This window comes from Dama dama, chromosome 9 (genome assembly GCF_033118175.1).
Source record: "Dama dama isolate Ldn47 chromosome 9, ASM3311817v1, whole genome shotgun sequence".
NCBI classification, from domain to species: domain Eukaryota; kingdom Metazoa; phylum Chordata; class Mammalia; order Artiodactyla; family Cervidae; genus Dama; species Dama dama.
This window is the reverse complement of record NC_083689.1, coordinates 8,947,768-9,071,054: the sequence shown is the minus strand read 5'-3', so window position 1 is coordinate 9,071,054 and position 123,287 is coordinate 8,947,768. Positions and strand designations below refer to the sequence as shown.

At 56.6% G+C, this 123,287-nt stretch overlaps 2 protein-coding genes and 1 non-coding gene across 8 annotated transcripts; 2 read left to right on the top strand and 1 right to left on the bottom strand.

The window, feature by feature from the left end:
* Positions 1-10,634: 10,634 nt before the first annotated feature.
* Positions 10,635-97,828, top strand: CRTC1 (CREB regulated transcription coactivator 1). Of its 6 annotated transcripts, XM_061149784.1 has the most exons (17): positions 10,635-10,825; positions 62,936-63,052; positions 64,181-64,228; positions 65,737-65,874; positions 66,956-67,017; positions 69,158-69,252; positions 71,229-71,314; positions 74,584-74,624; positions 75,077-75,297; positions 80,147-80,280; positions 82,433-82,585; positions 82,694-82,744; positions 84,746-84,850; positions 90,309-90,419; positions 90,525-90,611; positions 91,127-91,307; positions 92,454-97,828. In XM_061149784.1, exons 1-17 carry the CDS (start codon positions 10,700-10,702, stop codon positions 92,663-92,665), a joined length of 1,968 nt encoding a protein of 655 aa, XP_061005767.1. In that variant the 5' UTR covers positions 10,635-10,699; the 3' UTR covers positions 92,666-97,828. The 6 variants fall into 6 exon arrangements, with proteins under 6 accessions (XP_061005767.1, XP_061005771.1, XP_061005772.1 ...); XM_061149788.1 differs by lacking the exons at positions 64,181-64,228; positions 90,309-90,419; XM_061149789.1 differs by lacking the exons at positions 84,746-84,850; positions 90,309-90,419.
* LOC133063001 (U6 spliceosomal RNA) lies at positions 71,675-71,777 on the top strand. The gene has a single exon (XR_009694317.1). It is a non-coding gene; the product is annotated as a U6 spliceosomal RNA (small nuclear RNA).
* A 457-nt stretch (positions 97,829-98,285) lies between the features above and the next one.
* COMP (cartilage oligomeric matrix protein) lies at positions 98,286-105,922 on the bottom strand. The gene is made up of 19 exons (XM_061149168.1): positions 105,823-105,922; positions 105,493-105,578; positions 105,033-105,084; positions 104,415-104,584; positions 103,591-103,728; positions 103,241-103,315; positions 102,992-103,150; positions 102,797-102,901; positions 102,604-102,711; positions 102,243-102,402; positions 101,597-101,715; positions 101,336-101,388; positions 101,058-101,239; positions 100,686-100,864; positions 100,517-100,565; positions 100,103-100,299; positions 99,242-99,414; positions 98,493-98,632; positions 98,286-98,408 (listed from the first exon to the last, which is right to left on the bottom strand). Exons 1-19 carry the CDS (start codon positions 105,899-105,901, stop codon positions 98,362-98,364), a joined length of 2,271 nt encoding a protein of 756 aa, XP_061005151.1. The 5' UTR covers positions 105,902-105,922; the 3' UTR covers positions 98,286-98,361.
* Between the last annotated feature and the right edge of the window lie 17,365 nt (positions 105,923-123,287).

The window sequence follows — 123,287 nt, the reverse complement described above, 5'->3', positions numbered from 1 at the left end:
TGTGGAGATCCCCTTGGCTTCCAGATGTCCTGCTTCCCTGCCGTGGCCCTGGACGCGGCCGGCAGGAGCCTCCCTCCGCACCTGGGCTTGGGCTGTGGGAAAACACCCTCTCCCGGGACGGTGGGATGGAGGCCCGAGAGAGGGAGGCCAAGTGTGACTTCTGGGGCCTCACAGTGAGCGAGGGCCAAGGGGGCCTCGGGGGAGCCGCGTGAGGTGGGAATCTGCCCCAGACCTGGCTAGCTTGGAAACCCGCCCCTGGCTTCATCTCTGAGAACGCAACCCCAGCTCCTCTGTTCTCACGGGCCCCGGAGAGTTTGCTTCTCATGGAGGAGCCTCGGCGCACGGGTTTTATTAGGGGCACCTGGCCATGTATCCCGAGAGGCACAGCCTGAACGTTTGTTGCACAAATGAGAGCTTTGGGGGTGGGGAGGTAGGAGCAGAGCCTAACCGGCTCCAGCATCCATGGGCACGATTGGCCTACAGACCCTAAGGGCAAGAGGGCCAGGAAAGCAAGCTGCTGCCCGCAACAGAGGCCCAGCTTAGTTCCTGGGACTGACCCTGCTTGTTGCCACCCTGGTGGCCATGTCACCCCCTCACCAATAGAGCCATGATTTGGTGCCCAGCCTCAGGGGTTAATTTAGGATTTGGCTGAGCCATTCTTGGCAACGTCTTTTGTGGGGGTTGTTGTCGATCTGGGCACACTTCCCAGTTCTGGCCACAAGTTTTAAGGGGAAGTCTGGGGTGGGGGTTTCTGGACATAGGAGAAGTGCTGTTGCCCCCCTCCCTCCCTTATTATTTCCTACAAGGACACAATGCCAGGAGCTTCTGCAGCCATCTTGTGGCCATGAGGAGCAAGTTAAGACACACACAGAAATGCTGCCTCCCAGAGCCCTGAAATCATGGGGGCACCAGTCCCACCCTGGAACCTCTAACGTCCAGACTTCTTTTTATGAGAAATCACAATGTCTGTGTTGCTTAAGATACTAGTGGTCAGATATTCTGATAATTATAATTCAAACAGTTCCAAAATTATAAGTGTAACAGATGCTGGGGTTTCCCCATCTTATGTAAGTCAAGGTTTTAATTTGCAAGTAACAAAACACTGGCCAATTTAAATATCAAGGACGTGCATTGGAATGCTGTTCAGTTCCTCACAAAAGTGGCAGGAAGGCTGGAAAACCAGGCTCAGAAAATGGCAGAAATCAAGAAGGCGAGGGCGATCAGCTGAAATCGTGCCATGAGACTGGTTGGTGAGGTCATTCCTCCCACCACCACAGAATCCAGATGCCTCAACTGGCACTGCCACTGGCACTCTGCCATAGCTGCCCCGGACACCAGATGCCCCTGCCCCAGTGCTGTTTCTTTCCATCGCTTGGAGACATGCTGTTGGTCCAGCCCATGTCCTGTTCCAATGCATTAGCTGCCCGGGGGTAGGGAAAGTTAATACATCAGTGTATTAGTCAGCTACTGCTGCTGAGTAACGAGCAAGCCCAACTCTCAATGGCATGCAAAAATAAATATTTTTCCTATGTCTGTGACCTAGCTTGAGGGCAGGGTGTCTGTCTGTTCTGGGCTTCCCTTGGCTGGGCAGCTCTGCTTCCAAGTGCAAGACTGTGGAGTAACTGGGATGCTAAACTTCACCTGCCTTGCATCCTCCTGAGACCAACACCTCGTTAACCTGTGTTCTCCTCCTACAGTGGCGCCAGAGGACAAGTGGGATCAGGTGAGGCCTCCTAAGACCCAAATTCAGAACTCTTGTGCTGTCACTTCTATCCGTATTCCTTTGGCCAAAGCAAATAATGTGGCCAAGGTCAAAATCAGGGCTGGAGAAATATCCCCCATCTTGTGCAGGAGGAATGCACAGTGGTGTGGCAAAGGGCAGCAGAACATAGAAACAAATGGGAAACAGAGGCCTGTCATTTGATTGATCACACCATTGGCTTTAAACATTCTTTGCAATTCTATGGTGCTTTCAAACTGTGGTTCTGGAGAAGACTCTTGAGAGTCCCTTGGATAGCAAGAAGTCCATCCTAAAGGAAATCAACCCTGAATATTCATTGGAAGGACTGGTGCTGAAGCTGAAGCTCCAATATTTTGGCCATGAAGAGCCAACTCATTGGAAAAACCCTGATGCTGGAAAAGATTGAGGGCAGGAGGAGAAGGGGGTGACAGAGGAAAAAATGGTTACATGGCATCACCGACTCAATGGATGTTGAGTTTGATCAAGCTCAGGGAGATAGTGAAGGCCAGGGAAGACTGGCGTGCTGCAGTCCTCTGGGTCACAGAGTTGGGCACGACTAAGCGATTGAACAACAGCCATTGGCTTTGGAGCCTCTGTTGTCGGGGGGTGGGGACCAAACCCCCTTGATGGAGACTCCCCAGCCTCCAGATGCTGGGCTACCGGAAAGAAAAGTCAGCTGTTATCTCTTCTGCAGACACTATCCCTGAGAAGTTGGGGAACCCTCCTCTTTTACTGTTGAGTAGATTGGGGCCGTAAGTGTCCTGAGCTTCTGGACAGTGGAGGGGGTGCTCTGTGTGAGTTCAGCTGGAGCTCACCCAAGCCTCAGGGCATTGTGGGGTCATTGCCCCAGATATCCCTTCAGCATGGTGGTTACTAGCACCCTACTAGCTAGCAGGGACTGGACTGCTAGCTCTCCTCCTGCCCCACCATGCCCTAGAGCCATCCCCCTGGGTCCCTGCCGCTCCCCAACTCCAGCCTTCTCAGCAGCCCGCCCTGCCCTGCCTTCCACCCCTCACTCAGCCTGGGGTGGGAGGCCAAAAGGCCTGGGTTCTCATCTAACCTCTTATTCAATCGCGTAAGGAGCGAGCTACATGTCTGACGTTTCTGACTTCCATCGCATTCTTCCCTTTTGCTTCATAATCAAACCTGGCTCCTGCTTTGCTTTTCAAAACTGTCTGAGGAGGGCCGGGTTTGGAAGTCAAAGACGGACCCTGGATGGTTTTCCTCTTTGCCTTCCCGCTCCAAATGGCCTGAGTTCACCTTCAGCAATGTGGGTACCCCAGATTGACTAAGATTCCATATAAGGCAGTGCAGAAAAGCAAGCCATGAAAACTAACATCTCGAGGTAGGGTTTTGCTTCCCTAACAGTGACTGAATGCTTGCAAGGAAGCAGGCACTGGGCTAAGTGCTTTACATGCGTTATCTATTTAATCTTCCCAAGAACCTACTCTTGATGCCGAAAGCTCAGCTTCTCTATCACCAGTGCTGAGTTGAATCTCCAAGAGAGTTTTAGGTAAAGTAGAAAAGGAGAGCTTTATTACTTTGCCAGGCAAAGGGGGACACAGTGGGCTCCTGCCTTGAAAATCTACATGTCCCCACTTAGAGAGGACAGTGAGAAGTTTTACAGTAATGGTTCAAAGAGGGCATGATCAGCTTGTGGATATTCTTCTGAGGGGCTGGTCATGAGGTGAGTGGAAGTCAGCACCATCAACCTTCAGGTTCCAACTGGTCTGGGGTCTGCATGCTTGAGGGCAGCACTGTTAGCTTCTCCCACCTGGAGGGGGTTTCAGTATCTGCAAAACAGTTCACAAGAGGGACTTCTGTGGTGATCCTGTGGTTAGGAATCTGCCTGCCAATGCAGGGGACATAGGTTCAATCCCGGGTTGGGGAGAATCCCACATGCTGTGGAGCAGCTGAGCCTGTGAGCCTAGAGCTCACGCTCTGCAGCAAGAGAAACCACCGCAATGAAGAGTAGCCCCTGCTTGCTGTTTCTCCCTTGCCTTGCATCCCCTCCCTCTCCTAATTAACATGTGCTTGAGTCTGCCTGTTGGAACTCAGGGAAGTTCATGCAGACTGAATGAAGTCTATTTCCTGTAATCAAACAAATGGGGGTCACAGAAAGACTTGTGTGCACAGGAGCCCCACAGGACCCTGCTTGGTTTCTGAGGAGCACAGTTATCCACATTTCACATGGGAGGACAGTGAGGCTGACAGGTGAAGTCACTTGCCCGTTGTCACACAGTTGGAGAACTGGCAAGGGCTTGGGCCACACAGACATGCTCAGGAACTTAGGTTTTAATTCAGCTTGTATTTAGAAGCTGTATTTTGAGGGGTGCTGTGGTGTGGATGCAGGGGAAAGGGCATTCTGGGCAGGAAGACAGCCTGTGCAAAGGCCCTGAGGCAAGATCAGCAAAGCTGGATGGAGAACATGAGAGAGGGAAGGGTGGGAGAGGAAGCTGGCGGAGAAAAAAGGCAACCAGGCAGAGGTATGGAGCATAGGAGAGAAAACTATTTCTTGGAGGCAGCAAGAAGTAGTTTATATGAGTTGCCTCTGAGCTTACATTCAGATATGTTCTGTAACTCAAGTGGAGCTATTTAAGAATGGGACACTCCCGATCCCTTTGGGTCAAGCCTGGCTGGAGAAGGATCCATGGCTGTGTGAGTCTAGAGGAAGGAACAGGTCTGCTTTGGGGTCAGGAATGGCTTTCTGGAGGAGGGGACATTTGAGGTGGGTTTTGAGGGACAGATAGGAGTTTCCTAGTCAGAAAATGAATCATTCAACAAACACTTCCTAATTCCCTCTCTCTGCCTAGTTTTGTGTTGGCCCTGAGGATCCAGGGAAACAGAATGAACACAGATGAATATAAAATGCAGCCTAAAGTGCTCAGAGCCATCCACAAAGAACAAGCTTTAGGAGTAGTGAATTGGGTGTGTCTGTGTTCTTTCTGCGTCCCACAGGAAATTCAAGCCCTGGAGCATATTAGCCGGGCGAACATGCTTTTAGCTTCCAATTTCTGCTCAGCCTATAGGGGAGCAGATAGCACCCCAAGACATAGCTGCCTTCAGAGAATGGGACGTTCCTGGGTCGTGAGGCACACATCCAAGGGTACGCTGTAGACTGGGCCCTCGCGGAGGGTCCGTCAGAGGAGAGCCCTGAAAGATGAGAAGGTGCCAGCCGTGAAAGGATCTGGGGAGAGAGCAGTGTGGGCAGAGGCAACAGCACGTGCAAAGATCTGGGGGTGGAACAGCACGGAAGCTGGGGTGGCTGCAGTGATGGCCCAGGGTGTGCAGGGACCCTGCCGGCCACTGGGAAGAGGGTGGACTTTTTTTTTCCCTTGAATGTGATATGGAGCATGAGATCCACCCCACTTTACAAAGACGGTGAGCTGCTCCAGAAGCCCTGCCCGGGCCACACTGTGTGGCGGAAACTGCCTTTGATGAAGGGAGAAAGTGAAAACGTCAGGGCTGGGTTCTGCCTGGGTCACCAGACACCCTGGCCTCACCCTCCTCGGGGCTGGGGGTCAGTGGAGTAGGAGGAGGGCTCGGGTCACTGTCCGGCCATTGCGCAATAAGCAGCCTTGTGGCTCCGTCTGACTCATCACTAGGGTTTCGGATGGATCAAGTTACTGCCGGGGTGTGGGGTAAATGGGGGTGAGGAGGGCACGCACAGGCCCCTCACCTCTGCCCTGCAGGCATGGCCCCTTGCTGTGGCTGCTGTTACCCCCCAAATCTTTTCTCTTGCATCTTTCTGTGCCGAAACAGGCTTAATACAGCCATATGTAAGCGCTCAGGGTAACCAGCATTTTGTGAACACTTATTATGAGCCAGGCACTTGACACATGTTAACCTCATTTAAACCTTACAAAACCCGGTGTAGAGAAGGAAGCTGATCTCTGCTGTCAGGTCTGAGTTCCAGTCCTGGGCTGGCACTTAACTTGCTATGGGCAGCTGCTGTCCCTGCTCTGTCACTATTTCCTCTCCAATCTCACAAGACGGTGGCAGGAACTAGAAGTCACATAAATAGAATGCCCAGCCCCTTATCGGACTCCCAGAAGCTCCAATCTCAGTGCTATGGAGAGGAGATGGATTTTAAATCGACTTCAGTATGAAAGAGAATGGGGACTTCCCTGAAGGCTCAGTGGTTAAGAATCCACCTTCCAATTCAGGGGACTGGGTTCCATCCCTGGCCAGGGAACTAAGATCCCACATGCTATGGAGCAAATGAACCCTTATGTCACAACTACTGAGCCTGCAGGCTTTGGAGACTGTGCACCGCAATAAAGAATCTGGGCTCAGGGAGGTGGGAGGGGGGATCGGGATGGGGAACACATGTAAATCCATGGCCGAGTCATGTCAATGTATGGCAAAAACCACTACAATGTTGTAAAGTAATTAGCCTCCAACTAATAAAAATAAATGGAAAAAAAAAAGATAATAATAATAAAAAAGAATCCGGGCTCAACATGAAGACCCAGTGCAGCCTTAAAAAAAAAAAAAAAAGAGGGAGAAAGAATGATTGGTTCATATAACTGAAAAGGCAGGAGCGTCCAGCTTCAGGAATGGCCAGATGCAGGAATTCAGACAGTATCTCTACCTCTGGTCCTGTTTGCTCTTGTGTGGGTTCACTCTCCGGTCACCTCCCTCTTTCTGTTTTATTTATTTATTTACCTTTGGCTGTGATGGGCCTTCATTGCTCTGCAGGCCTTTTCTCTAGTTTCGGTGGGTGGGGGATACTCTGTGGCAGTGTGCAGGCTTCTCTGCAACGGCTTCTCTTGTTGCGGAGCTCAGGCAATAGAGCGCAGGCTCAATAGTTGCGGTGCATGAGCTTAGTTGCTCTGTGGCATGTGGCATCTTCCAGGGCCAGGGATCGAACCTGTGTCTCCTGCACTGGCAGGCAGATTCTTTACCACTGAGCCACCAGGGAAGCCCCTCCCTCCCTCCCTCTCTCTTTTTTTCTTTTGTCTGTACTTGTGGTGTGCTGCTTGCAGGATAGTTCCCTAACCAGGGCTTGAACCCAGGCTGTGACAGTGAGAGCATGCACCCTAACCACTAGACCACCAGGGAAATCCCCAGGCCTCCTCTCTTCAAGTGCAGTGAGAGTGAAAGTCACTCAGCCATCTCTGACTGCTTGCAACCCTATGGACTATACAGTCCGTGGACTTCTCCAGGCCAGGATACTGGAGTGGGTAGCCTTTCCCTCCTCCAGGGGATCTTCCCAACCCAGGGATCGAACCCAGGTCTCCTGCATTGCAGGTGGATTCTCTACCGTCTGAGCCACCATGAAAGCCCAGAGGTCTGTGTTATCCTTCAGATCAGCTACCCAAGCAAAGACAGTGCTTCTCTTTCCCATGCTTCAAACAAAAATTCCAGACTTGTATCTCATTGGGCAAACTGGGTCACGTGCCTACCCTCATCCAATCACGATGGTCAGAGCAGTGGCTCTTAGGATGGGCCAAGGCTTTCAAGTTTAGGGGGAGACTTTGTAGGGTGAGTGAGCCATGAGACCAACTCAACCACAAACCAGGGGCTGAAAGTTAGGAAATGAAGGGCAGTCGGTTGTCAACATCCCAGATGGGGGGCAGATACTTGGTAGGCAAAAAGGCCAGAAGTCCAAGAAAGTGCTCAAGACAACATGAACAAGAAGGATAAAAAGAGCAGTGGGGACTTGCCTGATGGCCCACTGGATAAGACATTGAGCTTCCAATGCAGGCGGCCTGGGTTTGATCCTTGGTCAGAGAACTAGATCCTACATGCTGCAAAGAAGCCCTGGTGCAGTCAAATAAATAAAAATAAATATTAAAAACAGAGCAGTGGCAGTCCCCAGTTCAGTTCAGTTGCTCAGTTGTGTCCGGCTCTTTGCGACCCCATGGACTGCAGCATGCCAGGCTTCCCTGTCCATCACCAACTCTGGGAACTTGCTCAAACTCATGTCCATCGAGTTGGTGATGCCATCCAACCCTCTCATTCTCTGTCATCCCCTTCTCCTCCTGCCTTCAAGCTTTCCCAGCATCAGGGTCTTTTCCAAGGAGTCAGTTCTTTGCATCAGGGGGCCAAAGTATTGGAGTTTCAGCTACAGCATCAGTCCTTCCAATGACTATTCAGGATTGATTTCCTTTAGGATGGACTGGTTGGATCTCCTTGCAGTCCAAAGGACTCTCAAGAGTCTTCTCCAACACCACAGTTCAAAAGCATCAATTCTTAGAAGGATGTGCTCATTTCCTCCTGCTAGAACTCCAAAATCACAACTCGCTGTTGAACAACCACTGAGAGGAGAATGTTGGATCCCACCAAAAAAAGATACCCTATGTCCAAGGGCAAAGGAGAAGCCCCAGCAAGATGGTAGGAGGGGTGCAGTTGTGTTTAGACTCAAACCCCATACCCACCAGAGAAGCTCAGAGGGCTCAAACAAAACCTTGTGAGCACCAGGTCCCAGAGACCCCACAGAGACCGAGCCAGACCTGTGTTTGAGTCTTCTGTGGAATTACAGGTCAGCAGTGGCCTGCCACAGGGGCAGGGGCTCTGGGTGCAGCAGACCTGGTCACACAGTGTGTGGCATAATTCCTCTTGGAGGAGGTCGCCATTAACCCCACCATACAGCCACCGAGCAGATGACCCACAAAGTGCAGAACAATTATACCAAAGAAATTCTTGCACTGTTAAGAAAGTTCTAGGACCCACAACATATTTCCCAACCTGGGGATCTGGCAAAAGGACTGAGAACTCCTAGAGAATTTGACTTTGGAGGTCAGTGGGATTTGACCACAGAACTTACATAGGCCTAGGGAAACAGACTCTTGGAGGGCACAAATAAAACCTTGTGTGCACCAGGACCCAGGAGAAAGGAGCAGTGACCCCATAAGAGACTGACTCAGACTTGCCTGTGAGTGTCCAGGAGTCTCTAGCGGAGGTGTGAGTTGGCAGTGGCCTGCTGCAGGGTCAGGGGCACTGAGTGTGGCAGTATGTGCCTGGGACCTTCTGAAGGAGGTTGCCATTATCTTCATTACCTCCACCATGGTTTGGTCTCAGGTCAAACAACAGGAAAGGAGCATAGCCCGTTTTCAACAGAAAATTGGATTAAAGATTGACTGAGCATGGCCCCGCCCATCAGGAAAAGACCTAGTTTCGACCCCCACAGTCAGTCTCTCCCATCAGGAAGCTTCCATAAGCTACTTATCCTTGTCAGAGGGCAGACAGAATGAAAATCACAGTCACAGAAAACTAATCAAACTGATCACATGGACCACAGCCTTGTCTAACTCAATGAAACTATGAGCCATGCTGTGTAGGGCCACCCAAGACGGATGGGTCATGGTGGCGAGTTTTTGACAAAATGAGGTCCACTGGAGAAGGGAACGGCAAACCACTTCAGTATTTTTGCCTTGAAAACCCCATTAACAGTATGAAATGGCAGTTCCCAGAACATTCCAAATTAAAATGTGTATGTGTATGTATTTAATGTGGACATTTCATTAAACTGTCACCAGATGTAAATAAAAGCATGTTTGGAAAACGCTGGTGTCCCCCTATGATTTCCATCAGTGTCCCCTCCAGCCATCCCTCGCCCTGGTAAAAAGTGTGCTTGTTATGAAATTACAGGTACCCCAGATTCCCCTGGCTGCCCCTCCTGATTTCTGCCCTGCCCATACCCTGAAATCCCTAGAGCCTCCTGAACATAAACTTTCGATATTGGTGGTTTTGGTCCCTCTGCTTGGGTAGGAACAACTAGATGTCAGAGTCCCCCCCCTCCCTAGGTCTCTCTCCACCCCCAGGTCATTGGGGAGACTCTGCTCTCCCTTTCACTGCTGGGTCTGGGTGGGGTTTCTGGACCTGTCCTTTAGCACCTGATGAAAAAGCTGGACTTTCTTGAGTAAAACTGGACTGGAGAAATTCACAGAGAGAAGGCTGAAGCTCTGTAGTTCCAGTTTTCCGAGCTTAAGGATACAGAGAATAGGAACTGGAGAGGGAATAGGAATGGGGAAAGAAAGGTGTTAAGAATGACATTGGGATTTTGAGCTGGGTACTGATCACACCCCCCCAAACCATGGTGGCCACAGGAGCCTCCTTTCCTAATATCGTTCTCCTCTAACTGAAAGTGGCTCAGCCGTGTCCAACTCTTTGTACTCCATGGATTGTATAGTCCAGGGAATTCTCAATACTGGAGTGGGTAGCCTTTCCTTTCTCCAAGGGATCTTCCCAATCCAGGGATCGAACCCAGGTCTCCCGCTTTGCAGGCGGATTCTTTACCAGCTGAGCCACAAGGGAAGCCCACTCTCCTCTTTACCCATTACTGGTTTTATTTTCCACATCACATTTCTCTCCATCTGAAAAGTTTTGGGGTCATTTATTGGTGGGTTTTATTCCCCTCTCCTCGACTGTGCACCCTATGAGGGCAGGGACCACGTCTTCTTGCTCATGCCGTTTCCCCAATATGCTTGGCATACATAGGCGTTCAATAACTGAATGAATGCATGCATGGATGAGCAAAGCCCTGAACTGGTGTCTGAGCTGAACTGGTCCGAGCCGAGGCTCAGCCTCGAGAGCTACCTGTCCTTGCAGTAGGTGCTTGTTCCAACCTGGTGACCTGGAAAGATCGGCCTCGAGGAGTCACTCTCTTGGGGGCTCCAGTTCCCCAGTCCGCTCCCTGACCATGGCCAACAGCCAGACAGCCGCTGTCCAGCGGGCCAGGAGACGGCTCACTGCGCCTGCGCCGAAGTCCTCCCCCTCCCTCTCCCCACCTCCCCTTCTGGCCTCTGAGCTTGCCGCCGAAGCGCGCGCATGCGCCATCGCCCCCGCGTCGCGCGCCTCACCTGTGCGCACGCGCCGCTCTCACGCCCGCCGACGCGCCTGCGCACTGCCCGCCGCCCGCGGGTCTGGTCGGCGCTTGCGTGGTGGCACAGGGGAGTGGGGGGGCGAGGAGGTGGAGGAGGAGGAGGAGGAGGAGGAGGCGGCGGCGAGAAGATGGCGACTTCGAACAATCCGCGGAAATTCAGCGAGAAGATCGCGCTGCACAACCAGAAGCAAGCGGAGGAGACAGCGGCTTTCGAGGAGGTCATGAAGGACCTGAGCCTGACGCGGGCCGCGCGGGTAAGGGGGCTTCCCTCGCCGGCCCCTCTGGGCCGGAGAGGGCGGGAGGGGGCGCGTGTCCCGCGCGTGCACGGGGCGGGGGGCGCGCGGCGGGGGCGGGGCGCGCGGCGGGGGCGGGGCTTGGCGCGGCCCAAGGAGACAGGTGTCCCCACGCCCCGGGCGTCGTGGGCGGGGACAGGTGCCCCCACATCACCGATACCTGAAGGGGAACAGCTGTCTCTCCATCCCTGCTACCTGAAGTGGGGCACAGGTGTCACTGCATCACGGTTACCTGTGTGAGCAGGAGCCTCTGCATCATCACTAGCTGGAGGGAACAGGTGCGACTACATCATTGTTACCTGCGGGAGGGAAGGTGTCCCCACATTGCTACCTGATAGGTGCTTTTATATCACTGCTCCCTAGGGGAGTGATACTGAGGTGCTTGAACTGGGTGCTGCTTGTGAGCATCACTGTTGCCTGGGAAGGTGGGATAGGTGCTCCTATATCATTGGTGCCTGAAGGGGACAGCTGCCGCCTCACCCTTGCTACCTGAAAGGACAGGTGTCTCTACATCACTGTCATCTGTGCACTTACTCCCTGAGTGCTGGGGGAAGGACAGGTGCCCCTACTTGCAGACCTGAGGTGGGATAGGTGTTTCTCGCTTTTGGATATCTGAGGGGAAGGTCTGGCGCCTCCCTTGTGGGGACCTGAGTGGGGTCAGGAAGGCAGATTGGGCTCAGTCTTGGAGCTTGGAGTGGCGACAGCTATCCCTTCCCCATGTAGCCCATATGGTGGGGACCAGATGTTGTTCCTCCCACAAGGACATGGGACAGCTGGCCTCAGATGGCCCCTGGCCCCTCAAGACGAGAGTGGAGGGACAATTCTTCCTCAGATGGCTGGGTGCATTTGGTGTGCAGGGGCAGGCCAGATGACCTGCCAACCTCACCTGGCTGTAGGCCTGGAGCAGGGGCTTGGTCATGGCTGGGTTTGGGGACCTGGCTCTCCTTCTGGGCCCCAACTCTCTGGCGACCGCCATGAAGTGCCAGACTCCTTGGGTCTCGGTGTCCTCCTTTGTGGAATGTGTCTTGCAAGCCCTTCCTCGTGGTTGAGGGAGGGGAGCGTGCTTTGCGCAGGTGGCAGTAAATCTCCGCTTTGATCCTGCGGAGGGATGGGACCTCCGTGCTGCACCCTGAGGCCTTGGGGAGGGGTTGAGTGGGAGCTGCAGACACCTGCTTCGCTGGGTTCTGGATTTGGCATCTGAGTTGACTGTCCTTGGGCTTCCCCGGTGGCTCAGGTGGTAAAGAATCCACCTGCAATACAGGAGACCTGGGTTTGATTCCTGGATTGGGAAGATCCCCTGAAGGGAATGGCTGTCCACTCCAGTATTCTTGCCTGGAGAGTCTCATGGACTGAGGAGCCTGGCAGGCTACAGTCCATGGGGTTAGAAAGAGTTGCACCTGGCTGAGCAACCAACATTTGACTCTCCTAGGTAGACCCACTGTACCTTTGTGATGTGAGCCTCAGTCTCTGATTCCTCGGGTGGGATTTTGGGGTGATGTTATTTTTTTAATAACTTGCTTGTTTCTCTCTGAGATCATGACCTTAAGACTTGAATGTGTATCTTCATTTCCATGCATTTGTTCAGCACATATCAACTGGGTGCTCATTGTCAGGCAGGTCCTGCCTGTCCCTGCTTCAGGATGTGACTGGTGAATGAATGAATGACAGTGTGCAACCTGAGTGTCCTTCATATGTCAAGATTTCTAAGGACATGAGTGTCCACTTCATCTTGTCTCCAGCATGAAGCATGTCCTAGCATGCAATAGGTGTCTAGTGTATGTGGTATGACAGGAAGAAGGGGTCACACTGATTTGTGGCAGTCTTCATGATTGGAGGTCTGGTTTCAGCTTTAAGGTTGGAAATGAATTATTGTTGTTGGAAACATTTCTTTAAAATGACAGTTTTTTTAAAGATATGGTTTGTATACCATATAATTCACTTATTCAAAGTGTATAGTTCAGTGGTTTTTAGTATATTTACAGAGTTGTGCCATCATCACCACTGTCTAATTCCAGAACATTGTCATCACTCCCATAAGAAGCTCCTCACCCATTAGCAATCACTTTTCACTTGCTGCTCCCCCAGCCCCCTGGCAGCCACCAGCTTTTCTGTTTTTGCGGATTTACCTGTTCTGGACGTTTCATATAAATGGAATCATACAAGATGTGGCCTTTTGTGTCTGCTTTCTTTCACTCAGGGTAGTGTTTTCGAGGTTCATCCGGATTTTAGCATGTATCAGGAAACTTCTTTCCTTTTTATGTGCTAAGTCGTTTCAGTTGTGTCTGACTCTTTGCCACCCCGTGGACCATAGCCCGCCAGGCTCCTGTGTCCATGGGATTCTCTAGGCAAGAATACTGGAGTGGGTTGCCATATCCTCCTGTTTCTTTTTTATGGCTGAGTAATATTCCTGGGTGTGGATGGACCACATTTCTTTATCCATTTATTGGCTGATGGACTTAGAGATTCTAAAATGTAAGTTTACTTATTGTGGCTGTGCCGGGGGTTCGTCGGGGCCCGAGGGCTCTCCAGTTGTGGTGTGTGGACTTAGTTGCCCCATGGCACGTGGGACCTTAGTTCTCTGACCAGGAATTGAGCTCGCAGCCCCTGTATTGGAAGATGAATTCTTAACCCCTGGACCATCCGGGAAGTCCCTAGAAAAGCTTTTTTAAGGTTTGCAAACAGCAGTTCCCTTGATGCCCGGTAACCATTTCCCATCTCTGTTGCCTTCCTTTACACTGGAAGTCGGGGAGGTGGGGTGGGCTTGGGCCCTGGGCAGAGGTGAGCTTATGCTAGATCGTTACAGAGCGGTGCTGTCTGTTGGGGGTAGTTCTGTCCTAGGGGATGCTGGGCAGCGACATTGCCGGTTGTCTCCCCTGGGCGACGAGCTGCTACTGGCATCTAGTATGTAGAGAGCAGGGTTGCCGCTCAGCACCCCACAACGCACAGACGGTGATCTGGCCCCAACTGTCAGCAGTGCCAAGGCCGAGAAGCCTTTGGTTTGGAGGAAACGCTGTGTGGGCAGGGGGCTGCGAGCTTTGTACCTGGGCAGATAGTTCAAAACGCAGTGCCCACTGTGGGTGGGCCTTTGCCCGCACCTGCGACCGGGCTGGGCGAGCGCGTTCTGCACCCATTCCCGTGACGGCCTGTGGCGTGGGGTACAGCTGCAGCGCGTGGCGCAGGTGAGCAAGCCTGCTCGGTGCAGTCTCCTCCCGCCCACCCTCCGTGGCCGCAGCCTGCCTTACTGCCTGCACCTGCAAGCGGGTGGGGCGTGGCACAGTTGGTACCTCCTCTTCTTGTGGAGTTCCTCCGGTCAGCTCGTCCGCTCCTGGAGTGAGCGGCGCCCCTTGTGTTCACATTGGTCTGCTCAGTCTTCCGTGGTGATGGGTGTGCCCACCGAGCCTCCTCCGGTGAGCGGTGTTGAGCCTGAGGCGTTCATCTGTGCTGTCACGTTACCTAGGGGCAGGGACCCCGAGGGCTAGGTCGGGTCGGGGGATGGGGTGTGATGTCTGCTTGCGAGTAGCAGGGTAGAGGGGTGAGTGCATGAACCTTCCTTTCTCATCCTTGGACTTGGGCAGCCTGATGTGCCAGGAGGGCTGTGACACTCTGCTGTGTGATTTGGAGTGGGTTTCCTAACCTCTCTGGGCCCCAGAATCCTGATCTGTGCTTACTCCACAAAATGACATTTTTATTTGCCCAGCATATCCCAGAGACAGTGTTAGGTACTAGGGTGGTTGCTGTTCAGTAGCTCAGTCATGTCCACCTCTCTGCGACACCAAGGACTGCAGCACACCAGACTTCCTTGTCCTTCACTATCTCCACTATCTTCACTCGTGCCCATTGAGTCGGTGATGCCATCCAACCATCTCATCCTCTGTTGCCCCCTTCTCTTCCTGCTTTCAGTCTTTCCCAGCATCAGGGTCTTTTCCAGTGAGTCAACTCCTTGTATCACGTGGCCAAAATATTGGAGTTTCAGCTTCAACATCAGTCCTTCCAGTGAATATTCAGGGTTGATTTCTTTTAGGATTGACTGGTATGATCTCCTTGCTGTCCACGGGACTCTCAAGAGTCTTCCCCAGCACCACAGTGGAGCCAGCAGCATATTGAGGCATGTGAGGACCATGTTCTTGGAGAGGCAGCATGGTTTTAGCATGGGACAGGAGAGAATTGCCCCAAATAAACAAGGCAGATGCTCTCAGAGAGAAGCAAATCCATGTGCTAGGAATGGCTAGGGAGGGAGGCTGACGCTTGGACAGTGAGACAGAGCCCCTCATGCCGGGGAGGGTTGTCCCTTGTGAGGGAGGCAGGTGCAGAGACCCCGAGGTGAGAAGGGCTTGGCAAGGTTGAAGCTGGCATGTTGAGAGAGAGGAGAGATGAAGCTGGCTCCTGAGGGAGGAGCCCTGGGAAGATTTGTGATGGTCAGTGGGCTGGTCCTTTGCTTGTTTTTGTAGCAGCTTTATTGAGATATCATCCCCAATACATTCTGGCCAGTCATTGAAGCTGTACCATCCAGGGGTTCTTAGCGTATACACAGAGTTGTATAACCATCACCTGTCGACTTTAGAACATTTTCATCAGCCCAGAGAGAAACCCCGTCCCTGGGACTTCGCTGGCTTTCCATTGGTTGGGACTCCACACTTCCAATGCGGGGGGGCATGGGTTCAGTTCCCGGTCAGGAAACTAGGATCCCACATGCTGCTTGGCACAGCTGAAAAATGAAAATAACAATGAGAATAATAAAATATTTAAAAAGAAATACTTAAAAAAAAAAAAAAAAGAAACCTCCGCCCCCATTAGCAGTCACTCCCCAAGCCCCCGGCACCCACCAATCTGTTCTCCATCCCTGTGGGTCTGCATGTTCTGGACATGTCATAGAAATGGAATCATGCAAGATGTGGCCTTTTATGTCTGACGTCTTAGACATAAACTCAGTATGTTTCTGATGTTCATCCATGTTGTAGAGTGTATCAGTCCTTTCCCTTTTAAAAAATAGTGGTAAAACAGACAAAACATACATTTACCATCTTAACCATCATGAGCAGTTCGGTGGTGGTACGTACTTTCTCCACCATCTGTTGCTTTATTACTCTTTTTAAAAAAATGATCTATTTCTGGCTGCACTGGGTCCTCATTGCGGTGTGTGGCTTCTTGCTGTGGTGGTTTCTCTTGTTTTGGAGCCTGGGCTCTAGGCTCGGGGCTTCAGTAGTTGTGCTACATGGGCCTAGCTGCTCTGCAGCACGTGGGACCTTCCGCGACCAGGGATCCAGACCCGTGTGCCCTGCATTGGCAGGCGAATTCTTTCCCACTGGACCACCGGGGAAGCCCCGCTTCATTCCTTTTTCAGGCGAGTGATACTCCATCGTGTGGAGACACCATGATTCGCGCCTCCGTTCGTTCATCGCTGGACACGGGTGGTTTCCACCTTCTGCCTTTTTGAGTAGCGCCGCCATGGGGTTCCTATCTGATCGCCTGTCTAGACGTAGGTCTTCCTTTCCCTTGGGTGTCCGTGCCATGGAGTAGAGCTGCTTGGTCAAGCGGTAACTCTCCATTTGATCATTTAAGGCTGCTCTGTGTCTTACAAAGATGGCCAAGAACTGAATGGGCAGGAGGGGTGAGAAGGGAAGCAGGCAGATGGTGAGAGGCCGCTGTCAGCCTCGGGTTGGAGAGTGGAGAAGGTGGCCGTGGCAGTGACCCAGAACAGTGGGTACTGGTGATATTTTGGCAGCAGAGGTGACTGAATGTGTGGGTGGATCGGATGTGGGAGGTGCGGGCAAGGGATGCGGGCGAGTCGCCCAGTTGCCAGCGGCCCAGGACACAGGAGGCTCTGCCTGTGACCGATCACTGAACGTCCCAGGGAGCAGCACCTGGGCCAGAGAAAGCCTGCCTGCAAAGCGGTCCACAGGGACCCGGCTGGGCTGCTGGCTCTAGCTGTGCCGAAGGCGGGCGTTCTCCGGGTCCTACCCTGTGACGGGGGTGGCTCTGCAGAGGCTGTTGGGAAACCAGGCCCCTGGGCCGCAGCCACCGCGCGGTGGTGTCTTGGGTTAGCTGAGCGTAGAGGCCGCCCCCAGTCCTGGCCTCCGTCCTGGCTCTGGCACTGTTTGCCTCTGTGCCGGCTGCTTCGAGTGTCTGGTGCCATCTGCAGCCTTGACACTCACACGCATGCACGCAGGCCTCGCCGAGCTGCTCTGTGGAGAGGAGGGGATGCACTGGCGCCCGCCTCCACAAGGCCCGGGCAGTCTCCTTGCTCTCCAGCTTGTGAGCTGCCTGCCCAGTAGGGGGTGGAATGGGGGCCCTGAAGAAGATAGGCCCATCCTGCCCTCCAGAGCGCGTAAAGTGAAGTGTGCCACTCAGTCACTCACATCAGTCGCTGATAATCTGAGTATCAGGATGCGTGCTTAGTCGCTCAGTCGTGTCCGACTCTTTGTGACCCCGTGGACTGTAGCCCGCCAGGCTCCTGCGTCCATGGGATTCTCCAGGCAAGAATACTGGAGTCGGTTGCCATGCCCTCCTCCATGGGATCGTCCTGACCCGGGGATGGAACCCATGTCTCCTGCATTGCAGGAGGATTCTTTACTGTCTGAGCCACCAGCAGAGCCCAATAACCTGTGAGTGTGACCGATTTCTGAAAAAAGTCTCTGCAGATACGTGTAGGTTAAGATCTTTAGATGAACTTGTCCTGAATTTAGGGTGATCGGATGACTGGCACCCTCACGAAAAGAGGAGAGAACACACTCACTTGGGAGAGGCCGTGCATGCTGGAGGCAGAGATTGGAGTGTTGCAGCCGTGAGCCAAGGATGCGTGGAGCCCCCAGAAGCTGAAAGAGGCAAGACAGGATCCTCCAGAGGGATTGTGGCCCTCCTGACACCTCGATTCTGGGTGTCTGGCCTCCAGAACTGTGTAAAAATAAATTCCTCTTGTTTTATGTCCCTGCTTTCCCCCATTGGCAGTCATTTATGATGGCAGCCCCGGGACACTGGCCCCTGGGCTGCAGAGTCCCAGTCCCTTGCGGAAGCCACCTTGAGGCAGTGGGCCTTAGGGGTCACCTGCAGACGTGCACACTTGTCTTTCTCTGGTAGCTCACCCCGGTCATGTTTTCCGCAAGGCCTCAAGTGGACCTGTCATTTCACGCATTGTCAGGAACTGGGGCCTCTCACTCTGAACTGGGCCTGGTGGTGACGGTCGACAGGCTGGAGAGACAATAGCAGGAGCATGCGCCCTAGGGCAGGAGGGGGTGTCGAATGGCATGTGGGATCTTAGTTCCCTGACCAGGCATTGAACCCATGCCCTCTGCATTGGAAGAGTGGAGTCTTAACCGCTGGACAGTCAGGGAGGTCCCAGGAGAGGGCATCTCGTTGTCAAGGAGCCACCCAAGAGTGCAGTCAGAGTGTGGTAGGGGATGGGAATTCCCTGGCAGTTCAGTGGTTAAGACTCTATGAGCTTTCACTGCCAAGGGCCTGGGTTCAATCCCTGGTTGGGGAACGCTGGTTGCCCAGAGTAGCAAAAAAAAAAAAAAAAAAAAATTTAGAGTGTGGCACGGGTGGAGGATGAAGATTTTGGGTGGGTGGGGTGGAGGATGAAGATTTTGGGTGGGTGGGGTGGAGGATGAAGATTTTGGGTGGGTGGGTCAAGTTTGCTCTTTGCAGTCTTGTTTCCTGCTCCTTGCCGGGCACCCAGTGGTTTTTGCTCAACCCCCCTGCCCCCCTGCCAGCCCGCAGAGAAGAGGTGTCTTCTTTGCTGTGGGCCAGTGGGGCGACTGAGGCCCAGAGCTGCATCCCAGTGGGGAAGAGACAGGACTGGTGTTCAGCCCTGGGATGAGCATGTACGACATGTCTGAAACAAGGAATTAACACAAACTAGAACCTTCTGTCACTCACAAGAGTCTACTTGGCCCCACTTGGGCCATGGTTTTTCTGAAAGATGACTCAGTTTCTCCAGTCACACCCACATTTCTCTTTTGACTTGGACCCTGGAATCCATATTTCCTGCCATTAATTGTCCTTGTCTTGGAGGCAGCAGCCTTGGGACACCATCACATACACCTTTGTGCAAGGCCCACGGCTCTTCTCCCCGTGAAAGCCACAGCCCAGATCAGGCTGGTTGCCAAAGTCTCTGTGGCTGACACGGGACATGCTTCTAGATAAATTTGTCCAGTGGTCATTTGGAAGGAGGCTGTCTTTGGGGAGCCCTGGTTCTGCTCTGAGCTTTCCGCTCACGCATCCTCAGGGGACTGATGAGTGGCCCTGCCCGTCTGGGGTCCTGTGTAGAGAACCCTCCCGAAGCTCATGGCCAGCCCAGGGCCTCAGAACTGTGCAGAGTATTGACTTCTTTTTTGTTTAATAAAAACTGTAAAACAAAACAAAACTAGGCACTAGGCCCTGGGCTCCCATGCCTGACCCTCACCCAGCCACAGACATGCCTGGTTCCACACCTACTGCAGGTCCAGGAAGCATTCCTGGAGTACCCCCAGCACATGGGTCCTCCTAGCACTACGCACCCTGACCGTTGGCTACCACCTAATGAATCAATACGCCCTTGCCTTCTTTTTTAACATACATATTTTTATTTAGTTAGTTGGCTCTGCCGGGTCTTAGCTGTGGCGCTTGGGATCCGCAGTCTTTGTTGCATCACGTGGCGTGTGAACTCTTAGCTGTGGCATGTGGGATCTAGTTCCCTGACCAGGAATCGAAGTCAGGCCCCCTGCACTGGGAGTTTGGAGTCTTAGCTAGGGGACCACCAGGGAAGTCCCTGAGTGACCTTTAAAAAAAAAAATCCTGAAAAAAATCGAGGTGAAATTCACATAAAATGGACCACTTCAGTGTGCATTGCGGTGGCATTTAGGACATTGACAGGGTTGCGCAGCCATCACCTCTTTGTAGTTCCAGAACATTCCCGTCACCCCAGAAGGAAATCCCGTCTCCATGAGCAGTCACTTCCCCTCCTCCCCTCCCCCAGCCCCTAGGAACCACTAATCTGCCTTCTGTCTCTGTGGATTGGCCTTCTGGACATTTCATGTAATTGAGTCCTTAGAGCATGTGGCTTTTTCTGTCTGGCTTCTTTCGCTCAGCCTGATGATTTTGAGGTTTATCCACATTGTAGCTTGTGTCAGAGGGTCATTCATTTCTGTGGTCAGATGATATTCAGCCATGTGGACGGACCACCTTTAGTTTATCATCTGTCACCTGTTAATGGGTGTGTGGACTGTTTCACTTTCTCACTGTCACGGATGGCGCTGCTGTGAACGTGTGTGTGTGTAGGTGTTTGTACAAGCCCCGGTTTCTACCTTGTGGGCGTACGCCTGGAAGTGGGATTGCCTGGTTTATTGATTCACTAGGTGGTAGCCGATGGTCAGGGTGTGTAGTGCTAGGAGGACCCATGTGCTGGGGGTACTCCAGGAATGCTTCCTGGACCTGCAGTAGGTGTGGAACCAGGCATGTCTGTGGCTGGGTGAGGGTCGGGCATGGGAGCCCAGGGCCTAGTTCCAAGGCCACCTTCTTCTCATTTCCTTGACTGGGACCCACTGTTAGAAATGTGTGTTTTGTACCAGCAGCCACTAACAAACATACAATTGACACAGTTTTCTCCAAGGAGCCCAGCCCTCCCTGTGTGTATGGAAAATTAATATAATTGGTTCCTTTCTGTTTATTATAAAATGCCAGCAGGGACCCACTAAATTGATTTAATAACCTGTTAATCCAGGGTTCGACAAGCTATGCCTGTTTTTTGTAAAGAAAGTTTTATTAGAACATGGCCACGCCCATTCATTTGTACCTTGTTTGCGGCAGTAGAATCATTGTGGCGGAGACCTGTTGACCTGAGGAGGTGCAGATAGCTCCCGTGTGTCCCTTCACAGGAGTTTGTCAGCCCTGGGCCAGTGAGTCTCACCCACAGTGTGAGCCCCGCTGACCTAGAGCAACAAGGAAGGTTGAGAAGGCGGCGGGCACTGGTTCTGCCACTCATGGGGGTTGCTGAACCACCTTAGAGCTAAAGGATGCAGATTGCTGGGCTCTCCCAAGATTCTCTTTCTGCAGGTTCTGGTGGGACCCTGAGTTCTGAGTGGGGATCTGAGGACGCTGCCATGCAGGCCTTGCTGGGAGGCCCAGGCAGTGGGGTCCCCAGGGTTTTGCCAGGCCGGGGGAGACGGTTGGCCCCATTGGATGGGTGAGCGGGCCGTCTGGCCCTTGGTGAGTGGTGTGGTGGTCACTGTTGGTCCATGAGGCCAGGGCGGGTTGTGCTGTCACTTCCTTAAGGCTGGCCTGGGCGCACGGTGTCAGGTGCCTCTTCTTGACACGGGGGGCCTTCTGGTCCTGGTTGGGGTCACTGGGGTTGGTCAGGTTGCTCTGGGTCCGAGCAGGCCCACTGTGGATGTCACGGAAGGCTGTGTGCTGGCTGTCCTCTGCCGTTCTTGGCACTGGGAGCATCCCGGTTTCAGCTCGGTGGGATGGTCTCCCTTTCGTGCTGTCCCATGCAAGGGTCAGGATGCAGAGTCCTTGGTGTTGGGTATTTCTTTTTAAACAGGGACCTTTCGGAAAATGTCATGTGCATGTCAGGGGTGGGGTCTGGCCTGGGGAGAGACTGGCCTGACCGCAGTGGTGTGTGTGTTAGTCGCTCAGTCGTGTCCAACTCTTGGTGACCCCGTGGACTGCAGCCCGCCAGGCTCCTCTTTCCATGGGATTCTCCAGGCAAGAATACTGGAGTGGGGAGCCATTTCCTTCTCCAGGGGATCTTCCCGACCCAGGGATGGAACCTGGGTCTCCTGCATGGCAGGCAGATCCTTTACCGTCTGAGCCTCCAGGAGAGCCCAGTGGGAGCTCCGTGGTGGGAGGCATCCGAAGCGGGTCCTGCAGGGTGCGCGCCCTGGCTGGTTCTGCCCTGGGGGCTTTTGGTCACATCTGGGGACGTTTCGGGTCGTCAGGGCTTGGGGCAGGGTGTGCAGCTGGCACGGGGTGGATGGAGGCCGGCTTGCTGCTCCGCACAGGGCAGCACCCACGAGGCCCCTGCCGTCGGCGGTGCTCAGGCGGGGAAGCCTGCTCCTGTGTCCCTGCATGCCAGGGCTGTGCAGGTGCGAAGGGGCTGGTGGCACTCCCCGGTTCCCCGAGCTGCACACCTCAAACCTGGCACCCTGACGATACCCTCGGCGTCCGATGGCCTCCTGGGTTTACAGAGCGGCTCAGCACGCGAAGGTCACAGAGCATTGGAGGCGGGAGAGCCGGGATTTGACCCCAGTCGGACAGACCCAGGCCCCAGATGTTTTCTTTTTTTTTTTTGGCCACACCATGCAGCATGTGGGATCCTAGTTCCCCGACCAGGAATCGAACTTATCCTCCCCACCCCCCTGCAACATTGGAAGCACAGTTCCAACCCCTGGACTGCCAGGAAAGTCCCCCCCACCCCCTTACATGTTTTCTCCTGTCTCATGTGGCTCCGGGTGTTGACCCCACTGGTCAGGGCAGGGCAGAACCTTCCAGGCTGCTGGAACCCTGTGTGTGGGGGGGATGGCTGAGGACTCTGCACAGGCCGAGGGCCTGGGCGGAAGGCAGGGCCAGGGCGGGAGGAGGACCCCAGGCCAGGCCCTGTGTGTGGGCTGTGGAGTGTTACGGGAGTTTCCAGCAGGATGGCGACGTGAGTGACACGAAGGTGTGGGAGTGTGGGGGCCAGACTTGCTGGAGCCCGGATGCAAATGCCCGGCAACTTGTCTCAGTCCCTCCGAGACAGAGCCCGTGGCTTCCCCTGGTGCACAGAGGAGGAGCCAGGGCCTGACAGGGCACTGGGCGGTTTGCTGGGTGTGGAGGTGCTGGGATGGACCCTGTGTCTGAATCCTGGGCTCACATTTTTCTTAAGGCAGCCACTGAAGACCCTTGTCCAAGGCTGAGCTTTGAGTCATATCCATCTGTTGAGGACCGTGGAGGTCTCTCCTGGTTTTTTGCAAGTCAGGGGTTCATTGTGTTCCCGAGGAGGAAGCCCCAGCTATACCTGATTTCCATCTGGCAGATAATAAATATTGACTCTGAATCCCTGGCCCGGAGGCCCGCGGTGGCTCCCTGCGCCTGCCCCGCTGTCTGTCTCGGGCCCCTGCAGCAGGGAGGGGCTGCAGCACCTTGGGCTTGGTCATGGTGAGGACAGAGGGATGGCCAGTTTGGGGCAGTCCAGAGGAAATAGTGGGTGCTCCCGTCTGTGGCTCAGCAGTAGAGGATCTGCCTGCAGTGCAGGAGGCGCAGGCTTGATCCCCGGGTTGGGAAGACCCCCTGGAGAAGGGAATGGGAACCCACCCCAGTACTCTTGCCTGGGAAATCCCATGGACAGAGGAGCCTGGTAGGCTACAGCCCGTGGGGTTGCAGAGAGTCGGACACGACTTGGTGACTAAACGACAACAAAAGAGGTAGTGATGACAGGGTTTGTTCAGAGGTAAGCAGCAAGGAGAGGGAGGTGGGGCCTTTCCAGCTGTGATGGGGAACCCGGGAGAAAGGGGTGGGCATGGGTGAGTCTCACCTCACCTTGGAGCTCGTTGGATGGGTTTGCCCCACGTTTCTGCCTGGTGTCTCTGAGCCCCTCTCCTCACCTCCCTCCCTCCGCCACATCCAGCCCTGTCCCAGAGCAGAGGGTCTGCCCTGCCCCGGCCAGGTGTGACTCTGGGGCTGCTGGCCGGCCGGGGGTCCAGGTGTGCAAACAAGGAAGCCACTGCGTGCCTCGTGGGCCAAGGATTCAGAGTCAATATTTGTTATTTGCCAGATGGAAATGAAGCGTAGCCAGGGCTTCCTCCTCAGGGTTCTCAGCCGGGCACGGAGGAGAGAAAATGTCTGGGACGGCGGTGGCGAGGGTGCGGCGTGTGTCATCTGTAGAACCTGGGAGCCTGCCCAGGGCCGTGCTGCTGGGTGTCTTCCTGCTTCCTCGCGGGTGAGTTTAGGGGAGTCTCTGGGGGCCACGGTGCTGTCTGCCTCACCGGATCGCGGTGAGGCTGAGATGGGTTAACCCGTGGAGCGTGTCCGGAATGGGACTTGCACGTAGGCGCTCACTGAGGCTTGCTGTCGCTGAGATTTTGGAGCCATGTGCGGAGGAACGCACGGCAGCACTCAGCCGGCACTGGGTGGTCCAAGGACAGGCGTTCAGGAGCCGCTTGGCTCGTGCTCAGCAGGTACACAGTGTACCCAGCAGGTGCCCCGCAGGCGGTGGTGGACATCTGATGGGCGTATAGCAGGCGCTCGGCAGGCGCCCAGGGTGTGCCCAGCAGGTGCCCCGCAGGCGGTGGTGGACATCTGATGGGCATATAGCAGGCACTCGGCAAGCGCCCAGGGTGTGCCCAGCAGGTGCCCCGCAGCCACTTGGCAGCAGGCAGACAGATTCAGCCGGCCCCCAGTGGGGGTTCCACAGGCACTGCGCAGACACTGGACTGTGACCTTCCTGAGGACAGGCCTAGCACGAGTTCACTCTGGAATCTTCTAGGTGCAGGTGTCCTTTGAAAGGGCCAGCTTCCCACCACACTGTCCAGCTTCTCCCCTTAAGTTGTGGGAATGTGGCATGAGGTCCTGTTTCCCCCGGGGAATGTCTGTGTGCCAACGTTGAGGGGGCCACGGAGCCAGGCGGGTAGTGAGGTCTTCGCGGAGCTCCAGTGTTTCTGAACAGTTTTAGGGAGAAACCTGGAGTTTGTGTAGACCGTGTACGATGTGTTAGGGGTGGACTGGCAGACCCCCGCTGGAGGGAGGGCCTGGGGCAGTATGGTGCCTGTTTGACCCTGGGTGGGGGGGCGTGGGATGCACTGGGCCCCCCAGGGAGGTCTCCATGCAGGGGCCAGGGCTTGGACTGGAAAGTCGATTCATTGAGTCAGTATTCAGTGAGCACCGACTTAGTACGGGGCCCTGGGGATACCCGACAGAACAAGTCACCTGGAATCCTGCCCCAGGGAGAAACCATGTCAGCAGCTAGCTGGTCCCGCCTTGAGGTTACGGCTGTGTGAGGGAAATGGGCTGGGAGTGGGGGGCCCTTTGGGGGAGGTGGCATTCAGGCTGAGCCACGGGGCACAGGAGTGCACCGTGGAGGTGGGGGGAGGTGTGTGAGGCCTGTGGTCAGGGAGCGTCCGGCCCAGCTGCGGGCGGTGGGTCATGAGCCCCCGTGACGGGTCAGAGTCTGGTGGTGGGGCGCTCCAGGAAGGCGGCGAGCAGGGCAGTGACATGTGATGTAGCTTTAGCCAAGACCCCTGCAGCCCCCATCTGGGGACAGGCCTGAGGAGAGTGAGGGCAGGGGCTGCAGGGACCTGGGAGGGGCTCCTTCCAGACCGGGACTTGCTGACTTGGCAGAAGTTCTTTCACCCAAGAGTCAGGAAGCTGATTCCCAAGGAGGCTGACGGGGGAGGTTTATGTGAAATAGCTTTCACTTCATGTTCTGGTGGCCCCCGGTAATGAGGAAAGGCATTTCCACAACAGATAAGAGGCTTGAGTCCTAATTTCATATGTGAAATTCCTTCTTCTCTGTTGGGCGGTTCCATGGTGACAGCCCAGAGTTCACAAGGGTTTCCTCCCAAAGCCGGGGCTCACCTCCTCTCCAGAGGGCTGAGTCTCTGCTGTGGACAGACCTTTTCCCTCGACAGCTGGGGAGCATTTGAGCCTCATCCCTGGATCCAGCTGGGAGCTCGGTGGTCCCCCCTGAGCCACCCTGCTCCTGTGAGGGTGCTCACCCAGGGAGAAGCTCCAGGAGAGTTTTTGCAGACCGCCCTGCCTGGCCAGCTGGGCTTGCAGGGATCCACTCTGTCCTGTTTTTTGATTTTTTAAATAAAAAAAAGAAATTGTTTATATATCAAAACTTTGATGAGAATTGAAAACAGAAAACCCTGAGCACTTTGTTTGCCTCTGTGTATCCGATGCAGCTCACCTGGGCGCAGAGGGTGGTTGGGCGCGTGCCAGCTGGTCCTTCGCCCGGAAATCTCAGGGAGGAAGTGTTGGCCTAGCCAGGCAGAGTGCCCAGGGCTGGCTCTGCAGGGCTGGCCAGTCCTCGGGCTGGGGACACGGGGAGGCGGAGCATGCCCCACCAAGACCGAGAGCCGTCCGCCCCTCCAGAGCCTCTGAGGGGCCGCTGGCTCCTGGTCCAGCTGACTGAAGAGCCTCTCCCACTTCAGAGGTCACATTCAGTGTTTCTCACGTGACTTGGAGAGACAAAAACTTGGGCGGCCCTCCTCTGTGGGTCCTTTTGTACCAGGGAGCCCTGTGCTGTTTCGACCCCTTCTGTCGTCCCAGGCAGGAGGGCTTTGATGGCTCCAATTAGGATGGGAGCAGCTCATTACATCGTCACAGACTCAGTGCACAGCCTCCAGAGAGATTTGTGGGCCCAGTGGCCTCGGTGCCAGGGAGATGCTCATTTCATCCCTGTGGGCTCAGCGCATGCAGAGGAGGGAGCCCTCAGGATCAGTAACAGGGGCCTGCGGGGATGGAGGGGGTCACTTGTGCCCAAGAGCCCATATTCCGGCAAGCCTCCTCCCCTTCCCCATGCAAGGTGAGAGTGGCTTTTCTTGTGGCTCAAAGCCTCGCCTCTGCTGGCTTCCCCCAGACGACGCCTCCTCTTGTGCCTCAGTTTCCCTCGTGTCGAGTTGTACAGGTTAGATGACCTGCCCACCCGAAGCACTCAGCCTCATGCCTGATGGGCACCAGGGTGACCCGGGGTCAGCCGTGAGGGCAGGGTCTTGTCCTTTGCTCCCACCTGCCCTGACTAGACACGTGACAGATGCCAAGAAACAGCTTAGAAACTGTCTGTTCAGTTTTATTGGGGAGGGGTATTCATTTCTTTTCACTTTTGAGAGAGTTTGATTTTGTGTTGTTTATTTTTAAAGGATTTATCTCTTGATCTGCGTCAGGGCTTAGTTGCCCCATGGCATGTGGAATCTTAGTTCCCCGGCCAGGGATCAAACCCCAGACCCCTGCGTTGCCAGGTGGACTCTGTATATATGTAGCTCTATTTTTGGCCGCGCTCTCTGGTTGCGGCGCTTCTCTCGTTGCGGAGCATGGATGCTTGGGCCTCAGTGGTTGCAGCTCGTAGGCTCCAGCACAGGCGCTCAGGAGCTGTGGCTCACAGGCTCGGTTGCCCTGTGGCACCTGGGATCTTCCCGGACTGAGGATCGAACTCCATGTTCCCTGCATTGGCAGGCAGATTCTTAACCACTAGACCAGCAGGAAGTCCTCTGTTCTCATATTAAGCACTTTCTGTCTCCATGAAGTTGACTAGTCTAGAGACCTCATGTAAGTGGACTGACTCGTAATGTTTGTCTTTTTTTGTGACTGGCTTATTTCCACTTAGCATAATGTCTTCAAAGTTCATCCATGTGTGTCAGAATTTCCTTTCTTTTTAAAGTTGAATAATATTTCATTGTATGAATGGAGCTCATTTGTTTATCCATTCCTTCTTCAGGGGACACTTGGGTCACTTGCACCTTTTGGCCATGGTGTGTAATGCTGCTGTGAACACGAGTGTACAAGTATCTGCTCTCATTCTTGGGGGTTATGTACCCAAAAGCGGGATCACTGAATAACATGGTCATGCTATGTTTAATTTTTGGAAGAACCTCCATACTGTTTTCCACAGGGGCCGTGCATTCCTGCCAGCAGGGCACAGGGGTTCCAATTTTTTCACGTCCTCACCCCTACTTTTTATTTTATGGCTTTTTGATTACCGCCATCCTGTGGGTGTGAGGTGGTATCTCACTGTGGTTTTGATTTGCATTTCCCTAATGATTAGTAATGCTGAACATCTTTTCATGCACATGTTGGACATTTGTATGTTTTCTTTGGAGAGATATCTATTTGGGTCCTTTGCCCATTTTTTTTTTTTTTAATGTAAGTTTTAAATGTACAGCATTTTCGTTCATTACTGTGTACACTGCGAGTGATCACCAACACAGGTCTGGTTACCACTCGTCACCACACAGCTGACCCCTTCACCCATTTGTCCACCCCAGTCCCTTTTCCCTCTGGAAATTGCTAATCGTTTCTCTGTCCATGAGTTTTTGTTTTGTTTGTTTATTTTTTTAAATTTATTTTAAGATTCCAGATACGAGTGAAATCATACAGTATTTGTTTTTTTTCATCTGACTCATTTAACATAGCGTAACACTCATATCCATCTATGTTTCCTCAAATGGTGAGACTTCATTCTTTTTTATGGCTGAGTAGTGCTGTGTATGTATGTATAAATACATATATATAAAACATTTTCTTTATCCATTTTCCCATCGGTGGGCACTTAGAGTGTTCCCATATCTTGGCCATCGTAAATAGTGCAGAAATGAACATAGGAGTGCATATATCTTTTCAAATTCTTTGTGTGTGTGTGTGTGCTGCTTTGCCCATTTTTGAATTAAGTTGTTTTTTGCTGTTGAGTTTTAGAGTTCCATACATATATTCTGAATATTAATCCCTTATCAGATACTTGATTTGCAAGTATTTTCTCACGTTCCATGGGAATGGGACCTTTTCACTCTGTTGATGGTGTCCTTTGATACACAAATGTTTTCAATTTTGGCAAAGTCCAATTTATATATATTTTTCTTTTGTTGACTGTGCTTTTGGTGTCACAGCCAAGAAGTCATTGCCAAATCTAACGTTATGAGACTTTTCCTCCGTTTTCTTCAGAGTTTTATGGTCTTAGCTTTTATAGTTTTTGTTATAAAGTTACAGTTTTATAGTTTCAGCTTTAGGTCTGGAATCCATGTTGAGTTAATTTCTGTATATGATATAAGAATTGGTTTAGCCTCAGTATTTTGCATGTGAACATCCAGTTTTCCCAGCATCATTTGTTGAAAAGACTGTTCTTTCCTTATTGAACGTTCTTGGCAACCTTGTCAAAAATCATTTGACCGTATATACAAGAGCTTATTTCTGGGCTCTCTCTTCTGTTCCATTGGCGAATATGTCTTTATGTCAGTACCACACTGTCTTGGTTGTTGTAGCTTTGCAGTAAGTTTAAAAATCAGGAGACTTCCCTGGTGGGCCAGTGGCTAAGACTCTGTGTTCCCAATGCAGGGGATCCGGGTTTGATCCCTGGTCAGGGAACTATATCCCACATGCCACATCTAAAGATTTCTCATCAGCAATGAAGGTCAAAGATCCCTCACACCACAGTGAAGACCTAAAGTGGCCAAATAAACAAATGTGTGTGTGTTATCCACTCAGTCGTGTCCAACTGTTTGAGACCCCATGGACCAGCCCTCCAGGCTCCTTTGTCTATGAGATTCTCTAGGCAAGAATAATACTGAAGTAGGTAGCTGTTCTGCAGGGAATCTTCCTGACCCAGGGGTTGAACCGAGGTCTCCTCCGTTGCAGGCGGATCTGAGCCACCAGGGAAGCCCCAAATAAATAAATAAATCTAAAAAAAAAAAAAAAAAAGAAGTCAGGAAGTGTGAGTCCTCCAACTTTGTTCTTTTTTTTAGAGATGCTCTTGGCTATTTGGGGTCTCTTGAGATCCCATGTGAACGTTACAGTGGATTTTTCTATTTCTGCCAAAAACATTGTTGAGATTTTTATACGGGTTGCGTTGATTCTTAAGGTTGCTTTGGGTACTGTTGCCATCCTAACAGTATGAAGTTCTGCTCCCCTTGTGCCGGCTCTGTGACCCAGGACAGTCACAGAACTGGGCCCTGTCAGCTTCCCCATCGCCACCCTCAGATGTGCTGTGGAGGGGTTAACCCTGTCAGCATGTGAGTAGCCGTTAGGACCGTTTCTGCACACACTGTGCCTGCCGATTGCCCTGAGGAGCTACTGACTGAGGGGAGCAGAGGTTACCGGAGGCCTGCCTGGAGGAGGAGAGCTCTGTGGTGGGACAGGAAGTGGTAGGGAGTGACAGTGTCCTTGGGAGGAGGAGGAACAGCATGTCCTGAGGCATGGAGGCGTGGAGGGGGATTGCCTGGGACATGACCGTGGTGAGAGGGAGGTTTGGGGGCTCAGGAGCTGTGGCAGAGAAGTGACCACCAGGCCAGCCACAGCTGGGAGGCCCAAGAGAAGGACATGACCACCCCTGGGTTTCCAGCTGCTGCCCGGGAAGGGTCATGGTGTCGTCTGCCAGAGCCAGGAGGCACGGGGGAGTGGAATGGAGTGTCTGGGGGGACGAAAGCCTGGTGAGGGGCGCTGGCGTGGAGGAGGTTCCTGTGAGCATCACGAAGAGCATTCCGCAGGACTGGGTGGCCGCTGGTGTTGCCAGCTGACTTGGCATCCAGGGCCTCCCCAGATGGGGTGACCCGGGAGAAGCAGGGGCCCTGAGTTCTTAAGAAGTCCTGTGGGAGGGACTATAGGCTGGAGGCTGGGAGAGGAGTGAAGCAAGGCGGGGAGGTCCCCTCGCAAGGGCAGCCGCGGGCGTCAGGCTGGAGAGGTGACCCCCCCCCAGTCCACAGAGGCCTGCTCTGAGCCTGCATGGTGCTGGAGGTGCCAGGCTCTAGCTGCTCCTGGGGCAGGGGGAGTCACACGGGGCTCAGTGGTGCCCTGAGTGAAGTTTGCCCAGGGAGTGGGTGAGGGTTCCCCTAGCAGAGGTCACAGCAGCTGTAGGGGCTTGGCATGCGGGGAGGGTACACTTGCGAAGGTGGGGGCCAGGGAGATAGGATCCTGAGAGCGCCCGTCCTGGCCTCGTGCTCCTGAAAGCATGTGGGAATTCATCCTGAGGGCGGTGGCGGGAAGCCTGCAGTGAGGGGCACAGCGGCTGGAGCAGGGGACCAGCAGGTGACTGGCCCTGGAGACCACTGCAGCACCTTTCTTTCTTTGAATTTATTTTTATTTATTTGCTTTATTTGGCTGCGCCAGGTCTTAGTTGGGCTTCCCCAGTGGCTTAGCAGTAAAGAATCCGCCTGCAATGCGGGAGGCGCAGGTTCGATCCTTGGGTTAGGAAGATCCTCAGGAGGCAGGCATGGCAGCTCATCCAGTATTCTTTCCTGGAGAATCTCATGGAAAGAGGAGCCTGGAGGGCTGCAGTCCATAGGGTCACAGAGTTGGATATGGCTGAAGTGACTTGGCATGCTTACATGCAGGTCTTCGTTGTGGTATGAAGGATCTAGTTCCCTGACCAGGGATTTAACCCAGGCCCCCTCCATCGGGAGCTCCGAGTCTTAGCTACTTGGACCACCAGGGAACTCCCTGGGGCCCCAGTCATAATTGTTCAAGGAGCAGTCGCATGGCCTGAGTTGGGATCTGGGTGGGAAGGAGGGAGATGTTGGGAGGCAGTCTGGTCAGCATCTGCGTGGCGAGACGAGCAGGACAGACAGAAAGAGCCTGGTGACCAGCCGGGGTGGTGGGTGAAGGTTGGGGGGCACCCACTTGCTGGTTGACACCCTGCTGGGACCTGCTGGGAAGCTGCAAGAGGTGCCCCCTGTGAGCGCTTGGTCCCTGGGCAGGTGAGTGTCTGGTCCCGCCTGTCCTGGCAGTTTTTCTCCTGCCTACACGACCTCTCATCGTCCACATGTCGCCTTGGGCCCCATCCTGAAAGGGGGCTGAGGTCAGGGGTCTAAGGCTCCCCTGCCCATGGCGGGCCTATTTGCTTGCCCCTCACCTGCCTGACTGACTCCTCTGTCCCTTTCCTCCCTGCCCTGGCACTCTGCAAGGGGAGATAGCTCAAGTCATGGCTTTATCTATTTATTTAAAAATTTTAATTTATTTTTCTGGCTGTGCTGAATCTTAGCTGCAGCCTCTTTAGTTGCAGCATGTGAACTCTCAGTTGGAACTTGTGAATTCTTAGTTGTGATGTGTGGGATCCCGTTCCCTGACCAGTGATCGAACCTGAGCCCCTCTATTGGGAGCATGAAGTATTAGTCCCTGGACCACCAGGGAAGTCCCAGGTCACTGGCTTTACTTAAGGCTGCTTGTGGCTTCTCGTCACACTCAGAGTGAGATCCCATGAGACTCCTCCCCCTCCTCCCCCACCTGCTTGCTCACTTGCGGGTGGCCTGGCCCGTCCCCATGTTCCCTTTCACACTGGCCCTCCCCATCATGCTCGCTCTGACCCCAGGACCTTTGCACTCACTGGGCCTCCTGCCTAGAGTGCTCCTCCCAGCTCCAGGGTCACCTCCTTGGCCACCTGCTCCCCTTACCCCCGCCCCATTTCCTGCTTGTTTTCTGCAGGGCACCTCTCATTCAGAAATTCTCAGCCTCCGCCCAGCCCAGGGGGCACTTTATGTTGATGAGTCAGCACGTGAGCTACAGCGTTCGTCCCAGGCCCTGCTGGCTTCCCTGCCAGCCCCCTTTCCAGCACCCTTGTTCCACCGGCTGCCCGTATTTCCAGCTGCCTGCTTGGGCCTCCTGTTTCGCAGGACCCTGGGCGGTGCCTGGTGGACCCTCCCAGTGGGCTCGCCCCCAGGAACCTCCCCCCGGGCCTGGCTGCTGGCCTCTTGTCTTTGCCATTGTCCCCTCCCTGGGGCCTCGCAGACCTCCCGGTGTCTGCTAGTGGTTAAATGCCGGACAGGCAGCAGTGCATTTCTGGGGGCTGGCTCAGGTTGAGGCCTGCATTCCGGGCCTCACTTGGCCCACCTGAAGCCTCCTCTGCTGTACCTTCTTGCCGCACTTGGCCTGGTCCTGGGGGTGGGGTGGGGTCTTCCTCCCTCCAGGCCTTGGGTCAGTCCTTGCAGCTGCTGAGCTGGGGGGAAGGACAGCAGGGACAAGCTGGACTTGGCAGCCCTGGGTCTGCAGCCAACTGGGTGACCTCAGGCTGGCTGACCCCTCAGAACCCAGGCTCAGATGTGGAGCACGAGGGGACCCATGCTGCCTCCACGTCCCGGTGCGGGGAATGTGGCCCTGTACTGGCTGATAATAAATCGTGAGCCAGAGTCCAGGCCCCAGGTTGTTGGCACTTTCAGTGTTTCAGGAGGAGCCAGCAAGTTCTGATTTTAAGTTAATTTCAAAAACAAAATTTAGAAGTTGGCCAGTAGTTGCATTTTTGAAACGCTTCTTAGAGCCCAGGAAGGCCGCAGCTGTGGCTGTGTTGCCTCTGCCTGCCAGGTCACAGGCTCTGACATGGGCCGAGGCGCCCCGGCTCCTGGAGTGGGTGCCCAGCAGGTCCACTGTGGGCTGCCCTGAGACGGGGCATGCTGTGGCCAAGAAGCCACGTGGCCCAGGGTCTCCGATCGGCAGTCCGTGTTTCTCTTCTATGTACACATGTGGGACCGTGGCGGGACCGTGGCAGCTTCCCGGTCAGAGGACGCTGCTCTGGGCCGCGACGTGGTCCTCAGTGACCATCCCCCTCCACGCCGTGGTCCTGCAGGCAGGGGTCGGGACAGGCCCCTCCGGGTCTCGTCCACCGCTCACCTCCTCGCTAACGTTCCTTTTGCTCTTTGCCAGAGCCTTGGGAACGCTTTTCTTCTCTCTTGTGTGTTGTTTTATTGTGGTGAAAGTCACGTAACGTGAAGTTTACCGTTTTAAAGCACACAGTTCAGTGGCATTTAGCGCATTGGCATTGTTGTGCAGCTGCCACCTCTGTCTAGTTCTAGAACATTTTCATCACTGCGGAAAGAGACCCGTCCCCAAGAGCAGTCACCCCCTCCTCCTTCCCCTCATCCCCCAGCCACCACTAATCTGCTTTCTGTCTCTGTGGATTTGCCTGTTTTGGACATTTCATATAAATGAAATCGTACAGTGTGTGGCCTTTTGTGTCTGGCTTCTGTCATTGTTTTCTTTTTAATTTTTTTTTAATTGAGGTGATGTTGGTTTATAACATTATGTGAGTTTAATGTGTACAACATTATATTTCTATTTCTGCCTTCCCCTGTAGTTTGCACACCTACAAAAATTTAGTTACCATTCTGTGGGTTGATTCCCTTTAGCCATTTCTCCCTCCCCACCCCCCGTTCCTTCCTCTCTGGTAACCCCTGCTCTGTTCTCTGTATCTGTTTGTTTTTGTTTGGTTATTTATTTATTTTATAGTCCACATAAGGGTGAAATCATATGGTATTGGTCTTTCTCCATCTGACGTGTTTTACTTAGCATAATATCCTTAAGGTCCATCACTATTGTTTCAAATGACAAAATTTCATTCTTTTTTGTGGCTGGGTAGTATTCTGTTGTGTACACACACCACATCTTTTTTTATTCATTCGTTCATGTGTTGATGGGAACTTAGGTTGTCTGTGTATCTTGGCTGTTGTGAGTAATCTGCAGTGAGCATACAGGTGTGTACACATACGTGTATCTCTATTAACTGAGGTGTGGTCGACTTACAATATTGTGTTAGTCTCAGATGTTCAGCACAGCGATTCAGTTAAATTTCATACATTGAATTAGCGTTTTCAGATTCTTTGGATAAATACCCAGAAGTGGAATAGCTGGATCATATGCTGCTTTTATTCTTAATTTTAAAGAATGTTTTTATTTATACCTTCGGCTGCGCCGGGTCTCTGTTGTGGCACACACTCCTCCATCTTCATCACAGAGTGCAAGATTTTTTAGTGGTGGCATGCATACTTTCCGTTGCAGCATGTAGAATCTAGTTCCCTGACCAGGGATCGAACCCAGGCCCCCTGCATTGGGAATCCTAGCCACTGGACCAGAAGGGAAGTCCCTATTCTTAATCATTTTTTAAAGAAACCTCCATACTGTTTTTCACAGTGGCCGTACCAGCTTACATTGTACCAGTAGTGCATGCGGGTTCCCCTCTCCCCTCGTCCTGGCCAGCACTTTACATTTCTTGCCTTTTTGATAATAACCATTCCGACAGGCGTGAGATGAGATCTCACTGCAGTTTTACGTTTCCCTAATAATTAGGGATGTTGGCCATCTTCTCATGGCCTGTTGGTCCTCTGTATGTCTTCTTTGGAGAAACGTCTGTTCTGCTCCCCTGCCCATTTTTAAACTGGGTTACTTTTGCTTTTGTTGTTGTTGATGTTGTTTGTTGTTGTATGAGTTCCTTATGTATTTTGGATATCAACCCCTGAGCAGATACATTGTTTGCAAGCATCTTCTCCCGTTCTGTGGGCTGTCTTCTCGTCTTGTTGATGGTTTCCTTTGCTGTGCATAAACGTTTTGGTTTCACATAGCCCCATTTGCTTATTTTTGCTTTTGTTTCGCTTGCCTATCTAGAGACATAGCTGGAAAAGTACTGCTAAGACTGATGTCACAGAGTGTACTGCCTATGTTTTCTTCCAGGAATTTTATGGTTTCAGGTTGTACATTTAAGTCTTTAATCCACTTGGAGATGATTTTTTGTGTATGGTATGAGATGGTGGTCTATTTTCTGCATGTGGCTGCCCAGTTTTCCCAGCACCATTTATGGAAGAGACTATTCTTTCTCCATGTATATTCTTTGCCCTTTTGTCTTTTTTTAGACATTTAAAAAATTTTTAATTAATTTATTGTTGGCTGTGCTGGGTCTTTGTCGCTATGCGCGGGCTTTCTCTAGTCGTGGCAAGTGGGGTCTGCGCCGGCCTCTTACCCGGTAGCTGTGGCTCTAGACTGCGTGGGCTTCACTAGCTGTGCACGGGCTTAGTTGCCCTGCGGTATGTGGAATCTTTCTGGATCAGGGATCAAACGCCTGTCCCCTGCCTTGGCAGGTGAGTTCTTAACCACGGGACCCCGGGGGAAGTCCTGCTCCTTTGTCTTCATTGTTCATATATGGCAGGGTTTAATTCTGGGCTCTCAGCACTGTTCCACTGAACTGTGTGTCTGTTTTTCTGCCAGTACGGTCACACGATGTTTTCGAGTTTACAACGTGATGTTGTGGTGTGTGTCAGCGCTTCACCCCTTTTTATAACTGAGTAATGCCCCGCAGTGTGGGTGAATTGGATTTGTTTATCCTTGGACGTGTGTGTTTCCACCTTGTGGTGATTGTGACTTGTGCTGCTCTGAACCTGGGTGTACAAGCTTTTGTTTCAGCACCTGAGCTCTGTTCTTTGGGTCACGTGGTAATTCTCTTTCACTTTTGAGGACCCACCAGACCGTCTTCCCAGAGCCAGTTGGCTTTGCAAAGCACCCTTTCCGTGTTCTCTGTTGCACCCTAGCTTGGGAGCTGTTTTGTGTTGTTTTACATTGTGCAGGTTTGAGTTGTTTGCCTGCAGTTCTGGAGCTGTGAGGCTCTCTGCTGGTTTCTCCTAGCTCGGTGTCTGGGGGCTCGTTGCAGGCTGGGATTCCTGCCTTGGTCCATCTGGAATGTTCCATTTATATGTGAAGACATAAAGGCCCAGAGATGCTGCATAACACACCAGGCACAGAGCCCCAGGGCGTGGGCCGGAGCGGGGAAGCCCTTCGTGCACACCTCACTGCACGCCCGGGGAGGTGCTCCTGGATGCCCGTGCAGCGCTGCCTGAGAGTGTGGAGACCCACCCTGAAGACAGCAGCCCCGGGCCTCCAGTGGGCAGCCCACGCTGGCCTGCTGCCCTTACTCCCAGACCCACCCAGAGGCAGCGGAGTAGCAGTGCTCACTGGGATTCACGCAGTACCCCGCACTGGCCCCCAGGCAAGCCCCACACACCTGGGAAGCAGGGAGAAGGAAGGGGTCAGGGGTGCTCCAGAAGTCACCGGAATCACATTGGCTCCATCTCTAGGAAGATGGCCTAGTGCCTGTGCAGACACGGTGGGGTCTGGGCAGCTTCACAGTGCGGACCTGGAACAAGTTCAGAGCACAACTGATGTTCTGTGAGCAAACAGGAGCAGCCTGTCCTCCACTGGTCATGTTACTGCTGGTGGGCCTGTCCCACACGCAGCAGGAGCGTCTCTGCGGAGCTTTTGTATTCAGGATGGTGGGTTAGGAATAGGGGTGTTACTCGCACATCTGGAGGGGTGGTGATGACCTCGGGGGCCTCCCCCTGCAGGCTGCATCCTGTTCCCCGCACCTCCGTGCTTCCCTCAGCACCTCTCTAGGGCCTTTCCTGCTGCCACTGGGCTCTGGTGCCTTCGTTCCCCCACTGGAGGGTGATCTTGGGGAGGGTCCCTGCGAGTCTGCAGGACAGTCCAAGTGCCGTGTTTAGTAGTTTCCTGTTGTTGTCCAGTTGCTCAGTCGTGTCCAACTCTTTGCGACCTCATGAACTGCAGCATGCCAGGGTTTCCTGTCCTTCAGCACCTCCCAGAGTTTGCTCAAACTCATGTCCGTTGAGTCAATGATGCCATCCAACCGTCTTGTCCTCTGTCGTCCCCTTCAGGTTTCTTGGGGCCACCACAACAATTAACCACAAACCTGGTGGCTTAAAACAGCAGGTATTTATTCTCTCATAGTTCTGGAGTTCTGGAGGCCAGAAGTCCAAAATCAAGATGGTGCCCAGGTTGGTTCCTTCTTTGGGCTCTAGAGGAGGATCCTTTCTTGTCGGTTCCAGTTTCTGGGGGTGTCAGGCATTCTTTGGCTTGTGGCCACAGCTTTCCAAACATCATCTCCTGCTTTCACATCTCCTCTGTGTCTGTGTTCTTTCCTCTCTTGCTCTCTCTTTTTTAAAACATTTGCTTGTTTGACTGCATTGGGTCTTGGTTGCAGCATGCAGGATCTAATTCCCTGACCAGGGACCGAACCTGGGCCCCCTGAGTTGGGATTGCGGAGTCTTAGCCACCGGACCACCAGGGAAGTCCTTCCTGTTCCCTTATGAGGACCGCTGTCGTTGTTTTAGGGTCCACGCCATTCCAATGTGACTTCATTCTAACTCGATGACATCTGTAAAGACCCTGTTTTCAAACAAGGTCACATTCCAGGTATGTGGGTTAGGACTTGCACTTCTTTTTAAGGGACACACTTCAACCCACAGTATGTGTGTGTTAAGTCGCCTCAGTCATGTCCAGCTGTTCGCTACCCTATGGACTGTAGCCCACCAGGCTCCTCTATCCATGGGATTCTCTAGGCAAGAACTCTGGAGTGGGTTGCCATGCCCTCCTCCAGGGGATCTTCCTATCTTCCTGACCCAAGGATCGAACCTGTGTCTTTTTCGTCTCCTGAATTGACAAGCGGGTTCTTTACCACTAGCGCCATCTGGGAAGCCCTCAACCCACAATGGAAGATAAGTAATATATGAATGTGGCTTAAAGACCAACACCACAGTGAAGACCCGGGACCGAGCGCAGAGCACTGGGGTCACACCTGTGCTCGCATCATTTTCATAGCTAGGGTGTTTTCATATCCAGGATAAAGTGCTGTTTATGTGTGCGGATGGACCCCCAGGGCTGGTGTTCCTCTGAGTTGGCTAAGGGGCAAGTGTGCCCTGCTCTTCCCCCCCCTGCTCAGCACTGCAGTAAGCCCCCTGGTTGAGTTTGGCATGGGTTGGTATTCCTTCCTGCTGCCTCTTCCGGTTTGCTGCTGTTTGGAGCTCCACCTGCATTCTCAAACTCGTAGCTTGAGGCCTGTGCAGCCGAGCTGGGTGGTAGGGGTGACTCCGAGGGCCAAGCCCCCTGCTGCCTGAGGGTGGGGAGATCCTGGGGCTCCACTGTGTGCATAGCACCCACTCCCACCTCCTGGGAGCAGGGCCCGGGGCTGAGGGCCAGTGCTGGAGGTGGTGCTGGCCCCTGGCTCCCGCAGAGCTGGGGGCAGGGGCAGTGCCCATGTGCTGGGAGAGGCTGCTGCCCAAGCTCAGTGTCAGAGGCCCTGCCTGCTCGGGCGGGCAGTTTGGCATGACTCTGGTGCCCCCCTGCACAGAGGCCTGGGGCTGCAGGGTTGACTTGGGGCCCCCAGCAGGAGGCTTCTGCACTTGTGGGGCCAGAGGTGGGGGGTGCTTGGAGCTGGGTGTGGACAGAGCAGGTGAGGGGAAGGGAGGCGGGGAGTGGCAGGCCCCGCGTGCTGTTGCTGCAGATGTGGGAGCCAGATGGGGCATGTCTCAGGTGCAGTCCCGGGGGGGAGGGGCGTGAGTGTGTGCACAGGTCCGTGTGCGGAGTTGGTGAGCACACACGTGTATGGATGGGTGGGCACACATGAGTGGTGTGGGTGAGTGTGCGTGCACGTGTGTGCATTCAGTACTGGGTGTTTGTGGGTGCATTTCTGAGAGCCTGTGCACGCAGATGTGCGTGGCTGTTTCTGCACACACATGTGAGCAAGGTGCGTGCTTGTCTGTGGATGTCTGTGTGGCCCCTCTGGGAGGGGGGCAGGCACTGGGCTGGAAGTTGTGAATGTGGGGGGCTTGAGGGAGTCCTGACAAGTGTGAGATGGGAGCTGAAAAGACGCTGCTGGATTTGGGATTTGGGGTCCAAGTGGGCTTCAGTCAGGGGTCAAGGGGAGGGCTCCTCCCTCTTCCCGGCCTCTGAGCGGCAGCCCTGGAGCCCGGCTCCGGTGTTCTCGGGACAGTGACGAGGATCAGGGCTGCATCCCCATGCCACGTGCAGGGGCGGGCCAGGCCCTGCCCTCGTCAGCAGCCCCCTGTGACCCCAGGGGGCTTGGAGGCCTGAAGATTCTCCTCCTGTCCTGGGCCCAGCAAAGGAGGCAGGGCCGAGGGTTGGGCCAGAAGCAGATCAGGACTCTGAGGTGAGGCCGGGCTTCTGGGAGGAGGGGGCTTGGCATGTGGCCCCCCCCAGGTTGGGGCACAGCTCTTCTCAGAGCTGGGGGGTGGAGCGTGCACAGGAGGAGGGACTGGACAGACCGAGGTTCCGAGGGGAGACGCATGTGGCCATCTCGGGAAGCAGAAAGAAGACCCTGGTGCTGGGGCAGGGAGAAGATGGCACGGCAGGGCCAGCCCTGTGGCAGGTTCAGGTTCCATTTTCATCGGTTGATTGATTATTGGTGAATTTTGCATAGCATAAAACTAGCCATCTTCAAGTGAACAGTTGAATGGCTTTTAGTGTACTTACAGTGTTGTGCAGCCACCACCATCTAGACTGGAAGAACTCCCATCACCCCAGGAAGAAGCCCCAGCCCCGTGAGCAGTACCCCCCACCCCCTGCCCCAGCCCCAGGCAGCCACCGATCTGCTTTCTGTCTCTGTGGATTTGCCTGTCCTGGACATTTCATATAGATGGAATCAGACACCATGTGGCCTTGAAGTCTAGCTGCTTTTCACTCAGCATGACATTCTCGAAGTCCACCCGCCGCGTTGCAGCATGTCCGTGCCTTCATTCCTTTTACGGCTGAGTGATAGCCCGTGTGTGGATGGCCCCTGTGTGTTTATCCATCTTCTCATCCATGGACCTGGGAGTTGCTTCCACCTCTTTGGCCGTCATGAACACATGTATGCAAGTGTTGGTGTGGGTGTCGGTCTTCGTTTGACTGGGGCGTGTACCGGGGAGTAGAACAGCTGCATCCCATGGTAACTCTTTTTTAGCTTGTCCAGGAACCGCCGAGCTGGGGTTGGCTTTGATTTCTAAATAGGATAGCAACCTACTGATGTGTTTAAAACAGGAACGTGACACAGTTTGAACTTAATTAAAGAAGGAGAGAAAGGCGCTCTTGGTGGCAGTGGTGCAGAGGGGGTCCGGGCAGGGGGTTGGGGAGGAGGGTGTGGGGCGTCCTGGTGTGGGGGGACATGGGCGGGGGCCGGGGAGGGGGTGCACAGGGGCCCTGCTGGGGACGTGGCCGGGGCTTGCTCATGGAAGCAACGGGGAGGGTGAGAAGCCGTGGAGACTGGCACGCTCCCTGTCCACCCCCGCACTCAGGCCTCTGCAGCCCGTCGCGGCCGCCTCTCTGGCCCGACCATCTCATGACCTCCCCACCGTATCTGCCTGCCCAGCTGCTTGTCCCCACAAGCTCAAGGGGGACCCTTGTCACCTCTCTGGGCCTTTGTCTTTGCGGTCTTCTCCCTGGAGGGCATGGCCCCTGGACACCACATCCACCAGGCCGAGGGTGTGGCATGAGGGCAATGGGGCAACCCCGGGGCTGACTCTGCCCGTTTTCCTGGGTGGAGTGGGTGCCACCCAGGGCCTGCTGGGGGCTGGAGGTCTTAGGGGCTCAGGCAGGGCTGTGAAAGCACTCGAGGGGCACGGGGTGGGCCTGTAAAGGTCCAAGATCTTGCCTCCCAGACCACACAGCGGCATTCAGTGTTGTTATGTAACTCCAGAGTTGTGCTATGTCTAAAAAAATGGAGCATAAAAGCTATTTTGGGCCCGTGGTAATGAGGGCATCTCGCTTTTGTCTTATCTTCCCGTGGCCCCTGCCATCCTGGGCGGGGAGGCAACATTGAAGGAGCTGCTTGGGAGAGGCGGTTTCAACCCATTTTCAAAAGTCATTGTTTGACATCAGCCTGAAGCAGCTGCTCGCGGCTTGCCCCGCGGTGCCTGGGATCTGGGTGCTGACCCCCACGGCGTGCAGAAGGCCGCGCTCTCCCCTGCAGCCGGGGCGCCACTGCACCGAAGCGGCTCAGGCACCTTCATAAACTCAGTCTGAGGTTTTCATGAGACCGGGCAGAGGGAGGCGCGGGACCCATCGTGGCCCGACCGGGTTTAAAGTCAGGCTCCCCTCCCCCAACCTGGGCTGAGGGGCTGCTTGCTGAGAGGCAGCCCGGGTCTCTAGGGGCCGGCATCCCAGCTAGGGGTTTGTGTCCTCCAGCTGGTGATGAGATTTAAGGTTAAACTGCAGGACTTTGGTGGTCTAGTGGCTAAGACTCCGCACTCCCAGTGTAGGAGACCCCAGTTCAATCCCTGGTCAGGGAACTGGATCCTCCAGGCCACAGCTAAAGATCCTGTGTGCTGCCACTAAGAGCCAGTGCAGCCAGGTAAATGATAAACATTTTAAAAGATTCAGTTGCAAAGGGTCCATGTTTTGGGCAACAGACAGAGGCACCTGCTCACACGTTCCAGATGCAGTGTGTTCAGGGTCACGGTGAAGACACTCTGGGTTTCAGAGTCACCTGTCTCTCTCCGCGTTCAGCACACACACACGAGTGGAACCTCAGGCTTGTCTTGGTGCTCTTATGCTCGCCTTGGGGTATTGTAACAGAGCACCACCAGCTGGGTGAATTCACCGCAGAAATGTATCCTCTCACGGTTCTGGAGGCCAAAGTCCCATGCAAGGTGTGGGCAGGGCTGCGCGCCTCGCGCAGGTTCTGAACTGGGCGATCATTTCTTGCCTGGTCCAGCTCCTGCTGCCTTCAGCGTCCTGTGTTGTGGCTGCATCAGCCCAGCCTCTCTCTCCGTCTCCACGCGGCCTTCCCACTTGTGTGTCTCTGTCACTTCCCATCCCGCAAAGACACCAGTTGTTTGTGACTTTTCCTGGCGGTCCAGTGGTTGAAACTCCATGTTTCCACTGCAGGGGATTTTGGGTTCAATCCCAGGTTGCAGAACTAAGATCCTACATGCCACACGGTGTGGCAAAAAAAATAAAAAATTAAATTAAAAAAAAAAAAGGATGCTGGGACTTCCCTGGTGGTTGGATCCCTGGGGAGCTAAGATCCTACATGCCAAAAAAAAAGACGACATCTGTCGTTGGATTAGGGCTTGTCCTACTCAAGTGTGACCTCGCTTTAACTAAGGACATCTGCGGTGACCCTGTCTCCAGATAAGGTCACTTTCCCAGGTTCCCGACATTAGGATGCAGACACGTATTTGAAAGTGTTAGTCCACAGTCATATCCAACTCTATTGGACACGACCCCATGGACTGTAGCCCGCCAGGCTTCTCTGTCCATGAGATTATCCAGGCAAGAATACTAGAGTGGGTGGCCATGCCCTCCTCCAGGGGATCTTCCTGACCCAGTGAACCCGGTCTCCTGCATTGCAGACGGGTTCTTTACAATCTGAGCCAAATGTACAAGGAAACCTGTATATTTGGGGGTGGGGGACACAATTCAGTCCATAGCAGACCCTCCACCAAGTAGGTCCACCAACTCCCTGAGAGGTACACCAATGTGTCCCGTCCTCACACTCAAGTGCTTGGGGGCGTCTGGGTCCCAGTGAGGCCGAGGGTGCCCCAGGGGTGAGTGGGGTGTTCTGTCTTCGGGCACAGAGCTGGGGGTCTGTGTGCGTGTGCTGTGGACCCCTGGTGTCCCTGCGAGAACCATCCTGACCCCTCCATCCTGCCGGGGAGGCACGCACAGCCCCATGCTGTGGATGAGCAGACTGAGGCTGAGAGGTTATGCCTTTGCCTGTGGTCTTTTGGCTGGAGTGTGGCAGTCCACAGGTTTGGGGGATGAGGGGACTGGCACAGACCAAAGGCTGTCAGCCTTATAACAACCCTCATGGAGTAAGCCGAATGGTGTCCGAACATGTATGTCCAAGTCCTAACCCCTGGAACATGTGACTGTGACCTTCGGAAAAAGGATCCTTGGAGGTGTGATTGGGTCAGAGATCTTGAGATCATCTGGAGTTGAAGGGGTCCTGAATCCAGTGACTGGTGTCCTTTTAAGAAGGCCGTGTGAGGGTGGAGGCAGAGATGGGCGTGATGGATCCGTAAGCCAGGGAACACAAAGGATTGCCAGCAGCCATCAGTTTTTAAACTGAGGTGAAGTTCACAAAACATAAAATTCATGGGTTTTTTTTTTTGCGGCACTGCACAGCCAGTAAGATCTTAGTTCCCCAACCATAGATGGAACCTGTGCCCCTTGCAGGGGAGGCTCTGAGTCTCAACCACTAGACTGCCAGGGAAGCCCCCAAATTCACCATTTTTAAGTGAACAAAATAGCATTTAGTAAATGCACAGTGTTGGATGGCTGTCATGTCTGTCTAGTTCTAGAACATTTTTATCATCTCAAAGGGAAACCCGGCCCCCATTAGCAGTTGCTTATTACTCCCCACACCCCTCTTGCAGGTCCTGGTAACTTCTAATCTGTTTTCTGTCTCTGTGGATTCACTGACCCTGCCCGTTGCATATAAGTGGAGTCTCATACTCTGCGGCCTTCTGCATCTGTCTGCTTTCACTCAGCCTGTTTGGAAGGCTCATCCTCGTCACATCCCGTGTCAGTGCTTCATGCCTTTTTATGACTGAGTGCTATTCCATGGGACGGCTGGAGCACATCTGTTCTTACCCCTTCATGGGTTTGGTTGTGTCCACCTTCTGGCAGTTGTGAGCTGTCCATGCGTGATTAGTAAGCGTGTTTGCATCTGCCCTTAAGTCTCCCTGCTTCTGTCTCCATCCTTCCCAGTGCTCCTGCCCCTTGGAGCTCCACTCAGGACGTATCCGTGGGCGAGGAGTGGAGGAGAAAGCCCCGGGAAGGGTGGGTGCGCATGTTGCTGAGGTCGCCAGGTGCAGAGCTGGATCTGGCCCTGGCTTGCCTGACCTCTTGGGACATGTGGCAGTGCCCTCCTGACGTTTCAAGTGTCAGGAGCTCCTGGCTGTGTCGGGGTCAGGGCAGTGCTCCCAGCAGTGGGCTTGGCACCTGCCGGATGGAGGAGCTCATGGGGACCTCTGGAAGGCCAGGGCATGTGCTCGTCTGCTCGGTGTCTCTTGCCTCAGGGCCCTTTGTTGGCGGCGGGGTGCAGGAGTGGGGTGGGTGTCCTAGAGAGCCATGTGCCCTGGATGATCAGAGGGGCCTGTGAGCAGGGGGCGGGGTGCCTGATGGAGCTAGATGGTTTCCTCCTGGTCTCTGTCCCCTCAGAGTCCCCCAGAAGGCAGATCGTGAGTCAGGGCATCCAGGGTGATGGGTCCAGTGTGGCCCAGAGGGAAGCCCTGCAGACACGTGGGCACCCTGGCCGCATCATCAAGGCCCACTTGTCGCTTGGCAGAGTGAGAGCCCGAGGTGACAGAGCAGTGACAGCTGTTAGACTGAGGTGGGAATATGTGGCATGCTGATCTCTGGGCTGGCTGGAGCTCAGGTTCATTTTCAAGTTGCAAGAGAGAGGTAATTGGTCACTGTCTGTGCGTGGGGGAGGGGCTCAAGGCCTGCCCCCCGCCACCCCCCAGCCTCCCCCGGAGCAGGAGATGCCTGCACCTGTCCTGACTTGGGCCATCCATGGGTCCAAGTGTCGTGGGGCTGCTGAAGCAGGTACTACAGCCTGGGGGGCTTAAGCCAGCAGTTTATTCCCTCACAGCCCTGGAGGCCGGAAGTCTGAAATCAAGGTGGCAGCAGGCCCCTGGCTCCCTCTGAAGGTCTGGGGGAGGAGTTTTCTCGCTCCTTCCAGCTCCTGGCGGCCCCACCATGCCTCGTGTGTGTGACTGCCTCTCCCCGGCCTCCCCGCTCCCCCGAGGCCTGCTCCGGGTGTGTCTCCTCTTCGCTCGCTGCGTTTATTTGGCCGTGCCGGGTCTTAGTTGCGACAGGTGGGACCTTTAGTTGCGGCCAGTGATAGCTTAGTTGTGGCACGTGGGCTCTAGTTCCCTGACCAGGGGTCGAGCCCAGGTCCCCCTGCACTGGGAGCTTGGAGTCCCAGCCACAGGACCACGAGGGAAGCCCCATCCTCTTCTGTCTCTTGTAAGAACACTGGCCATTGGATTTAGGGTCCACCTGGATAACGCAGGAAGACTTCTCCATCCCCAGGTACTTAATTCCATCTGTAAAGACCCTCTTCCCAAATAAGGTCAGAGTGTCAGGTTTCTGGGGTGAGGGTGTGAACTGAAGTTTTTAGGGGCACAGGGGACCCACTGCCTATGCCCGAGCTGACCTGCCTCAGGGCTGAGGCGGCACCTGGCTGGGGGTGGGAAGATGCCACTTAGGTCTTGCTGTCACCATCTGTCTCCACTGCCCTTGTCACTTAGGGGCTTCTGACCCTATTGCCCACCCAGCATCCACTCACGTCACCCCAGCACACTTGCTCCTCCCCCTTCTGAGGAGCCTTCTGAGGAGCCTGCCTGGAGCTGGAGGCACCCCTCTGCACCCTCCAAGGACACCGGGCAGACATCTGTGAGCTGCCGTTTGTATGTGAGATCGCACTCTCACCGCTCCCCAGGCCCCTTGGCCTGGGTAGGGGGGAACCTCCTCTTTGACTTCTGACCTCTGCAGAGCCTCCCCTTCCCAGAGTCCGTCCAGCTGGGGTGTCCCTCATGGCCTCCAGGGAGGCCCCGCCCCCAGAACCCGTTACGGTCGGGTTCATCGATCCCATTGGCCTGTTTTCAGGCTCACATCGATCTCGGGATTGTTGAGGATGAACCAGGTGTGTTGGTCCCCCCTTGAGCCCAGGTGGCCTCTGTGCCCAGATTATGTGGTTTGTCGTGGCCTTTCCTTTGACCTGGACTTCGTCCTACACTCCATGGGGATTGTTAATTTTTTTAAATAATTAATTAATAAAAATTCATTTTAATTGATACATTTTGATTACCTGGATCTTAGTTACAGTACGTGGGATCTTCGATCTTCATTGGGGCATGCGAACTCTTAGTTACGGCTTGTGAGATCTAGTTCCCTGACCAGGTATGGAACCCAGGCCCCCTGCATTGGGAACATGGATTCTTAACGACTGCACCAGCAGGGAGGTCCCCCATGGGCACGTCTGGAGCTGCCGGCCACCTTGTAGCCTGCACATTCCAGCTCCTGTTCCCACCTGGGAATGTCCCTGGGAAAGGGGGTGGCCCAGCCTTCTCCTGGGTCAGCCCACCCCTGCATGGACCAGCCACAGAGATGGCCCAGACATAGAGATGGCCCAGACATGGTGATAGAAGGAGGACTCCCCAGCATCTATACCCCCAGCCCTGGGGCGGATGTGTCCCCTGATCTCAGAGGTGAGGCCCTGCCTCAATCCTGCCACCCACACCCACCCCCCCACCCCCCCCCCCCCCGCCCCCGGCTCAGGCTCTTACCGATGATGACAACGCAGGACCAATACCCTCATGCGTAAATCTGCCTCCTGGGTGATCTCCCCCAGGAGACTCCCCAGAAGCGGGGTTGCAGGTGTGGGCAGCAGCACTGTCCAGGCTCCCAGCAGAGCTGCCGGCCACCTGCCTCTCCGGGTCTGGGCATCTCCTCCTCGGCTGACACGTGCTGGGCAGGTCTGCGTGCCAACCTGGCCTCACCCTCAGGCGGACGGTGATGCAGAGGAAATGAAGGCGGGAGCAGCGCCCAGGGGGCTGCGGGCTGCAGACCGTGGTTGGGGCTGGCGCTTTGAGGTGCTGCCACTGTGGGACCATCCTCAGTGTGGGGCTCACGGGGACCCAGGGCCGGGTGACCTCGGGGTCAGAGAGTGGCCCCACCCCCTCAGGTTCATCTTTAATCTTTAGTTTTTTAAAAATAAACATATTTATTTTCACTTTGAAAAACATTTATTTGTTTATTTGACTGCGCTGATTCTTAGTTGCGGCATGTGGAATCTAGTTCCCTGACCAGGGCTTGAACCCCAGCCCCCTGCACTGGGAGCGTGGAGTCAGCCACTGCACCACCAGGGAGGTGCCCCCAAGTTCGTGTCTAAGCAGAAACTGTGAGTGGTACCTTATTTGGAAATAGGACCTCTGCTGCTCTCATCCCGTCCAGAGGGAAAATGAAAAAATGAGCAGTGCTGCCCATTCTGTTACCCTGTGGCCGTGCTTCTCAGCCACTCTGCCTGAACTCCGGGTCTTTATTAATTATTAGCCCACTAGTTCATTCTCTGGGCTTCCTCGATGGCTCAGTGGTAAAGAACCCGCCTGCCAGTGCAAGGGACGCGAGTTCAGTCCCTGGTTGCGGAAGATCCCCTGGAGGAGGAAATGGCAACCCACTCCAGTATTCTTACCTGGGAAGTCCCATGGACAGAGGAGCCTAGCAGGCCACAGTCGATGGGGTTGCAAAGAGCCAGACACGACTTGGTGGCTAAACAACCAAAACAACAAAGAATCGCATCAAGTGGGCGTGAGGTCATCCTGGAACAGGGTGGGCCCTGAATCCAGGGGCTGGGTCCTTACAAGAAGACAGAACAGCCCCACAGGGAGAAGGTCCTGTGAAGACGGAGGCAGAAATCAGGGTGGCATGTCTCCACGCCCGGGGGCACGAGTGACTCCTGAAAGCCACCTGAAGCCAGGAGAGGGGCCTGGGACGGATTCTCCCTTCTGAAGGGTCCGACCCTGCTCGCACCTTGAATTCAGACTTCTGGCTTCCAGAACGCTGAGGGAATACGTTCCTGTTTTTTAAGCCACCCCGTCTGTGGTCACTTGTTAGGTCTGCCCCAGGACACTTGTATCGTGTCTCAGAGTGGGGGGGTGGGCACAGCGGGCCCTGGGGTCAGGCTTCCTGCTCCCATAGAAGCACCCCCTCCCACTGGGCCCTGCCCCCCCAGTGCGGCTGCCAGGGCCCCCTCTTTCTGGTCCTTCTGTTGTTAGTTACCAGGCAAGGAACTTTAGTAACCTTGTTCCAAACTTCATTCCCAGGCTTCTTCAGCTTAATTAGTTGCACGGAATGAATTGTGGATAAGCAAAACCAGAAGAGAACTGCAATGTCTAAGGGGTTTGGACTTTAAAATATCATAGATCTAGATCTTATCAGCTCCAGAAATTGAGTCATGTTAGTTAGACCACAGTCAGAGTAGAAATGGGCAGCTCTTCAAGCCTGATCTGCTTTCGAAATTCACTCTATTCTCCTGGTCTCACTCTTGGAAGCCCCTCTGGCCTCCAGTCTCCCTCCCCACCCAGCCCCGAGGCCTCCCCCAGACCCTCCTGCTGGGCCAGGGCCGAGTAGCCCCCATGGAGGCGGGAGAGCGTCCTGAGGTCACAGGTGCACGCGGTGCACTTGGCCATCTGGAAGGGCCTCAGCCCAGTATGTGCCGGGCTCGGCCGCCTGCCCTGGGGGCTGCTCAGCCAGGCCCTGGGACCATGGTGCCCAGAGGGATGGGCTAGGGGCCAGTGCTCACGTGCAGGTCCTCCTGGGCCTGTGGGGCGGTCGGCCTCCTCTCCCGCGGACTCCAGGCTGTGGAAGCAGGGAGAAACGTCTCCAGTTGTCCTGCTGGCACACTGGGCTTTGTCTCTGGGCTGCGTTTGGGCCTGTAAACCGTGGCTCCCCTGCGTCCCACCCGGGGCCCCTCCCACCTCTCCAGGACCTGTCGGGGCGTGTATAGGGCAGGGGTGGGTGAGCAAACACGGGGCCCTCCCGCCTGCTGCACACAGACCCCCATGGACCTGACAGTGACAGCCTGTGGCCCCAGATCAGCGTGTGGGTGCGGGGCTGGCGGCCACCACACTGCCCAGGCCCCCAGGCCCCTGGGGGGCGGTGCCCACACGCAGGCCAGAGGCAGGGTGCAGTCCCGACTGAGCTCTGTGCCCACTAAGAGCCCACATCCCTGCGGTCCCGTTCAGTGCAGCCTCGGACACTGGGGTGGGGTTGGCATAGAGCTGGGGCCTGTTTTAGGGAGGAGGGGCGTGTTTTAGGGAGAGGCCCCTCTGCGCCCCCAGTGTGCCGAGGCCTCCCCCTCCAGCCTGGCAGGTGCCCTGCGGCGGGACCTGCCCCGGGCCTCCACCTGGGCACTCCCTGCCTCCTTGTGCCCTATCCTCCTCACCACTCTGCAGTGACGGCCCGGCACAGCCGGCCTGGCCTTCTCTTCCCTCTCTGCCTGGGCTCCCACTTCGGCCCCTCATTTTCCCTCTGTCTGGACGCTTACTAGATCAGTCTGCACCGTGGAGTATTGACTTGAAGGTTCCCATCATCCGGCCTTCCCCGATCATCCATTCTCAAGGTCCCTGCTTCTCCCAAGCTCAGCTCTGAGAGGCCCTGCCTCCTCTCTGGGCCCCCAGAGTTAGTTTCCTGAGGCTGCTGTAGCAAAAAACCTTAAACTGGGAGGCTTGAAACAACTGAACTCTCTCCTGGGCGTGTATCCAGAAAAGAGGAGAACTCTGATTTGGAAAGATACGCACTCCCCAGTGTTCACAGCAGCGCTGGTTACGACAGCCGAGATGTCGAAGCGACCCACGTGCCCAGTAACAGACGACTGGGTCAAGAAGATGCGGTGCAAGATACAGTGGAGCATTACTCAGCCAGAGAAAAGAATTAAATAGTGTCGTTTGCGGCAACATGGAGGAGCCTAGAGATTATTATACTAAATGAAATAAACCAAAGAGATCACCTGACATCTGTTACATATGGAATCTTAAAAAGTGGCACAGATGAATTTATAAAGTAGAAACAGACTCACAGACATAGAAAACAAACTTTTGGTTATCGAAGGAGCAGGGAGGGAGGGATAAATTAGCGGTTTGAGATTAACAGAGACACTACTTTATATAAAATAAACAAGGACCTACTATTGAAATATAGCACAGGGAACTGTATTCAGTGTCTTGTGATAACCTACAGTGGAAAAGAATCTGAGAATGGATGTGTGTGTGTGTGTGTGTGTGTGTGTGTTTATGTATTTGTATAACTGAATCACTTTGCTATATACCTGAAACTAACACAACATTGTAAATCAGCTGCATTTCCATAAAAGTTGTCTGCTTTGGGGAAAACATGCGTTTAGCAGTGATGTAAGAATTCAGTAATAGTGGAACTTCCCTGGCAGTCCAGGGGTTAACTCCTCATGCTCTCAGTGCAGGGGGCACGGGTTTGATCCCTGGTCGGGAAAAATCCCACATGCCACATAGTGCGGTTAAAAAAAAAAAATCACAAGAATTAAATACTACCAAACTGAAGTTCCCCAGTGGCTCCTCAGTAAAGAACCTGCCTCATTGCAGGAGCCATGGAGACTCGGGTTTGATCCCTGGGTCGGGAAGATCCCCTAGAGGAGGGCATGGCAACCCACTCCCGTATTCTTGCCTGGAGAATCCCACGGACGGAGGAGCCTGGAGGGTTACAGTCCGTGGGGTTGGAAAGAGTCCATCACGACCGAGGCGACTGAGTGTGCACGGCATGCATGCAAACAGAGATTCAAAACAAAAACAGGAAAAAAACAAAAACCAGAAGTCTGTCTCGTCATGGTTCTGGAGACAGGAAGTCTGTAGATCAAGATGTGGGCAGGGTTGGATCCTCCTCAGAGCTCCGAGGGGAAATCCATCCCAGGCCTGCCTCCCAGCTCTGGGGGCTGCTGGTGACCCTTTGAGGCTCCTTGTCGGCAGCTGCATCCCCCGATCTCTGCCTCCACCTTCACCTGGCCTCCTTCCTGTCTTCCATGTTCTCTTCTGTAAGGACACCAGTCACTGGATGTAGGGATCTCCTTAAATCCAAAATGACATCATCTCAAGAGCCTTGACTGATCACAACCGCAAAAACTGTTCTCAGACAAGGTCCTTTCCTGAAGTTCCATCTGGGCCTTCAGCCCGAGTTGAGGGGCTGAGCGGATTCACCCCAGGCTGCTCCTGCTCCTTGGCGCTGCCTCACACGTGCTCCTGGTGAACAGGCACGTGACTTTACATTTGGGCAGCTGATTCCGGAAATGCCAGCTATGGTTTTCCACCCATCATGTCTCTCTTGCCAGCAGCCCCAGGGACAGCACGCGTCTCTGTTCACCTCTGCCTCACTGACTTCTGGCCTCTCTAAGCCCAGGACCAGAAAAGACCCTTCTTTGCAGGCCACCCCATCCTGTAGCCTGGGGGCTTCTGCATCCTGGGCTCCCTGGTTTTGCCTGGGCCTGACCAGCTGAGGGTGATCCCAGAGGATGCCGGGCATGGGGTGATTCTGGGCTTCCCAGTTCCAGATACAGCTGTCGATGGTCCCTTCCTGGGGATGAGAGCTGGTCCCCTAGGAGCTCACGGAGGCTGGGCACGCAGGGCCCCAGCTGTCAGGCTGACTGGCCCACCAGACAGACACAGGCCAGCTGCTTGCCCTTGAGAGGGGGCTGTGGGCCGGGTTGCGGCCCCCAGATTGCTGTGTGGAAGCCCTAGCATCCATTGTGACCAGAGGTGGGGGATGGGGCTTTGAGAGGTGCTTGAGGTGACACGAGGTCACAAGGGGGCATCCTGAGTCCGTCGGACGGGTGTCCTCTTAAGAGGGGGAGGGACGGAGACTTGCCCCTGAGCACACCCCGAGGAAAGGCCCCGTGAGGACGCTGGGCCACGGCGGCCTCCTGCAGACGGCGCTCACTGCAGGCCGTGCTGGCAGCCTCGTCTCAGGCTCCAGCCTCCACAACTGTGAGAAATACAAGCTGCCCGTTCTGTGGGATTTGGTTCTGGTGGCCCGAGCTAATACAGAAGGTTATTTTGATCCTTGCTTTTTTTTTTTTGGCCTCACCATATGGCATGTGGGATCTTACTTTCCCGACGAGGAATCAAACCCGCACCCTCTGTGTTGAAAGTGCGGAGTCTTAACCACTGGACTGCCAGGGAAGTCCCCAGAGGGTTATTTCAGAAGGGAGGGGTCAGGAAAAGCTTTTTGAGGATGTCGTGTTTGAGCTGAAACCCAAAGAACGAGAAGGAGCTCTGTGGAAGGTTCCAGAAAAGGGCGAGGTGGGTGCAAGGGCCCAGAGGCAGGAGGCATGGGAGGGCCTTTTGGGCCACCAGGAAGTTGCAGTTTGCCAGGGAAAGTCTGGATTGTACCCGAGGCCCCGTCCCCTTTTCAGGTGGCCTCCGCGCGAGCCTGTCATCGCCCAGGGCCTCAGTTTCCCCACTTGTCAAGTGGAGGGGAGCTCTCTGCCTCTGAGGGCTGCTTCAGGGTCCCACCCAGAGTGGGCGCCTGGCTGGCGGGCCGGGGGAGAGGCCCCCAGGCGCCAGCTGTGCTGCACTCAGACCTCTGGGGACCCTTCCTCCTCCCCAGCCCGAACGTCTGGGCTCAACAGCCGCCACCGCCGAAGGAAACAAAACGTGCTCACAGCGGACCCTCTGATTCAGCCGGGGTTGGGGATTTGGCAGCGGCAGCCGAGTCTGATTAAAGGCATTCCGAGGCACACTCGGTGTTTGTGTATCTGGTTCTGTATTTACACTTTGGGAACGAGCGAGGAGGCAGCTGGGGAGTGTCTCCACCGGCCGGGGGCCGGGGGCTGGAGTGACTCAGCCTGGAATCCGAGCTCGGCCACATGCCTGTGACGCTTTCATTCATTCCCTGATTCATTCATTATTCCTTCCTGTGCTCAGCAGACGTGTGTGAGAAACTCCAGTGTACCAGGCACACTTCGTGGGGGGGTCAGCCTGGCCTGCCTCACTGCGGAGCCCTCCCTTGGTGTGGGGGCCCATGCTGGGGTGGGGCTGGGGTAGCAACAAAGTTAACAACAGTGGGTTCTCACTAGTTTTGGCTGCATGGTGTGGCTTGTGGGATCTTAGTTCCCCAACTAGGGATTTTTTAAAAATATATATTTATTTATTTGGCCTCACTTGTTCTTAGATCCTTGACCAGGGATCGAACCTGAGCCCCCTGCGTTGGGAGCAGAGAGTCTTAGCCATTGAACCACCAAGGAAGTCCCCCAACTGGTGATTGAAACGGGGGCCTCGGCAGAGAAAGTGCAGAGTCCGAACCACCGGACTGTCAGGGCATTCCCAATGACAGTGAATTAAAAATGAACTAAAAACTGAAATGGAAGAGCTCAATCTGTAAAATTCCTAGAAGGAAGCGCTAAAAGCACAAGCAGAGAATTGGACCCTGTCAGCATTGAAAACTTGTGTGCATCAAAAGACTGTCAAGACAATGAAAAGACAGAGAAAGAAAATACTTGCAAACCATATAGTTGTGCATGTGTGCTAGGTCGCCTCAGTTGTGTTCGACTCTCTGCGACCCTGTGGACTGTAGCCCACCAGGCTCTGATAAGAGGTGAGGATTCGGAATGTAACGCTGCAGAATAGCACCGGGAGCTCAGCTTGGTGCTCTGATGACCTGGAGGGGTGGGGTGGTGGGGCTGGGAAGGGAGGCTTCAGGGGATGTGGGTGTACGTACAGCTGGTTAACCGGGGGCTTTCCTGGTGGCTGAGACAGTAAAGTCTGCCTGCAAAGCAAGAGACCCGGGTTCAGCCCCTGGGTCAGGAGAAGAGAAATGGCAACCCAGCCCAGTGTTCTTGCCTGGGAAATCCCATGCAGAGGAGCCTGGCAGGCTGCAGTCCCGTGGGGTCGCAAAGAGTTGGACACGACTGAGCGACTAATACTTAGAGCTGATTCACATTGTTGTATAGCAGAAATCATCACAATATTGTAAAGCAATTATACTCCAATTAAAAAAAAAAAAGACCCAGAATATATACTCAACAAGGGAGAAAACATGCAACTCAGTTTTTAAAAAGGCGAAGCACTTGGCATTTCCCTAAAGATATACCAGTGGCCAGGAAGCACATGATAAGATGCTCAACATCACTGGTCATCAGGGAAAGGAAAATCAGAACCAGAATAAGGTACCGCCTCCCACCCGTCAGGATGGCTACTGTCCAAACAGCAGAAGTTAACCAGTGCTGGTGAGGACGTGGGGGAATTGGAACTCTTGTACACTGCTGGCAGGAATGTTAAGACGGTGTGGTAGCTGTGGAAGACAGTCTGGTGGTCCCTCAATAAGATAAACATGGAATTACGATATGATCCAGCAGTTCTCCTTGTAGGTATGTTCCTGAGGGGTTTGAAAGCAGGGACTCAAGCAGGCACACCCACGGCACCACTAGTCACAGTCGCCCGGAGGTGGGACGGCACACGTCCATCTGCAGGTGAGCGGATGAAACACAGCGTGGTCCAGCCGTGCGGTGGAGTGTTGATTCAGACACAAACAGGGGTGAAGCTCTGACACAGGCTGCAACGTGGACGAACTCTAAAAACATGTCAGAGAAAGAACCAGACACAGACAAATAGTGTGTGATCCCTTTTGTGTGTGTTAAAGTCACTCAGTCATGTCTGACTCTGCAGCCCTTATGTACTGAAGCCCGCCAGGCTCCTCGGTCCATGGGTTTCCCCGGGCAAGAATACTGGAGTGGGTTGCCATTTCCTTCTCCAGGGGATCTTCCCGACCCAGGGATCGAACCCGCATCTCTCATGTCTCTTGGGTTGGCAGGCTGGTTTTTTACCGCTAGCGCTAGCTAGAAAGCCCAATCCCCTTTGTGTGAAATGTCAAGAATAGGCAAATGCAGAGAGACAGAAAGTGAGCTGGTGGTTATGGGGCTGAGGAGCGACTGTTAATGGGCACTGGGTCTCTTTTGGGGTGATGAGAACGCTCTTGGCCTAGCTAAAGCTGATGGTCGTACAGTACTGTGAATGTACTAGACGTCACTGATGTGTGCACTTTAAAATGGTTCATTTTCTGTTGCATGACTTTGATAAAAAAGAAAAGAAAAAGTTGAAAAAGAAAAAAAAGTGGTCCCAGGCCTTTCTGATTGGGCGCCTGTGCTGGCTCAGCAGTCTGCCCAAGCCCCAGGTGTTCGTTCCCGGAGCGGGCAGCAGAGGTGTGCAGAGAGACAGGTCATCCCACGGCTGTGGCGGATGCAGCCTGAGAGGGCCCGCCTCCCCTCCTCAGACTCTGGTCTGGTGCTGGAGCAGCTGAGGCTGGGCAGCCTCCTGGGGCCGGCTCCTCGGAAGGAACCTGCAGGGACACCGCCAGACAAAACAGGCACAGCCACCTGTGGGGAACGCTGGCTCCGGAAGACGCAGCAGCAGCTCCACGAGATTCAGAGTCAGATCCTTTCAGGGGCTCTCGGGGACTCCCTCCAAAGGCCCCTCCGGCTGCTGGAACACTCGGAGAACCTGACAAAACCCCCGGGTCCCTCCCTTCCTGGGGACAGCCTCAGAAGTGGCCCCTTCAAGGGCCCCTCTGACGTCAGCGACCTCCTGAGGACCCCACCTTGGGGAGCCCAGTGGGCGGGGCTTCAGGCCAGGGTGTGAGAATCCCCTGGGGTCCTGCGCAGCACTCAGGTCCCCAAGGGTGGTGCCCTCTCGATGGATTTGCTCTCCACCTCCCTCTCACGAGTGGCTCTTCGCCCGTGCGCCTGGGAAGTGGTCTGCTCATCCTTGGGCCTCAGTTTCCCCAGAGACAGGGTGCTCCGTCCCACGAGAGCGCAGGAGGCCCACGGTCCCCGCCTGGGATTCCAAGCACAGCGAGCCGACGTTCCTGCACCCGCAGCTTCTTCCGGCGTCTGGCCTCTCGGTGCCATGCCGCACCGTTGTGCCAGGGCCCTCGCGGGGCTGACAGTCTGGTGGGAAGAGAGAGACCTCGAGTGGTTCTGGAGAGTGAGCCGCGGAGGTGACGCCACAGGGGAGAGGGGCACACTGTTGGGCCGGCCCAGCGGGAAGAGCCTCTCGGAGGAGGGGGTGCTAGTGCAAAGGCCCTGAGGCGGCCCCCTCGGCGGGCGGAGCGCGGTGACTCGTGGGGAGCAAGGGGCCAGATAGTGCAGGCCTTCGTGGCCAGAGGGGGACACAGGTTTGCTTAGCGCTCGAGGCTCCTCCCAGAAGGACCGAGCTCAGCCTTCAGCGTGGCCACTCCCCTTAATCTCATTAGGAGGCTGGCCAGTTGCCATGGTGGTTGTGATGGGCCCGACCAGGGCTGGCTCCTTCCAGACAGCGAGGCCTGGGAGGAGCTGACAGATGGGAATTCGCTGCATCCTGTGGGGGTCTCGGAGGATTGGGACCGCCCTGGGGAGGTGACTGCGTCTGCCATGCCTTCTCAGGATCACTGGCCCCGATCGTGCCCTGGCCTTGTGGCCCCCACTCCTCCTAGCCCCTCAGATGCTGCCAGGATGCGAGTGGGGCGTGCCCAGTAGGGATGTGGACACAGAAATGGGATACACGCTTCGAAGGGCAACTCTGTCCCTGTGGCGTCCCGCCAGCAAGGGGGTTGGGGGAAGCTGGAGAAGTTACCATTTCCCCACCGTTCTGTAGGGGGAGTAGGGGTGGGTGTGGGGGCTCAGTCCTGGCTCAGGCTGTGTCAGGGGCCAGTGGGGGCTTTCCTGCCCAAAAACGAGGGCCCCAGGGCTGAGGCGGGACTTGAGGTGGCCTTTTAAAAAATCTGCTTCTTTACTTGGCCATGTTGGGCGTCTGTTGCAGCGCGCAGGACGTCTCGTGGCAGCGCGTGGGGCCTCCAGCTGTGCTGCACAGACTCAGTAGTTGCGGCGTGTGGGCTTGGTTTCTCTGAGGCACGTGGGATCTGAGTTCCCCCAACCAGGGATCGAACCCTCAGCCCCACACTGCGTGCGTGTGTGCATGCTAAGTCCCTTCAGTCGGATCCGACTCTGTGACCCCATGGACTGTAGCCCGCCAGGCTCCTCTGTCCATGGGATTCTCCAGGCAAGAACACTGGAGTGGGTTGCCATGCCCTCCTCCAGGGGGTCTTCCTGACCCTGGGATCAAACCTGCGTCTCTTACGTCTCTTGCATTGGCAGGCGGATTCTTTATCACTAGCGCCACCAGGGAAGTCCCCCTGAGGAAGCTCGTGCCGCGTCACTGCCTTGATAGAGCCGACATGGTTGGGTTGATGCTCTGACTCGAAGCTTCCAGACGAGATGGTGTACTCTGATCTGTGATGTGACGTGGCCTCTGTGACACTGTGGTCCCAGCCGCCCACTGGTCCACAAGGTTATCCAGGAGTCAGGTTCCAGGAGTGGACTCCCTGCCCTGCTCGGCCGCTTCTGAGCTGGGTGTCCCTAGGCCGTTTCTTTGCCTGCCCAGCCTCAGTTTTCCCATCTGGAAAGTGGCGTATGCTGGGAACCCCCTCAAAGGTCCCGTCTTAGATTGAGTTGTGTCCCCTCAAAAGATAAGTCCACATGCTCACCCTGTAGCCCGGGAATGTGGCCTTACTTGACAAGAGCACTTTTGCAGATGTAATTAAGGGTCCCAAGATGAGACGATTCTGAAATAGGATGGACTCCGAATCTAATGACAGCTATTACTCTTGAGAGAAAGGAGAGAGGGTGTGGGACACAGCCTTAGAGGGTAAGGCTGTGTGGAGAGGGAGGCAGAGATCAGAGAGAGGCAGGCATGAGCCACGGATGAGCCGAGAGAGGCCGGGGTGGATCCTCCATCCGCGGCTCTGGAAGGAATCAACCCTGCCCACACCTTGATCTTGGACTTCACCTCTGGATTTCTGAGGGAGTGAATTCCTGTTGTTTTAAGCCACCCACTTGGTGGTAATTTGTTACGGTCAGCCCAGGATACTTAAGACAGGGCATGTGTGATGCCTAAGTGTGCTGATAGAGAAGCGCTCTGTGCCCCATGGTGGGGGCGGGGGCTCCAGGGTGCCGTCTGCAGCACGTGGGGCGGGGAGGCGCTGAGCAGAGGGTGGCTGAGGTCAGCGCTGTGCTTCTGGCTGGCTGTCCTGGCCCCATCAGCCCCGCTCTGACCCTAGGGTGTGGTTCCATGCGGTTGGCTGGTTGGTTCACACCTGAGAGCAGGAAGGTTTGAGAGGCATGCACCAGACTGTTGTGGAAAGATCTGGGGCTGCAGAATGCTGGTGGGAGGCAAGGCCAGATGTATGACAGCCCTGCCTGGGGCCCCGGTGTGGCCACATGCAGGGTTGGCACCAGCCACATTGTGACTGGCAGACCACGCATCTCGGGTGCCCGCCTCCGGGTGGGGGCAGGATGGGGACAGTAGACAGGGTCTCAGGTCAGGCATTTGTTTGTTTTGTTTTAATGTTGAATTTATTTATTTGGCTGCACTGGGTCTTAGTGGCGGCACACAAGGTCTTCTATCTTTATTATTTATTTATTCTTGGTTCCCCTGGGCCTTCGTTGCTGTGAGCAGCCTTTCTCTGGCTGCAGTGGATGGGCGCTGCTCTTCGTTGCGGTGCTCAGGCAGCTCGTTGCTGTGACGTCACTAGTTGACGCGCACAGGTTCAGGAGTCGTGCGTGGCCTTCGTTGCTCCATGACATGTGGGATCTTCCCCGACCGGGGATCGAACCCATGTCCCCTGCATTGGCGGGCAGATTCCCAACCACTGGACCAGACAGGGATCAAACCTGTATCCTCTGCACTGGCAGGCAGGGACCAGACGGGGACTGAACCCGTGTCCCCTGCACTGGCAGGCGGGTTCTTATCCACTGGACACCAGGGAAGCCCACGAGGATTTTTAGTTGCGGCATGTGGGATCTAGTTCCCTGATCAGGGACTGCACCCACCCCGTTGCCTTGGACGCGAAGAGTCTCAGCCACGGCAGCAGTGGGGAGTCAAGGGCCAGGCACTTGGGATCGCACAAATGTGGTTAGACGAACCAGGAGGCATATGGGAAGAGTCTGGGTCAGTGGAGCCCTTACTGTTGTGATTTTCTTCCTTTTAACTCAGTGGAGGAAGAGGGTAGCTTTAGAGGAAGCTGGCTGGGCAATTCGGGGACTCCCTCTACCATCTTCGCAGTTTTTCTGTGAACCTAAAACTTTCATAATAAAAGCAGAGGTTAAGAGCAACAACAGTGAGAATTCCCTGGCAGTCCAGTGGTTAGAACTCGGTGCTTCGAATGCAAGGGTTAGAGAGGCCATCCCTCATTGGGGAACTAAGATCCCACATGCCTAATAACAATAGCAGCAACAGCAAAGCCAGAGGCCAATGTGAAGGTGACTTGGGGGGCCTGCTCCCCGAGTGGCGTGTCAGGGAGGCCCCTCCAGGGTGGATGCGGAGGGGGAGCTGTCGCAGGCAGCCCCCTGGGGTAGGGGGAGCACAAACTTGGGGTGCTTTGGGGTCGGATGTCTGGAGGGAGTGAGGAGTGGGGAGCGCGGAGGGCAGGGAGGCCCCTGTGAGGTGTGGGTGGTAGGGCACCTCCCACCCTCTGCCGCTGGAGTGGGCTCTGCTCTCACAGTGGGGGAGCCTGGTCTTGGACCCCAGGCTGTCTGACCCTCGGGCCAGAAGCCAGGGGGCACCTGAGAGGCACAGCTCCTCCGTGCCAGCAGGTCTTGTCCGGGCGTCACCACCCTGCCATGCTGCCTTCCGCCAAAACCCACGAGAATGGGGCGAGGGGAAGGGCAGGCCCAAGCCTCCTCAGGACATCAGGGGTTGTGTCAGTGTCCTGAAAGCCTCTTGCATGGCCGGCCTCCAAGTGGAGCTGTCGCCTGGGTCGTGGAAGTCTGCTCCCGAGCGTGGGAAACGTGGTGTTCATTCATTCATTCGGTTATTCACTCGTGAGCTCTTGTGCTCCTTTGTTCCACCAGCAGGTCTGCTGAGTGTTAGACCCTAGCTTGGATGCTGGGTGTATGGTGAGGCTGGGGGTGGGCTGGGCAGTGCCTCCCAGAGCCTGTGGGCAGAGGGATGCGGGAGGGTCTGGGTGTATGGTGAGGCTGGGGGTGGGCTGGGCAGTGCCTCCCAGAGCCTCTGGGCAGAGGGATGTGGGAGGGACTGGGTTTGATGGGGAGAGGCCTGAGGTCTGTGTCCAGCATTGGTCAGACACTGCCCCGTGGCATCTCTCTTGTTCTCCTTGGGCACTCTTGGAGGCGTCAGGTCCATGGGTGGAGCCCAGGCTGGCACCTCCTCACCCCAGGGTCTACTTACTCCTGGGGTTTCCTGGCCAGGCATGGGACAGCAGTCAGCCCCTGCGAAAGTTAAGGGGCCCTTAAGACCACCTGCACATCTGACACCAGCTGCAGAAATTGAGGGTTCCCAATACTATACTAGGACTTCCCTGGTGGCCCAGATGGTAAAGAACCTGCCTGCAATTTAGGAGACCTGGGTTCCATCCCTGGGTCAGGAGGATCTCCTGGAGAAGGAAATGGCAACCCAGTCCAGTATGCTTGCCTGGAGAATCCCATGGACAGAAGAGTCTGGCAGGCTGCAGTCCATGGAGTCACAGAGTCAGACACGACTGAGCGACTGGAAAAAAAAAAACTACACTCAGCTCAGCGGTTCACTGGAAGGACTCAGAAGTCACTGCAGACCTTCATACTCACAGTCATGGTCTATTTCTTAGAAGTTCTGTTCATTTGTTTTTATTTACGGCTGCACCGGGTCTGTTGCTGTGCGCGGGGGCTTTCTCGAGGTGTGGCGAGGGGGGGCCCCTTTCTAGTTGCGGTGCCTGGGCTTTCTGTTGGGGTGGCTTCTCTTCTCGCAGATCATGAGCTCTGGAGCGCAGCGCACAGCCTTAGTTGCCCCGTGCCATGCGGGACCTTCCCGGGCCAGGGATCCAACCCGTGTCTTCTGCGTTGGCAGCTGGATTCTTTAGCTACTGGACCGTCAGCGGTGCCCTCGGTCATGCTCTGTTACAGGGAAAGGACACAGGTCTCAGTTGGAATGGGGCAGTGGCCAGGAGACTTCCAGAGAGAGCTGGAGGACTGCCTTCCCCGTGGAGTCACGTGGACAGTGCTTGCTTCTCCCAGCACCAATGTGTGGTGACACGCCTGGGGGCTGGCAGCCATGGGTCTCCCCAAGCCTTGGTGTCCAGGGTTTTTCCTGGGGTTCACCATATAGACGCAGCCCCAGCAGAGGAAGAGCTGCGAACCTCAGTGGCCGGAGCCCCGCACCCTGGCCCACACTGTTAGCAGAGATACCCAGTGTGGTCTGGGGCCCCAGGCAAACAAATACACTTTTATGTGGCAGGACTTTCACTTCCCAGGAGCTGGGAGCAAAGGTCAAACAGCCCTGGGCCAGGTTAACTCTTTAAAGTGAAAGTGATAGTCGTTCAGTCTTGTCCAACTCTTTGTGACCCTGTGGACTGTAGCCCACTAGGCTCCTCTGTCTGTGGGATTCTCCAGGCAAGGATACTGGAGTGGGTAGCCATTCCCTTCTTCAGGGGTTCTTCCTGACTCAGGTCCAACCCAGGGGTCAAACCCGGGTCTCCTGCACTGCAGGCATCCTTTACCAACTGAGCCACCTGGGACGGCCTGTCTGTGCGGCTCCACGTACAACCGAGGATGAGCGCGGGGCTTCCCCAGAGGAGGAGAGGGGCCCCACGCTGGGTCCACTCCAGAGGCTGTACCACCAAGCCTGACGTTCCCGTGACAAAGTGGATGGGGTTTGGGGGCCCCTGTGGGAAGGAGAGGCTCCGGCCGAGATGGCTGGGAGGGCCAGCGTTACCGCAGACACAGAGCCGTGAGCAGCGCGTTCCCCTTCTCGGCTCCCTCGGCCCGGAAGGTGTGATGCGAGCACTTCCTGTATCGCATGCCTGGTGTTCACACGTGCACACACACTCAGTCTGGACAGCCCACTCTTTGGGAGCGGAAACTGAGGCCCACAAGGGGGCTGCAGCCTCCAGGGCCGGGTGGTCCTCAAGAGCTGGGGATCATGTGGGTTCCCGCCCTGTGGCCCAGACCCAAGAAGGGCCTGGGGGGCGGGTCTCGGGTCCAAGGACACCCGAGCCCACCCTGCTTGGCCTCGCCTGACCCCTCCGGACCAGGGGCTGGCCTGTTTCATCCTGCGTGACCTGGGGCCCTGGGGAGGAGGGACCCAGGGTGTTCATGGCGAACATCTCCAGCGTTTGGAGTCAGGGTCTGGGTCCAGCAGAGGCCTGAGAGCCACTTGGCGGAATGGAGCAGGGTCAGGCTCCCTCTCAGCCCCGCCGCCCTTCACAGGAAACAGCTGTTTACCTGGGTGAGGTGCTCGGCTGGGCCAGCAGCCAGTTCCTGAGCTTCGCTTCCCCCTCCGGTGTCCAAGGCCCCCCAGGAAGCCGGGGCTGGCGTGGGCGGCCAGGGAGCGGCGCGCTGCCAGGAGCTGTTTGCGAGGGAACGTGAGCTGCTCTTGTTGTGTACACAGTGTCGACCCTAGCAACCGTCCCAGCCGGCCGTGGTGGACGCCCACCCCTCCCCTGGTGCCCGGCAGCCGCCCCTGTCACGGTACTGCATCCCAGGGCAGATTGATGGGCCTCGGGGACCTGCCCGGAGGCCACCGGTGGTGTCAACTGGGTCAGGAGCATCTGCTATTCCTGGCGAAGTGGAATCGAGGCTCTGGCGAGGGAAGGCCAGGTCCCAGCCCTGCTCGGAGGCAGCTGTGACCGGTCAGGGAGCCCCAGGCTCTCGATTCTGAGTCCTGGCCCAGGGGGACAAATCCACGTGTGAGTGAATGGTGGAGGACCGTGTAGGGATGTGGCCAGCCCGCAGGAAGGCTCTCCAGTGGGTGAGACTGGCGGGACAGGCAGAGGGGGCCTGGGGGCTTGGGCCGGACTCCTTAGAACTCAAGCAGGATCTGGCAGGCCGGCTCATGCTGTACTTTGAAAAGCCAGCGCTGCACTTCAGAGCCGGCCCCTCTGATTCAGACCAGTGGAAAGACAATTTCTGCCGTGTCCGGGCGTAAATTCGCAGCCTCTGGCCCGCGCCCCAGGAACACAGCCTTTGGCGTGATAAGAAATGGCTCCCCCGGGTGGGTGAGGGGCCTCCTGCACAGGCTTCCAGGCTCCAGGTCCACTTGATACTCTTGCTTATTCACCAGTCGTTCGAAGCAGCCAGTGAGGCTCCCTCCAGTTCACGGAGGCAGCACCCTCCCGGATGGGGAGGCGAGTTTCCCTGCCTGGGGTGGGCCATCTGAGGCATCTTGGGTCTCTGATTCTGCTGGTTCCTGGCTCCTTTGAAAATCTGAGTCACGGGAGCCCCACATCCTCTGTGCCTGGTGTCACGCGTAGGGCCCTTGGGAAGGGCGCTCCTCAGGAGGTGTCTTCCCCTTCCTCCCACTATAGCTGTCAGCTTCTCTGTTGCAGCTCCAGCTCCAGAAGTCCCAGTACCTGCAGCTGGGCCCGAGCCGTGGCCAGTACTACGGCGGGTCCCTGCCCAACGTGAACCAGATTGGGAGCGGCACCGTGGATCTGCCCTTCCAGGTGAGCCCCCATGCCTCCCCCACGCCACCTCCCCTCCCACCTGGAGTGTGTTGCAGGCCGGGCCCCACCCTGTCCCCAGAGCGAGAGTGCCTGTATGCCAGCCTGTGAACGTCGGGGATCACCAGGCAATTGCTGCCACCTGTCCCTCTGCCACACACCCCCCCACCCACTCCTTCCCCTGGGATGGCCTGGCCAGGCCTCGCCCGGATCCCCCCTGCCCGTCCCCTGTCAGCAGACCCCGCAGCAAGGCCAAGGTCTGGCGGTGAGCATTTCGGCAGCCGCTACACCTGTTGGCCGGCTGTGCGGCGGCGGGAACCGCTCAGGGCCTCTGGGGCTTGGCTCCGTCCCGCTTCACTAATCCGCACGCCCAGCAATTCTCAGAAGGAGGCCCCGCGGCCTGACCCCACTTGTCTGCAAACGTTTCTTGGCAGAGACGCACACAGCGCGGCTCCTGCAGGCTGCGTAGCTGCCGCGTACATCCTTATCATAAATAAGAAGAGATAAGGCCCACCGCCCGCCTCTCCCCCCGGGCCCCGTCCCTCGACCCTGGTCTGCAGTGGAAGTGGGGGCATGGTGGGCCCAGGAGCCGGCCGAGAGCTGCCTGCCCCCCACGCCCCCCAGCATGGTGTCTGGGCTTTGTAGCGACAGGGCCACTGAGCAGCCGCACACCTGTCCCGCGTCTGGGACAGAGCCCCAGAAACAGCCACGTCCGTGTGTGCGCGCCGACAGGCCAGGTGGAGCTGGGTTGGCCCCGCAGGGAGCTCAGTCCTGTTCGTTCCCCAGCTGTGCTCCTCCCATGCCGCTGCGGGGATGTGGTGGGGCCCCGGATCCCACGGGCTGGCTCAGCTCTGAGTCCCCAGGGCCGCCTCCGATGGCCTCCACGTCAGAGCACAGGCACCAGGCCGTCTTGCTCCTCTGGGTCAGGGCCCCTCCTCGTTGGGTTTTCTCCCCTCCTCCCTGCTCGCCCCTTCCTTCCTCAAGGAGTGTGTCTCTCTGGGCACCTCCAAGCTCGGCCCGGTCTGGGGCTACCGTAGGGCCCCCAAGGGCCAAGGGGGGCCTCTTGGGTTTCCCACTGGGGGACCAGGCGAGGCAGGAGTGTCTCAAAGTCTCGGTTCTTTGCATTTTCAGCCCAGCGGATTTCTGGGGGAGGCTCTGGCAGCGGCTCCTGTCTCTCTGGTAAATGAGCCCCTGGGCTGAGGTCTCGGCATCCCCGGCACGTGCGCGGGCGCTAGGTACTCCTGTGCGGCCGCCCTTGTGGCCCCGTGGGAGGTGTCCCCTCTGCCAGTGGAAGCAGATCCGCCCAGCACCCCCTGGTCTGGGGAGGTGCGTGTGGGCACGTCCAGAGACCCCTGCCCTGGGGATCCGAGCATGCACACCGACGCTGCATGGGTTCGTTCCTGTGACACACGCACACATGTGTGCGCAGGTCCTGGACTTGGCCTGGTGAGCAGGGCTGTGGCTGGTCTGAGCTGCTCTCTGCCTCTGGCTCTGCTTCAGCTGCCTCAGTTTCCCCTCTGGGCTTCCAGACATCTCTGGGAGGAGATGAACGGCCTGTGCCCTCTGGTACCCATGCCTGGATGGTGAGGTCGCTGCCGTCTCCCGGGCCTGCAACCTTTTGGAGGCAGAAACATATAAAGACCCAAGCTGGCAGGGTCCTTGCTTCCTCGCTGGGTCCAAGAAAGATGGGTCCCCGGGCACCAGGGAGAGCAGTCAGCCCCGAGCGCTAGCTGAGGTGTTCGAACAGGTGGGGCAGAGCGATGAGGCCGCCAGGAGCAGGCTTCCCGAGGAAATTGCTTTTCGCCTGGCTGCGCAGAGAAGAGAGAAGGGCCCAGGGGCCAGATGGCTGGGTAGGGGACCGGTAGCTGCATCCAGAGCTAGGCTAAGGCTGCCAGTCTTGCCCCCATCAGATGGTGTGGGGGCCCCGTGGCGCCAGGGCAGGCGGAGAGAAGGCTCCTGGGGACCTCCGGGGCGGGAGCAGGGCCTGACCGGGGGCCTCATGCCAGCCCCAGGTTCTGGAAGGGAGCCCTGTCCGGCCAAGCTGTGGGCCAGGGCTCCGGAAAGCACGCCTGCACTTGGCTCCCAGTGGAGCTGGGACAAGGCCGTGGGGGAGGGTGCGCGGGGGTCGAGTCTCAATCAAGACCAGCCCCAGGCTTGCCGAGGAGCCTCCGGGGAGCCAGTACTTGGCCAGGTGGGCCCCTGACGTCCTGGGCTGGAAGCCCTGGGGCTGTCTCTTGGCAGGCCCCTCCAGGGATGACGTAGGTGGGGAGAGGAGGTCGGCCAGGCCCGGAGAGAGAGGGCGGAGGCCCGCCTGCACCTGGCGAGGCTGGAGGGGGGCCCTCTGCACCCTGGCACCCTAGCCGGCACCAGGCCCCGAGCTTGCGCCGCTCTGCCTGGCCCGTGCATGCCGGCTGCACTGCACGCCTGGGACCCCTGGCTCGCCACCCCCCCCCCCCCCACAGTGCTCGGAGGCTAGGGGCAGGGGCCCCAGAGGAAAGGAGGCCCATCTGGAATAGCCGAGGGTGTCTCCAGAGCCGGGCAAGGGGGTGCTGTCAGGGGGACCTTGAGGTCAGATTCTGGGGGTCAGATCTCGGATCGCAGCGGATAACCCTGGTGTGGGCTCCTCTCTCTCTTGTTCCGCCTCTTCCTCTCCTCCCTCCCCGCATTGGTCCCGTCCCCACCCCCAGACACCCTTCCAGTCCTCGGGCCTGGACACCAGCCGAACTACCCGGCACCATGGGCTAGTGGACAGAGTGTACCGGGAGCGTGGCCGGCTGGGCTCCCCGCATCGCCGGCCCCTGTCAGTGGACAAACACGGAAGGCAGATATCCTTTTCCCAGAGGATGTGGGCAGTGGAGGTGGGGGTGGGGGTTTGGGCGGGGACCGCTTCATCCAGCTGACAGAGCGGCCTGCTGCCCACACCGTGATAGAATCAGGGCTGCTTCAGTCTTCAGGGCTACTGGGCAGCACCAGGAGGCGGGGATACAGTCACATGGCAACCCCAGAAGACTTCCTGGAGGAGGCAGTGCACGCTGAGGAGCCTTTAGCGAGGCGGGGGGTTAGGGGAGCACAGGGAACACTGATACAGAAGAGTCCCCCGGAGCACACAGCCTGAGATGAGTGGGGAGGGTGCACTCAGATGCCTGCCTGGGCAGGGGGGCCCAGGAAAGCCGTGAGCCGGGCATCCACACGTCAGGGCCATGGTGGTGAACCCTCCGGGGGCCACATGGAGGGCAGCCCAGCCAAGGCATGGGGCCCGAGGGGGATCTGAGCCTGAGCCAGACCCAGACAGATCAGAGGGAGGCTATCGGAAGACACAGAATTTGCCTTTGCACCTTGGCCAAGCAGAGAAGACTGTCAGGAATCCCCCCATCCAACCCCCCACCGACTTGGCTGCCCCTTGGTGCTTCGCCAGCCAGCCTCCCCCACCCCCAGCATCTGAGTGGCTGCTCCTGGGAAGCCCAGCTCTCGAGTACAGAGAAGGCTGTTCTTTCCTGCCTCTTGTTTCCACGGGCTGGGGGAGCCTGAGCAGCTGGGCCCCAGACCGAGCTCTCGGGGCCCCGGGAGCCACCCCGTCAGCCCAGAATTAAGAGTCAAGGCCGGGGTCAGCTGAACTAGACTCCCTGCAGCCCCCCCGCCCCCACGGGCCCCCGTTTCACGGCTGAGGCCTCTCTTGGAAGGGGTGCAGCCCGCACGTGCGCTTGCAGGGGGTGAGTGCTGAGTGCTAGGTGGACGGGGCTGCACCCTGGGGGCTGCTCGCAGCCAGGCAGGAAAGGCCCCCCGCCCCGAGGCCCCAGCTGTTCGCAGCCTCCCAGCAGCCTGGCTCCTCGGGCTGGCCCACGCAGGGTTCCTGGGGCTCGGGGAGGGCCTGAGCCAGCCGCACCAGCCCCCTTAACTCACACGCACGTGGACAGCTGCCCATACGGCACCGTGTACCTCTCGCCACCTGCGGACACCAGCTGGAGAAGGTCAGTGACCCGGAACCAACCCCCAGCCCTCTCACTGGAAACAAAGCCGTACTTCCATCGTGGTCGTGCTTCGAAAACCAGGATGTAGTCCCTTAAAAATGGCAAAACTTAGAAGCATCCAGAAGTTTCTAGAAATCAGCTCTGTCCCTGTAACAATGAGGTCACAGTTTTGGGGTCTTCCAGGGATTTTTTTTTTTTTTTTTCCTTTCTCTGATTTATGACTGTGTTTTTTCTTTTCTTTTTAACCAAAGTTGGGATTGTATGGAATATTCGGTGTCGTCACTTGCTTTATTTCATTTAATGTGCTATTAGATTGTTTCCCACATTCCCAAAAAGCCATAGAAAACGTGACTGGGAAAGTATTATATATTACCAGAAAATTAGGGAGATGTAGAAATACATGTAGAAGATTAAAAAAAAACCATAATGTCATCATCTGCTGTGGCTGCTGCTAAGTCGCCTCAGTTGTGTCCGACTCTGTGTGACCCCATAGACGGCAGCCCACCAGGCTCCCCCGTCCCTGGGATTCTCCAGGCAAGAACAATGGAGTGGGTTGCCATTTCCTTCTCCAATGCCCGAAAGTGAAAAGTGAAAGTGAAGTCGCTCAGTCGTGTCCGACTCTTCGGCGACCCCATGGACTGCAGCCTATCAGGCTCCTCCATCCATGGGATTTTCCAGGCAAGGGTACTGGACTGGAGTGCCATTGCCTTCTCCAAATGTCATCATCTAGGAAGATATAAAATAGCAGCAACAATATAGCTAAACAAATAGCTGCAGTAACACAGCTGATAGCTTCACGCCAGTGTTAATGTACTTGCTGCTTCCCAGGTGGCGCTAGTGATAACCTGCCTGCCGGTGCTGGGGACGCATGAGACGCAGGTTGGATCCCTGGATCAGGAAGATCCCCCGGAGGAGGGCATGGCAACCCACTCCACTGTTCTTGCTTGGAGAATCCCCACGGACAGGGGAGCCTGGCGGATACAGTCCATGGGGTCGCACAGAGTCAGACAGGACTGAAGCTACTTAGCACATACGCTTGTCCACACACGTGAATATACTTTAATGACACAGGCGTGTACACTTAAAAGTGGTTAAAAAGGCAAACTTTATTTTAGCACACATACACAGAAAAATATGTGTAGGTGATTTCAGTAAACAGAGATCAAAAGTAAGCAAGCTGTTAAAAAAAACCCACAAAATATATATAATTGAGTAACACAGTATAATGCCCACCAAGCACGTATTCATAGCCCAGGTCCTATTTCAACCATCACACACATTAACACATTATTGACCAGGGGATTTTTGCAGAAACGAATGACTGTGGCATTGATAACATCTCCAGTCAATAATGTGTCAACTCATGTAAGACCCATAGAACTATAGAGTTGGGGCTGTTATTCTCCCCATTTTTAGGCATAAGAGCACAGAGGGGTGGGAACACTTGCTCAGGGACACACAGCTGGTGGAGGGGGGCCAGGATCTCCCAGCCCCTCATTGCTCATCCAGCCCCAGGCTCAGAGACAGCCCGGCCCTTTGTCATCTAATCTTGTCCCTGAACTAGGTTTCCTCCACGTCACTCTCAGCATCCGGGACGTTCCTGTCCGGGCGCACATGGCTCTTACTCTCCTCCCCACGCTGGCTGTGCAGCTGGTCCTGCCCTTGGTGGGTCTGCCCAGCTTCCCAAGGCTGCCTCTGGTTTCTTAGGCGGCCTCCCTACAGGCATCTGCAGCTCGGGGCATATTGTGTCATTGGGGCAGAGACTGGAGCCTCTCCTGGGTGCTGGGCGGCATTGGGTTGGTTGGAGCAAGACCTTCCTTGGCTTATTTGTCACTGGTGGGGGCCTCCATGAGGCCGCAGTGGGACTGGCAGGCCCGCTGTCTTCAGGGCTTCAGCTGGAAGGCACCACCCTTTGCGTGAAGCTGAGACGCCCATCCAAGGGGCAGGGACGGGCAGGGGCTTTGCAGGCGAAAACCATGGTCACTGTTGTGGTTCTTTAGGGTTTTACTCAGGTCGCAGCTCACAAAAATGTCCCATAACTGTCACCGTCTTCTGTCATGTGGGTCCCAGATGTAGTGGAGTCAAGATATCCCTTTGTCCCCTTTGGGGCTGAGGCTCACTGTTTCTCTCCTCTTCCCAGGACCAATTCTGACTCCGCCCTGCACCAGAGCACAATGACGCCCACCCAGCCAGAGCCCTTTACGGGTGGGTCCCAGGATGCGCACCAGAAAAGAGGTATCGGCAGAGCCCATGGGCACCTTTCCTAGGGTCAGGCAAGTCCAGTAGGTGGCCACTGTGCCCTCAGGGGCCACAGACCTGAGAAGGAAGACTCAGCAAGTGCTGTATAACGAGGAGTTCAGAGAAACTTTCAGAGATGGCACTGCTTGAGCTGGATTTTGAGGGATGAGTAGGGGTTTTCTGGGCAGAGAAAACAGTCCCTGTGAACTCACACTGGCTTCTGTTGATGGACTCAGGGTAAGACCTCACAGTCTAAGGGGCCTTGCAGATGCTTTCAAATGTTGGGAGCAGCAAACCCAAGCAGAAGGGGCTTTTATCAGCTCATGACCAGCAGTTGGGGCTAGATGTTCATCTTCAGGGACCATTCAATCCCTGGCTTCACACTGGATCATTTCCCGGCTCTGATGCTCAGAACCCACTTGGTCCCTAAGGTCCATCCTGAAACAGTGAGTGGAAGAGAGGCCAGTTGTCCCCTAACTCTTGTCCAGAGCCTCCTTTATAGCTGGGTCATGCACACACCTCTGTAGCTGGGGCAGATCTGTACCCAGGCCCCGGTCCCTCCTTGGAGCCAGGTGTGGAGGCAGTGTCCTTGGGACCTTCCAGGAAGGTACACGGCATCTTAAAAACTGGGGCAGCGACACCCAGCGAGGGCAGTGTGATGCTGTGAGGCCAGCCCTCGAAACCCACGTGGGCCTGACTTGCTCCAGGACCCTGAAACCAGAGAATGAATCATGTATGCTGATGTCCAGGTGCTTCCCACTTTTCTGGTAGCATTTCACTGTGGGAGTATGTGAACATACCGGGGAGATTCTGCTGAAGGAAGGAGGATGGGCAACCAGAACTTCACTGCTTGGCTGGCAGGCACCCTCCCCGTGTGATCTGTCCAGCTCACTGGGCACCAGCAGCGAGATCGAGGAAGGGAATGTCTCCATAATAAAGTGAGGATTCCAAACTCCTGGGTGGATGAGAGTGCATCTGTCACTTCCCTCCTGCTCCTGGTGCTGGAGGGAGCTTAGAGAGCACTGTCCACCCTGAGGGAGGTCCCCTGCAGAAGCTTGGGCTTTTGGCATGGGCAAGTGGACTTCACCCTCCCAGGGACTCTTTGTGACCCCTGGCAACTCTGAGTCCTGTTGGCCTTGGGGTCAGGGGCGGGAAATACATCACCTCTCCCGTTCCTCTAGGAGGGGCCCAGGCAGTAACAAAGTCTAGGATTAGCCTGGTTGTCCTCCCATCCCCTCGTCTAGGTTTTGAGAAGGAGAAATTCACCCATCTGGCTATGTTCCTAATTTTGCTATTCCAGGTGAAAAACAGCCTTCAACAGGCATAAAGAAATTGGATCTCATAAAGTGTTTACTCTCTCCTTACCTGAAAGGTTTAAGGAAAGGTGCTTCAGGTACAGCTGGCTCCAGGGCCTCGAGAGATGCCATCTCGTTCCTTTCTCCCCTCCTTTCCTCCCTGGGACTGGTTAGCACTGCAGGTCATTCATGGGGCCATAGCTGCCATGGGTGGATGGACCTCAGCCTCTGTTGAGCTCTGTGGCTTGGTGCCAAGACCCCAGGAGGGACCCAGCCTCTGGGTGCTAACAGCCCAGAAGAGGAGACAGGTGTCCACAGGGCTGCAGGTGACGCTCATGGGGCAAGACAGCCACTCCTGGGAGAGATGCTTGGCGGTCTTCTGCAGCTCGAGGCCTGTGAGGCGGCCCTGTGAGAGCCAGCAGCCACACACTCCCTGAGCTCCAGAGCTTTCATTTTCATTTCTCTTTAAATCACAGGTCCTCTGTTTTGTTTTTTTTTTTTTTTTTTTTACCTTTCTTTTAAAAAATGAAGCTCTTTTGTTTTTTAGTACAATCCCCAGAAGTTACTGTTGGGGCAGTTACAGTCATATCACGGTTGTGGCTCTGTGTCAGGGACCACCTGGTACCACTGCAAGGCTGCAAAGATCCCTTTTCTGCTTCTCCTCCAACCCCACCCCAGTCTTACTGTTAACAGTCCCGGGTATGGAGGAGACCGCATCAGAGACGGACAAGAATCTTTCCAAGCAAGGATGGGACACCAAGAAGGTAAGAGCCTAAGCGCTTTTGAAAGTGGTTTTCCTTCTTGATCTTTTAAAATCTTTTTAGAAGCACAACCCAAGTGAAGATGGTGAAATAGCATGTTGGGAGAACATCTCCTTTCCTGAAACGTGAACTTCATTCTTTTTTTTTTTTTTTAATTTGTTTTTTTTTTTGCTTCCTAGGATGCAGGATCTTAGTTCCCCAACCAAGGATTGAACCCAGGCCCTTGGCAGTGAGAGCCCAAAGTCCTAAGCACTGGACTGCCAGGGAATTCCCCAAACCTCATTTAGCTTTAACCAGTTAGGCCTTGAATACTAACGGCAGGCCTGTTAACACTGGGAAAAACCACGTAAAGAATTAAAATCCATGTTCACTTTGACAGCATGTTTTTTTTGGAATAATGCAAAGAAGATTAACATGGCTCCTATGCAGGGGTGACAGGCAGATTCATGAAGCATTCCATGTTTTTACATGTACTGATGAACGTTAACTATTAACTAGACTTATGGTGATCACTGCAGTATATACAAATATAGAATCATCACATTGTACACCTAAAGCTAATATTATATGCCAATTATATCTCAATTAAAAAAGAGATTGAAGCCAGGGAGGTTAAGTGATGTGTGCAAGGTTGTGAAGATACTTTGGGTTTAGAACCTACACTACCTAATTCTTAGCCTGTGGTCATTCTACTAACCCACAGTGTTGGGTAATTTTCATCATTTATCTTCCTCTTTAAACATAAACTTCCATTTATTTGCACAATAATTGGAGCTTTTATTGCAGTACAGAGTCTGCTTGGAATTCCCAGTTGGCTTGAGATTTCTGTATTATTTCTAGATCCAGAAACAAATTTCTCAGTTCCAGCCTACAAAAAGATCTGGTGATAAGATAATTTGTGCCATGAATAGATTTCAAAGAATTTGAATAGAACAAAAATGCATTTAACACTAAAGCAATTTTGAATGTAAAAAAAAAAAAGAATTGACACCTATTGCTGGTCAAGTTGCAGGGAAAGGGGCAGCAACTCAGATCGCTCATTCCCTTCAGGAGCTCGGAGGGAGATGATGAAGCGGACAGCACTATGCTCATTAAGGCGTGTGTTCAGAGCTTTTGGAATCAACTGAAAACAACCTGAATGTTTGACAGTAGGGGATTTATAAGGAAATTGTCCTCAGTCCCTCATGTGGAAAGCTGTGTGTGTGTGAGTTGGGATCTCTGAAGGAATTTTAAAGGCATGAGAGACTTGTGAGAAAACTGGTACATAGAAAGAGCAGGATAAAGCTGTTTAGAAAGGCACAAGACACAGAGAGATGCAGATCCCTGGGTGTGCTGGACCAGGCCCTGGGGGAGATGCACGTGCAGGTTTGGCCAGCACTCTTGACCCGGTCCGCATGTTCCAGTTTTGCCCGAGGAATACATGTCATTTTCATACTCAGTAAAAACCTTTAAAACTCTTAACCTAGAGGAAAAAGTAACTGAAATGTCTAGTTGCAGAGAGGTGCATCAGTAGGAGAACAGGGTCCCTACCACCTGCCCAAAATGTGCTGCTGCTGTAAAGCCAGAGAAGATGGCAAGTATCACGACTGGGGAGGAAAGGAGCCCCAGCATCAGTGGGAGTGAGAAGAGGGTGGCAGAGCCCAGCATCTGGGCGAGACTCCTTTTGACTGCCGCTTGAAACCAAAGGATACATCTGTGAGGATGTCAGTAAAGGAATTCCTGTGGATTCGTTGGGGGTGGGACGGGGGATGATGGGTGAATTCTTCGTACTGTTTAGAAATCCATTAGGATCCCATAACATCCATGGAATGCGTTTGAAAAGACTCTTTAGAAAAAGTCATTGTCAAAGCGCTTTGCAAAAAATAATCTGGTAATGAAGCGAGTGTTTACTCACGGAATTAAGGAGCCTATGGCCAAGTAGAAACCCGTTCCTCCAGCATTCCCTGCAGGGGCTAAATGCCTGGTGGTCACATGCCACCCCTTGGGTGCCCCAATCACTGCCAGGTGGGCCTTCCCTCCTCCCCACCCCCCAGCTCACTGGCTGTGTACATGGAAGGCAGGCCTAGCCTTCTGCCAGTGTGCCCACGTTCTTGTCTGATAATCTTGAGAGAATACCAGGAGTGTCTGCCCGAGGGCCCGGGAGGCAGAGACGAGTAGGGAGCATGACTCAGCCGAGCCCTCTGCTGGCATGTGAGGTTCTGCCCAGTCATGTCTGCTGCCCGCGGAAGAGAGTTCCTTCTTTGTCCTTGGACGAGAGTCTAGGGACCCTGCCTGGAGCCTGTGGTTCTTGGATGGCGACAGTGTCCTGGGTTCACGGAAGAGGAAGCAGAGTTTCCCTGGGGCTGGTCTGCAGGGCAGCCACGGTGTCTGTCCCCGGGCAGCGTGGGGCAGGGAGCACAGCAGCCCCAGGGTTCCCTTGGGAATCACAGCTCAGGCCCCCGCGCCATTGGAAGGCAGGCCAGCAGGGGGCATGGCCAGCATCTTCTGTGTTATCTGTGGCATCTGGCTTGAGCCTCCTGAGGCTTCTCCATGTGAGGTTCTTCCTTGCCGTGGACAGAGGGACTCTGAGCAGCGGGAGCCTCTGCCTCCAGGGCCCCGCCTGCTTTGATTCAGGAGTGACGTAGGGTGTTAGCCTCCAGGCACCTGGGTGGGTTTTCAGTGGTCCTGTCCCCCAGCTGGCTGCCAACAGCCATGGTACAGCCCCAGGGGATTTGGATGTGAAGAGTGTGCAGGCTTCCTCTACTTCCCCAATGCCTGCTCTGATGGGACCACACCACCCCTAGTCCATGCCCATCTTACCAGGTAGAGTGAAGCCGGGAGGGAGCTGTAGGAAAACCATCTCCACACAGTTCTTGGTTTTGCCCCTGGGTGTGTCTGGGGCAGCCCCTCCTCCTATCCTTTGGGGCCACATTTCCTTTATCTGCACCTAGACTGTATTTTTTTTTTAATTTGTTGAATTTTGGCTGTGCTGGGTCTTGGTCGCTGCATGCAGGCTTCTCGCTGCAATAGCTTCTCTTGTTGCACGGCATAGGCTCCAGGGCTCGTGGGCTTAGTTGCCCCATGGCTTGTGGGATCTTAGTTTCCAGACCAGGGATCGAACCTGTGTCCCCTGCATTGCCACTGGATTGTTAACCACTGGACCACTAGGGAAGTCCCAATAAACTCAGTTCTTGTTGGGTACTTCTTAGCCCTTGTAGGGAGGTCAGCCATACTGTGAGGGGGTGCAGTGCATGTGAGGAGGCCGGCTCAGACTCTGCTGTCTTCTCTTTCAGACGGGGCCCAGGCCCAAGTCCTGCGAGGTTCCTGGAATCAAGTAAGTCTCAGCAGGGCCCACCCTGTGTGCCCAAGGCCACCAAGGGCTGCTTGGACAGCCCCAGGTCTTCCCATCCACTCATGAGGCCACGCACCCAGATAAGAAGGGCTCTGTGCCACTGGCGGCCACCCAGCAAGACCCACGCTGGGGGACACGCCTGCCCCTTCCTGCCTGAGATGACAGAGCCCCTTCCCCAGCCCCATACCCCGTTCCTGGCCAGTGGGAAGCCCCTCCCCCAAGCCCGAGCCGCCAGCCGCTTCCTGTTTGTACTGGAGGTGCTGGGAGCTTTCTCCAGCAGAGCAGCGCCTCACTCTGGGGTGTCATTTTGCACCTGCTGGTTTATTTTTTTGCAGCCAGCCTTCTCCTGCCCCCACCACAGCTTCTGGGGGAGAACAGGCCAGCTGCCGTCCTGAGAGCTCACCTCCCCCTCTGTCTGGCCTTTCCCCCCCCAGCATCTTTCCATCCGCCGACCAGGAAAACACTACAGCCCTGATCCCCGCCACCCACAACACGGGGGGCTCCCTGCCTGACCTGACCAACATCCACTTCCCCTCCCCCCTCCCGACCCCCCTGGACCCCGAGGAGCCCACCTTCCCTGCGCTGAGCAGCTCCAGCAGCACCGGCAACCTGGCGGCCAACCTGACGCACCTGGGCATCGGTGCCGCCGGCCAGGGTAAGCCGGGCCAGGTGGGGGGGCGCCACTGCCCGCCAGGGTAAGCCGGGCCGTGGTGGGGGGGCGCCGCTGCCGTGTGTGAGTGTGAGTATGTGTGTGAGTGTGTGTGAGTGTGAGTGAGGGCTGAGCAAGGGCACCGCTGCCCGTGTGCATGTGTGTGAGTGAGTGTGAGTGTGTGCGTGTGTGTGTGAGGGCTGAGCAAGGGCGCTGCTGCCTGCCAGGGTAAGCTGGGCCGGGTGGAGGGGCGCCGCTGCCTCTGTGGGTGTGTGTGTGAGTGTGAGTGTGTGAGTGTGAGTGAGGGCTGAGCAAGGGCGCCGCAGCCCGCCAGGGTAAGCCGGGCCGGGTCGAGGGGCGCCGCTGCCTCTGTGTGTGTGTGTGTGAGTGTGTGTGAGAGTGTGAGTGTGAGTGAGGGCTGAGCAAGGGCACCACTTCCCCAACAGGGCTCTGCCCTCGTGAGGATGACATGTGCGCGCACGTGTGTGTGTGTGTGTGTGTGTGTGTGTGTGTGTGTGTGTGTGTGTGTGTGAATGAGGGCTGAGCAAGGGCATATCCCCAGGGCACCAGGGTGGAGGGCAGAGTCCTCCATGGGGATTTGGGGTTGCCAGGTCAACCCAAGGGGAAGGGCATCTCGGCAGAGGCCAGGGTCTGGGAAGGCACATGCCCCCAGGGCTTGGACCACGGTTCTTAGGGGGGGTTGGAGGCTTCAGGGAGTTGGGGTGGGCCAGGCTTTCCCCATGCACCCCTCTCATCGAGGGACAGGCCTGATCTGTTCTTCATCCCGCCCCACCCACTTCCCGCCCCCTTCTCACCTCCCTCCCCCGTCCCCGTGCCCCACTGTGACTGGCAGCTGAGGACACTCCAGCCCGGCTGCCTCCCCATACTGTACAGCCATCCGTCCCTGGGGACATGTCACGGTCCCAGTGTCCCAGGAACCCCCAGTACCACCCTGGCCCTGTTGCTCCTGAGGACTTCCGGCGGCACCATCCCCCCGTGACTTAGGCAGGGGCCCTGGAGGTGTCCTCCTGACCCCAGTCTCTCCCTGCCGTGACCCCACGTGCTGGGTCCCCCCACCCATCCCCCCACCCAGAGTGGCTGTCACCTCACCACCCTCCTTTGGCCAGGCCCTTGCACAGATCTTCAGTCTCCTCCTAGAGGAAGCTTCAGGCCCTGGGAGCCGCTGGTCCTGCTCCCCACCCCAACTCCTCTCCAGCCAGTGAGCTTCCACAGGGCACCCTGGCATGTGCTGCCCCTCCCCCACAGACCTCCCCCTCCGGGCTCCTCACCCCGTTCCCTGCTCAGACTCCTGCCCTCCCTTCTGCAGGCTTTCTGAGCCCCTGCCCATGACCTGCCCCTTCTCACACCGAGTGGCTTTTCTGCACTTGCTGAAGTCAAGTCACTGTTCTGCTCTCAGCATCCCCTGGGCTGGGCCTCAGTCTCACACGTCCTCGCTGTGACCCCTGTACCCACGCTGACTGTCGGGGGTGTGGGCTTGCGTCCAGGGGGAAGGGGCAGTCCCCCAGCAGCCTGGTGGTGGGACAGGCAAGAGGGGCCAGGGGGACTCACATGTGTCTCCACGTGCGTTGGGACTCAGGGGTTGATAGGCACCACCTCATCATGCCCTCCTTCAGCCCTGGAGCCACAGCCTGGGCCCCCCGCTCACCTGGTCCACAGACCCAGTGCACCTCCACCCTGTGCTCCCCCTGCAGGGTGGTGCCACGTGGGCTTTTCTGAGAATCACACACTCACATTCCTATTGGCTGCAATTCCTCTGGGGAAGCCGACTGTAAAGAATGGGCAGCAGCCCCTGTGCCCCGTGGGCAGCTGTGCAGAGAGGTTTCAGGGTGAAGTGGGCCAGCCTTGGAGCCGGGTGGGGTTGGCAGTGAAGGAGAGCACGGAGCCCGCAGTCATGACTGGCTTTGATGCGGACAGGGCTGGGGCAGGTGAGGGTTGTTGAGGGCAGTGCACGCTCCCTAGGTGTTCTCGCGAAAAGCTGGCTCAGCCATCAGGCAGGAGACACTTGCCCTGGCCATGCCCCTGTCCCCCTCTTCCAGGGAAGGCCCAGAACACAAAACAAGCAGATTCAGGGCACCCCAAGCTCCTGGGCCCTCCAAGAGACCAGTGGGTGGACAGCGTCCACACTCCTGTGCAAGGCAAGAAATTGGAAGGTCGCCTCCGGGGCTGCTAGGGAGGGCCCCCCCCACGCCGAGTCACTGTTTCCTGGCCCCCGTTTTTCTCCTCACGCCTTGCAGCAGCCTCCAGAGCACCACCCCCTCTGCCGGAGGGTCCTTGGCAGCCCCGCCCCCACCCGCAGCCCCAGCCACGCACTTCCAGCCCGAGCTGAGTCTAAACAAGCACAGGAAAACAACACATGTGAAAACCATAGATGCAGGACCAAGCGCAGACCCCGAGCGGGGGCCCAGACCCCAGCCTGCCTGGCTCGGCGCATCGGCCCAGTAATGTCTGACATGTGTTCGGTTGTTTGCGAACCTGCCACTCCACGGCAGCTTGCCTGGCCAGGGCCTCGTTTTTCCGGGCGCATTTTACATCAAGCAGAGCCGCCGGCCCCTGGTACACATGGAGCCCGCCCCCTCCCCCTGCCTGCCCGTCCTGAGGCCCCCCTCTCTCCTTCCACGTTTGCTAAAGTCATTTCCCGGGCGTGGGAGGTGGGCAGGCTGGGGTCCTCCCTCGCAGCACACCTCTGGGGCCAGCCAGCCCCACACAGAGGGCTTGCATGCCGCCACCACCTGGCCTGCCCTCCCCTGGCAGCTCTCCCTGCCCGCGCTTGGCCTCCCTGCCAGCTGGCCCCACTTCTTTTCCCAGAGGTGATCCAGGTTGTCCGAAGGAATTCAGGAACAAGGCTTCCCTCGGCCCAGCCGGTGTCTCGGGGTGGTGCCTGCCCGCCTGTGAGGCCCGGAGCTCACTCTGCAGCCAGGCCGAGGATTAAAAACCTCCCTTGTGTTCAGCACAGACGTTAGAGGCGGGCAGCCTAACCGCCCAGTGTGTTTTGGCTGTCCTCCGACTGTGTGCGTGATGCTTTGAATGGACATTCAAACATGCATGTAAAAACCTGGATTTCAGGCCTCACTGGAAGAATCAGGCCCAGTGTGGTGGGCCAAGGTCCTGCAGCTCAGAGGGACTCGAGCTCTCCAGTTGGCGGCAGACCTCTCCTGGCCCTGTCGCCCCTCCAGCCCACTCACTCCTGGCATCTGCCTCTCCTGCGTATCAGTTCCCGACATCCACTCCTGATGTGGGCGGCAAGCATCCCTTGGCCTGCTGGACAAGTGAAGCGTTGGATGGTCAGAGAAGACAAGGGAGCAGCACGGGGTCCTGACTCCCAGGGTGCCCTCAGCGGGCGTCTTCCAGATGCCATCCGCCTAGGCCTCTGTCAACGGCTCCCTTGACTTTGCTGTGTTTGCAGCAGCCTGATTCTGGGCCCAGGGTCTGTGTGGAAACTGGCCCCCGGGGGCTTTGCTGCAGTGTCAGCCCTCCCTCCCACTGCCCCCCACCTCAGTGTCCAGCTGAGTGGAGCCGCCAGGGCATCCGAGGGGGAAGTGCAGGCGTGACTGGGCTTGCCCTGCACCGGTGACAGCCCCAGTGAACAGCTGCCTCGGGGTGGAGGGAAGGCTGCCTGTCATCTCCCTTCCGGAGCGTGTACTCTCGTCCACCGTTGAACCTGCCACCTCATCCGCTGGAATAAAGTTGATCTGGTGCCCTCCACGGGCTGGGCCCAGCTCCCCTGGTGAGTCAGGCAACTTCACCTGGCCTTGACTGCAAGCCAGACTCTCTTCCAAGCCTGCTCAGCGCCTCACTGGGGCCTCACGGTAAACTGGAAGAGACAAGGAAACTGAGTCTGGGGGCATCTGGCCAGCCCCCAGGGCACCCCTCCTGCTCCCAGCGTCGGGGCCTGTGCTTTCCTGGCACTGTACCTCGAGATCAGCCAGCAGGCCCCCACTGCTACCACGCTGAACCTGACCTCGCTTGGCTCCTTCACGACAGACACATCCAGGGATCAGCTTGCTGGGGGCGGGGACCAGGGGGAGGGAAGGAAGGGGCGACCTGGAGCGCTCCAGCAGGAGCTCCAGCGGGAAGAAGATAAAGTAACTGAGTTTCTAGCTCGGTCAATCTAGTGGGGTTGGTGCTGCAGTGTGGCAGATGCATGGGAGGTGGGGGAGAAGGTTGTGGATGTGTCCTGAGGGGCCAAGAGGAGATCTAGCCAAAGGAGCAGTCCTGGGGAGGGATGAGGGTGAGGAGAACGATGAGGTTCGGGAAGAAACTGCAGCGTCAGACAAGACCGACTTGGTTTTGGACCTAATCAAACGCAAGCTATTTTAGGCAGAAAGAAAAGGGAGGGGACTCTGTCTCCTGAAGCCAGGAAGTGCCAGCATGGCTGCCTCTGAGGCTCAGGTGCTGTTTCTGCTCCTCAGCTCCCTTGTGGTTACCCCTCACGCAACTCTGAACCTCCCTTCCTGGAATTCCATCAAAAGCCCCTGGGCAGGATCTCATTGGCCAGCCTGGTCGTGTGTCCATCTGGGAGCCAATCATGTGGTAGCCCAGAGGTGGGGAAGTGCTGATTGGCTGGGCCTATGGGACACGCCCCTCCTGGGTGGTTGGCAGGCTCACGGGGGAACACGTTGGCCGGCACTGGAGGTGGGAGGCCCTGCAGTGCTGGGGGACCCTCAGGTCAGGGTATTGGGGCCTCAGAGGGGGCGTCCTGGGTTTGGCGATCAGGATGTGCCTACTGGTACCTATCTGAATGAATGGACTGTACTCAGCAGTGACCCTTCGTGTGTGAGTGCCTCCTGCCCCGATGCTGGTGGCTGGCATCACACCCACCCTCCCTCCCTTTCAGGGATGAGCACCCCTGGCTCCTCACCGCAGCACCGGCCGGCCGGCGTCAGCCCACTGTCGCTGAGCACAGAGGCAAGGAGGCAGCAGGCCCAGCAGGTGTCGCCCACCCTGTCCCCGTTGTCGCCCATCACTCAGGTGCGAGGGCCCAGTGGGGCAGGGGAGGTGGGCCCGACTGTGCCTCTCTGGGAGGCCTTATGCTCCTTCCAGTGAGCAGAACGCTAAACATTTTTTCTTTTTTTGTGTGGTCAAATTTTCAAAGACATGGGGAATGCAGAAATCAAGTGGCCTGGAGTCCCCTGTGTCCATCTCAGCTGATAGATTGTGCCTGTGTGACTGGCCATTCTTAACTATGCCAGTCTCTTCTTTAGGATCTCATTGGCATTTCCCGACTCAAAATACAGCATTTAGAGAGTCTTTTTCTGTTTAAAAAAAGAAAATGAGGGAGGTTAAAAAGAAAAGAAAAGAAAACTTCACCAGGTTTCCTTCATCTGCTTCTTTGGTAGATTGTGTCTAGGAATTGGTCCATTTCATCAAGATTGTCCCCCATGCCAGCAAACAGCTGTTCATAGGCAGTGTCTGTGTTAAGTCACTCAGTCGTGTCTGACTCCTTGTGACCCCATGTACTGCAGCCCACCAGGCTCCTCTGTGGGATTCTCCAGAGAAGAATACTGGAGTGGGTTGCCATTTCCCTTCTCTAGGGGATCTTCCTGACCCAGGGATTGCACCCTCATCTCTTGGGTCTCCTGCAGTGGCAGGCGGATTCTTTACTTACTAGCACCACCTGGGAAGCCTGTTTGTAGGCAGTGTGTGTGAAAGTCGGTCAGTCGTGTCTGACTCTGTGACCCCATGGGACTATACAGTCCATGGAATTCTTCAGGCCAGAATACTGGAGTGGGTAGCCTATCCCTTTTCCAGCTGATCTTCCCGTTGCAGGAATCGAACCGGAGTCTCCTGCATTGCAGTTGGATTCTTTACCAACTGAGCTATCAGGGAAACCCTCTCTTTCATAATCCTTTTACTTTCTGTAAAGTTCATTCCCCCTTTTGTTTTTGATTTCCGCAGTTGGGATCTAATCTTTTTTACTTAGTCCAGGCTCCTGGAGTACGTTAGGAAGTATTCTCTCCTCTTCTGTTTTTTTGAAGAGTTTGATAAGCATTGCTATTACTTCTTGCAATGTTTGGTAGAACTCAGTGTAGGTGCCGCAGCCTTGACGGATCTGCATTAGAAAGTTTATGGTACCTGATCTGACTTCTCCCTAGATACCAACTCCTCAGACTTTTCCAGATTCTTGGGTCCGTTTTGGTAGTTTGTGCGTTCTGAGGAATTTGTCCGTGTTGACTGTTTTTCAGTCCCTAGTAGATAATGTTTTTTTTTTTTTTTAACATAACCTTGATGGTCTTATCCACTTATGATGAAATTTAACAATGGCTCTGCTAATACATCTTCCGATGCCTGGCCTGAGCCCTGTTCCCTCACCAGGTCTCTGCCTCTTCTCCAGTTCAGATTAGGAGCCGGAGCCATGGATGGTTCCTGATGGCACCGTCTTTGGTCTCTCCATCTGGGGGACCCTGGCCTCATCTCCCTTCCCCACCACGCCCCACCCCTGAGGCCGGCCTTCTTTTGAAAACGCCTCTCTGTTCACAAACTGCCTACCGGCTAATGAGAGGCCAGGCTTTCTTCTTAGTGTTTATATTCTGTAGTTCCCAGACACTTCCAGTCTCCCTCGGAAGGTAGGAACCCTTGCCTGCCTGAGGAACTGTCCGGGTCGATGGATGAGTATTGAAAACTTCCCTCTGGTTGTTTTCCTCTTTCCAACTCTAAGAGAGCCCAGAGCTGGTCATTGCCCAGTGACCACGCCAGTGCCTCCCTAACCCATACCATCTCCAGCTTCCCCTTGGCTGCAGGTGGCAAGAGGGGGTTCCTTCCCCTTACAGGACTCCACAGGGGCTAGGTGCTGGCTCCCCACTGAGTTCCCAGAGTGTATGCCCCATGCCTGCCTATAGCAGGGAAGTTCCAGCTCAAAGGGCCGAAGAGGAGAGGATTCTAAGTCTGCAGATGTGGAAAGTGGTGCCCCCTATTGGCATGGGAGGAGAAAAACTCGCTGCGGGCAGGCCCACCGAGCTGCAGCCCCGTCCTCCGTGGGCCTTGGGGGACGCCTGCCCGCTCAGCCTTTGCTGCCCCAGTCCAGGGTCGGGACACCCTTTGGTTTGTCCATCACTTCGCTGCCACGGGCCGTGGGGGTTCCCACCTCTGAACGTGCCTCCTGCCTGACGCCCTCCCCCTGCAGGCCGTGGCCATGGACGCCCTGTCTCTGGAGCAGCAGCTGCCCTACGCCTTCTTCACCCAGGCGGGCTCTCAGCAGCCGCCGCCGCCCCAGCCTCAGCCCCCGCCGCCCCCGCCGCCGGCCTCCCAGCAGCAGCCGCCCCCGCAGCCCCCACAGGTGCCTGTCGGCCTCCCCCAGGGCGGCTCCCTGATGCCGAGCGCCAGCCTGACACGGGGGCCCCAGCTGCCCCCGCTCGCGGTCACGGTACCGTCCTCTCTCCCCCAGTCCCCCCCAGAGAACGCGGGCCAGCCACCGATGGGGATCGACATTGCCTCGGTAAGGCGGGAAGGGGCCTGGCTTGGGTGGGGGGTGGGGGTGGGTGGGGCTTGTGCAGGAGGAACCTGGGGGCTGGGGGGAGCATCAGGGCTCCTGGCTTTATCTGCAGCCACCTCCAGGCTCTACTTTGAGGCCAGCTTGGCCAGGGGTCGGAGCAGAGGCAAACACTGTCTGGGGCCAGGGGCTCAATGGGGAATTCTGCCTGAAATCCTCAAGCCAAGTTTGTCCTCCTCACAGAGATGGGGAGACTGATTCATGAGCAGGGTCAGGTGCCCCAAACTTCACGCAGCATGGGCCACCCTGTGTCCCTCTCCCGTGGGCCTGAATGCCCCCCTCAGCCCTTCCCACCCAAGGCTTCCTCGGAGGCAGGGAGCACCCAGAGCTCTCAGGGGCTGGGGAATGGACTTCTAGGAGCCAGAGTGATGGAGATGACCTGGGAGGAATAGAAGGGGTGAAACCAGTTCTGTGGTTCTTACAACACAGTGCCCTGGGTCCAGGGCCTGCAGCTCAGCCCATAGGACCCCCTTGCCTTGGACAGGCTCAGGGTAACAAATGCTAGTTTTGGGGGGGTTGACCCCTTCACCTCCAAACCTTCCTGTCTGTTCAGACTTTCATCCAGGTTGCCCTGGTGGGAAGGGAGTGGTCACAGCTACCTTTGGCCTCATTCAGAGAAACGGACGCATGCTGAGGGCCCAGCCAGCCCTCCCTGCTCACTTGGCCCGTGGCCACCAGCCCCAGGGTACATGTCATCAGAACACCATGTGTTTTGTAAAAAACGAGCCCTCCTGGGCTGGACAGGGCCGGCAGGTGCCCCAAGAGGGGGAGACCACACCTCCAAGCCACGCTGATCTCTCAGAGGGCAGACCTCAGGGGTCCCCGGGACAGGACTGCACCCAAACCTTGCCTTTGGCAGAAACAGAGCAGTTATGGGGGCGGCCCTGACGGTGAGCTGCCAGGGGCACCCAGCAGTGGCAGCACCTTGCGGTGGAGCTGGAGGGACCTGGAGGCACGGGGTATCCCAGCCACGCGCTCGGCTGGGGGCCCCGTGGTGGGTAATCCACCCACCACCCCCGTGGGAGCTGGCGCTCTCCGGGCTAGGGCTCCAGGGGCCTCCTCTGTGAGCTTCTGCACAGCCACTTCACGGGAGAATGTCCCCCGGTCAACTTCATCTTCCCAACCCCGAGACAACCTGAACTGGTCACTGCCAAGCGACCATGCTGTGTCTCTGACACTCAAACCCTGCTCCGTGAGCCCCCTGCCCCATCTGGGCCCAGCCCCCATTCCAAACTTCCGGGGCCGCTGAGGAAATGAAGGAGACATAGCACTTAGGGGGCCCTGAGCCCGCCAGCTGGGTCTCGTTAAACGGCAGGCTCAGAGAGGTCAGGCAGCTTGCCGAGAGACACACAGCAGGGTTTCCCTGGGCAGGACCAGAGCAGGGACTAATTCAGATCCTGGCCCAGCGGATCTTGGCCCCCAGGGGTCTGGTGAGACGCCAAGACGCTTTGTCATTCAAGTGAAGAGGTGACTGCCCTTTGGAAGTCTGTGGACAGCATCACCCAGAGGGCCAGTCCCAAGCAACATGGGTGATGGTGACCGCCGGGCACCAGGACCCCCACTCTGCACCCAACCCTGCCATCACTCGAGGCCTCTGACTCGCCCAGGGCCTTCCCTGCCCGAGCGTGTGTGTGGGTGTGTGCGCAGCTGTGCGTGCGTGTGGGTACTGGTGTGCTTTCGTGTGAGTGCTCTCAACCCGCTGAGCAGAGGCTGGCCCTTCCGTAGTCCCCCAGGGCATCTCTGCAAGGCTGGGTTCTGGACTCTATAACCACGTGCTCCTAGCCCTCCCAGAGTTGGGTTTGGAGGCTGGGCCCCTGTACGGCCCAGGGCTCAGGTGCCCTCCTGCAGATGCCCAGGTGTTCTGCTTACCTGAGGGGTGGGGGCCTCGCCAGGCGGCTGGGCCAGGCCCAGGGCCCTGCGAGCGTCCTGACCTGTCTGTTGTCGCAGGCCCCGGCTCTGCAGCAGTACCGCACTAGCGCCGGCTCCCCCGCCAACCAGTCTCCCACCTCGCCCGTCTCCAATCAAGGCTTCTCCCCCGGGAGCTCCCCGCAAGTAAGGGACGCCGCCCCCCTCCCCCGCCCCACTCCAGCCTGGCTGGTGCCCCCCCGGCGTGGCCCCTGCGCGCGGGTCCTCCTGTCTCACTCCACCCCATCTCGTCCACTCCATCGGGGCGGGGACGGGCGCGTGCAGCCACCCTACGCGGTGGCCAAGGAGAAGGCGCCCTCCCCCCGGAGCCTGCACGTTCCCACAGCACCTCTGCAGCCCGCGCTGAGCCCCAGCTCAGGGTGGCAGGCTCCCCATTCACGCCAGTGACGTCGGTGCCAGCTTCACTCCAGCGGGCGGCTCGGAGCAGGCTTCCAGCAGCCTGTGCTCCATCCCTGCCCATGTCTGCCCCCGAGACCTCGTGCTTCCAGGCTTCTGGAGGTAAAGGGGTGCTCCCGCACTTTGGGGAACAGCTGAGTGACAGCCAGCCTGTGCGGGGGCTCTGCTCAGCCCCCTCCACCCCTTGTGAAGGTGTGTCCCTCACCTCCAGGCCTCCAGCCTGGGAAGCTTCTTTGAGTGGCCTGGCAGCCCGTCCGAGGTCCTTGCCCTCTTCGCAGGGATGAGGAGCCCGAGGCTCACCCTCAACAGCAGGCAGGGCTAGAGCGTGTCTGTCAGATTCAGGTTTCCCTTCATACGAGGCAGCGCAGAGGACCCTGGCCCCTGACACACACATGCACACACAGAGGTTCCCTGACACGCGCACACAGACACACACACAGCACAGGTTCCCGATCCCTGACACACACACACACACACAGACGTTTCCTGACACACACACACACACAGAGGTGCCCAATCACACACACACACACACACACACACACACACACATCACAGATTCCTGATCTGTGACACATGCACACACACAGAGGTCCCCGATCGCTCACACACACACACACACGTCCCCAATCACACACACACACACACAGCACAGATTCCTGATCTGTGACACATGCACACACACAGAGGTCCCCGATCGCTCACACACACACACACGTCCCCAATCACACACACACACACACACACACACACACACACACACAGCACAGATTCCTGATCTGTGACACATGCACACACACAGAGGTCCCCGATCGCTCACACACACACACACGTCCCCAATCACACACACACACACACACACACACACACACACAGCACAGATTCCTGATCTGTGACACATGCACACACACAGAGGTCCCCGATCGCTCACACACACACACACGTCCCCAATCACACACACACACACACACACACACACACACACACAGCACAGATTCCTGATCTGTGACACATGCACACACACAGAGGTCCCCGATCGCTCACACACACACACACGTCCCCAATCACACACACACACACACACACACACACACACACACAGCACAGATTCCTGATCTGTGACACATGCACACACACAGAGGTCCCCGATCGCTCACACACACACACACGTCCCCAATCACACACACACACACACACACACACACACACACACAGCACAGATTCCTGATCTGTGACACATGCACACACACAGAGGTCCCCGATCGCTCACACACACACACACGTCCCCAATCACACACACACACACACACACACACACACACACACACAGCACAGATTCCTGATCTGTGACACATGCACACACACAGAGGTCCCCGATCGCTCACACACACACACACGTCCCCAATCACACACACACACACACACACACACACACACAGCACAGATTCCTGATCTGTGACACATGCACACACACAGAGGTCCCCGATCGCTCACACACACACACACGTCCCCAATCACACACACACACACACACACACACACACACACACAGCACAGATTCCTGATCTGTGACACATGCACACACACAGAGGTCCCCGATCGCTCACACACACACACACGTCCCCAATCACACACACACAGCACAGGTTCCTGGTCTGTGACACATGCACACACACACATAAGTCCCCGATCGCTCACACACACAAACACACACACAGGTCCCCAATCACACACACACACACACACACACAGGCCCCCAGTCTCACACATGCACACACACACACAGGTCCCCGATCGCTCACACACACACACACACACACACACAGAGGTTCCCTGACACACACACACACACACACACACGTTCCCTGACACACACAGGTTCCTGGTCTGTGACACATGCACACACACACACAGAGGTCCCCGATCGCTCACACACACACACGCACACACACAGGTTCCCTCACACACACACACACACACACACACAGGCCCCCAGTCTCACACATGCACACACACACACAGGTCCCCGATCGCTCACACACACACACACACACACACAGAGGTTCCCTGACACACACACACACACACACGTTCCCTGACACACACAGGTTCCTGGTCTGTGACACATGCACACACACACACACACAGAGGTCCCCGATCACTCACACACACACACGCACACACACAGGTTCCCTCATACACACACACACACACACACACACAGGCCCCCAGTCTCACACATGCACACACACACACAGGTGCCTGATCGCTTACACACACACATGTTCCCTGACACACACACACACAGGTCCCCAGTTTCACACATGCACACGCACAGGTGCCCAGTGGCTCACACACACACACACACATGTCCCCAATCACACATACACACACACACACACACAGCATAGGTTCCTGGTCTGTAACACATGCACACACACACAGAGGTCCCCGATCACTCACTCACACACACACACACACACACACACACACACAGAGGTTCCCTGACACTCACACAGGCCCCCAGTCTCACACATGCACACACACACACAGAGGTCCCCGATCACTCACTCACACACACACACAGGTTCCCTGACACACACACATACACAGGCCCCCAGTCTCACACATGCATACACACACACAGGTTCCCTGACACACGCACAGCATAGGCCCCCAGTCTCACACATGCACACACACATACAGGTCCCCGATCGCTCACACACAAACACACACAGGTTCCCTGACACACAGGTCCCCAGTCTCACACATGCACACACACACACACAGGTCCCTGATCGCTCGCACACACACACACAGGCCCCCAGTCTCACACATGCACACACACACACACACACACACACGTTCCCTGACACGCACACACACAGGCCCCCAGTCTCACACATGCACACACACCCTTTGCAGGCTCCTCAGAATCCCCCTTGCTGCTGCTCCCCCTTTGGCTGCATTCTGTCCAGAACCTTCCATCAGAGAAGGGGTTCCCTAAAAGCTGACATCTGGGCCCAAAACTTCTTGCCATAGCAGTGAAGCCTCCCCAGGACCCTGCCACCCCATTCCCAAGATCATCACCAAGTCGAGAGACTTCAGGAGTCACTGCAGCGCCCCAGACCCTGACGTCCCATCCTCAGCCAGGACTTTCCTTCCCGGGTGGAGCAGGAGTGTTCCTTCAGGCAGGGCCGTGTGGGACGTGTCCCGCTTCCCCGTCTCACAGGCTCGCAGCGCACCCTGCGCCAGGCCCTGCGTGTCAGGACAGTGACCTTCCCCTCAGGGGGACCTGAGCCTGTTCCCGAGACTCACTGACATAGACAGCTTCTCACTCCACCTCCCACGGCAGCCAGGGGCTGGGACTCCCCCTGGGCCCTGCAGAAGACAGGAAAGGCGCGGTGAGCTCAGGGCGCGCCGAGGGTCAGCCTGGTGTCTGCGCTCCCCGTCCGTCCTGTGGGCTCTGCGTGATGCTGGAGGGCTGTGGGGATGCGAGACGCTGCTCCAGGCGGGCAGCCTGCCTGGGCTGGTCTCTGAGTAACGGCCCTTCTCATACGTGAGGCGGCACAGGAAGGTCACAGGGAGGCGGATCTCTCTCGGGAGAGGCCTGCCTGGAACAGCGCGGTCCATCCTGAGCGCAGAGCGTGTTGCTGTCTCATCATGCCCGTGTCTATGTGTCCGTTTGTCCATCCATTATGCACCGGCAAGGGAAGAAGCTGCTCACTCAGATGTGAAGACGGCCCTGGGAGGCCCTTCAGCCCCAGTTAGGGGCTCTGCTTGAGGGCAAACCATGGCAGAAGGCAGACGGGGTTTCCCACTGAAGCTGGATCTCAGAGAACGCGTTCATCAGCCCCCTGGGCCTGGGTTGCCCCCTGCCCTCCCGGCCCAGCCAGCATCTCCCCTGGAGGCACGAGGCAGCCAGCTTGCCACACCTGCCCTTGGGTGGATGTCTTATCTGTCTAGCTGCCTCTCTGGGACCTGAGGCAGCTGGGATTGGGCCCTTTCTGTTCCCTCCCTTCTTCCATCTGAGCAGACCTTTCTGGCAAACGCTCATGGCAGCTTTACAAGAGAAGCTGGGGTCCCCTGTGTGGGCGCTGGGGCCAAGGCCATGGGCACAGGGTCAGATGCCCCGGAGAGACGTGCCCCTGGCCTCTGCCCAGGTTGTCATCTGCCTCCTTCAGCCTCACCGCCCCCTTTTCCAAACCTGAAGCTGGCGATTTTTAGGGCACATGTGGCCTTTTTGCCATACTAGCTTTTCTCCCTCCTTATTCCTTCAATGCTTTAAACTCTTCCTTGGTGTTTTAATGGCCTGTCCATCCCCAGGAGCCTTTCCACCTTCCAAGTGGCCAACTGTCCCTTTTCTGTGGTCAGTCCACTAAACACTTAGAGTGGCTGGTGGTTTTGTGACCAACTCTTCTTTGTGGTGGAGGCCTGAGAGCTCAGCTTTGGCAGTTGTCGGAGAACACGGGGACCTTTCTAGAACAGGGCGCTCCAAGGGAGGAGGTCCAGGGTCTGTGGTCTGTGAAGACTCTGACCTGGACGCACACTGGGCTGGGGCCTTGCTTCCCCAGGTCGTTGCCTGTGCTGTGAGCTGGCCACACACCCAGCTCTGTCTCTGCTCCCTTCTGCACCCCCCAGACCCCGTCCTGCCATCTCGCTGGCAGCATCACAGGAGTGGGCAGGAGCTCCCTGCCCCTTTTCTTGGCATCTCAGCTGCCTCTGAGCATCCCCGGCCCCCTGCTCCTTTCCCAGCAGCCTGCCCCTGCCCCACCTGGCGCTGGGCAAACCGGAGTGGGGCTTTCTGCCCTCTCAGCCCTGGCGGCCGGTGGGGCAGGGCCTTCTGTGTATCTGTCTCGTCCTCCTCTGTGAAGCCTTCCTGCCCGTGTGTGTGGCCTGCCTCATGTCCCCTGTCTCCCATGCCTGACAAGGTGCACATCGCATCCTGGACATCCAGAGACCCCCAGCCCTGCCCCAATCACACACTTTCCTCTGAGCCGTCACATGGGGTTCCTGGCCCCTGTGGCCCCTTGTCTTCCATCTGACGAAAATGGGCTCACCTATACTGGGGCTCACGGAGAGGAGATGGATGGCACTTTGAGGGAAGTTGGGGTGCAAAGGCCCCCCAGGATCAGGTGGTGGAAAGGAGCAATCGTCCTGAGGTTAGGAGTGCACCCCTCCATCGCAGGGGGCATGGGCTTTCCCAGGAGCCCTGAGATGGACGGGGTCAGCGTCTCACATTCCGAGCATCTTCCAGGAAGTTGCAGAGGCCTCCCCTGGCTCCCAGTCCAGGCCAGCGGTGAGGTCCTGGGGGAGGGTCCGGGCGCACCCCCGCCCCCCACGCCAGCCTCACCCCTGCCTGGTCGGGAGCCCTGATGACAGCGGGCCTCTCTTCTGTCTGCAGCACTCCTCCACCCTGGGCGGCGTGTTTGGGGATTCATTCTATGAGCAGCAGATGGCAGCCAGGCAGGCCAATGCTCTGTCCCACCAGGTGAGCGGGCGCACGCCGCAGACGCTCGCCAGGCCCGCCCACTGCCCGGCCCGGACCCGCGTCTGCACCCCGCCCACAGCGGGGGAGGAAGGGCAGGTGGTGGACGCTGGCAGGGACGGGCAGTGGCCGTCACCGCAGGGCCCTGGTGTGGGCCGTGCACGTGGGTTTGCCGGGAGGTTGCACTGGCTTTGCCTGGACCCCGGGGTGGAGGGGGCGTGGGCCTGGGAAGGGTGGACTGCCACCAGAGCTGTTCACTCACATCACCAACCATCCATCCATCCATCTCCACGCACTCGGATGGGGCCGTGCGCTGGCCAGCCCAGGCAGGTGCAGAGACGGGGCGACCCCGAGGCAGGGGGACTCATGCTTGGCAGCCCCAAGCTTGGGTGTGCCGGGCGTCCCAGAGGGCGGGAGGTGCTGGCGGTCGCAGGCAGGCCGGCCAGCAACCCACGGGCAGGGTCCCAGGGCGGCCAGTGTTGGGGGAGCCGGCTCACACCCACATGCTTCCTCTCCAGCTGGAGCAGTTCAACATGATGGAGAACGCCATCAGCTCCAGCAGCCTCTACAGCCCAGGTTCGACGCTCAACTACTCCCAGGCGGCCATGATGGGCCTGACGGGCAGCCACGGGAACCTGCAGGACACGCAGCAGCTCGGCTACCCCAGCCACAGCAGCATCCCCAACATCATCCTCACAGGTGAGGCTGCCGTCAGGGCGTGCTCGGTGCGGGTCTCGGCGTCAGTGTCCCCGCGGGAGCCTCGGGGGAGGTGGAATCCCTGCCTTGGTGCAGACCCACGGAGGCCAGAACCCCCACCTTGGCTCACTGCTGGGCTTACAGGGTACAGGCTGGGGGTACACATACTGAACCCCGGACTAGGTGTCCAGTGTCCTGGGCTCAGAGTGTGAACAGGATAGAACCAGTCACTCATCTCGCCCGTCCCCCCCTTGCCCGGGCAGGTGAACCCCATTAGCTGAACATTCACACACACACATGCACACACACACACACACACACACACACACATTTTCACCTAGCCATGCTCAGACCTTCCAGTCTTCTCTCCCCACCCCTTGTCATGCCCCTAAAGGTTCTAGGTATTATCAAAGAAGAAGCAGTTTCCTCATAAGCCAGGGCTGTCATGGGGTTGAGGATGAGATCCTTTCTGCAGTCCCACTGGCATCTCTAGGATGGGAGGGTTCTCTCTCCAGAGCCCCCCACAGCCTGGACTAGACCCAGGGCCACCTGCCTGCCCCCAGGGTCTGCAGGAGATACTCTTGAGTGCAGAAGTCTTGGCCTTGGAGGTTGTGTGAGAAAGATCAGGCCTCTGTGATTGTGCAGTAGCTCAGAAAGACCAGAACTTACATGTCCATTTCCCAGACTGGGAAACGGAGGTCCCTGATCTCACAGGAGCCCAGGTTTGAACCTGGGTCTCTGCGGGGAAACTTGGGCTTCCCTCCCGCCCACAGCCAAGTCCCCTAATGCACGCAGGCGGACTGCCCGGCAGAGTCGGGGAGGCCCCCTGCTCCCTTCAGGTGACGCTGAAGTTTGTGTCGCAAACCTCATCCCAGGGCTTCCTGGCCTTGGCACCCCAACACATGGGTGGGCACCATCCTGTGTACTGTGGGGTGCAGAGCAGCATCACAGCATCCCTGGCCTCCACCCCGACACCAGTAGCATTTCCTCCAACAGTGACAACTAAAACTGTCCCCAGACACTGCAAATGTCCTTTGCGGCACAGACCGCTCAGGTGAGCTTCCTGGTGCAGCCTGAGCATCGACAGGGTTGTGGGGGTGCCGGGGGCTGGGGCGAAGCTGAGCCTTTTGTGTGTACCCCCCACCCCAGTGACAGGAGAGTCCCCTCCCAGCCTCTCTAAAGAACTGACCAGCACGCTGGCCGGGGTCGGTGATGTCAGCTTCGACTCTGACAACCAGTTCCCCCTGGACGAACTCAAGATTGACCCCCTGACCCTGGATGGACTGCACATGCTCAATGACCCAGATATGGTCCTGGCCGACCCGGCCACCGAGGACACCTTCCGGATGGACCGTCTGTGAGCGGGTCGCGCGGCACATGGCCGCCCAGCCCCCGGCTCTGTCACCCCGCCGGCCAGTGGTCCCGACGGCATCGCCCCGAGCCTGGGGACAGCGGCGCTCCGTCCCTTGCAAACGGCCGAGCTTGTGATTCTGAGCTTGCAATGCCGCCAAGCGCCCCCCCGCCCGCCCCCCGGTCGTCCACCTCCCGCGTGAGGCTGCGCGTCGTCGCCCCCGCGGATCCTCCCTGCTGTCTCATCCCCTGTAAGCTGCGGGAAGCGTGCTGGGCAGGGCTGCCAGCCTCGGTGGGCACCACGCTCCGCGACGGTGGTGGGCTGAGGTGCATCTTGCGACTGTTGTCCAGCTCTCACTGCCTTCCTTTGTCCCTGGTCCCCCCACCTGCCCGTGCCCCCAGCCCTTGGTTAGGTAGCGAGCCAGCCCCACCCTGCCAAAGGGAGAAAGTGCCAGAGAGAGGGGGGCGGACGTGAAGCGAAATAAACACTATTTGGACTGCTGTCTTTTATATTTCTGTGCACACACAGAAGGCTAGCATCCATCGCACGGAGGTGGGATGTGAACATGTGAACAGCATGGGAAGCAGCTAAGTCTCCTCCAGGGTCCCTGCCTCGCCCGCCCACCCCCCACCCTCCGGCCAGGCCCCTCTGCGGCCACCTGTGCTGTGACACCCCCACCCCAGCCTGTCGGGGACGCACGTGGAGGCAGATATTTCTAGGGGGGGTTTGCAACTTGTTTCATCTTTCTTTCTTTGTACTGTGGTCACTGTTAACTATTATTTAAAGAATGGGGTGGGGAGGGGGTGGCCAGGGCATTTTTTGTTGTGTTTCTTTTCGTTTGTTTCTTTCAGTTTGTATTTACATTTTGGTTGTGGATGAGTAACTGACTCCTTCAAGCCAACGCTTGCCTGAGAGCATGTTTTTTTTTTTTTTTACTCTAGAAATCCAACCTTATATACTTGTGAGCTAACTGGAAGCAGCCTGCTGCCTGCCCAGGTCTGAGCTGCATCTCCTGTCTTTTTAGCTTTGCTCCGTTATCACAAACCAGAAGGACGGGAGGTTAGGCTGGCCTGGGCGGACACTCGGGTGAAAGCTGGCATCAGTGGCCGGAAGTGCCTCCCCTCCGGTCCCGTAACCGACTTCCGAGGAGGAGCCCCGGCTTGCATCAAGGGTCTCCTGAAGGTGCCAGCCAGTCCTCAGGGTGGGTCCACCCCAGACCCCGTGGCTGGCGGCAGCTGCGGCCCCTCTGCTCTGAGGCGCCCCAGAGACGAGCCTGTCCCCGGCAAGCCCGCCCCGAGAACCAGCCAACATTCATTCTCTCCTGCCATCTCTTTGGTGGCCCCTCCCGGCAGGGCTGGCTTTGGAGGCAGAGAGCGGTGTGCGTTTCAGAGGATGGTTTCCAGGTGCTTCTCAAGTGCCTCAGGAGGCCCAGGTGACCATCTGTCAGGCTCACTGGTGCCCCAGAGGCCGTCCGTCTGCCCTCCAGGCCCTGCGAGCGGGCAGCAGGGCTGGTTTCGCATTGTTTTGCTCTGGAGCCGGAACCTCTATTTCGTTCCCTCCGACACCGCATCTTGAGTTCTTACTTGTTCCTCTGCCTGCCAGCCGGGCTGGCCGCTCCCGCCCGCTGCGTTTCCACCTCCATCAGGGTCTCCGGAGCGCCCGCCTCGTGGCCGTCCCTCTCTCGTCCCCCAGCTGGGCTGTTAGCACCTAGCCAAGTGGCCACGCCCACGGGAAGCCCCCTGTCCTGTCACTTGGCCCCCACGGCTGTTGTCTGGCTGGGGGACACAGTGTCAGTCCATCGGGGTCAGGGGCCTGTCCTCTTTGCGTGGCGGAGGCTGGGGGCAAAGAATGGGGACTGGTTTTGTTTTGTTTTGTTTTTTTAAGAAGAACTACATGTACATAGAAGGGTTTGATTACCATTAGACTTGTATGTAGAACTTTTAAAAAAAAATGGCCTTAATAAAATTACAAACAACCTTCCTGGATGCAACTTTCAAACAAGGCACTGGGGACCCCGTGAGGGAACCCCGTCAGCCCGCACTTCCCATCGGCCCAGCACTGGGTTCTTGGTGCAGGTGGGCAGGGAAGGAGGGGTGTCCAGCCCCGTGGCCCGTTTCTAGCATCCCTTGGCCAGGAGCACAGGTGACTTTGTATTAACACGGCAGCCTCGGCCCACAAGGGGCGTGGGTGCAGAGCTTTCCTGGGGAGGGGACCCAGCCAAAAACCAGTGGCCAGGCATCCTCAAAGGCATCCACTGCCCCCTCCTAGCGCCAGGCAGGCCTTTGTGGGGAGGGGGGTCTACAACAGGGGATTTGGGTTTTTTCTTAAATATCACTTCTCTACTAAGTATTCTTGAATTGCCAAGACTTTTAGAAACAGGACAGCTTAGGGGAATCAGCCCTTTGACTTGTGATGTGAAAATACTGTGATTTCAGGCGAGCTGCGCCGTGAGGGGTGAGCCGGGGCCCCCTGCGTCGTGTACATAGACCCGCCACCGCGTCCTCACTCGCTGCGGCTGAGCTCCCCTCATCTGTTCCTCGGGAGCGCGCGCCATGCCTCGGTTTGCCCCCTGTCCTCTGAGCCCCCAGGGTGGGGAGTGTGTCCCCACCATGAGGATGAGACCTGGGATGAGCCTCTTTCTGTGTTCCCCAGAGAGGAGAGTTTATATCCCTGCCCCCCAACCCCTGCCCTTCAGCTTCACCCCCTGCAGTGCCCAGGATGGACTTGGGGGAGGAGAAGGTGGGTCTCTGGGCCACACCCCTGTCACAGGTGCCCGTGAGGATGTGTGCCATTACCAGAGGGGGGACGGCAGCGCTGCTGGGGTAGATCGCAGCACCCTCTCCACTTTCCCAGCTCACCTTGCTCCCGCCAGCACTCTCCTGAGCAAGAAGGGTGGGGGCCAGCCCCTTGGGGTAGAGGGCCCTGAGACCCTCAGTGGAAAACTCAGGGGGCAGGTATATCCTTCAGCAAAATTTGGGGACCCACAGCCAGTAGTACCCAGAAGCTGGCCAGGCTCCTTGCTAGGGACAGACGCACAGCAGAAGGGACCCTGACTGCATTGGGTCCAGCCCCCACCCCCGCTGCGGTCCACAGAGCTCCCTGGGAGCAGGCCTGCGGGGCCGGAAGGCAGGGGCAGGGGGGTGTGTTCATGGCTCTTTCCCTAACACCGCCTCTGTGCTAACCTCCAGCCTCCCCACTGGTCGTAGGGCAACCTGCCTGCCTGGTGGGCGTGCACAGGGGCTGGGAGCCCGGCTCTGGGTGCTTGGCTGGCTTTTATGTGCTGTTACCTACTTATGGATTTTGAGGGCTGAGCCAGGAGAGTTTTGACATCCTAGGTGTGTTGGGCCTGATTGCTTCAGGCGGCCGACCTCCGAGGAGGATGGCTGGCCAAGTGGGCCCGTCATGAAGCCCATGTGTCACATAGGGGTGGGCTAGGATGGCTGCCCATTTGTCTGTCCATCAGATGCTGGTGAGACCCTTGCATGGAGGATGAGAGGTCCCGTGTCGTCTGTCCATCCTGCCAGGGTAGCTGTCCAGTGTAGGGGCTGTGTGCCGGCTGCTGACTGGCTGCGGCCTGGTCACGGGAGATGGGGGTAGGTGTGAGGCCCGTGGCGGGGCTGGGCGGGGCTCAGGCAGCGGGGATGGCGCCCTCTGTCCAGCAGCTGGGGCCTGAAGAGTCCCTGAGATCAGTGCTCCTGAGGGGCTTCTGTAGACCCGGAGACCTCCGGGGGCTGAGTTCTCCTGGGATGCTACACTTCGCCCCAGATTGCCACACCTGGGCTGACCCTGAGCTAGTTCATAACCAGACATGCTGCCAACCTCCTATCCCGACTCCGGATTCTGACTTTCCTGCATGTCCAAAGAAGGCGTCCCCACCCCAGGGTGCAGGCTGGGCGTGGTGAGGCCTGGTGGGGTTGAGAGACCCTCCACCTCCCCTGCCCCCACCCCAGTCATGACAAAACGGGAGCACTCCCCCACCCTCCCTGGGTTCTGAGGGAGCTGTGGTCAGAGGCCTCGGGGTACCCTCTGCGTGGGGTTAGGGCACAGAGGTGCCAGGTCAACGGTACCTGGTGCTCTTGGGCGTGATGCTCCAGGTGAGGGGGCTGTGGCCGCCGGAGCCTGCACCCCCACCACACCACCTGAAGAGCTGGGGGGGGGGGGGCTGGGTGCCTCCCCTACCCTGGGAGGCCTGCCTGGGGTGAGTGGGCAGCCTGGTCTGTTTCTGCCCTGTTCTGCTCTCAGTGGACCCTGGGCCCCCCCAGGGGGTCTCTCAGTGTATGACAGGGGTCCCTGTGATGTTCCTTCGTCAGTTTGGCCTGAGCCAGCTCTTTTTGGTTTCCTTCAGCTTTTGGGGGTCCTGGCTGGTGGGGCTCACGCACCTCTCGTAACCATTGTTGTGCCACAGGCGCCTGGCACAGACAGGAATTCTCCCCCAGCGGAGGCAGGGTGACCTGCACCCCCAGGCCTGGGCACTGGGGTACCTCTGAAGGCGCCAGGGGGTGGGCAAGACTCTTGCGACCCAGGCGTCAGTTCCTTCTTGTCCTTAGGAGCTCAGGCCCATGGTCTCTGGGTCCCAGGCTCGTCCCAGGCAGGGTAGGAGGCAGGGGCTAGATGTTAGGAGCTGATTGCAGGCAGCTCCCCCCACCTTCTACCCAACTGACCAGCACCCAGCACCCTGTCCCCAGGAGCCAGACACGGGGGTTGCCCTCCTCTCATAGGGTTGTGGGATCTGGGGGCAGTCGATGCCCAGCCTGTCATTTCTGACCTCCTGCCAGCTGGGGACAAGGGGACACAGCTGTGGCACTTGCCACCGGACTTCGGGAGGGAGGGCTTTGGCGGCTGCGGTCCGCTGACCCTGCCACGCCCTCCACAGGAAACTGCCCTTCCCCTTCCAGGAGCTGGGCAGTGCCACTGATATATGCAAACCCTCCAGTCCCGGCCCTGTCCCACCTGTGTCCCTCTCCCCAGGCTGGCTCTGCCCCCTCCCCCAGCATGTACATTGTGCTGTAGATGTCCCGTGGGCTGCACGCGTGGGGGCCCACAGCAGGCGGGGGCGGGCGCTCAGGGCGCACTTGGCCAGCCCCTGCCCATCCTTTCTGGCGTGGACGCTATCGTCTTTGTACCTTTGCATCCTTTGTAATGAAACGTAATAAAAATTCAGTTTTCGTCTCTGCCTCCTCCCTTTTTTTCCTCCCCTCTTCTCCTGCCTCAAGGATGAGATGTCGGTTTTGCAGATGCTCCAGGTGGGAGCCGCCCAGAGACCACACACACGTGAACATGGACACCCAGGCCTGAGCCCCTCACACACACACACACACACACACAGGATCCCAGCCCAGATGCTCCAGGGGCATGGAGGGGACGAAGCAGCAGGCCTGGGGCCTGCAAATCAAGGCCTGACACCCCCAGTCAGGTTGCTAGGGCCCCAGCCAGTCAGCGGGGAGTCAGCGGCAGTCCCCACCCCCACTGCCTGAGTTTGGGGTCTTTGGGCCAGCCTCCCCTCAGAGACTCGACCCTACCATCTCCCCGAAGCAGAGACCACAGCCAGCCCCTCCGCCACACAGACACACTTTATTTTGTCGTCCCTGAGCCCCTCTCCTTCCCCCCCAGGCTGACTGCCTCCTGGGGCCTGGTGCTGATGACCTCCCATGGGGAGGGCAGCCGCGAGGGTGGCTGTCATCCAGTGGCGGGTCCCCGACCCCATCCCTAGGCCTGCAGCAGCCTCTGGGCCTCGTAGTCCTCGGGGATGGTGTCTGTAGAGAGAGGGTGAGCAGGTGAGAGGCGGGTGAGGGTGGGGGGTGCAGACTCCCCACCTTCCCTGATGGGGGTTCTCTTACCGTTGCAGCGGTAGCGCAAGTTGGCCCAGATGATGTTCTCCTGGGAGAAGCAGAAGACCCCCAAACGACCACCCCTCATGGTCGTATCCAGGACCACGTTGCTGTCCGCCACCAGCTCGGGGCCCTCGTAGAATCGCACTCTGCGGGGGAGGAGGGGACCATGACTCGGGGCCCTAGGCCAGGCCCTCCCCTCTCAGAGCGTCAGCACCCTGCCCAGTGAACTAGCTTCTCTTGTCTAGGAGAGGGGACTGTATCTCCCTGCCTGGGCCACACTCAGGGCAGAGGGGCCTCCTGATCTGAGCCTCAGTTCCCCTGTGTGAGGATGGATGTGCAGGGCGAGCATACAGTAGATGCTAATCCTAGCGCCTGGACTTCCTGGCAGCGCAGAGTGGGAACTGAGAAACGGGGAGTGGGTGAGACCCCACCTTCTGCTATGTATATGCAGCGTTCAGAACCCCCCAGCCCTGCCTGGGTCCAGGCCACCCAACCGGGCCCCACCCTTCCTGAGTCCAGGCCTGCCCCTGTCCCGCTTCCCCTCTGGGCCCGCCCACTGAGCAGCTCTCTGCAAGACCTGAACCCTCCCCACGTCCTCGGAGCGGTATCATAGCCACCGGGCCAAACAGTTATTTCTGCCTATATTATTCCCATTTTACAGGTAAGGGGACCAAGGCCCCCAGAAGCAACCCCCTCCCACAAGAGCCAGGTACGAGCAGGGACTCGGGGCCCCTTGGCGGAGGGCGGGTCCCCACCTGATGTAGCCCACTTGGGGCCGGTGCTGCAGGAACCAGCGGTAGGATGTCTTGTCCTTCCAGCCCACGTTCCGGGGATCCTTCCACAGCAGCCGCACCTGTGACGCTGTGTCCCCCGTGTGCCACAGTGCGTTCCGAAGCTGCTCCCCAGGGCCTGTGGAGGACTTCACAGCCTATCACATCCAGGAAGAGGGGAGAGGGGTCAGGGACCATACAGGCCACCAGGGCCCCCAGACAGGCACGGAGCTTTGAGTCATAGAGGAGCGGTGGGTGTCCCTGGTATGCCTGGATGGGAGACTCCCAAGGAAGCCTTGAGGGCCACATGGAGGTTTGCAGGTAGGTTATGGGGGCAGCAGTGATCGGTAGGATAAACTACAGTATAGAGGACTTAGGGAATTTTAGGGTTTCAGTGAAATACTGGGGTCCGGGTGGCGCTAGTGGTAAAGAACACGCCTGCAATAGAGGAGATGCAAGAGATGCGGGTTCCATCTCTGGGTCTGGAAGATCGAGGGCATGGCACCCCACTCCAGTATTCTTGCCTGGAGAATCCTATGGACAGAGGAGCCTGGCAGGCTACAGTCCATGGGGTTGCAAAGAGTCGGACGCGACTGAGCACATCTATTCTATTCTAGGGAGCCTGCAGGAGGATTTGGAACCTGAGAGATAGTTTAGGGCTCTGTGAGAGGGTTTGGGTGCCCACGGCAAGACTAGGGGATCCTGGGGGAGGACCTGGGAGGATTTCAGTAGAAGGACTTTGAGGGCCTTAGGATAATGCCAGGGACTGTAAGGCTTGTGGATCTGTGGAAGGGTCGGGGCCTCAGAGAAGGCGCTGAAACCAAGAGTTCGGGAAGTGGCCAGCACCTTGAGCTGGATGCCGGGTTCTGCCACCGCACGGAAGGGGTTCGCCTGCCAGTACGTCTGCTCCATCTGTTTCCACATGACCACATAGAAGCTGGAGCTGTCCTGGTAGCCAAAGATGAAACCAGCGTAGTCGTCATCCGTGGCAGTGTTCACGTGGAACGTGCCTTCGAAATCCACGCCGTTGAAGGCCGTGTAACCTGGGGAGAGGAAGGCACACTAGCCCCTGTCCTACCGGGATCCGAATCCGTCCCCGAACGGATCTGCCCCTTCGGAGTACAGAACGCCCAAGCCCAGAATCCAGACCACCTAACCTGGCTCCGCCTTTCCTGAGTCCAGGCCCGCCCCTGTCCCGCCGCTCCTCCGGCCCCGCCCCCCGAGCAGCCCTGCAAGGCTTGGCCCCTCCCCGCGTCTCACCCACAGCCAGGCCGGGGTCACTGTTCATCGTCTGCACGATCTCCATACCCTGGTGACGTTCAAAGGAAGAGGGTGTCAGGCCAGGAGGACTCGGTTCCCCGCCCCCAGTTTAGGACTCGCTGTGGTGGTCCTGGGCTCCCCCCAAGTCCCGCCTAGTCCTTGCCCCCACCTGGTTGAGCACCACCCAGTTAGGGTCTATCTGCGCGTCGCCCTCAGGGTCCAGCACGACTGTCTGGAAGGCCCGGAAGTCGGTGAGGGTGACCTCAGCGTTCTCCGGACACACATCGATCTTGTCTACCACCTTGTCCGCATCAAAGTCGCCCTGGCACGCGTCGCCCACGCCGTCCCCTGAGAGGAGGTGGGAGGCCCCCCCACAATGGTAGAATGAGCTCCAGGCCCCGCCCGAGGCCTGGCCATGCCCATACAAGCTACTGGCCCTGCCCACGCCACGCCTCCAGCTCGGCTCACAAGTGCCACTGCCCCACCATGCCCACCCCAACCCTGGCGCCATCCCCACCACAGGCCCTGCATCCGGCCTTACGGTCCACGTCTTCCTGGCCCGGGTTGGGCACCAGACGGCAGTTGTCCCTACTGTCGGGGATCCCATCGTTGTCATCATCGTCGTCGCAGGCGTCACCCTGGCCATCCTGGTCTGAGTCTTGCTGGGCACTGTTGGGCACTGTGGGGCAGTTGTCCCTCGAGTCCTGGTGCCCATCCCCATCCCTAGAGTGGGTGGAGCAGGGACAATGAGACCCCAGAAAGCCGGGTCAGGCGCTGCCCATCCTGGGTCCCCACCTCAGCCCCAGATGGCCTGCTTACTGGTCTTGGTCGCTGTCACAAGCATCGCCCACGAAGTCGTGGTCCACATCACTCTGGGGGCCAGAGGAGGAGGAGGATACAGACGTTCATAATCAGGGCAGAAGAATTCAGAAGCCTCTCCGCCACCCCCAGTTCCAGAGCCAAGATCTTCCTGAGCCCAAGCAACACCCCCCAAATTGTTCAGACTGGGCTGGAGTCTTGTCAACCAGCCTGGGACTCACCCTGGGGGCCTGACCCAGCTGGAGTCTGGCCTACACTCACCTGGTCTGCGTTGCTCTTCTGAGGACAGTTGTCACAGGCATCTCCTACACCGTCCCCATCGGTGTCCTTCTGATCTGAGTTGGGCACCCTGGGGCAGTTGTCCACCGGATTGCGGATCCCTGAGAGAAGCCAGGGAACAGAACCAGATCCCCAGATGGGGACGGGGCCAGGCTGACTTCAGCAGAGCAGGTGCAGACCTGGGGTTAGCCTGGGACAGAGTCCCCGCTCCACCTTTGGCTCCCAATAACTACAAAGTTAAACCAAGTATTCGTGCCCAGTCCCCAGCCTCCTGGAGACTAAATGAATGGAGCGGTGAAGGGACTGGCTCAGTGTGCGCACCACCTTGAGTCTCTGCCCGGATGTAAAAATGGTACCTCCTCCATGGGGCCCTGTCCCCGTGCTCACGGCTCTGTCCTCTTTCCCCCTGCAGCATCTAACACAGGGCCCCCCTTTACCCCCTCCGAAAGGTCTTCCCTCTTCCCCTCGGCCCCCCAGCTTGCATTTCTGCCCGCGGAGCAGGGTCCCTGGCGCCCTAGGCGAGCTCACCTGCTCCGGCTTCCAGAAGAGGCCGAGCCCAGCCTCCAGCCAAACCCCATCCCTTGGTGCCCGCCCTTCCCTCTCCTCTCCTCCCCTGCCCAGAACTTACGGTCGCCGTCTATGTCGTCGTCGCAGGCGTCTCCTCGGCCGTCCTTATCTGTGTCCTTCTGGTCGTCGTTCTTCTGGGACCGACAATTGTCGCACGCATCGCCCCACTTGTCGCCATCCGTATTTCGCTGGTCTGGGTTCCGCACGAGCGGGCAGTTGTCCTAGAGGTGAAGGCCGGTTAGGGGATAGGCAGTCCTAGGGAGTCAAAAGTCACTCCCCAGACTGTCCAGCTCCGAGGCCCCGCCTTCTCTGCACACCCCCCGCAGTCCTTTGGGACCCCCGAGATCAGCCTCTGAGGCCACACCCGTCACCCGGAGACACGCCCCCACCCGGTCTCGCCCAGGCCCCCACTTTTGCCCCACCTTCTCATTGAGGACGCCGTCCCCGTCGGCGTCCGGGTCGCAGGCGTCTCCGATGCCGTCGCGGTCCACATCCTCCTGGCCTGAGTTGGGCACCGTCACGCAGTTGTCCTAGGGGTGGGCGCGGCGGACGTTAGGGGCGTGGTCAGTAGCCCCGCCCACCCCTACCAGGCCACGCCCTCCAGACCGCCCCCACCTTTCTGCACTGGCGCTCAGAGCAGCGTAGCTTCTCGTCCGGAAAGCCGTCCAGGTCTGTGTCGCGGCCGCAGAGGAGCCCATTGCCAGCCCAGCCGACGGCGCACTGCGGGTGGGGTAGTAAGTGGGTGCTCTGGCGTGGCCCTACTACGCCCGCACCCTCATCCCGTTCCACTCCTGGCCCGCTCGCACTCACCACGCAAGATCGCGACCCATCACGCTCCAGGACGCAGTCGGCCTTCTCGTGGCACGGGCTGGGAGTGCCGTCAGGGCAGAAGCGCTGTGGCCGCCGACGGCAGCCTGATGCCTGGTCGCCCACGAAGCCGGGCTGGCACGGGCCGCACTGGAAGGAGCCCTGAGCCCGGGCCACAGGAGGTCAGCCCCCGCCGCCTGACACTTCCGCCCCACCCTCCGTCTCTCTGTCCCTCCTTCTCCCAGGCCTTACCACGGTATTGACGCATACGGAGTTGGGGACGCAGTTGTGCTGCCCGGTCTCACACTCGTTAATGTCCGTACAAACCTGGGTGGGAGGGAGCGCACTGGTCAACGTTCCCAGGCAGGTACCCCAGATGTCCCACCCAATTCGCGAATCCCTCTGAATCCTACCTCTTCCCTACATCTTGCCTCCAGTCCCGACCATCCCTGATGGGAAGCCCCTCACTTCCTCTTCCCCAGACTCCTGTCCCCATCCGTTGCCCCTGGAGCCAAGCAGGCTGCGAGGCTGGAGTTTACTTAACAAAATGCCCCCCACCCCGAAATGCTCCTCCTGGCTCTCCAACCCCCGACGACCCTCACCTGTTTGTTGGCCTTGGCAAAGGCCAGCCCCACGCCCTCGTGGGTGGGGCCACTGAACCCCGGTGGGCAAGCCTCGCAGCGGAAGCCCGGACTGGTATTGATGCAGCGGACGCGAGGGAAGCAAGGATGGGCGGTGCACTGGAGGAGGAAGGGCCGGGGAGAATCAGAGGACAAGGAGCTGGGCCTCCCCGAAAGAGGCGCCTTAGGACTTGTAAAGTTCACGGGCCATGAGCTAGCTATAGGAGGGAGGGGGTGCCATGTGGGGCAGAGGCTATTGTCCCAGAGGTCACACACGGCTTTGCCTTGACGTGGGAAAGGGCAAGACCAGGCGAGGAGAGGGGCCTGCCTGGAGCGGGGCTGTCTCTGGGACCCGGTGGGCTGGATGCTCATGGACGCGGGAAGAAATTTTGAGGGCGGGCGTCCCCAGCGGAGGGGGGAAGTGGTCGTCGGGGAGTGCGTGCGCGTCGGTGAGGAGGTTGCCGGGGCGGGGGCGCCCCGGTGGTGGAAGGGTCGCTGGGGTCGGCGACCCTGGGCGGTGGTGAGTGGGGTCGTTGAGGGGGACCACTCCCGGCGGTAGGGGAGTCGTCGGGGCGGACGTTACTGGCTACGGAGGAGGTCGTCAGGGTGGGCGTCCCAGCTGGAGAGGGGCGTGGTAGGGGTGACTGTCCGCCGGCGGGGGGGAGCTCGTCTGGACGTGCGCCCTCAGAGGTGAGGGGGTCCTCTCCCGGAGGACCCCCAGCGGACGAGGAGGTCGTCGGGGCGGGGCGGAGGGGAGTTGTGGGGCAAGCGCTGGGGGTTCGTCGGGGCGGTGGTGGCAGACGCACCTCGTTGACGTCGGCGCAGTGCGAGCCGTTGCCCGTGAAACCTTCGGGGCAGGGTCCGCAGCGCGCGCCGCTGGCTGTCTCGGTACAAGCCACTCCCGGGAAGCAGAAGCCGGGCGAACACTGGCTTAGCGGCCGTACGGTCAGTCTGGGGGTGCGCGCGGGTTGCATCCCTGCAGGGAGTGGGGCGAGAGTGGTTAAAGCCACGCCCAGGGGTGGAGCCTATCGAGACAGAGCCTCCCATCTAGGCAAGATCCTGCCTGTTCCGCGACCCGACCCCGTATTGAGTGCTCTGCTCTCCAGGTCTCTGCAGTCTCTGGATCTCTGCGGCCGACCGTTTTTTTTTTTTTTTTTTTCGCTTCTCCTTGCGCGACTCCACCTCCCAGCATCTCTCGCAAGGTTTCTGGCTCTTTGGGGGGTCTCCCCCTCCCACAGTCTCTGTCTCTCCTTTCTGTTCCTCTCTCTCCATCTCTCATCCCATCTCTCCACCTCTGTCAGCCTCCGTCTTCTTCTCTGTCTCTTTTGCTCCCGGTCTGTCCTCTGACCTCTGGATCTGTTTCTGTCTCCCCATCTCTTCTCGCTCCCCGGCCACCCCGTCTCCGCCGCCCCGACTGCGCTCACCGCACGCGTCACACTCCATCACCGTGTTTTTCAGGAACGTAATCTCCTTGACCTTTGGTGCAAGGGAGATGGGGTGTGGTCAGCGGGGTTCCATCCTTCTTCTCCCCCGCCGGTCTCCCCTCTCCCTCTCTCAGACTCCCACCCCATGGCACCACCATTGCGGACCCTCTCCCCACAAGACTCCCTACCCCCAGATCCCTACTCTCCCAGCCCCTTTTCCTCCTTCCCTGGGATTTCCTTCTCCCCTCACGGATCCGTACCCTCTCCCGTAGAGCGCCGCCTCCCTGGGACCCCTCACCCCCTTCCTTTCCATAACTCCGGCCCCTCTTCACCTCCATTAGGACCAACTTCTCCAGTCCCCTCCCACTCCCCCACCCTCCCCTGCCTCCGAGACCCACTTCCCCTCTTCCAAGTTTCTGTCTTCTCCCCTGCACCCCAGCCCCCCAACCCCGGCCGGCACCTGCTGCCGCAGGAGGTCCCGTACGTCCTGCAGGGCCGCGTTGGTCTCCTGGAGTTCGCGCAGCATCTGCGGGCCCAGGTCCCCACCTGCGCTGACAGGGGGCGCTGGTGGGGCGTCGGGGACCGGCGACCCCCATCACCACTCCTCACCCCGCCGCCGCAGGGACCCCTGACGCGCACCCCATTTCTTGAGCTTCTGCCCCACTGCCTGCTGTCTCCACCCGGCACGCCCCGGGGAACTTTCCCCGAGCCTCAAGGAGCCGCGACCCCAGGCCTCCCGCGAGTCCTGTCCTGGGGGTCAGAAGCACGGCATGGGGGCAGAGAGGCTTACCCAGTGGCGTCTGCCCCTGGCCTGATGCGCCGAGGGCAGCCAGCGTGAGCAAGAGAACGCGGGCGGCGGCGAGAACCATGACGCCGGCGGGGAGCTTGACTGCGGCTCGCTCTCTGCCGCCCACGAGGCCCGATCGGCCTATTTATCCCGGCGGCGCGGCCGGCCCGGGGGACGGCCCACCGCGGCCCTGCCCAGCGTCCAGCCACAAGGTAAACAGACGGCGCTGGCCTCTGCGTTCAAGGCCCCGCCCAGCGCTGCTGAACCCGGATCGGCGAGGAAACTGAGTCACCGGGGGCTTGGGCTGAGGTTGGTGGGGCGGGGAATCAGTCAGGACCGCCCTCCAGCCCTCTCATTCACTTGTTTGAGAGACGGCTGCGTGCCAAGCCTCCAGCATAGCTGGAAACGAAGCGAGCCCCATAGCGGCTCCCCTCAGCTCACACTTGGGGAAACTGAGTCAAGAGTGGCTTAAGGTTAGGAGTTACCTCCTCCCGCAACCCCTTTCTGGTCTTTCCTCTCTGCAGTTCTCTGGCTGATGAGTAAGCAGTGGTGACACCCTGGTCGCCCAGAGGCCGGAGCCCACTCAGTCACCTGGTCTGTGCACGGGCCTGTGTTGTCCCTCCCCACAGGAGGGCTAGCAAATTAAGGGACTCCGGCTGGAGGAGGTCTGAAGGGGAGCCCTGTGCTTCTGTTTGTCGAGACTTTGCCCATACCATCGCAGCTCCAGCCCAGCGTTGTGGGAACAGCCTGTAGTAAAAATAGAAATTATTGCTAATCAGGAAAATCCTCCCAGCCCAGCCATGCTCTTAAGCTACAAAACACCTCTGTTTTCTGGTATTAACCCTCTCTACTGCTACCCTCCAGTGTTTGCAGCCTCTATTCTATAAGCAGGGAAACTGAGGTCCAGAGAGGCGAAGCAACTAGCTGAAAGCTATTGTGAGGGGCAGAGATGAAGCCAAGGTAAGGTCATTGCCAGATCTGTTCTAATGGGAGGTTGCAGAGAAGTCACTGAGGGCTTCCTGGAGGAGGTGGCAAGACATCTAAAGGAAAGGAGGACTCAGATCAGGGGATTAAAAAAGGTGAGGACAATTCTGGCAGAGAGAAACATGTGAAGCTTGAATTTGGGGCTATTTCAGCCACATTCATTCGTTCCACAAACACATGGACCATCTGCTGTGTGCCGTGTCCTGTGCAGGAGGCTGGGGACACACAGTGGACAAGCCAGGTCGGGATCCTCCCTAGTGGGGAGCCCACCTACATAATCGTCCCAAGGGACCGGCAGCAGTGGGAGCTCCAAGAAGGTGCCTGACTCAGCTTGGGGCATCAGGGGGAGTCTGGGGAGGTTTCTTAGAAGAGGAGGGAACACAGAGCCATGACCAGGAAGGTGAAGAGACCACAGCCAGATAAAGAGATGGCTGAAAGGCATTCTAGCTAGAGGAACGGGATGTGCAAAGGCCCTGAGACAAAAGTGTGTCTGGTCTGCTGGACAGATTAATCTCAGGGTAGAGAAATCTTGGGGCTCAGGAGAACTGGTACCAGGTGGTACAGGGCTTGGGCTGTCTCCTGAGGGCAATGGGGAACCACAGAGGGTGAGGGAGGAGTGGTGGGTCTGGAGGGGAGGCTGAACAGAAGGAGCCAATCCCAACCTGGGCACTTCTAGTGAAGCCTGTGCCCTGATGCCTGTGGCAGGGCCATGAGCTCACCTCCTGTTTCCCTTGGCATTCGGCTCACCTGGGGGCCACTCCTGGCTGGTGCTGGGATTCTTGGGAAAACCACGGCTCCAGGAGGGCCTCTGGGCTTGCGTGTGCCTCATGCGGCTAGGACAAGGGCACATGGAAGCCAAGCCCCTGCCACAGGCTTGGCATGGGGCTAGAAGTGTGGACACACATGGCCTTGTTCATGGCTGGGCCACGAGGAGTTGTGAAGAAGAACATTCTAGGCAGAGGGAATGGCGAAGGCGGCAGTCCTGAGGATGTCCCAGTCTGCGGATCAGACAACAGAGGCCTGGAGCCAGGCACTCTGGTTTCATGTTCCTGCTTTCTGGATCCCATTGGCTCTGAAATCCCACTTCTAGGCAGCAGCCCCCTCTGCCCTTGCACACCTTGGCAGCCTCTCGTTACACACTCACTCACTCTGGGTGAACTTCTGGCCCTTGTACCTGCTGTTCCCCACCATCCCAGATACCTTCCTCCTTCCTCCAAGATCTGGCTCTGATGCCCCCTCCTTTAGGAAGCCCTCCCTGCTCTTCTTGGGCAGGGCTTAGGGGCTGTGCGACATTCCCCTAGGGATGCCAGAATATTTCCGGCAGAGACAGGATGACCTCACCCGGGGGACTGGGGATGTCTGTGTTTTGTTCTGTTCCCCTTTCCTGGGGCCCCCCTGGGCCTGCAGAGAGCCCTGCCCCGAGGAGTGTCACATGGTTCTTAGTTCTTGTAATTCATGTACCATCGTTACTATTAATAATAGTAACCCCTGCTACCGCTGTGCTTTATGACAGACTCAGGAGCCACATGGCCTGGGTTCAAATGTCAGCTGGGCATAGCCTCGCTGTGTGACCTAAGGCAAGTTGCTTGACCTCTCTGTGTCTCAATTGCCTCATCTAGAAAGTGGGAGTGATCACTGCTGAGAGGACTGAATGAGCTCAGCGTCTACCTCCAGTGTTAGCCTCATTATACAATATGGAACTTATACACGATGTGGGTTATACCTCAGGCCGTTTTTACTCACATTTTCCTCAGAGAGGGAATGAGACAGCTCAAGGTCACACAGCCAGGATTAGACCTGGAGAAGGCAGGACCCCTGAGGCCTTCACACCACCCCTCTCTGCCGCTGGCCACAGATTGCAGAGGAGAAACACTAACCCAGGCCCCTCATTAGCTGTGAAGACTGCTGCCTGGGACCTCCTGGCCTGAGCCCTTGGCTGGCGCCCCAGCCAGCCCCCCTTCCCACCACGCTAGACCCAGCGGTTCCAGGAACCTGGCCAGGCTAGGGCAGAGGGGCTGGTGCCTGTGTGATGAGGCCTCGGAGCCCTCCCTGGCAGAGTTCTGCTGGGCCAGGAGACATGTGGGCGCCCCCCGCTTGCCCAGCCGCCTCTCCCGTGAATCCAGAGGGAAAGTATGTCGGGAAAGCAGCCGCCCTGCCCTGGGCGGGCCCAGCCACAGGCTCAGGGTCTGGGGAATTCATTAGAGCAGCAAGGGAGGCCACTTAGCCACTGCTGGATCCGCGGCTGAGGAGCCTGACCCAGCCTGCCTTGGACGGCCTGGCTGGACCCTGCTCTCCAGAAGGACCAAGCAGTGGGGAGAGGGGCGGTGGGGCAGAAAGGGTGCCATCCGGGCACTGGAGTCTGGCAGACCCCCTCGACTTGCTCTGTGAATTCTGGCAAGCCCTGACTCTTTCCCCATCCTTCATTTGCTCTGACTGTGTCGTCATTTGCCTCAGGCTCTCCAAAAGGTATGATAAAGAAGAAAATAACAATAAATATAATGGCTACAATTTTATTGAGCAAGTGCCAAATGCTCGAAACCTTGCCACATCACTTTTGTGGGTTTTCCCTTTTTGTCCCCTCTCCTCACGGCGCCACGGGGCAGGAACTGACCATCATGGGAGGTAGCAGGAGACTGCCAGGAAATCTTGGCCTCTGGCACCAGGACCCTGAGTTTCATATCCCACCTCTGCTGTGCAGCTTCAGACAAGTTGCTTAACATCTCTGTGCCTCTTTTCTTTCTTTCTTTTTTATGGGGTAGGGGAGGGTACCTTCAAAGGTAGATTTACTTTTAATAATAATGTAGATTTTTGCTTCTCCAGTTTAGAGAATGGACTGCAGAGTTGCCTCAGGGGAGAAAGGACTTCACTAGGAACCAACTGGAATTTAATGATGTGGCATTCAATGGGCATTGACTTCTGAGAATGGTTTTACACCACTATTATCTTCAGAATTTTCCAGGGATAGCTGTGGCCGGACAAATGACCGCCCTACTTTTTCCTCCTTTCCTCTCACATTTAATGAGAGTTTTGTAGGTAACAGCAAAACAAACCAGTGTCTGTGTTGCAAGAAGAGAGACTGCCTACGGGCTCACTATAGAAGTTTTCTTCTCTCCCTCAGTCTGTCTGTGTTTCTCTCTGTCTAATGAAGTAAAACATGAAAATGCCTAAAGTTGTTTGCAGTTTATCAGCAGCACTAAAAACCCAAGTGAAATGAGGACGATGAGAGCCCCAACCTCTGAGGCTCATCATAAAACCCGAATACGTTACTTCGTGAAAACTACACTCGGCACTTTTTTTTGGATAGGTAAGAAGTGGATTTATTCATAGAGAAACACACTCCAGAATATGGGCCATCGCCGAGGGTGAATGCCCACATGGCACTTCTTGATATTGGTGGTTGCTAACGTGCCCCCTCTACAGATGGGCAAACTGAGGCTCAGCATGGCAGTCTCAGCGTGCTTCCTCGATTTGGGTGCTGGAAGCGCCGAGAGGGAAGGCACACAGCCTTGCTGCAGGAGAGTGGGTGGGTGGGCAGCAGAGAGCACGGGAAACAGAGCCCTGCCCCCGATTCCCCCTCGTCCGCTTCCAGCTACCACCTCAGGTTGTTAACAGGAGGCCCTTGTTCAAGCCAGTGACGGCAGGAGGCTGAGGGTGGGGTGTGTTTACCCACTGGCCACCTGGCAGGCAGAGGCCCAGAGGTGCACGGGCCCGTGTGGGAGGGAGGCTACCAGGCAGGGAGGAGCCCCAGCCCCACAGGGGGAGGACTGCCTACGATAGGTGCCCCAAAATGCTTCACAAACAATGGGATGAAATTAAAGAACTTCATCCACTGCCCAAGCAGATGGGATGATGGTGGTCTGAGCCTCTCCACCCAGAGGTAGGTGACCTTGGAGGTGGACAAGTGCATACCAGCTGCGGCAGGAGCCCCGGAGTCAGGGAGACCGCTCTGCCAGGGAATGTTAGTGTTGAGTCCTGAACAGGTGAGCGGGTTCCAGATGGTAAGGAGTATCCAGGGCCGAGAGCATAGCAAGGATGAAGGCCTCCGGCGGGGCGGGCGGCGGGGGGGGGGCGGGATGTGCCTGATGCATAGGAGATTCAGGGAGAAAGCAGCTGTGGCTGGAGCAGAGGGTCAAGGGGATGACGGAGGGGAGAAGGCTGGACCACAGTGATGTGGTGATGGGAGCCCTGAGCCATGTTTGGGCTCCATGGACCTCTCCAGCCCCATCTCTTTCTGCCCTCCAGGCCCGGCCTTGGACAATGACTGCTCCCGAGTGCAGTTTCCCCTTTAAGAGCATGCACTCTTCCTTGTCCCACCTGGGTTAGTCGCTCCTCTGGCCTCCAAAGGTCCTCAAGTGCCCTCCATCACAGCACTTACCATGTTACAGGGACACGGATGAGATGGCTATGTGACTGCATCCTCCGCTGAGCCTCCACTGAGTCCCAATGTGTCTCCTGCATTGTGAACATATTAGAATGAATCAATGATGGAGGGATGGTGGATAGATGGATAAAGGATAGATGGATGGACAGATGAGATGAATGGATGAATGGATGGACATGTGGATGGATAAGCAGGTGGATGGCTGGGTGGATAGATGGATAGACGGTGGATGGGCAGATGGATGGATAGATAAATGGGTGGTTGGATAGATGATAACCTGACTGGCTGGGTCAGGGGATGGGTGGATGGATAGACAGTCAGATGAGATGGATAGATGAATGGATGGACGTGTGGATGGATAAGCAGGTGGATGACTGGTGAATAGATGGATAGATGATGGATGGATGAATGGATGGGGTGGCTACATAGGTGGATATATAGGCAGGCAGATGGGTGGACAGAGGGATAGATGGGTAGGTGGCTGGGTGGATGGATGTTTCATAGACTAATGGGAGGATGGATGGATGGATGGATGGATGGACAGACACCCCTCCTTAGAGCCTCTTGAGCTTTGTGGCAGCGCCATTCAGAGGCCGCTATGAGAAGTCAATTCGAGAGAGAAGGTGAAACACATAGCAGGTGCCCCTGTCCGTTCTCTGTCTCCCTCACCTTCTACATGAGACATAGAAAAGTAAACGGGCATGGCCCTCTCTAGCCACGCTGACTCTCTCCCTCTGAACTTCCTGTTCTCAGGTCTCTCTGTACCGCAGGACTTTCGCTGTGCCCTCCACCTGGAACACTCTTCCTTCCGCTCATCACCTGACTGACCCATCCTTACCCTAACTTAAAGGGTACTCCCTCCGGCCAGACCGGGCTGGCTGGCCTGTGTGTCCCTATTCCCGCCCCACAGAGGGGGACTGAGAGTTCAGTCAAACCCTCCTGCGCGTGTGTGCATGCATGTTCAGTTCTGTCCAACTGTTTGCAACCCCGTGGACTGTAGCCCGCCAGGCTTCTCTGTCCTTGGGATTCTCCAGGCAAGAATACTGGAGTGGGTTGCCATGCCCTCCTCCAGGGGGTCTTCCTGACCAAGGGATTGAACCGTGTCTCTTGCATCTCCTGGTCGCAGGCGGATTCTTTTCCCACTGAACCACCTGGGAAGCCCCAAACCCTCCCGGGAATGGCCAAACCACAGCAACTCTTGGGGTAACCTTTGAGAAGTGCATGGAGCCCTCTGGAAAAAGGATGATGCTGCTGTTGCTGCTGGCCCTCAGGGTGCTGGGAGAGGGGTCTCCTGAACACCCACTCCATGAGTTTTCCTGTTTCCTGCTGAGTTGGATGACTTACTCTTTTCTAAAGACAGGAAGTTCCCGTGAATCCAGGCATCCCAGGACCACAGAACAGGAAGCACAGAACAGGGGGTCACAGAGCCAAGGTCACAGCGCTGCGTCACAGCACTGGGAGTTAATGGAACCGTGGAACCGCAACATGCTCCAGCCGTGGCACTGTGGGATCCTAGGGCCACGGGACCACAGTGCTAGAAGCCCACAGACTCAGGGGATGTGGCCACTAGTCAACAGGAGCTCAGAACCAAGGGATGGCGGAAGCCACAGAATCCTAGAGGGCCTGAGACACAGCACCCAGAAATCCCACATGGGAGGTGCCATAAGATGGAGTCTCAGAACTGAGCCCATCAGAAACACCGTCTCAGCTCCACCTTCACCTGTTGGCTGGCCAGCGAGTCTCTCAGAGGCCACGGGAGCTCGGAGGCACTCTCTCTCCTTCCCTGGGGCAGCCACCGGAGAGAAGGACCACGCCGTCATCAAGGCCTGGAGCCAGCCAGCCGCCAAACACTCAGCGAGTCCCCTGTTGCCAGGGCCAAGTGAGGCTGTCCAGGTGCCGAGAAACAGTGCCAGCCTCCGGCCAGGCGCGCCGGGACGCCGAGTGCTCAGCAGCAAGTGGAAAAAGAATCAACGGGTTCCTTCTACATCCACATCCTCTTAAAAGCCAACAGAAACATGACTCGGAGGGGAGGCTGTACCCTGGCTGCATCGCCTCCGGATGGCGGCAACGGGAAGCAGCCCCCCAGCACTGCCTCTGCCCACGCCAGGAGTCACAGCCCGGCTCGGATTGCACCAGACATATCCGCGTATTAATGAACTCTCCAGGGACTGTTCACCCAGCAGACCTGACACCTGATGCTCAGAATAACCAATCTGTTTTGGAGAGGGGAGACTGAGGCCCAGAAGTGAAGACTGCTGGCCCGGATCACGAGGGTGAGGGCTGAGACCCAAACCCAAGCCTGTTGGATGCTAAGAGTGAGCTTGCCACCACCCAAACGGGCTTGCTCTCGGGCTTCCCCAGCCCCATCCTGTTTCTAAATGTGATCGACCATGGGAGGTGGGAGCCTGGGCCTCGGCAATTCCTTCCCTTTGCCGAACCCAGATCCTCTTGTTCATGGGGCTGCCATGGGGACGAAACATGATCGTGGTGAGTGCTCACTGGGACCTGGTATTGCTGTCATGAAAGAACTTTCCCTTTCTTACATCTTACAGACGGGGAAGCAGAGGGCCAGGGAGGGGATTCCAGCCCTCCTGAGGCCCCCGGCACCTGCAAGGAGGGCAGCTCTCATCATGATGGGGACATGGGTATGAACAAAAGCAGCTGATTTTCTGAAACACCAAGTTACAGGGGGAGAAAGCTCATCCCTTGCTGCCTTACCTTAGCATCAGGGCTACCTTCAGGTATGGCTGGATCCAGAGCCCCAAATGATGCCTTCAAGATCTGTCTTCCTCCTCAAAGAATTGTGATAAAATACACATGACATGAAAGTTATCATTTCAACATATTTTAAAGCGTACAATTCAGTAGATTTTAGTACTCTTGTGATTTCAGGCAATCATCAGCTCTACGTAGTTCCAGAACATTTTCATCTTCTCCCCAAAGGAACACCCGTCCCCAGTACCAGTCACTCCCGCTCCCCCTGCCCCCAGCCCCCGGCAGCCACTACTCTGCTTGCTTTCTCTGTGGACTTGCCTGTTCTAGACATTTCATATAAACTGAATCACACAACATGCGTCCTTTGTGTCTGGCTTCTCTCACTCCGCCTGTCTTCAGGGTTCATCCCCGTTGTAGCGTGTATCAGAGTTTCATTCCACTGGATGCACAGACCACATTGTGTTTATTCATTCACCAGTTGATGGACATTTGGGTGATTTCCACCTTTTAGCTATTGTGAATAAAGAACCCTGTGAACGTGTGTGTGCAAGTTTTTGTTTGAACACCTGTTTTCAATTCTCCTGGGTGTATACCTGTGAGTGAAACTGCTGGATCTTATGATTGTCTGATGAACTATATTTCACTTTCTGGGGAACCACCACATTGTTTTCCACAGCGGCTGCAATACTTGACACTCCCACCAGCAAAGCACAAGGGTTTCAGTTTCTCCGCATTCTTGCCAACACCTGGTTTTTAGATTTTTTTGATTACGGTCATCCTAGTGGGTGTGAGGTGATGTCTCCTTGTGGTTCTGATTTGCGTCTCCCTCATCAGCCTTCTTCCTGCTTCTTGGAGTGGCAAAGATGGGTCAGGCTTAAATGTCTCCATCCCCACGATCCAGCAGAAACAGAGCACATTTCTCCCACGAGGCCCAGCAGAGATCTTAGGACTGAAGCTTATTGGCCCAGTTCAGGTTCCTGTCTGTGGATGCAGGGCTTTGATCGGACAGGCCAGAGACTGAAGTCACCCTCTCGAGGTGGGGGAAAGAGGTCAGCCCCTCCTGGACGCCACCAGGGGCGAGCAGTGGAGACTGGACCCCCTACCTGCCTCCTGCCTCAGTGGCCATTCTGGGATTACAGGCTGTTGGATGCCTTCTGTAAGGGAGGTGACCCTGGTACTGTGCCAAGCCTCCATCCTCTGCCTCCATTTCCAAACTCTGTGTTCAAAGTGCCTCTTGTTACCTCTTGCTTGTGGGGAGGGTAGCAGTCCCAGCTCTGATCCAGGCTTCCCTGGAGCCCTGCCACTGGGGGCAGCTCCAGGCCCTTCCTTCCTCTGCTGGCCTCTTGACCTCCCCTGGGTACCAGGCAACGCTGAACATCACAAGGAAACAGGCTTTGCCTGGAACAGCTGCCGCCACCAGTCTATTATTTCCTAATGGTGGGCGGGTGGCGGAAGACCCCACGCTCACTGACTTCTCCCATCACTCATGCCAAGGCTGCTCACCTGAGGTTTGTCTGCCTCACTCCCCCAGCCCCACTTCAAGCCCTGAGGGGTTGAAAGGGGGGCAATACAGAATCACAAGGAATCATGAAGATCGGGGCTGCGACCATGATCCAGAGCGTAAAAAAGAAGGAGGCAGGGAACAAACGGAAGCCCAGAGAGGGCAAGACATTTGCTCAGGGCCACACAGTAAAGGAGAAGCAGATCTGATTTAGTCGTCACCTTCTTTTTTTTCAACCAGAGGATAATTGCTTTACAATGTTGTGTTGGTTTCTGCCATACTACAACTTGAATTAGTCATAACTATATATGGCCTCTTTGTCTTCAGCCTCCCTCCCACCCACCCCATCCCACCCCTCTTTTTTAAAAATTATGTTTTATTGTAGTAAAAACATATAACATGGACTTCCCTGGTGGTCCAGTGGTTAGGAATCTGCCTGCCAATGCAGGGGAGACGGGTTTGATCCCTGGTCTGGAAAGATTCCACGTGCCATGGGGCAGCTACACCCCCAGGCTGCAACTACGGAGCCTTCTTGCCACAATTATAGAAGCCCACGCGCTCTGGGGCCCACACGCCTCAACTACTGAGCCCACGTGCTCCAGTTACTGACGTCTGCACCCCAGAGCCCAGCAAGAGAGGCCACTGCAACGAGAAGCCCACACGCCACGACTGGAGAGTAATCCCAGCTCGCCACAACTAGAGAGAGCCCACGCACGACCACGAAGACCTAGCACGGCCAAAAATAACAATTTTAAAAAAACACATAACATAAAACTTTCCATTATAATCAGTGTATAGTTCACGGGCATGAAATGTGTCCACGTGGTTGGGCAACCATCCCTGCCATCCATTTCCAGAACACTTTCAGCTTGAAAACCTGAAACCCCGTTAAGTAACTCCCCAGCCCTCCCCTGCCCCTGCCTCTTGTCTCCACTTCTTTTTTTTTTTTAATGATTTTATTTATTTAATTTATTTTTGGCAGTGCTGGGTCTTTGTTGCTGCGATGGCCTGCCTTCCTCCAGCTGGGGTACAGGAGGGGCTACCCTCTAGCTGCAGCGCGCGGACTCCTCGGCGCAGCGGCTTCTCTTGCTGAGGCTCCCGGGCTCTGGAGTTGTGGTATACCGGCTTAGTTGCTCTGTGACATGTGGGATCTTTCGGGACCAGGGATTGAACCTGTGTCTCCTGCTTTGGGGGGTGGATTCTTTACCGCTGAGCCACCAGGGAAGCCCTTGTCCCCACTTCTTAAGCCACACTTGAACCCCTTCCTCCTAGCAACTGGGGTCAGAAGACTGGAAAGCGATTCAACCTGGTTCTCACCCCACCTGATTTTAAGCCGCTGACTTTGTGCCCCTGTTCTGGAAGGTTTAGGACCGCTGGGGTCTTTGTCCGCGGGATGCCAAGCTGGGTCGTGAATGGTCTGACCTGAGGAAGTTGTCACGAGGATAATGCTGACTCCCTGAGGTGGGGGCTGTTGTTCTCCTCGTTGTAGAGACAGAAAACTGAGGCCCAGGCACGTGACAGCCCGTGTCTAGCGAATCTCCAACCCCGCCCCATGGGCCTGGGAGGGCCTCCGGACAGAGCTGGCCTTGGCTTGTCTGAGGGGATGGTCCCCAATCCGTGGTCCTGGGCAGGACACACACACAGCTGGTGCTTCAGGAGACCTTGCAAGTGCAGAGCAATGCCTCCTTTTCCGATGGGAAACTGAGTCACCTTTCATAGCCAGAGAAATGCTGGGACCTAGCATTTGCCCTCCTGACCCCTGTCACCACTCCTAAACAGGCCCTTGGGCGGGTCTCAGTTCTGTGGGTTGGCGGGAGGCCTACGACCTGTTTTTCCACCAGGCGCTTAGGTTGACACCAGGAGGGGTGAGGCCTCAGTGCTGGTGATTATTTTTTTAACCTTTGCAGTTGCAGCCAGGGACACCAAGCTGAAATGGTCTTGCCCCCCACAGCCGGCCGGGCCATGGCCCGTGATGCCACACGGAGGCCTGACCTGCTGGAGGCCTGGACGCTGGGCCTCCCGAGACCGCACGGTCTTGGGGCTGCCTCCAACTCCATGTCTGGATTTCTCGACTCGGTCCCGGTTTCCAGCTGGAACAAAAGGCTCCGCATGGAGAAATCTTGAGCGCTGTCTGCTTGCACAAAGCCTGGGGGTTTAGGGCTGGGACGGCGCCCCTGCCTGCCTCTCACAGGTGGAGCCGCTCCAGGCCTGATGTCAAAGGCCGCTCTTGGCCCACCAGGCCCACCGTTCTACCTGGAGCCCAACCAGCCTGGCCCAGGCATGTGGTGCCAACCAGACACCTTGACCGCATGACCAAGGCACGGCTGTTGGTACCCTGATGTCATCTCTCCCAGGCCGTCTGTCTCGGGCAGTGGCCTCACCATCCACTCCACGCTGGGCCCCAGACCTGGGCAGCGTCTGAGACTCCCCCTTCCACCCCCCACCATGCTCAGTTTGTCAGCAGCCCTTGTCCCCTCAGCCTCCAAAACATACAAATCCAAGCAATTTGCTCCTCCCTGCAGCCTGGCCCTGGTTTCCGCCCTGCTGACTCCTACCTGGACACTGTCCCCACTTCCCCAGCATAGCCGCAGGGGATGTCTCAAATTCATAAATCAGATCCTGTTCCTCTCTGGTTCACACACCCTCCATGGCTCCCTATTACTCTCAGAATAAATTCCACCTCCTCTCTGTGGCCTGCAAGGCCCCACCTGATCTGACTTCATCCCATCCCTCCCGCCTATCTCTTCCTTCCCTCACCCTGTTCCAGCCGCACTGGCCTCCTCACTGTTCTGCCAACAGCCACGCCCTTTCCCATTCCAGGGCCTTTGCACGAGCCATCCTTTCTGTCTGAATTTCTCATTCTTCATATTTACAAGGTACTTTCCTGCCCTTCAGATCTCAGCTTAAATATCACCACCCTCAGGAGGCCTCCTCAACCCCTGAGCAAAATTACCTTCACTCAACTTTCTTCCGAACATTCTTCACTCTTTGAAATTGCCTTCTTTGTGTGTATGTTCATACAAATACAAACAGTAGTTTACCCCCAGCCTGTACTATCACTCCCAGCACATAGTAAACGGAGAGCTGTCTTCTTGAGGACAGAGGGATATACCAGCCCCAGTGTCAAGGTTTGAGAAACATCTACCCCTCGGAGGCCCCCTAACCTTCCCAGCAACGCCCCAGGATTCAGAACCAAGAACTTCACTCTCAATACATGGCTGAATGGTTGGAGATGTGATTGGGGTGCAGCCAGGGGGGGCCAGGAGGGGACATCTAAGCTCCAGTTGAAGGAGCTATGAGAATAAACCAGTCAGAGGCCACAAAGGGTGCTCAGGTTGGGGGGGACCAGCGTGGGCAAAAGCTTGCGGGTGATGACAACAAGGCCATGTTCCCAGACCTGGGCGTGGAGGAGCGCAGGGGGCTGGGGCGACAGGCCAGATGATGAAGTCTAGACTTCATCCTGGGGCAACAGGGAGCCATGGGAGGTGTGTGGACCCCATTGCGCTGTGCTGGCACCAGGAGCTCCTTCCTTAGACGTCAGCACCCTGCGGGTTGCTCATATTTGTTAGGGACATCTCAGAGCAGCTTTATATGAATTCCTGTGGAGAACTGTCTCTGACGGGCCAGGCCACTTGCCATCTGCGCCACCACAGGACTCGGGAGGTCTGTTGGTCTGCAGGAGCCTCCCAGACCCAGATAACACCCCGACAGCATCATGGCCCTGCTGGGGCCCCTCGGCCTCCCCCGAGGACAGCTGGGCCCCCCAAGGCCCTAGGCCTGGCTACCCCTTCCAGGCCCTCAGTGGACGCCAAAGACCTCTCTCCTTACTCCCCTGGAATTTTCCTTGCAGGCCCTGCCAACGCCTCCAGGAATATATTAAAAAGAAAATGTTTCCAGTCCGAGCAGGGCTGTTTTATGGTTCTAGGGGCTGGGAGGCTGACCGCAGAGTGGAAAGGCCATGTCATGACGCGGTTCCTTCGGCAGAGCGGCTCGGACCCTGCTTGCCTCCTGGGCCCTCCTTAGAGGCCCTGGTTCCTAGCCAAGCAAAGCCCCCGGTCACCCCTGTCCCCCCCACGGAGGAGACATTCCCCAGCAAAGCAGAGGCTCAGGGTACAGCTGGGAGCTCGTGCTTCCCAACGTTTATTCATTCGGCAAACGCCTGCTCTGCTCCTGCATGCTGGTGTCTGCTGGGAGCTGGGGACACAGCGGGAACAAGCGGGGACTGTCCTGTCCTTGAGTGGGGACCAGGATAGGGTGGGAAGGGGTGCTACCATACCCTCGGGCCACCGGGCTGTAAAGGGGCCCAGTGATTAAGACTCTGAGCTTCCAATGCAAAGGGTGCAGGTTCAATCCCTGGTCAGGTAACTAGGATCCTGCATGCCGCGTGGCATGGCCAAAACTTAAAAAAGGAGGGCAGGGAAGGAGGCAGCTGTCTCGAGATGGTACACGAAGTAAGAGAAGGCTTAGCACCCAACACAGGCAGAGCGGTTCCAAAACCACCTTTCTTTTGTCTCACTGAGGCCGAATTCCCAAAATGTGGAAATTTCACTGTTTTAAAGTGAACGATTCAGTGGCATTTAGTGCATTCACAGTGTTGTGCAACCACCACCTTTGCCTCATTCCAGAACTTTTTCATCATGCCAGAAAGAAACCTGGTACCCATTAAGAGTCACTCCACACCCCTCTCCCCCAAGCCCTGGCAACCACTAATTTGCTTTCTGTCTCTATGGATTTACCTGTTTGGATATTTCTCATAAATGGAGCCATACGACATGCAGCCTTTTGTGTCTGACTTTTTTTTTTTTTACGTATTGTAACGGTTTTGAGGTTCATCCACGATGGAAGGTGTGTTGGGGCTTCATCCCCCTTTACCATCTATATTGCCATGAACGTCCCTCTAAGAGATGCTTTGGCTGCATCCCATGGATTTTGTATGACTGTGTTTTCATCATCATTTGTCTCTAGATATTTTAAGATCTCCTCTTTGATTTCATCACTGACCCATTGGTTTTGGTTTTAATGAAGTATTCTCGTAAGCCTGTTCCTTTATTTTTATTAACTTATTTATTTTTGGCTACAGTGGGTCTTTGTTGCTACACATGATCTTTCTCTAGTCGCTGCAAGCAGGGGCTCCTGTGCTGGGGCTTCTCCTTGTGGTGGCTTTTCCTGTCTTGGAGCACCGGCTCTCGGGCACGTGGGCTTCAGTAGTTGCCATGTGCGGGCTCAGTAGCCGTGGCTCACAGGCTTAGCTGCCCTCGCAGCCTGTGGGATCTTCCCAGATCAGGGATTGAACCCATGTCCCAGGAGGAGAAGGGGGTGACAAAGGATGAGATGGTTGGATGACATCACCGACTCAACGGACATGAATTTGAGCAAACTCCGGGGAGATAGTGAAAGACAGGGAAGCCTGGTGTGCTGCAGTCCCTGAGATCACAAAAAGTTGGGCACTTTAGTGACTGAACAACAAAAACAAGCCCTGCATTGGCGGGCAGCCTCTCCACCCCTGGACCACCAGGGAAGTCTGACCCATTGGCTTCTTCGTAGATGTTGTTTAGTCTCCCTACTACTGCCGCTCTGAATATGTGTGTGCAAGTTTTGGTTTGAACAGGTGTCTTCATTTCTCCTGCTGCTGCTGCTGCTAAGTCACTTCAGTCGTGTCCGACTCTGTGTGACCCCATAGACGGCAGCCCACCAGGCTCCTCTGTCCCTGGGATTCTCCAGGCAAGAACACTGGAGTGGGCTGCCATTTCCTTCTCCAATGCATGAAAGTGAAAAGTGAAAGTGAAGTTGCTTAGTCGTGTCTGACTCTTAGCAACCCCATGGACTGTAGCCTAACAGGCTCCTCCGTCCATGGGATTCTCTGGGCAAGAGTACTGGAGTGGGTTGCCATATCCTTCTCCATCACTTCTCCTGGGTCTATGCTTATAAATGCAATTGCTGGATCATGTGGAAATTCCACGTGGAACTGTTTGATAAACCTCAAACCTGTTTTCTATAGCAAGTGAAAGTCTCTCAGTCATGTCCGACTCTTTTGTGTAGTCCATGGGATTCTCTAGGCCAGAATACTGGAGTGAGTAACCTTTCCCTTATCCAGGGGATCTTCCCAGCCCAGGGATCGAACCCAGGTCTCCCACATTGCAGGCGGATTCTTTACCAACTGAACCACCAGGGAAGCCCAAGAATACTGGAGTGGGTAGCCTATCCCTTCTCCAGCAGATCTTCCTGATTCAGGAATCAAACCCAGGTCTCCTGCATTGCAGGCAGATTCTTTACCAACTGAGCTATCAGGGAAGCCACCTTTTCTGCAGCAAAGCTGGGTTCATCATGCTGAGTTTGGTAAACCAGGAACACATGAACCCTTCTTTGGACAATTCAGGCCCAAGAAGCCACTCTCACCCCCCAGAACCAGGTAGCCAGGAAATCAGCTGTCAGTCCCCAGGACCTTGTGCCCAGGAACTGTCCACATTAATTCCCTCCATGATTTAGCAAACCTTCTGCTGAAATTCCATTGGCACAGGGAATTCTCAGGCCTGAGTGATTGCTGTCCTGTCCTATTGACTGGAGTCTGGGTCTTGGTCCCAGCTTGTAGTCAGCCCAGCCTGAGGCCCTGACTAAGCCCCTGGTCCACCTCCCACCAGGACATATCACTGAGGGCTGCCAGCCACTTGGGTCTTGCTCTATTAGGACAGGCGAGAACAACTAACTTAATAATGTCCATCATCCGCCATGAACTACTCCCATTGTTCATTATAAAAATGTTCAAAGTGAAAAAGTGAAAGTGTTAGTCGCTCAGTCATGTCTAACTCTTTGCAACCCCATGGACTGTAGCCCATCAGGCTCTTCTGTCCATGAGATTCTCCAGGCAATGTTGAAATATACCCCCAAATTGGGAGAATCATATATTACCCCCGCCATGGACCCATTTCTCAGACTCTAAATTGTCAAGCATTGGTCTCACAGGCATCCTCTACCCTCTTCATTATTTTTAAACAGCTTTCACACAACCTACAATGCACTCTTCTTTTAAATTGAAGTAGAGTTAATTAATGTTGTGTTAATTTCTGCCGTACAGCAAAGTGATTCAGTTACATGTATATATATATTTATATATATATATGTATATGTGTGTATATGTGTGTATGTGTGTGTGTATAGATATATATATGTATATGTGTGTGTGTGTGTGTGTGTGTGTGTATAGCATGTGTGTGTTTTAGTCCCTCGGTTGTGTCTGACTCTTTGCAACCCCATGGACTTGCCAGGGTCCTCTGTCCATGGGATTCTCCAGGCAAGAATACTCGATTGTGTTGCCATTTCCTTCTCCAAGGGATCCTGACCCAGGGATTGAACCCAAGTCTCTTGCATTGCAGGCAGATTCTTGACTGTCTGAGCCACTGGGGAAGCCATATATATATAATGCAGTCTTTTTTATGTATTCTTTTCCATTACGGTTTATCACAGGGCATTGAATATAGTTCCTTACGCTATCCAGTGGGACCTTATCTATGCATTCTATACATGCCTATTTGCATGTGCTAACCCCACACTGTCAATCCATCCCTATCCCATCCCCTCCTGCTTGGGAACCACAACTCTGTTCTCTATGTCTGTGAGTGTTTCTGTTTTGTGAAAGTCACTCAGTCCTGTCCGAATCTTTGTGACCCCACGGACTATACAGTCCATGGAATTCTCCAGGCCGGAACACGAGTAGGCAACCTTTCCCTTTTCCAGGGGATCTTCCCAGCCCAGGGATCGAACCCAGGTCTCCCACATTGCAGGAGGATTCTTTACCATCTGAGCCACCAGGGAAGCCCAAGAATACTGGAGTGGGTAGCCTATCCCTTCTCCAGTGGATCTTCCCAACCCAGGAATCAATCTGGGGTCTCC

Bases quoted from the DNA above. Each gene is read 5' to 3' on its own strand.
- CRTC1 (XM_061149784.1), top strand. From the start codon at position 10,700: ATGGCGACTTCGAACAATCCGCGGAAATTCAGCGAGAAGATCGCGCTG. The intron at 64,229-65,736 runs GTAAATGAGCCC...CCCCACCCCCAG, and splicing joins CAGCGGCTCCTGTCTCTCTG to ACACCCTTCCAGTCCTCGGG. The intron at 71,315-74,583 runs GTAAGAGCCTAA...CTTCTCTTTCAG, and splicing joins AAGGATGGGACACCAAGAAG to ACGGGGCCCAGGCCCAAGTC.
- COMP (XM_061149168.1), bottom strand. From the start codon at position 105,901: ATGGTTCTCGCCGCCGCCCGCGTTCTCTTGCTCACGCTGGCTGCCCTC. The intron at 100,566-100,685 runs GTGGGGGCAAGG...GAACGTCACCAG, and splicing joins ACTGGGTGGTGCTCAACCAG to GGTATGGAGATCGTGCAGAC. The intron at 98,409-98,492 runs GTAAGAGAACCC...CTCTCTCTACAG, and splicing joins CTTGCGCTACCGCTGCAACG to ACACCATCCCCGAGGACTAC.